The 102,500-nt window shown below is 41.2% G+C and overlaps 9 protein-coding genes and 2 long non-coding RNA genes across 59 annotated transcripts in view; 3 read left to right on the plus strand and 8 right to left on the minus strand.

Moving 5' to 3' along the window:
* The window catches only part of LOC135091120 (spectrin beta chain-like), a 93,429-nt gene extending 84,649 nt beyond the window's left edge, over positions 1–8,780 (minus strand). For 2 of the 4 annotated variants that reach the window (XM_063988516.1, XM_063988498.1), the window contains exon 1: positions 8,656–8,763. The gene's annotated coding sequence lies outside the window, so the exon portion shown is untranslated. Of the gene's footprint in view, positions 1–8,655 lie in introns of all 4 variants that reach the window. The other 2 variants (XM_063988497.1, XM_063988515.1) reach the window with 2 other exon arrangements.
* Positions 8,781–16,540: 7,760 nt separating this feature from the next.
* On the minus strand, positions 16,541–20,464 carry LOC135091122 (membrane protein FAM174A-like). The gene is made up of 3 exons (XM_063988521.1): positions 19,954–20,464; positions 19,309–19,429; positions 16,541–18,375 (listed from the first exon to the last, which is right to left on the minus strand). Exons 1-3 carry the CDS (start codon positions 20,438–20,440, stop codon positions 18,240–18,242), a joined length of 744 nt encoding a protein of 247 aa, XP_063844591.1. The 5' UTR covers positions 20,441–20,464; the 3' UTR covers positions 16,541–18,239.
* Positions 20,465–21,497: 1,033 nt separating this feature from the next.
* On the plus strand, positions 21,498–41,891 carry LOC135091126 (uncharacterized). Of its 2 annotated transcripts, none has more exons than XR_010262348.1 (6): positions 21,498–21,948; positions 30,783–33,163; positions 37,422–37,630; positions 40,373–40,478; positions 40,827–40,986; positions 41,539–41,891. It is a non-coding gene; the product is annotated as an uncharacterized LOC135091126 (long non-coding RNA). The 2 variants fall into 2 exon arrangements; XR_010262347.1 differs by having other exon boundaries at positions 21,577–21,948; positions 33,073–33,163.
* On the minus strand, positions 23,276–36,133 carry LOC135091121 (uncharacterized). 4 transcript variants are annotated; one of them, XM_063988518.1, is made up of 18 exons: positions 35,973–36,133; positions 35,676–35,737; positions 34,703–35,537; positions 34,270–34,421; positions 33,992–34,113; positions 33,518–33,649; positions 33,037–33,138; positions 32,629–32,776; positions 31,985–32,163; positions 31,501–31,646; positions 31,296–31,331; positions 30,024–30,829; positions 29,457–29,611; positions 28,345–28,889; positions 27,545–27,715; positions 27,062–27,198; positions 26,710–26,790; positions 23,276–26,079 (listed from the first exon to the last, which is right to left on the minus strand). In XM_063988518.1, exons 4-18 carry the CDS (start codon positions 34,393–34,395, stop codon positions 25,030–25,032), a joined length of 3,936 nt encoding a protein of 1,311 aa, XP_063844588.1. In that variant the 5' UTR covers positions 34,396–34,421; positions 34,703–35,537; positions 35,676–35,737; positions 35,973–36,133; the 3' UTR covers positions 23,276–25,029. The 4 variants fall into 4 exon arrangements, with proteins under 4 accessions (XP_063844588.1, XP_063844587.1, XP_063844589.1 ...); XM_063988517.1 differs by having other exon boundaries at positions 34,703–34,981; positions 35,973–36,126; XM_063988519.1 differs by lacking the exon at positions 35,676–35,737 and having other exon boundaries at positions 35,973–36,132.
* Positions 41,383–46,491, minus strand: LOC135091127 (uncharacterized). Of its 2 annotated transcripts, none has more exons than XR_010262349.1 (6): positions 46,180–46,491; positions 44,664–44,852; positions 44,429–44,585; positions 44,073–44,277; positions 43,551–43,726; positions 41,383–42,795 (listed from the first exon to the last, which is right to left on the minus strand). It is a non-coding gene; the product is annotated as an uncharacterized LOC135091127 (long non-coding RNA). The 2 variants fall into 2 exon arrangements; XR_010262350.1 differs by having other exon boundaries at positions 46,032–46,491.
* On the plus strand, positions 45,539–54,144 carry LOC135091123 (major facilitator superfamily domain-containing protein 10-like). Of its 13 annotated transcripts, XM_063988534.1 has the most exons (7): positions 48,313–48,565; positions 49,321–49,444; positions 49,910–50,118; positions 50,985–51,158; positions 52,427–52,527; positions 53,044–53,203; positions 53,792–54,144. In XM_063988534.1, exons 1-4 carry the CDS (start codon positions 48,561–48,563, stop codon positions 50,989–50,991), a joined length of 345 nt encoding a protein of 114 aa, XP_063844604.1. In that variant the 5' UTR covers positions 48,313–48,560; the 3' UTR covers positions 50,992–51,158; positions 52,427–52,527; positions 53,044–53,203; positions 53,792–54,144. The 13 variants fall into 13 exon arrangements, with proteins under 13 accessions (XP_063844597.1, XP_063844594.1, XP_063844596.1 ...); XM_063988532.1 differs by lacking the exon at positions 49,910–50,118 and having other exon boundaries at positions 48,219–48,565; XM_063988529.1 differs by lacking the exon at positions 49,910–50,118 and having other exon boundaries at positions 48,224–48,565; positions 52,422–52,527.
* A 3,742-nt stretch (positions 54,145–57,886) lies between these two features.
* On the plus strand, positions 57,887–66,288 carry LOC135091124 (uncharacterized). The gene is made up of 5 exons (XM_063988537.1): positions 57,887–58,000; positions 61,587–61,710; positions 62,161–62,369; positions 65,203–65,362; positions 65,933–66,288. The coding sequence occupies exons 2-4, from the start codon at positions 61,591–61,593 to the stop codon at positions 65,360–65,362; spliced, it is 489 nt and encodes a 162-aa protein (XP_063844607.1). The 5' UTR covers positions 57,887–58,000; positions 61,587–61,590; the 3' UTR covers positions 65,933–66,288.
* On the minus strand, positions 65,968–78,126 carry LOC135091125 (major facilitator superfamily domain-containing protein 10-like). 13 transcript variants are annotated; one of them, XM_063988539.1, is made up of 8 exons: positions 75,088–75,399; positions 74,131–74,254; positions 73,522–73,730; positions 71,197–71,302; positions 70,460–70,619; positions 68,800–69,006; positions 67,115–67,189; positions 65,968–66,103 (listed from the first exon to the last, which is right to left on the minus strand). In XM_063988539.1, exons 1-4 carry the CDS (start codon positions 75,090–75,092, stop codon positions 71,269–71,271), a joined length of 372 nt encoding a protein of 123 aa, XP_063844609.1. In that variant the 5' UTR covers positions 75,093–75,399; the 3' UTR covers positions 65,968–66,103; positions 67,115–67,189; positions 68,800–69,006; positions 70,460–70,619; positions 71,197–71,268. The 13 variants fall into 13 exon arrangements, with proteins under 13 accessions (XP_063844609.1, XP_063844611.1, XP_063844608.1 ...); XM_063988541.1 differs by lacking the exon at positions 68,800–69,006; XM_063988538.1 differs by lacking the exon at positions 65,968–66,103 and having other exon boundaries at positions 66,745–67,189.
* A 1,363-nt stretch (positions 78,127–79,489) lies between these two features.
* LOC135091128 (double-stranded RNA-specific editase 1-like) lies at positions 79,490–88,209 on the minus strand. Of its 16 annotated transcripts, none has more exons than XM_063988566.1 (8): positions 88,111–88,209; positions 86,210–86,403; positions 85,989–86,079; positions 84,248–84,414; positions 83,827–84,073; positions 83,372–83,508; positions 82,574–82,763; positions 79,490–82,136 (listed from the first exon to the last, which is right to left on the minus strand). In XM_063988566.1, the coding sequence occupies exons 1-8, from the start codon at positions 88,121–88,123 to the stop codon at positions 82,045–82,047; spliced, it is 1,131 nt and encodes a 376-aa protein (XP_063844636.1). In that variant the 5' UTR covers positions 88,124–88,209; the 3' UTR covers positions 79,490–82,044. The 16 variants fall into 16 exon arrangements, with proteins under 16 accessions (XP_063844636.1, XP_063844630.1, XP_063844635.1 ...); XM_063988560.1 differs by having other exon boundaries at positions 82,574–82,805; XM_063988565.1 differs by having other exon boundaries at positions 83,372–83,517.
* A 1,603-nt stretch (positions 88,210–89,812) lies between these two features.
* On the minus strand, positions 89,813–93,901 carry LOC135091129 (small ribosomal subunit protein uS5). The gene is made up of 5 exons (XM_063988569.1): positions 93,862–93,901; positions 92,268–92,481; positions 91,507–91,614; positions 90,538–90,711; positions 89,813–90,183 (listed from the first exon to the last, which is right to left on the minus strand). The coding sequence occupies exons 2-5, from the start codon at positions 92,478–92,480 to the stop codon at positions 89,860–89,862; spliced, it is 819 nt and encodes a 272-aa protein (XP_063844639.1). The 5' UTR covers position 92,481; positions 93,862–93,901; the 3' UTR covers positions 89,813–89,859.
* A 2,325-nt stretch (positions 93,902–96,226) lies between these two features.
* The window catches only part of LOC135091130 (venom allergen 5-like), an 88,853-nt gene continuing 82,579 nt past the window's right edge, over positions 96,227–102,500 (minus strand). For both annotated transcript variants that reach the window (XM_063988570.1, XM_063988571.1), the window contains exons 5-8: positions 102,453–102,500; positions 98,019–98,119; positions 97,766–97,869; positions 96,227–97,577 (exon numbers count right to left, since the gene is read on the minus strand). The exon at positions 102,453–102,500 is cut by the window's right edge and continues 131 nt beyond it. In XM_063988570.1, coding sequence (XP_063844640.1) covers positions 97,273–97,577; positions 97,766–97,869; positions 98,019–98,119; positions 102,453–102,500 — 558 coding nt within the window. In that variant the 3' untranslated portion in view covers positions 96,227–97,272. The remainder of the gene's footprint in view (positions 97,578–97,765; positions 97,870–98,018; positions 98,120–102,452) is intronic.

Consider the following 102,500-nt stretch of genomic DNA (forward strand, 5'->3'; position numbering starts at 1 on the left):
TGGAAGTAGTCTGCAGAAACTGACTCAAACACCCTGCTGGGTGTGTCCGTGTCCTGCCAGAGAGGTTCGTTGGCTTGGCTTGGTAGGAGTGGACGGCATAGTGAGCATCCAGAAACGACGTTCTCAACGTCTCTGTCCATACCAGGCCAGTACACCGTTTGTCGGGCCCGTCGCTTGGTGCGCTCCATCCCCTGATGACTGTCATGGAGTCGCTCTAGTGTTTCTCGGCGGAGGCTGTGAGGAATAAGAAGCCTCGGCCCGTAAACCACCAGGTCGTCGTCTACGGCCAGCAGACTGCGCACCGGCCAGTACGTACGCAAGCGGTGATCGAGGTCGTGGCAATGATCAGGGAAGCCCTCGATGATGACGTTCTTGAGCAAGCAGTACTCCCGTCTCTTGCTGCTGCGGCACGTACCATTTCCACAGTCTGATCCTGGAGTGGTGCTAAGCGGACGCCGTCCTCATTGGTGGCAGATAACGCTGAGATGACCGCTGAGTGGAGAGGGTCGAGGTCACCAGAAGTAGCAGCATCCTCTTCCTCCACTGGGTCCTGTACTGGAGCACGTGAGAGGGCGTCGTCTGTCAACTCGATGGCCATGGATCCACCAGCCATTGCACGTAAACCTTCCTTTGCTTCGAAGACGCTGGGAAAGGCCTTGATCACAGCAGCAGCGTGCCCCGCACGCTGCTGTGGCGTTGGGTCGTAGGAATGAGGCCAGCTGATCACTTCTGTGGGCGTAGATAGAGGTGGCTGCGAGGCGGTCGGGTACTTGATGGAGCTGTTGCCGGTGTGCTGTTCTTCCCTGCGTAGCGGTCGGATTTGAGCCGGAAAATCTTCGGGGAGGATTCCGAGAGCGATGGAATCGTACCAGCTAAGCAGCGCCCCTTCACCTCCTTCACCACGCTCACAACAGTCTCAGCTTCCCTGTCGCCCAGTTGCAAGTGCGACGAGAAAGTTCCCTACACAGGTGAGGGGGTGATTACCGGCAGCATAAAGTCCATCACCATCAGCGGGCGCCAAGCTGGAGGGCGGGATTCCAAGGAGTGTTGCCGTGTCGAGGCCAATAACGGTCGTTTCGGCCCCAGAGTCAGGAGTCCACGTAATCTTGTCTCTTCCAGCGGGATGTGTGGCGGTAATGAGCACCTGGGGCGCAGGTCGTGCCGTCACCGTCTTTGTGTATACGCCTGATAAGAGCTGGTATACACTGGCACTGGCTCCCCGCCTCGGGCCTGCACCGCGATGAGGAGAGACAGTTGAGGAACTCCTCGAAGCTCCTCGTCGTTTCCTCACTGTCTGCTGACATACACTCGCAAAATGCCCTCTTTTCCCGCAGTTACGACACACTTTATCTATTGCCTGGCATCCCCTTTTGTCACTGCGACAATCTTTGCCACAACGATAACAGCCCGTGGGGCTTGAGCCCCCGAAACTGCCCTTCCTGTAGTTCGAGACAGCGTTCACACCATGGCTCGAAGAGTGAGAGCCGCCCCTTAGTACTGCACTACACTGGTTAGCGCTCTCTGATGCTCTGCAAATATCTATGGCGTTTTCAAGGGTGAGTTTCTTGTTTTCCAGCATGCGTTTCAGAGCCACTTCGTCTCGTGTCCCAACGACAATTCTGTCACGCAGCTGATGGTTTATGCACTGGTCGCAAAAGTCACAGAAATTGGCGATTTCCTTTACAGCACATAAAAGTCGTCAAAACCTTCTTGCGTTTCTTGCACGCGGGAGTAGAAGTCTCTTCTATCCATGATGATGTTGCGCTGGCTTCGCAGGTACTCACACATTGCATCGAGGATGGTTCTTAACTCCGCGTCTCTCGGTAAGCTTATCCCGTAGCGAAGTGTACGGGTCCACTCGTCGTCTAGGACAGCAGCGAGTGCCGCCCTCTGCTCAGCCAGGGAGAGACAGTCTATCCTGGCGAGGGTTACGTATCCTTCAAACTTATGGCGCCACGTGTCGAACTCACGTAAAGATGCTGACGCCGTTAAGTGAGGAATGATGGTGGCGGACGTCGGGAACCTCGCGCCCTGGGTAGACGTGCTGCGGGCTGTGGTTTCGCCTTCATTGCTCGCCGTGGTGCGACTGGGAGCTTGTGTCCCCACTCTCTCCAGCAGCTGGGTTAAACGCTCCTCGCGAGCCTGACTCTGCTCCGACTGTCGCGCTAGCAGAGCCTGACTCTGCTCCGACTGTCGCGCTAGCAGGGCAGCCAGCGCCTCCAACTGCTTCTCCATTCTGCGCCGTACCCACTGCAGCCTTGTCCTGATCCTACTCACTGCGCCATGTTCGACTCTTGACCAGCAGGGGCACAGGGAAACGCAGGTAACAGTGCAGGTGTTTATTCACAGAAGGTGTGAACAGAAGGCTGGAGGTAGGTGATCTCCCGGCGCCAGGCCGCGCACTTCCACTTAACACGTATGACTGAAGCCTAGCTCGTTCACTCATACACGTATTCATGCCTCACACAAGTCTCGCTCATTCACTCGTTCACACAACTAGCTAACAACCACACAGCATGTAGTCTTCATTCATTCTTCATTCACACACAAACACACGCACAGAGAGAGAGAGAGAGAGAGAGAGAGAGAGAGAGAGAGAGAGAGAGAGAGAGAGAGAGAGAGAGAGAGAGAGAGAGAGAGAGAGAGAGAGAGAGAATGGCGAGACAAGCAACCAACAAACACATGATGACCTTAACAGAGAAAGCAAGCCAGAGAGCGAGAGAGAGAGAGAGAGAGAGAGAGAGAGAGAGAGAGAGAGAGAGAGAGAGAGAGAGAGAGAGAGAGAGAGCACCCTCCTCCCTGCATGGTCGCTACTTCACCACTGGCACACCTCACCTTTAATATCCCCCACTGAGGGTCAGAGTTCACCTGTCCCATCCAGCCAATAGGAACACGCCCCCACTGCCAGGTCAACATGAGGAGGAGGAGGAGGAGGAGGAGGAGGAGGAGGAGGAGGAGGAGGAGGAGGAGGAGGAGGAGGAGGAGGAGGAGGAGGAGGAAGGTAGGAGTAGAAATTAATAGTTACGAAGGAAATAAAAAAGAAGTAACGGAGAGAGAGAGAGAGAGAGAGAGAGAGAGAGAGAGAGAGAGAGAGAGAGAGAGAGAGAGAGAGAGAGAGAGAGAGAGAGAGAGAGAGCTAAATCCAACAGGCTTGACAAAGTGAAAGAGGAGAAAGGAAAGAGAGGGAAGAGAGAGAGAAAGAGGAATAGCGAAGGTCAGAGTGAGAGAGAAAGAGAGAGGGCAGTAGGGGAATAAAGGGAGAGAGAGAGAGAGAGAGAGAGAGAGAGAGAGAGAGAGAGAGAGAGAGAGAGAGAGAGAGAGAGAGAGAGAGAGAGAGAGAGAGAGGGGAGGGGAAGGAGTAGCCAGCCGACATTTTCCCCTCTCTCTCTCTCTCTCTCTCTCTCTCTCTCTCTCTCTCTCTCTCTCTCTCTCTCTCTCTCTCTCTCCATGCACAGCCAATTTTCATTATAATTTTTTCTCTTCTTTTTTTTTCTGTCCTTGTTTACCTTATGAATTATCGGCTCTCTTTTTTTCCTTTCCTTTTTCCTATTGGTTTTCCTTCATACATTACCGTTTTCTTTCGTCCCGTCTCATTATTGATTTCCTTTAACTCAACACAGACTTTTTCCCCTTTTTCGCTCATACGTTTTTTTTTCCTTCTTTTTCTTCAATATTCATCAGTAGTTTTTCCTTTTCCCTTCACTATTTTTTTTAGTTTTCCTATTTCCACATTTTAACCTTTGCTATTCCCGCTTCTATGCTTATTATTATCACTAGTTTCCCTTTTTCCCTTCACTAATCATCAAATTTCGCTTTTCCTGTTCCCATGTTTATTAATTCTCACTTTCTCTTTTCCCTTCACTAGTTATCATGTTCTGGTAATTCCACCCTTTATCATTTGTTCATCATCAAATTCATCGTCATTATTCATCATTATTTTCCTTTCTCCTTCACTCCACGCTTTCCTATTTCAGTACATCACCCTTTACTCTTTAACGTGTCAGAAGCAGGTACTCACTAAGACAGGTGTGTAGGTAGGCATGCTTGTGAAGGAAAAAGGAAAAAAACAGACTTAATGGGAGTATTTATAGAAGAACTTGGAAATAAATAAATAAATAAATATGTAGGTTACGATAAGTTAAGTTTACAATTGTGCTTAGGGAGAAACTATTAAAAGTAAAAATCGTAATTATACAAGAGATGGGGACCTTCGTAATATCTAAAGGAAAACTTAGGGAAATCAACAGTGAGGGATATGCAGAATACGTTTACAAGTGGACTTAGGGAAGAAACTAAAAAAAAAAGACGAAATATATAGGAGACGAGGACCCAACTGGATAGGGGAGTGCCTAAGGGGAGACTTAAGAAAAAACACCAGGGGAATGTGTACCACTGGGCTTAGAGGCGAAACTGTCAAAGGAAAAGTGTGGGAAAAAAAAAGTGAAGTTACAAAGCAAGACGGGGACTTAATCAGAGTGCCTAAGGGAGGACTTAAAAAAAACAATAGTAAGAGGGCGTATGTACAAGACGAGGAGGAGAGCTGAAGGGAAACAAGATGGAAGAGCAGGCAAGAGACGAGGAACTAAGCAGAGATTGGATGCCTGAAGGAGTACATGGAGACGGAGAAAGAAAGAAAATAATAAATAAAACAGTAGGAAAGTTTAAGACTAGGCCAGGAGGCGAGTTAAAGCGAATCAAGTGGGAAAAGAAAGCAGGAGACAAGGATATAAGCAGAGATGGGTGCCTAAGGGGGGGGGGCCTTGGGAAAAAATAAATAAATAAAATAGATAAATAAATAAATAAATAAATAAATAAATAAATAAATAAATAAATAAACAGTAAATGGATGTATTGGACTGAAGGAAAGTTAAGAGAAGCTAAATTAAAATATACAACAGCAGACGAAGATCTAAGTGAAGGGAATGCTTAAGGGGACTCGAGGAAAACAACAGCTGGGTGTGGTGTGTTTGTGGAGTGACTCTAGTGGAGGGGAGGAATGAGAGGGGAGGGGGCTTTCAAAACATCGATCCCATATCTCTTTCAAATACCACAGCATCGATTTCTGTATAGACTGAGGGGAGTAGTGAGTTCTGTCAAGACAATGTGTTTATTCCTATGCACAAAAGATGATCCAGGGCCGAAGAGTAATTCAGGAGAGTGGGAGAGATAGAAAATGTTAATGTGATGTGTTTTTCGTCACCATTAATCTACTTCTCTATCACAACGGCATCCTTCTTACTCCATGACAAAGCAAGAGCGTGGTAAATGAATGGAATACACACAGTGCTGCATAGTTAGGTAATAATTAGCAGATGTACCAAGTTATAAGTAGAAGCAATAAGTGTACGAACAATATTTTTTTTTGTCTTTTTTATGTAATGTGTGTGTGTGTGTGTGTGTGTGTGTGTGTGTGTGTGTGTGTGTGTGTGTGTGTGTGTGTGTGTGTGTGTGTGTGTGTGTGTGTGTGTGTGTGTTATTCATATGTAGTACAAATTAATGTGTAATTGTCCTATATTCGTACAATTACACATATTTTACAACATTATCATACGCATGTAGGCTACACGATTATTCATATGTAAATAATGACATGGTCTGCGTCTGTCATCTTCGTAATGGCAGTAATTCCCTCGTTAACAATCACAATTTAAGGCAATGATGAATGTATTACGTGCATACATTTCTATTCCACAAAAAAATAAATGTGTTTGCAAGAGGCATTTAAATCCATCAACTCGGGAATTTTCTCATCACTTCCCTTCATTCTAATTAAAAATACAGATTCATTTACAAGTTTTTTTATTTCAATCTCATTTTTTCCCCCCCCCATGCTTCCCTTCGTTTAATTTCACTGCATCAGCCCACAAACAATTTTCCGTTCGCTTCATCCCATTCTTCCACTTTCCCTCATTCCATTTAACTGTACACAACCACAAACAACTCCACTCATTCATTTCATTCCCTCCCAACACCCCTTCATTTTATCTAACTGCACAAACCCATTAAACAATTTCACTTTCATATCACACCCTTCTTTTTAAACTTCCACCCAATTCAATTCCACGGACTCGGTTACAGTTTCACTCTCATCTTATTCCCTTCAGCTCTTTTATTATTTTTTTCCAATAGTTTTTTTTTCAGTATTCTGCAGCCACTCCCTCGGGCGAATTCATATCTAAAGTGCATATGTGAGTCTACAGGGGTCCTCCTTCACCTCCTCCTTCAGGCAACTCCTCTTAAAGGGCGTCTCGGGTACAACAGGAGGGAGTGAGTGGATGGGAGTTAGACCTAGTACATGTATAATCACTGAGCAGGGAAGGGGAGAGGAAGGGAAGGGAAGGGAAGGGAGATGGAGAAGAGAAGAGGAGAGAATAGAAAATACCAAAGATAATAAAGAAGTCAATAATAAAAGACATTCATAAGAGAAAGTAAGAAGAAAAAAAGACTAAACAAGGAATTAACCACAAAGTGACACAAATATGCAGTGAGACACGCAGAGAGAGAGAGAGAGAGAGAGAGAGAGAGAGAGAGAGAGAGAGAGAGAGAGAGAGAGAGAGAGAGAGAGAGAGAGAGAGAGAGAATGCTAGCCTGAGGTATAGCGACAGGTGCAGGAGGGAAAATGGAAGAAAAGATGGAGGAAAGAGTGAGGGACGGAGGGATTTAGGAGGAGGAGGAGGAGGAGGAGGAGGAGGAGAGGAGGAGGAGGAGGAGGAGGAAGAGGACCAAAATAAGGCGAGGCAAGTGTTAAAGGAGTGTGTGCTGTCCCTCTCCTGTGTGTGTGTGTGTGTGTGTGTGTGTGTGTGTGTGTGTGTGTGTGTAAGAGGAAGAGGTGGTGGAGGAGAACTGGTTAGTGGAAGAGGAAGATGTGGGAGGAGAAGGAGGAAGGAAAGAAGGAAGGACAGCGTGTGGGAGGGAGGGAGGAAGGACGTGGGAGAGAAGAGACGTAATGTGTAAGAAAAAGAAAAATATGGAGGAAAATGGAGGAGGAAAAAGGAGGAAGAGGAGGAGGAAGATGCGGAAGTGGAAAATATAGGTGAGGGAGGGAGTATTATGGGAGGGGGTGTCTATCTTCACGAGAGAGAGAGAGAGAGAGAGAGAGAGAGAGAGAGAGAGAGAGAGAGAGAGAGAGAGAGAGAGAGAGAGAGCTTGTACAGTAACTAACCTCCTGCTTCTCTTCATCTCTAAAGTTAGGTAAAGGCGGGCGGTCTAGCCAGCCAGCCCGCCCAGCCAAGCCACACCCCTACACACACACACACACACACACACACACACAGCGAGTTCTCCTTTCCTTCATTCAATGTCTCATCACGGCAGGGATATCATCTTACACACACACGCACACACACACCTTTAAGAACCCTAGATGCTTCTCTCTCTCTCTCTCTCTCTCTCTCTCTCTCTCTCTCTCTCTCTCTCTCTCTCTCTCTCTCTCTCTCTCTCTAAGATCCAGCACCCCAAAAAATTCGATAAATAGGTTAATAATCATATAATGGAGTTAATTCAAGTGTGGTATGTTTATTTAAGTAGTAGTAGTAGTAGTAGTAGTAGTAGTAGTAGTAGTAGTAGTATAGTAATAGTAATACATTTTCACAGTTTCCCACGGTAATATATGAAATCAAATCCACAGTTTCATGCATGTATGGAAATAATTATTGGCGTTACTAATGGAATAAAAAGGTTAAAAGTTTACCCTTTCATTCACAATCGCCACTGACTGCGGATGCTACTCAAAAAATAAAGTAAAAATTGCAATAAAGTTGGTATCGCACGTGCTGGATTGAGAGAGAGAGAGAGAGAGAGAGAGAGAGAGAGAGAGAGAGAGAGAGAGAGAGAGAGAGAGAGAGAGTGTGTGTTTCCGGCGGGGGGAGATAAAAAGGAGTAAGGTAAAACAGGTGAAAATGTCAAGTGAGGAAGATTACTAGATAAAAGATATAGATGGTGATAATAATAATAATAATAATAATAATAATAATATATGAATGACATCAAACATCATCTTTAAACAGCCCAGATGGTAAATGAAAACAATTATAACCCATTACACACAAAACTACATCATTTAACACAATCAACGCTTCCAAACCACCCATACAACCCCAAAAAACACAAAACAAGCCAAAGTTCACCACAAAACGAACCAAAACACCACAAAATCACAACATTACAGACACCAAACGTTCAAAACTCAAGGACAATTTATCCCACACAAAAAATCGCCGGGGGAAAAGATATGATTGATTAAAACCGACTCTAAGCAGGTGTTCGTAGGGCGTGACAGTGTTGCAGGACCCCTCAGCACCACGCCCCAGAGTGCTGAGGGAGGGAGGGGCGTGGCTCAGCACTCAGCGGGAGCCAGGAGGGAAAATATTCACGAAATTCTGAGCCATTTTGAACCGCCAATGCAGAGTTTGAGTAAAAATATGTTGTAATTCACTCCTATGGGTTTATTTATCAGTGAATGACTGAAAAGTGATAAGGAGGAAGGAAAAGTGTCTCCTCCCATGCCGCTTATCGCTGTTTTGGAGGAAATGGAGGAAAAAATGGAAGGTAAACACCGGACGGATGCGATGGCGGGGCGGGAGGGAATTGACGCCGGCTGACGCTCTTATTTGGCGAACTATAGGTTGTGTTCTGGTGTTCTGCCGCCTTCCTTACCTTATGGCCTGGTGTTAATCCAATCCCTATGTCGCCAATCACCACAGTATTGAGGATTTGTGCACCATAAATTTCACTACCTCCCCGTCACAAGGCCGCAGCAACACTGGCTTGTGCTGCCCCTCCACCTCGCCCTTGGGGGGGAGGGGCCGCGGAACACAAACTAGTACCTCACTCATTCGCTAATTTTGCTTCTATTTAGGCATAACAGCTGCTGCTAAGGTTTTCTTTAATTTTCTTTTTTATAAATTATGGTATTCTATCCACTCTTGATACGGTGGGTCACTTAAATGTTTGACCCTTAAGTGGTTTTCATCCACGCCTAGCAACGGTGCCAGATTTACAAAAATATTGAATCAAACATCGTTTTGCTAAGTCAAGTACAGTAAAAGAAAATCCTTATTCTAATTGTTATTCAATAATATATACGTTTTAGGAAGTCATCTTGCTTTTACAAATCTCAAAGTTCGAAAGTGCTGGGGGAGGGAACTCAAATCACATCACAGAACCCAACATTTCCGCCAAAAATCGAAACAAAACTATACCTCCGGCATATGCGTTTCCGTAATTGATGACAATAACATGTACTTTACGATAGCAGTGATATAACTGATAGGAGTATCCGCTCGTGATAAAAGTTACCGCGTCCAGCCAGCGCAGAGATGTGGCAACGCGGCGTCACCTCTTCATGGGAGGATGATGTCATTGACGCCTTGAATACGTACTCCTCTAAATTAGTAACAACCCCGCATGCTGCTTCAATCTGAGGATGTCAACGCGGCGCCAATGTTCAATAGTCAGCGTGACAGTCGATAAAGGGAATAAATAGCATTAGGAGGCTTGTAGATAGCGTTGTACTGGGAGGGGGCGTGGCGCTGTGAGTCATACCGGGAGAATTCACCGACCCTTACTTACCATTACCCCTTAATTCCTACACTTATATTTTACCGATAGCACTTACCTTTATCCTTTTAACTATCATCCATGCCTCTTATTCTTACTCAAATCTTTACGTTATTACTCTTTGGCCTCTTCGATATTTTTCTCCGTTACTTTCACCTATTACTCTTACTTTTCATCCCTAATTTTTCCTGCTTTACCTACCCTTGCCTTTTACCTATTTCCTTAGCCTCATCCGTACCTCATAATCTCTCTTTTTAGTTCTTTTTTCAACATCTTCCATTCATTTACTTCTCACTCTTCTTATCCCTTTCTTTCGCCTTTTACTTTTCACCCTTTTTACTCTCTTTACCTATCATTACTTCTTACTCATGCCCATACCCTTATTCGTACGTCTTACTCTCTCTTACTTCTTACCTCACCCGCTTTCTCTTATCTCAGATCCTTTACCCTTCTTTCGCTCTTATATAAACCGCCGGCAGAATATTTATCGACATTAAATCTAAAAGTGAGAATAATTTTATACATTACCTCATTGTTTTCTTGTCCTTAATTCGTCCTTGCTGGAGATAAGCTTCTGAGAGACGCTGCCCACTCTCAAGTGTCAGCAATTGAAGCTGCATTTGTTTGCTGTAGGAAGATTTAGGTGCTGAAGTTGAGTTTATATATTAAGTAAATGTCTGTCAGTGCAGCTTTTAATGTGATAATGTGAAATATGGTTTTGTGTTTGATTTTTGTAAGTTAATCGATTTTAGAGTTAGATTTCAGAGTCATAAGAAAATTATGTGGTCATATTTCTAGTCTTCGCTGATAGATTACTAAATGACACTCTAGCATCAAACTATTTATGTCTTATTTTCGTATATATCCACCAGTGACCTTTACATCTATTCAAATGACTTCCAGCAACATGTACATTCTACCCTGTTTAGTATTCTGATGCGCGTTCATCCACACTAACACAAAACAGAAGTCTTCCCAGTTGTCCATAAGGGATGATGCAAGAAGCCAGCAGGTCTGCACATGGCACTGCATAGTAATAAGCTCACTTCACTGCATATTCTTATCCTTTCATGATCTCATCCTTACTTTCTCTCAAACTACTTTTATCTCACCCGCACAACATAATCCCTACTTTGTAAAATCACCATTGAATTTAGGAATCAAAATAACGTCACTTTCTCCAGCACACATCCTTAGAGTACTGTCTTTCTGCTCTATATAAGAAAAGCTCCTTCCTCTCACCCACATCCTCCCTATTCTTGTACATCACCGTAATTCAGGCCAGGAAACTTTACCATCTCACTTTCTCTTGCACACCTTAATAACACTGTTCTAGAAGCTTTTCTCTTATATCTACAACATCCACTTTAGTCCCTCAAATATAATTATCATCTACAGCATCTTAATTCAGGCCAGGAAACTACTTATTTTGCTTTCTCCTGTATCATATATATATATATATATATATATATATATATATATATATATATATATATATATATATATATATATATATATATATATATATATATATATATATATATATAATCTTAATAGCTTTTTTTTTTCTCTCATATCTACAACATTCATCTGATGTCACCTAGAACCTGACCTGGGAACTAAATAATCTCACTTTACTTACTTTCTTATCAACAAACAAGTTCTTTTTTATTATCTCATTTACCTGTACTTTCCTAGCTTTTGTTACTGTTCATGTACCTGTATTGTACCTGCCTCACTGAACATCATCCACATCACCTCAATTATCTCATACTACTGTTTTTGACATTCAGACAATACTTTTCCTTCACCTCATCTACCTTTACCTGTCTGGCTTCTAATTCTTTCCCCTCATACTTAAACAGAGTTCTTTTCACTATCTCTTTGATAATGAAAAGAAAACTTAATTCTAATTTCACATATTTCAAGCACTAAAACAGTAACTAGCTTGACTGAATAATAAGAAGCATGATATAAGTAAACTCCAAGCAGCAAGTAGCCTTTAAGATATAAGCAATCTGATTTACCCACACTACATTACTTCCGGCATTAGAGGGAAAATAAATACAACATAAAGGAAACATGTAACCTAAAGTACTGCTAATATTGTTTTAAGGAGAGTATATAAATGTTTGTTGGTTGTGGTGTTGTTGGTGTGGCAATGTGTTTATAGTAAAGGATACAGTGTGAAAGTACAAGAGTGGTTTGGATTATGAGGGAAGACAAGTCGTAGATGTGGAAATGCAAGGGAATGAGAGGCAAGTGGAGTGAGCAAGTGGTACACAATGCATGGTGTTATCAGAAGCAGTAAGTAGTGAAATGAAGTGAGGTCTGACATGGGAAGATAAGGCTGATGAGAAAGATAAAAAGTGTGACAGCAACATGAAGATAAGGACACATGCACCAACAATAAGGGAGGGAAATATATCAGAATAAGCCAGAGAATGCAAGAATTATAAATGCTCACAAATGGGCATAGAATTGGATCACTTAGGGGGAAAACAAGTTACTGGTCGTAGATATCATGCAACTCTCATGATAGGTCAGTAATAAATCAGTGACCTAATATTCAGAGATGGTTATATAAGGTGAAGGAATTAATGTGGAGTGGGAGTCAAAACAGTATCTCAAGGTGGTTTGACTATATAACAATGACAAGAATGACTAAGCATGAATATAAGTGTGGAAGATTCACAGGTGCTAATTCAAAAGAATTAGCACCTGTAAAATGATGGGACAGAGTACTGATATGAGAGGAAGGGGTGAGAGAAGGGAATCCATGGTTAGGAATAAATGGAAACTTCTGTTGATGCTATCACACTGAGAGTTCCAAGGGGCAGACTTCAAATACATATTGATTAATAGCCAGAAAAATAGAGGACATCTTCACCTAACTGATGGATAAAGAGTTAAAGATATAGACAGTATTTCTACCTAACTGGCAGATAAATAGAGATATAAAGGGAATCTTCTTATATCTAATGGTAATGACACAATAAATATTGCTCCTCACTTGAGTATTATAACAAGGTCACATAAGCAGGTATTCCAGCAATGTGCCACAACAAACATGACTCATGATTCCAGATATTTTAGCATGTTGGCTGTACACCTGAACACCTCATTATTCAAGCACAGGTGTGGGCTGCAGACAACCACACATGGCATACAGGTGTGAATAACCTTCCTCCACCATATCAAGAAGTTTATTTTCATCATGTGTATAATAATAGTATATTATATGCTTGAAACATTATAACCTTTTAATATTCATTTATAAATAATAAAAAAATACATTTACTTTTTTTGCACTCACACTACAACAACAGCAAAAAAGCATCTAGGAGAATAAATTGTGCTGCAAGGATTACCTCTTGGGAGTGGCTTGGCTGTCAGCTCTGTGCCAGACAGTTTACTCCCTTCCCATGCACACCCATGATTACTGGCATGCACAGGAGGTGTAACATACCACCCACACACAACATTACGCATCTAGGGGCACTGCGGCAAGCACCATCGGCCCTTGTCTCCACCACACCACCACAATGCCACACCTCATGAGGGTCCTGTAGTGCATTTTTTGTGTTGTTCATCCCTCCAACACTTTAAAGTATGGCTAAGCAGTACATGAGGCAGAACAGACTCAAGCTCCCAAACACTGCTGTAACAGTTTCCGGCTGCTTAACAATACTTCCTGATGCCCAAGGAATGAGCAACACTCACAAGTCACTGCTGCACGGGTGAGGAAGCTGCGAGGAGGCTGGGAGACAGACAGATTCACTAGAACTATGCAGTGGACGTGATGGAGGAAAAATACTTGTAGTGGTTAATGCAAGGATGGGTCAAGGAATGTCTGCTTCATGTGTTATTACTGCATCACACTATGGGCATCTATTCTTTCTTCCCTAGACATTAGTTCAGCTGGACTTCCTCTGTGCTGACTTATTACACAGTGTTATATAGCACAAGTGGCAGAACAGGGAAATAATAACAAGAACTTTTGAAATCCTAAGTCTGAATCAAAAATATCTTGAATGGTTTGTCAACAACACTACAGGATTTTCTTCTCTTGTGGTAAAATATCATCACCAGTGAGAACCAATAGCTGAGGACTAAGAGTATTTAGTTTCAGCCTCAGACTGCATTTCATCATGTAAATAGTGACAAAGGCATAGTTGGGATTCTGGTTACAAAATACTCCTGAGTTGTCTTCAGGTATAACATTATATTATAAGGGACAAGCTGGCGAATGTGACAACAAGAATTTTCAGCATTATGCAGTGTTAGGTACAGGAGTGCTTTGAACACTGATGCTCCCCTTACTGCACCTTTGTCAAGCTTCCTGTAGAGAGCAACAACAACATTACCTTTTCATGAACAAACCTGCACTAAAAGCTAAAGTTACTCTGCAGTAGGTATAAAATTCACTTCTATCTATGAAAGAAATGTAGGATTAATTTGCATCAGAAAAATTAGCTTCAAAGATGTACTTAGCTTTTAGCTATCATTAAGAACAGTTTGGTTTTCCCTTTCCAAATAATGAAAACAAAGAAAATTTCACCCTTTTCAGACACTTGGCTGCAGACAGAATACACCATTCCTTTACCCTGTGGTGCATAATTTAAACAAATTTCTCTTCAATCAACCAATTATAGACAACCCTAACCTTACTTATACTTCCTGTACCAATGCCAGTGGTCCCAAGTGATGAATTATTGTCTCAGTCAACACCACACTAGCTGCACCACTCTGCTCTCTGTGCGTCACCACCACCTCTATGAATAATACACCTGTGTTCCACCTGAACGAACAAAATACCAATTCTTATAAATCACACCCATGATTGCATTTATTTACTACACACAATCCAAGAGCTAATTCACCATATTGTTTTTTCTAATGTTAATAATTCACCTAATCCATAGTTTAGATTAGACATACTTTTAAATTCCTCAAATAATTATTTTACAGATTATGAAAAATAATTCTTCCTGTGGTATAAGACCCAGTCTAGCCACACACTCCACAGCCAAGTTGGAAGAATACTGCCACTGTATTTCCTGTGTCGTAAAAAGACAACTAAAGGGACGGAGTGAGGGACTGAGCACCCTCTCCTACATTCATATTCCTACTAGGGGTCAAGATCAAGATGTGACGATTTGTCTCGGCTGTCGATACAAGGAGTAATTCTGAGCCACCTATAGCATCAAGATCAATGTCTCCTGGTGCACAGTTAGATCAAAACTGACTCTTTGCCTTGCCTTGTACCTGAAATCTTCTTCTGTACCATGAAGCAATTCATACTTTACACCTCCTAGCATTCTCACCATGTTCACAGTCCTAACTATAATTTTTGCAAACATCCATAACAACAAAGTCCAATGTTTAATACAATCTGGAGACAATGACTTTTAACAATAATAGTAATAGTTTAGTAATGGCAGTACAAAATCTTAAAAGCTACTGTTGGTGTTTTAATCGCAAGATGCAAACATTAACTGTGTTTGACTTGCACAACATAAGAGTGCACATTCCACAACATTTACCTCTCACAACCAGGGAAATATATGAGAGCATTTCAGCAAGAGAGACAAGGCAGCATAATACTTAAGCATATAGTATATTTCACCTCAGTTATGTTGTAGTGATAAATAGGATTCTATGAGGTTGAGGGAATATAATTTTTGTTATGAGGTATATTTCTTATAAATACGACTCAGTCAATATATCAGTCTCTTTCTTGCGCATGCACACACACACACACACACACACACACACACACACACACACACACACACACACACACACACACACACACACACACACACACCTTAAGCACATCATGACTATATCCACCCATCAGCACAGTTCCACATCAAACCCTTCCTATGTCTACACTTCATCACACACTTTTAATTATCCTTCAAAATTTCTGAAGATACCACTACTCCTCAACCACAAAGAATACCTCTAGCTGTGTGGCAGAAGCTTAAAAAAGTGCTATACCAGAACAGCTTATGAGTGATGCAGGAGAACAATACAAAACGATGCTTGTGAGTCACCTGGTTCACTCATTCACTTTTCACTAAGTCACCTCATGTGGCAGGTCAAGCAATGTGCTACCATCACCACCTAGTGTTGGAGTGTGTGTGAAAAACTTAACACATACAGTGAACTAGTTTACAAAATAACTCAAAATGATTCACTTCATATGGTTTATCTATCCATCTTTCTAGTAGTGATTCATCTATATGGGAGGTGAAACTATCAAAGGTAAAGGTGCTCTGGTGAGAAACTGGTGAGAGAAAATACAAATACAGCATTCCACAGTTCTGGGATGAAAAGCTTCAGTCTCATAGCTCTCAATTATTCTATTCTGGAAATATAAAGAGCCATTCTTCCTAAAATTTGGTTGACTAATTTAAAATACATCTTTCCTTCTCCTTCTCCTCCTAGTGTCTCAAGTTTCTTATTCTGTATTTTGGTGGGTGAATCATTGCCTGCTTTCTACCCGATGCAGGTGAATAAAGAGGGGACGGCAACTCTCTCTCTCTCTCTCTCTCTCTCTCTCTCACACACACACATACACACACTCACACTCTTATAATACTATTCTGAATTGCAAATCTATTGATGTTTACAATTACCAAAATTACAGATGAGAGCTACATGTGTGTGAGTATATATATATATATATATATATATATATATATATATATATATATATATATATATATATATATATATATATATATATATATATATATATATATATATATATATATATATATATATATATATATATATATACGAGTATATATATATATATATATATTGTAAAAGTGAAGTCAGTCAATGTAATACCCAGTAAATAGATGATGCATATAAAGATATAATAATGATCTCTTCTCTAACTCTCATTGGTATAATACTCCTAGCGCCTTATCAATAACCACATTTTCTGTGGGAAAATAACAAAAAATTATCTGAATATAATCATAATTGTATCTGTTTCTTTTGTAATTAACCTCTACTACAATTGGGTCTTGCACACACACACACAAAGACAATAAAAAGAGCAAAGTATTTGGTAACTAACTAATACCCATTTAGAAAAACACTTCACTCATGATGCAAACACAGGAACCAAAGCATCAAAAAGCTGGTATCACACTGGGAGGATTCCTTTTGCAAAATTCCAATTTCTTTGACAGTGATCTGGCACAAAAACCCTTGTCCAAGCCTGATGAGGAGAGGCCAAAGCTGGTGTAGTGAAGACATTACTACAAAGACTAGTGCATGGCCTTCAACTAAGATTCCTCTCCCAGATCAATGAGGAAAGAACACACTATGGACAACAAGTGGAAAAAAAAAAATAAATAAATAAAAAAAAAAAATAAAAAATAAATAAATAAATAAATAAATAAAAAATAAATAAAATAAAATAAAATAAATAAAATAAATAAATAAATAAAATAATAAATAAAATAAATAAATAAATAAATAAATAAAAAATAATGATAACAATGGTAATTCCCTTAAGGGTTAGCACATCTGAGAACAAGTGATGTGCTGCCCTCTTCTCCCCAAACTCTAATCGGACAAGAAAAATGCAGTTACACCAATGCTACTCCTTAATCTATAACTGAATCCCTAATATAATACACAGCCTTGTGGTGACACCCTCATGAGCTATTGGGTGTCTCTGATCCTTTCTCTCCTGTTTTATTGTCAGTTTTTTGTTCATAAAACTGCCTTTTTTTAAGCTTGGTAATCACTAATAATTCATTCAGGCTGATGGTACCTAATGTGTACATTTGCATGATGTGTTGTAAGAATGATAACTGTTACTTTGCTTTCAACATCAGGTAATGGTTTATATAAGTTAAAGGTTACAGGTAACTGTGTTCAGAGGCAAAAACTGATACTGAAGTTACTCAGTTTCACAGTAAGTACAACTATAAAATTTGCATGAGTTATGACAATAATGTATCAGAGTTCAACTATAAGTGTAATCTTATATATTGCAAAGAATATACAGTAATGATCATTCAGTCTGACAATGATCAATGCATTCTAAATCTTCACAATAGAAAAGGCAATGTATATTAATGGAATGATTTAATTTCCCGAACATTCCTTGTAAAAAATGTACGTCAACTTTTTACCACAAACTTGTTATGTGTTGTCACATGGATTTATCAGACAGTTCATTATAGTGACTGTCAAAGATTATTACACCTGATTGTAGATCCCAATGATTGGCTTCACTCCTTTATGTAGCCATAACCTAACTTGATATTACCAATCCTAGGAATAGATCCTAGTATAATCAAGAAAGCTTTATGAAAGTACTATGCAATAAAAGCAATATGTCTAGACCTACACTAAGCCAGGTACAAACTCTTTGCATCACACACTAAAACATTACTTACACTCATTAACACAAAGGAAAGATAAACCTGCAAACTTGCACTGATTAGAGCTATGGCAAAGTACACAATCAAAGTACATATGTAAAATCTGTATGCATGCAGCATCTAACTAGACACACACACACACACATACACACACACACTCAGTGACACTCAAAATGTCCACACTTCCTCAAGGAATGCACATCAAAAATCCTCCAGTCATGAAGAACAAGAGGGAACAAGACAGCTGGCAGTCATGGCTAGCTATTTCCGAGGCTGGTGGTGGGCAGCGTTGAAGATTTCCTCATCTTCACCCTCTCCGGCAGCCAAGGGGAACATCTCCTGATCATCAGTGTGGGACAAGACTCTGTATTTGCCTGGAGCACGTCTCCTCCGCAGTCTGAAATGTTGTGTCCAGTAAGATTACTTGTTAACAAAGTAATGACATAAAGATTAACGTATTTTTGTGTGCAGTGATGATGGTTGCATCTAACCAATGACATACAGCTCTGGGGAGTATCACAGAAGTACTGAGGAATTAATCTGAAGGAAAAAACAGACTGGCTATGAGCGATCATCACTGGGAATTAAACTTTGGCAGGACCCTCAAGGTAAGCACACAAGCCTGACGTATTACCAAGCAAGCATACATGATTACCAGGATGAAACAATCAATTACTCTGTGGTGGGAGGACATGATGCAATAAACTCTGCAGCTGAGTTGGAAGAATGCTACCACTGTATTTCCTGTGTTGTAAAAAGTGATATAAATGATAAAGCAAGGGGAATGCAGACTTCATTTTCTGAAACTTTATTACTACCATTCTATAAGGATCTCAGCGAGGTATGTAGGCAGCTGCATATTACATGAAAAGGCAGATGATGGTGAAAAAACTATTTCAAATTTCACACACATACACACACTCATTGTTTCAAAAGATTTCAGCCAGATACGTAGACAGATACATATTATATTAAAAGGCAAAAGATGAAAAGCTTATAATATTTCATATCACAACAAACACACACACACACACACACACACACACACACACACACACACACACACACACACACAGTTTTAAATGAAGAATGAAATAAACATCAGTATATATACAAAATAATTTCATATTTTAATGCAAGCAAAGATCTCATGGAAAAAGAAAAAGGGAAAATCTAAAGTCATCACAAAAACGTAACAACAATAACTACGAGGCACACAAGCACTATTACATATCCATCTCTTAAGATGATAGACATGCAAATGAAACCATCAAACCGAACCACACTTCTCTCACTCACCCATCCACACACAGACGCACACATGCCTTACCTGATCAGCTTAATGACAATGTAGATGAGAACGATGACACATATGCCAACAAAAACATAGAACCCTCTCAGGACGGCTTCTGTGGACATGGTGGGAATATGGGACTCCAGCATCCCTCCCCCTGAGGTTTGAAAAAAATTGTCACATACTCCATATCATCCCAAGTAATGTGAATATTAAACAAAGTTGTCTGAATAAAATCTAGAAATGTTAAGCTGCAAAAATGCACTGGCTAATGGAGAATTTTGATAACAAGCCATGCTTAGATGATACATAATTTTCCTGCCCTCATTGTAAATTAGTTAAAACAATAGACCTTCCCATGGGGAGTTCTTACGAATAACAGACAAACTACTTGCTTGAATTTCGCATTTGCACTACGCATCACAATGTTGTCAACTTATCTTTTGAATATGTAGTGAGAAACTGGTCTAAATAGTTAACATTACTTTATGAAATCTGGGATTGAATTTATGATAGGAGACTCAAGGTGCACAACTCTCTATCAATCGAACCAGAACAATTACCTTGCCTCAATTACAGTTTAATAAACTTTGTCTGGTTGATAAAATGTGATACCAAAAGCAGCATTTGAACATAAACCTAATTATACATGATAACAAAAAGCAGATATGAGATACAAACCACCATCTTCTTTGATGGTGTTGTTACCATCCTTGTTCTCTGGGACAGGTGGTATATCTCCACTTCCTCCTTTCCCTTCTTGTGTTTCTTCTTTTTTTTCCTCTGGTTTTTCAATGCTCTTTGGTGTTGTCTTGGAAATTTGCGGCTCCCCAGAGTCACTGCCCTGAGCCGACTGTGGCATGAGTTTTGGTTGATCTGCAGACTTTTCCAGCTCTGGAGTACCAACACCTTCCTTCTTGACACTCTCACCTTGAGGGGAGCGTCTCACTGCCAAATGGGATGGTGTGTCAGAGGGACTACCACCACCTCGCCCCTGTACACACACTGCCAGCACCAGAAGAACGAGCACCAATACATTCCACACAATCATGCCTGACAGCACCTCAGTTCTCTTCCTTCCACCACCACTACCACCACCCAGAACTTGAGTTGCAGGGAACATTTTGATAATTTTCTTATGTCTGCACTCAATGGATCTGTGGTCCATGCTAGATTGCGACACTGTTCCTCTGCTGTGAAGGTTGAGAAATTTGAATTAGAGACAAAGAAAACTTCATATTACATAATTCTCACAAACAAACAGTTTAATATGATAAATTCTTCATTTACTGACTCAACTTATCCATCAGAATACTTGAAATTATGAGATCCACATGATGATATAAATAACATAAATAAGTTGGAGGTAAGAGATCTTAATGTTTGGTTAGATTTTTGTTATGTGAAGGAACTGACACACAGCAGCTAGTGTGACAGCAGGGTTCCAGGAAGGGATGAAGCCCCAACAGTTAAGGTTAGTATTTGCTTGCTTCACTGTGGGACCCTGCTTTCCCATCAGGTTCCTAAGCTTATTGTGGGAAGGAGGAAAAGAAAAATGGCTAAGCTTGTTGTGGGAAGGTGGAAGAGAAAAAAATGTTTATACTGTAAGAAACTGTAGTCTTCATAAAACAAGTAATTTATAGCGAGATGATTTTATGGGCATTATGGAAATAACCTCAGCCAACTAATTTCCAGACACTCACTGCTTATATCTAGGCAAAATGTGTTTTTTTTTTCTCCAAGGGGTGATTTATATAAAATAAAGTAATCTGCTGAGAAATTAATGCTTTGAATGAATCTAAACCAAACCTAACATAACCTTCAGAAGTAAACGTTAATGTTACTTCAATATCATCCGATTTTGCTCCACTGAAAGGTTAACGTGTACAAATAGGAAAACTTTTTTTTTTGTTGCATTACATAGCAGCTGAACTGGCAAAGTTTCAAGAGTCACTAGCCATCCACACAACCAGTTCCTAACCAACAAACACCACATATTAGCCATGCAAAGCTCAAAGTGTCCTCATATCGGTATTACTAATTATCACATGATTACTGATCTCCCATTACTACACCTCCATTACTACTCCTTCATTTATCACACCTACATTTACGATCCACGAGTTATATACGAACCACTAGCTGAGGCGAAGCGGCAGCATCGGCGTATGAGTCATAGCGGGGTGACAGGAAAAGTGAGCACAGGCTGCGGAGAGGCGGCCGCTGTGAAGTCTGAAGATGACGACGTGTTGTTGTTGTCCTCCTGTTTTGTCGACATCGTCCTATGAATATTTAACTCACCAAGCCACGTCCTCATTTGTGCATTAAAGTTAACCATGAATATATGGCAAATTATATGTACTTTTTGTTTTTTGTTTTTGATCTAGTCCAGAGAGAGAGAGAGAGAGAGGTAAAGGGTTTGGTAGGGACGTCTGCACCAAGCCGTTCACCACTCGCAACAATCATTGGTGATCCGCCTCACATGTGTCTTCCGTAAAAAGTCAGGTCAGCTGTCACGCCTGTGATCGTATCATAGGCTCATAGATCCTGATCTCACGTCCCAGAACAAAGAAGTAACTATATATTGGTAGGACGGTGGCGGCGGAAGACAGCTGTCAGGATGTCAACAAACAATTCAGTAGCCATGGGAGAGGTGGTGTGGCACGTACTGTTAAGGTAAAGGACAACGATATAATCTTGGTACACATATCTTAAAAGTCCAAAAATCTATGACAGTATGGCACCTAGGTTCATGCAATGTGTGTTGATCAGACGCATGTCTTGCTACAACCCTAGTGTCCAGCATGGTGTCAGTCAGGCAGCAAGATATTTGAGTTTACCAGTATTCAGTGCCTGGTATGTCAAAACACATATCTTAATTCTCGCCTTAATTAGCAGCCAGTGTAGATCAGTGAGGGCTGGTGTTAGTCATGTGGTGAGAGACCTTTTATTAATATTGCTTTGTTCATAATACTTTGCATTTGCTTAAGTTGATACCGAGGTAAATTATAGTACAATGGGTATTTCTTGATAAAAAGTCCGCCCCCCATTCCCCCCAACCCCTCAAACAAGCTTGGGGGCCTGTGGAGAATTGGGGGTTTGGGGGGAATGAAAAATAAGTGAAATATGATGATATAAAAAAATAAAAAATAAAGAAATTTACCTTAATATTTCGAATTTCCCTAACCTATCCTAGTCCTAACCTTTCTCTTTCTCCCTGCCTTAGACAGCTCCCTCGCTAGGACGTTAGCCTAATCTAGCTGGTGGGGCTGTATCCCCCCTTGGACCCCCTCGCTAGGACATTAACCTAACCTAGCATAACCTAACCTAATCTAACCTAATATAACTTAATCTAACCTAGCATAACCTAACCTAACAAGGGAGCTCAAAAATTATACCGTTTAGCCTTACTGGTGTGGTGTTGATATTCGCAGACCAGTGGAGGTGGGTACAGTTTGGCGACTTCATTGATAAAGATACGAAACCTCTTCTTCATGTCTCCATGCCACATCTTAAACATAGCTGTAGCTAAATAACCCACATAGTGAGTTTTCCTCCTCCCAAACACTGGCACTTTTCTCTTCACCTCCCTCCACTGGGTAGCCATATTAATAAATGACAGTGAGCCTTTATCAGAACACCTGATGTGTCCCAAAAACAAATGAAAAGTGTAACTGAACCTACCGTGGAAAGTCGTAATTGGTGTCCACACGAATGGCCTCGTGAGTGGCAGCGTGTGACTGGAGGGATCTGGTGTATAGATACTATGAAATCCTTCTCTATGAAATGTGAGTTTCATGCTTATATGTAATGTGGACGTGATATCCAGATTAACTGTACAATGAATTACAGTAATTTTGTTGCCTTGGTGAATTGAAATAAGTTAGGTTCAGATTAAATTAAATCATGTTTGGAAGTTAGTCTAGAATGAAATCGCTTGTTGCCTTCACCATTTATTAGAATACAGAAGATACTGCTCATGGACGGGATATGATTGAACATCCAAAATAATAATGTTTATTTAAAGCATCTTTGAATAATGTAAATAGAAGAAAATGCAAATTACAGAAGGCTTGTGATTAAGAGAAAACTCAAGAAAAGTGAAATGTCAGCAGGTCTGGTGCACCACAACTTGAAATTATTGTTAATTCATTCACACATTTATTATAGGGTATTTCTTGGCAAGAGGTCTGCTCCCCCATTCCTTCCTAACTCCTCAAAACAAGCTTGGGAGCCTTTGGGGAATTGGGAGTTTTGGGAGGGGATGAAAAATAGTGAAATATGAGCGTTCAAAATCTAAGAAATTTTCCCTTAATATTTCAAATTTCCCTAACTTAACCTATCTGGGGCCCCCTGGATTCCTACCTCCCTACGATGTTAACCTAACCAAGCATAACCCTACTTAACCTAGCATAACCAACTAACCTAGCATAACCAACTAACCTAATAAGGGGCCTCAAAAATTATATCGTTATGTCTTACCAGAGTGGTGTAGAGATTCTCAGGGCGATGGAAGTGGGTACAGTTTGGCGGCATTAATAAACATGTGGGACCTCTTCTTTATGTCTGCATGTTGCATCTTAAACATCACTGTAGCTAAATAACCCACATAGTGACTTTTTCTGCCAAACATTAGCACTTTTCACTTCACCTCCCTCCACTGGCTAGCCATGTTAACAAATGACAGTGAGCCTCTATCAGAACAACAAAACAAGTGAAATGTATAACTGAACCTGCTGTGGAAAGTCGTAATTGATGGCCTCACAAATGGTAGCCCTTGATTGAAGAGATCAGCTGTATAGATACCACAAAATCCTAATATACTACTATCTGCAAATCCCAGTTATAAACATTAGAAAGTAATTTCAGTGTTTACTCTTGACTGGTGCAGAGCTCACTCAACTTAGAAAATGGCAAATTTCACCACATTCTTGAGTGGCATTACAGCCACATGGCAAGGTCACCAAGCCTTCTACATGACATGTGAGTTTCGTGCTTGTATGTTACACGTACACCATTTCCAGATTAACCTATTATAGGAACCATCTTCAACCATTATAATAAACAAAGATATAATTGTTCTCAATTATTTAATCACACCATATGGAGTATTTTTTTTGCTTCACCATTTATTGAAATTTTATCTATTAAATTTTCAGCACTGTATTATCCTATTGGTGTAATCCCCAAAATTTTCAGTTACTGAATCAAGCCCCAACTTTTTATGTCATGAAATTAAGATCAGCAATGAAAAGGGTAACTGGGAGTATTGTATATGGTCTTTATGTCCTGGGTTTGGACAGTGCCTTCAAATGGGAGTACACCTCTCCCTCACTGTACAATCAGATTATGTTTCTGAAAACCCAATGTACAGTGATCCATTGCATAGTGAGATTAAATGGAAAAAAGGGATGTGTTCTTAGGCCTATTACTTTTTCTCTCTAATTAATTTTTCTGTGTGATGGCACACTTGGATAAGGCTTGGCACAATAAATAAGGATAGATGGAGCAGAATCACTCGACCGTACATGAGGCTTTATGAACGGTGTAAAATTGGGAAGAACTGAGGCAGTAGTGTGGGGTCTTGCACGTTAGGTGTCTCCAGTTGGCAGTACTGCAGCTGATGATTGCATCAGCAAGTGTAGAGCATCACATAGTGAACCAAGGGGTACTAATGAAGGGCAATCGTATGAGGAAAATACTGTATAGTGGAACATTGCACAGTGAGAGTGGATTGTACTGTATAAAAGAGCACGTTTACTGAGGCATGATGCTCGGCCTCAAACAAACCAAATCATCATCTCCCCGGAACACAACCTTGATTATCCAGTTGACGTATGGTGTTATCTTAACCCAGACGTCAATTCCTGAGTTGGTGGTCTTTTTCTTGTTGTATTTTTTGGGTTTCCTTTTCTTCTTTTTCTTTTTTGTCTTTCTGCTTTCTTTATGTGTACCATGAATATCTCTAACTTTCCTCTTTGCTTTCTTGGATTTCTTTTTGTTTCTTTTCTTAATGGTCTGTGATTTTGTCTTTTTGTTCTTGATTAATTTGTACTTGTTGGTTCTTGTCAAAATTTGCATATTTTGTTGAGGCAGTTTCTCAGTGTTGCTCATTGGAGGAACTGCGGACTTGGATTTTGCTTCTGAAGGCTTAGGTTCTGTTTTTGAAGATCTTCGTTTTTGCTTGGAAGGTTTTGGTTTTGGTTTGGAAGGTTTTGGTTTTGGTTTGGAAGGTCTTGGTTTGGAGTTGGAAGGTTTTGGTTTTGAGTTGGGAGGCTTGGGTATTGAGTTAGGAGGCTTGGGTTTTGAGTTGGGAGGCTTGGGCTTTGAGTTGGGAGGCTTGGGTATTGAGTTGGGAGGCTTGGGTTTTGGTTTGGAAGGTTTTGGTTTTGAGTTAGGAGGCTTGGGTTTTGAGTTGGGAGGCTTGGGTTTTGAGTTGGGAGGCTTGGGTTTTGAGTTGGGAGGCTTGGGTTTTGGTTTGGAAGGTTTTGGCTTTGAGTTGGGAGGCTTGGGTTTTGAGTTGGGAGGCTTGGGTTTTGAGTTGGGAGGCTTGGGTTTTGGTTTGGAAGGTTTTGGTTTTGAGTTGGGAGGCTTGGGTTTTGAGTTGGGAGGCTTGGGTTTTGAGTTGGGAGGCTTGGGTTTTGGTTTGGAAGGTTTTGGTTTTGAGTTGGGAGGCTTGGGTTTTGAGTTGGGAGGCTTGGGTTTTGAGTTGGGAGGCTTGGGCTTTGGTTTGGAAGGTTTTGGTTTTGGTTTGGAAGGCTTGGGTTTGTCTTTTATATTTGGAGTCTTTTTACATCCAGAAATAGCCTGTGAAGTACATGAAGTAAGTCTCAATATAAATGTAATTATGATTTCATCTGTAAATAAAGATAATACAAGCATTTTGCCATTTCGTATTTTTCCCTTGTTAGAAGTTGGATGACCAGATATTTTTAGGATATTAATAAGGAACATAAGTTACATTTGATCAGATTAAGTTAGTTTCAGGAACACAGTGATTTGTTAGGGTTGGTCAGATCAAATGCAAGTTTATTAGGGGAAGTTTATAATGGGTTAGCTTATGATAGGTTACATTTAGGTTTGTTTGGAAAGGTTATTGTATGTTAAGTGAGATCAGGTTAACTTTAAAGTTGTTTGGGGATGGTTGTGATAGATAAAGTTATGACTAGGTACATTTGAGCTTGCTTAGAAAGGTTATAGTATATTAGGTGAGATCAGATTTTATTTCAGTTTGTGTAAAGGTTCTGATAGCTTTGCTTAGATTTTTAAAAGATTACTTAGGGTGAATATAGTAATTAAATTCAAAGTTAAAATTAGCAAAGCAATTACACCTATGATTAATATAGTGATTAAATTCAAAGTTAAAATTAGCAATTATGATTAATTAGAGAGTCTATATCTCCTAGATAATTAATACTTTTTATAATGTATGCTCACCAGGGCAGCATATACAGAAAGGTACTCCTTATATCCATAGTGAGGCATTGTGTAGGAGAGGAAAGGTGCTCCTTCATCTCTCTGGAGAGTTGAAAAATGTATCATGAATTTATTTTCTTTTCATGTTTGCAAGTAAGAAATATCTATTTTCATTGTTACCAAACTTTTTGAAAAAAAAAAAAAAAAAAATATCAAGAGAAAATTAACACTGAAATACACTGTAATACAGAAGAACGTTAAAATAATATAGATCACTAAGAGTGGAGTATGCCAATGATATGCATAAATTGAAAGATAGTATATTAATTTGGTCAGCATGAGCTTTTGTTAATAAAAATTAGCAGATACTTACGAAGCACATAGATTTATTTTGTCCAGCTGAAGTACACATCATTGTTTTATCCAGAACCTTCCCCCCAAGCTTCTCTTCACACACACTTGCTGGAAGCCTCAGTATGTCTGGGAGTATGCTTGGCATTGGGGAAGTTGCTGTGAAAGAGTGAGTGAAGGAAAGTTTAGGTTATTCATCAACAAACCAGTCAACAATAGCCAGTAGTTCACACACTTGATTCACACACTTGATTGTACCAAAGAGCACATTTCCTGTCTTGGAATTCATCACAAAAAGATGAGTAAAGGAAAGTTCAGGGTATTCATTATGAAGAATCAACTTGTTGGCAATGGTAGCTGGGTCATAAATCATCCTTCTAATGATGTAAAATTATGCACACATAATGATGTAAAATTATGAAAATTATGTCTCCTTTCATGTGATACAAAATACACACTCTTGACAACTATATCATAAATCTCCACAATACAAAACAATACTCACATTTGCTGTTTCCTGATGCAGACCCATGTGTAATGCTGCTGCCAATAAGGAAGTGAGGGTTGAATGTTTGGAAGATTGGCAGACACACTGGAGAGACGTAGGGACCAAACTCGATGCTTTCACTCAGTTCCAGTAGGACGGGACATTCCACAGGGAAGAGCAATTTGTTGTCTGTTAATAGAGGTGGCCTTGAATAGTGTAAAGGAATTTAAATTTTGCTGAAAATACAGTTGTTTACCAGTATTATTTTGGAGGGACAAGGTATCCTACAGGATACAACAGAAAAAACAGGCACTCAGACCAAAGGATTGTAATCATTCAAAATTTATCTTTTCAGCAAGTTGTTCTCAGTTCACCTAAATGACTAACATAAATATGCATGTAAAGGGCCATGCTGGTTATCTGCTGAGAAAGATGTCACTTTTAAGTAAATTCTAAGCAAGTAGCAATCATAAAATCTCAATCAAAACCAAATCTTAATCTAAGACACCTCAAATGTACTGATTTCATTGTAAGTGTAGAAGACCACAAAGACCAACAACTAAGAGAGGTGTCACTTGCATGGGAATGGCAAGCCAAATCTTACATTTGATTCCCAGGATGTACAGTGGAGAGTTGATGGACTTGTGCTTCTCTGCTAAGATTTGTACCAGATTGTTGAATGTGGATGCTACATGAATTATGGAAATCTTATTGAAAACTGGAGTATACAGAAAAACCCACAAAAATACTCTACATTGTCTTACTTAAACATACTTTCATTACTAAGTGTGGTATTACTGGAAAAAAATGAAACTTACTTTGTGTCTTCTTGTTCATTTTCTCAGCACATTCCTCAGGAAGCCAGATGCTCACTACTTTGACAAGGGGAAGTGTGTTAATTTTCTTCACTTCCAATGTAGAGAACCCTATGACCACCCTGATATCAGACAGTTGCGGTATGGTACGCCTTACTTTCTTCTTCTTCTTCTTCTTCTTCTTCTTCTTCTTTTTCTTCTTATTTATTTTCTCCTCTTTTTGTGGTGCATGTTTTGCTGGTTTCCCCTCTACATCTTTCCTTTGCTCGTTAGTGCTGACTTTCCTCTTTCTAACACGTCTTGATTCGATTTGTATATTTTCATGTGTGTTACTTGAACTGCTGAAACCGCTTTCAATGTTGTGGGGCTGGAAGGTGCTGTCCATGTCACTGGCATCTGTAATGCTGTCACTGGCACTGAACTCTGTGATGTCATCTCTGGACTGCATGTTGCTGTTTGTGATGTTGATTGTGCCTCTCTTTCCTTTCTGATAAAGACTGGAATGTGTTGTAGATTGCTTCTTCCTGAATTTCTTATTCCAAATGGCCCTGGAATAGTATACAAGAAAATTTATTGAAATTTGACTACTGTATAGCTGGAAATGTGGATGATCTAAAGTTGATGGTAAAATATAAAGTGTATATTTTTAGTTTGGCATTTTAATTCATTTTTTTTTTTTTTTTATAGTAATGGACTGATAAGGTGTTGTAAAGTTTTCTCAGATATGAAGTTCTTGGAAAAATTCCAGGCAATACAGTGTAGATAATGTGCAGACTCATGACAGATTTCCTGTGATTGTGATTTCTTAGTGACTGATGAGTTCATACAGTTTTCTTAAATGTTAATTTCTTCAAAAATCATTGCAGAACTCAGTGTGAGTATCAGCCCATGTATGTATAGTGACTAGTGTCATAGTACATTTGTCCAGAGTAGTGATGTCACTTGTCATGATGCTGTGCCCATGAATTTGTGGAAATTAATATTAAATAGATAATCAGGTATCTTGAATTAAAAGCTCCCTTCAGGCAGGAACTTAATAGTTGGAGGTAATCACCAGATACTGTTTTGTGTGTGAAGCATCACTACTTTGGCCAGCTGCACGTGTTAGAAGTTACCGGCAGTAAGTGCAGCAGAAGGTGGTGGTGAGGATAAACTTGTGGTTGATGATGCATCCACTGCATGCTCGAGCGACCTTCATCTTCTTTGTACCAGCTGGTTCCTTTGGTTTCTTCCTTGGTTTCCTTCTGAGCTTAAATTGTAAAATAGAGACCTGGAAAAAAAAAAAGGTTATTTGGGTGGGTGTAAGTGAAATGCTCATACAAATGTATACTTAACCACACAGGTGTAACTCAGTCCCTTTGTACTATAAACACAACTAGGTAAATGCATCTGTATGTATTCAGAAAAGTAGAATTAGAAGTAGATAGTAATATGAGGCTCATCAACCAGTGACAGACCATTACCATTACTTTACATGGACTTTGAAAATTATTGATGAATGTTTATCTGTGTGACTTATCCAAGTTTACTTTTGTGCTTGAGGAGTGAGGATTGTATCATGAGTGTAGTCTCAACATATAAACAGAAAAATTCCCTGAATTTATTGTTCTTTGTCTGTGGTTGGTAAGGAAGTGCCATGTGTATTGTAACTTTCTGTAGCTGAACTGTATCACGGAACTTACCAGATAGGGAAACTTGTATCGATCAATGGTTTGGATTCTTCCTCCTTGCAAGCTGGCTGCTTCTTTGGTACCATCATCTTCATTTCCCATCTCTTGTATTGTATTGTAACTATCTGTGTCTTCTTTTTCATCAGCTTCTCTTTCTGTGTCTTCCTTTTCAGCAATTTCTTTTTCCTTCTCTTTCATTTTCTCTTTACCTGCACCTTCCTCTTCCTTTTTTTCCTTTTCCTTTTGTTTTATTTTATTTTTGTTTTCTTTCATTGTCTTGTTCTTCCTTTTTCTTTTATTTTTTTGTGTCAGTTTTAGTTTCTTTTTCTTTTCTTTATTTTGCATGTTTTTAGGTTTTGTTTTCATTTTTTCAGGGTTAATATTTAAATTTGGGGTTTTCTTCTTATCCTTATAGGATTTTCTCTTGATTTTCTCTTTGCTTTTCTTACCTGAAATTTTCAATTTTTTCTTGAAGTGTTTGTTTTTATGTTGTTTTTCTTTTGTCTTCATCCTCTTATTTTTCATGGTGTGCTTCTTACCTTTCTTATTTTCTTGAGTCATTTTCAAATTTTTTTGTCCTTTTTGTTTTGTGTTTACATTTTGAACATGTGCATGTCTCTTAGTTATTCTTTTCTTATTTATTTTTTTACCTTTATTTATTTTTTGATCATTCTTATTTATTTTTTGACTATTTTCTTTTATTGTTTTCGGTAATTTTTTCCCCTCTTCTCTTCTTAACTCATATTCCTCCACATGGTTTGTGGTTTGCAGGATGTTGTGGCGATCCACTGTGTCAACCAGGATGCCTCTGCCACACTCTGAGGTGTTTGAGAGGGGAGAATATTGACTTTGGGTGATTCATGGAAGTCACTGAATATGTGTCATATTGTTCATCATTAGGGGTTTATCTGTTTGTATATATTTAATGCATTTAATTTATTGTGTGCATGAAGTAAAGCTTGAAAACAGTTGCTGTCTAAGAACTGATGAATACTTCTACATTTCAGTTGTATCTTGAATATGTAGACTCTACATTACTTAGTCCAGTAGGAACTTGGACAAAGATTTATTCTCAGTAAGATATTTTCAGTATATAAATGTTTTCCTTAATAAAGATTAAGTGCTTAGGAAAATGCTAAAAAATGTTGTCACTAAAGACTCTTGCTACATAATGGTTAAATGGGTTAAAAATTTCATCTGTCACTTAGAACAATAATGAATTAACGAGATTTATGAAACGCTAAAAACCACCTTTTATAAATAATATTAAAGTTATTAACTTACCACAAGGGAGATAAAAGTCCTTGTCTGAATAAGTACCTGAGGAGAGGGAAAGTATTGTTTAAACTATTTGTTTAAACAATTTGCAGATATTGTTGAGATAAAGATTCCCTTACAAAATACTGCACCACAGACCAAGTGGATACATGTGTTGGAATGGAAAACAGCAGGAATGGTGCTTATCCTGCATTGGGAAGCCAATACTTACAGTAGCTTGAGTCAAGTGCCACATAAGAGATAACAAAGCCTCTGTCACCCCTGTCATGTCTGCCATGCCTTCTATCACTGGTGAAGTGAACCAGCACTTGGTCATAGGCAGTGATGGAGGCTTTTGGTGGATGGCCATGGCAGAACCTGTGAGGGGAAAACATGCCTGGGGTTACTTTACAAGCCTTGACATTTTTCTTTGCTTCTTGTACATAAACAATACAGTTCAGAACTAAAATAATGAAAAAATATTCAAAGACTGCTTGGAGAACAACTTATTTTTTTGTCTCATTGTTTTCCTTTTCTTATCAAAGAGATGAAAGTAAATGTTGAAAGCACAGGAGAGAAAAAAGGTTGATTTGTATTGAAAGAACTAAAATCATTAGCAGTAAAGAGTGACAACTGCAGAGGAATGTTTACAAGTTCATTGCTTGGTGCACCGCAGCAGGTTGGTGTCCTTGTTCCTGAAACAGGTGAACACTTACACAAAATGTCCTTTATGGAAGCTGCCGTGCGGAGACACCCGTACTCTGTCCTGTCCAGCACACACACCACCACCAGACGTCTCCCCGGCACCAAGATTTTGTTGCCCTCCCCGTGCCAGTTGGAAGTCAATGAAGTCAAGCTTTATCACGCAGTGAGCGCCAGGGTATTTTGGAACACACTACCAGGGAACAAGTATAAGGCTGTGCAGGAAAATCTCATCATTCAATTTATGGCTTTTTGAAATCTTAAGTAAAGTTACTTTATATTTTGTATTGATTTACAAATGCAGAACTCCCATTTGTTAATAAAATTCTACTTCAAGATGTTTGATTGGTTGTAAGAAACTTTTGTTTCAGAAACAAAATTGTAAATCACATTTCACCAGTATGTTTGAGACACTAGAGTAGGACCCCATTAGATTTCATTCTGTATTCCATGTTCCTACTGGAGAAGATAAAGATGGACATTAAGCAAGCATTTGTAACCTTTGTATTCTGTCTACATGCTAGGAAGGTAGTTAAAGAATATTCTTCTTAATAAAAGTGATTTTGATTTGCTTAATAATGAGAGGCATCAAAGCAATGGTATTCATGCAAATGTACAAGATAATGGTAGATACTAAGATGAAACATTTGCTCCATACCCTGAATATGTAGGGGCACTCCATTCCCAGGTGATAGGGCTGAGGATAATCAAGGGAGGTAGCCAGTGTGCTTCTATGATATTGCTGTGCACCAAACTTTGTGTAGAAGATTCCTCCACAGCAGTAGCGAGTCTTTTCTACTTTAATTCTGCAAGAGAAAACATGGAAGTATACTTCTATAAAAAGATATTACTCCATTATTTTATTGAAAATTAGGGCCATATTATTTTTGAGGTGTGTGTTTTCTTGTGCTTCACAGATTTAATTATATCGAGCCATAAAAGATAGTAAATATGGGAGGGATATACCAAAAAAGAAAATTGTTCAAGATCATTCACTACCTTTCAGTGTTATACACATTATTATATGCATTTGTTATTCTGGTTATTTTATTCATATTTTACTAACTGTATGAGTGGCACAACATCCAAATCTCCATTCCAGACAAACTTCCCGGCAGCCTCACTGGTGTGGGAGATGAAGGTGATAGGGGTGGTGGAGGAACACAGCCTGAGGATGGGAGACAATAGGCAGGGTCAGTATTACCACCATTGCAGAGAGAGAGAGAGAGAGAGAGAGAGAGAGAGAGAGAGAGAGAGAGAGAGAGAGAGAGAGAGAGAGAGAGAGAGAGAGAGAGAGAGGTACAAATGTGATATGTAGATAAAAAAATTTTTTATTCATTTTCAAACCCAAATATTCTCTAAAGTATTTGGATTTGCCACATACTTAAATATTTTTCTGAAAACACATAAATCTATCAAACAATATATCATCAGTGAATTATATTGATGCCTGGAACCAATCTCAAGAACAAATGGAAAATTAATTTGAAACATCACACTGATAACTGAAAAAGATTGTCAACACTGAATGTACAGTAACAAAATACCTCTTTGTCACATTGTATATGTCAATGTACTCAAAGTAGGAAGGAGAAGCATGATTCTGATTGTTCTTGTCACAGCCTGGGTATGGCTTGCCTGAGGACTTGTGGGTGAACTGTACTTTCATGATGGTAACTCTGGTGAGGAGAGGAAGCTTGTAAAGATTAACTTGCGAACACCAAGATCTCACAGCAAGCAATTCAGAGACAAAGAAATGAAGATCCTGGCTGAATGCTAGAACCTCACATACATCAATCTCAAATGTTCGTAGCACAGAAAATATCATGTTCATATCACTTACTACGTGCATCGCACAGTCCATTCATGGTTGTCAAATCATTTGGGAAAAAAATGCATGAAACCTCATCATAGAAACCAGTAGTGTTACAGAAAACTATTAAAGATTCATCATGCAAGAAACTGGTGTCACATATATGCATGCAAGGTGAAATGTAAAGGAGCAGGTTGTGTTGACTTACTTCATCGTCTGTACACATTTGACTTCACTCGCATCCAGGAGTATCGGGCTGCCCTGGCTGTCGTCACTTGGCTGCCATGAGAGAGGATTGTAGTTGGTGCTCACAAGGTCAGGGGATGCAGTCTGGAAGGAAAGTGGGAGATAAGTGTATTGAAGATGGAACCAGTCAGTGTTGTAATGTAAGATGGAAGTATAATTTAGTTAAAGCAATCATTGAAAGAGATAGTAAGTGGATCACCACATTGTGATTCAGATTTGATTATTTGCTACTTGTCTTACCTTAAACTGAATGACTAATGTTCTTGCCCCACTCACTGCCAGCTTCGTAATGTCACTTGCATCAACAGTGAGCTGTTGGGAGTTGATGCCTTGAGGTAGTTTGCAGGTAATGTTGATTGACTTCATTCCATAAGTGATGATTCTGGTGTGGCCTGTAATAAAATGTGACTTATGAGTAGTGCATACATGTACAGCGGTCTTCTGTAAATCTGATTCATTAGTAACAGGGAAACATAGATGCATTTCATAAAACCAATTATTTATCTGCATTGAAAGAGTAATGAAGGTGGTATGATCTGCAACAAAATATAGCTACTGGAAATGCCATGGATGCCTTCCTCTTTTGCTTGCTTCATAATACATCAAAGATGAAATAAACCTTTCTTGTTTCACTTATAACAGAGGGCAACACTTAAAGAAAACTCAGACATACTTGGAGTTACCAGGACAGGAGTAGTATTTGGCTGATCAGACTCCTTCCAGTAAAAGGCATTGTGTCCATTGTAAACTGTCTGGCCATAGTATATGATTGCCTTGCATGTTGTGTCAGGAGCTGTTGAATTTGCGTGTGAGAGCGGTGTTGTGGGGTAAGATGTGGAATGGGTGTGGTAAGGATGAGAGGGTGTTGGGCTGGATGGTGTAGGCTGAGATGTTGGGCTTGAGGGTGAAGGAGTCCAGGGTTTCGTTGGAGGCACAGTTTCAAGATCTATTGCTGAAAGAGCCAATAAAGGAGATTAATCATAACCCATAAATACAAAGCTATTCTTAAAAGTACTCTGCATGTCTTCCCCTTTTGTTCCTATCAAAAGAATTGAGCTGTTATGGTTTTGTACCCCCAAGCACTCTGCCGGACCAAAAACAGCACCGGCAAAATTGTTAGTGGCCCAGAGCGCGCTAGGTTGTACAAAAGACCTGCCTCATGTACCGCGGCAGCCAGCTTCCATCTTACAGCCTCGTATTAAAAGGCCAGGAAAAAAAAAAAGGTGTTTCCTTATACCATCTTTTATGCTTATTGCTGTTTGTGGCAGAAAAGTGGTTTTTGATAGTTTTGTTAAGTGTATGTTGTTTTATAATACGATTTTTATTTAAGTTGCTGAAATGTGGTTTCTTGTAGCGCGCGGTTTTGCTATGCTTTGCATGTGTCCGCTTGTCTTGTCTGGTCGTGGTTGTAGTGGTTTTCCTCTTTCCATGGTCGATCCTAGCCAGATAGGACCAGTAGGTTTGCTGCTGTTTATTCTTTCGTGTAGACAGCATGCCATTCCTGCCAACTAGAGAGCGAAAGATAAGTCTCACACGTCAGTAACTCATCCTGATATACTGACTGACTCAAATCCACGTGTCACTTCTTGACCGTGTTGGCCGTGTTGGCTCAAGCTGCCACGCATTGCCCTTTCTCACTGTCCTACCTTCTATCATGAGCCCTAGACCGATTTCCTCGTCTGCAATGCTTCCTCTCGTTCACTTTTTCCTTAAAAAAAACAAAAAAAACATCAAGCATGATTTTAAGAAGGGACATTAATATTTTTTTTCGTGGGCTCTTATCTATATACGCAGCTGCCATATTGAATGATTTAAAGGCGTGCCAACATAACATTACGTATATACCACCAAGTCTAATCTCAAATGATGTGTCAATGACTTGTCCAGCCAGAACTCATCTCTGTTTGGGCTCCGCATGTTGGGCACCTTCCAGTCTGGAATACCTTTTGGGAGCGTCAGTCTTGTCACTTCCAGTTACCGCCTCCTAAGGTTTGGGCCTCTGCTCCGTGGTGAGGGAACGTGCTGGTGTTCTTGATGTCAGACTCATGTTGGCTTGCTGCTATCTCCGTATTGAGTGTCGGAGGCCGCCACTCTTGTGGGTCTGGGCCTCGTTTTGCTCCCAGCCACCCGCCACACGCACGCATCTCCACATGTGCAGCCGAGTTTTGGGCCACGCACTGCACCGCATACACACCAACACGCGAACGAAAGACGGAAATAGAAAGACATAATATATTATATATTTTATTTTTGTGCCAAGTGAGGTGAACGTTCCAAATCGTCGCTTGACATGCAAACGGTATGCTACTACTTGTCAGGGAAATCGGTCCCGATGTCCATGTTGTTTTTGAGCGCACCATCCGATCCCCCAGATGTTCTGCAGCAGACAATCAGATGTGTAGTTTTATTACCTCTTTTTTTTTTTTACTCACTCTTTCATACACTGCATTTCGTATGGAACCCTCCTCTCCCCCACCCCACAAAAAAAAAAAAAAACTAGGCCATCATATTTTTAGTTTCTATTTTCGCCAGAGAGAGAGAGAGAGAGAGAGAGAGAGAGAGAGAGAGAGAGAGAGAATTTTCCTTGGCACCAGCAACACTATCACAGCAACACTCATCTGCCCCGCTCTAGCCTGATCATAAATTTATGCCGCGTGTTTCTTTTACGACCGATAAATAATAAGCAGTCACGAGTCTGCCAGCTGTACTGAGTGAACGAGACGAGTTATGTCTGCAGGTCCATTTTGGCGAGTTTTTTCCTTATAGTACACACACACACACACACACACACACACACAGTTTATTGTCATTTTTATTTTATCTTGTGTTTTTTCCCACTTTCGTAAATCCCATAAGTAAAAAGTCTAAACATGTAAAAGGTCTCTCTCTCTCTCTCTCTCTCTCTCTCTCTCTCTCTCTCTCTCTCTCTCTCTCGTGTCAGGTTATCGTACAGCGCAATACTTTCGTACATTTACGTCAGCGTCGAGTCTTTACAAACAGTGAGAAAAAAGAAAAGTAGTATTTGCTGGGTGCATTCAGCAGTGAGAAAATACAGGTTTAGTATATACACACTATTACACAGTGCTCTTCTACTGGAGAAAACGGTGGATGGGAAGTGGAGTTTTGGGGGATTTTTCAGGACGACAGTGAGAAAAATGTTTATTATGCTGTTATTGGATTAATTCTCCCTGCCCCTATTAAAAATAATGGAATTTTTATTTATTTGTTTATTTATATGCATACCAAAGGCACATTTAGAAGAATTTATGTGGAAATGTCTGTTTATTATACTTGTATTGGATCTGTTTATTGAGACATGGGATGAATCAGGAAGTACTTTTGGTGTTTTGTCATTGTGATCCACATTAACTGATGGAGCAAATTCATTCTAGATGATTCAAGTAACAATTGTTCCTGAGTTGAGTGTGGAGGATTCTTCTGGCCTTCCTTGTCCACGCCTGCTCCTTACCAGCCACTATGGGTGCCTCCCTGATGTTGCGGGGTGTTCTGGTTATTCCTGAGCTACTTTCTGGCTTTTGTTTCTTTTCCCACGAAGACTGATGAAGGAGGAAATCACTGCTATTCACAGTCCATCTCTTAGGTAAGTTCTAGGCACTTTGCTAACTGAGATGCACACATCTTCCTAAAGGTGCCTTTTATTTACAACACTGATCAGCTTTAGATCATTGATTCGGATCTGTGTCTGATCTGGATTCGCTCGGGTTACAGAGAACGCTCGCAGCCATTACTGATCAAAACAATAACAACACAAGCATGTCGCTGCCCAGCTGTCACAAGCGGCAGACTGTTGATGCTCGCTACTGTGCTCTAAGGAAGTGTCAATGAGGACTACAGCCTAATGTACATTTCCTGAGGAAGTTGAGCCGAGCAGCCCACCAGTGAGGCCCAGCCATGTGCCTACTCACGCAGCGTGAGACTAGGTTCCATGCCTGACCGTGAACATTGTACAAAAAAGTTTCACGCAAAGCTCTCTTCACACACAGCATGCTGAAAGTACTCGCTGTGGTACAGAATGGTAAAATGACAAAATATTTGGACGTAATGTGAGGCTGGCCTGGCCCGCGTGCTGACACTATTGACACCATTACTGAGGCACTTCCAAAGTAGAGATGTATTATTTTGGACTGAACAAGTACTATCTTCCTTTGCCTCATCATGTAGTCATTGGTAGAGGCGCTAATGGCCATGTAATTATAATCAGAAGCCATTAAACCAAACCTTGGTGTGGCTTACAACATCACCCTTGTTTCTGGCATGTCACCACCGCTATTCACATTGTGTCCACAGCAGCTTTCTGCAGTTATTCAGTACCATTCACTTTGTTCCTCAGACATATCAGCCATTCTCTTGCTGTGCATTCCCCTACACAAGTCCCCAGTAGAGGCTGCTCAGCCACTAATATGGCCGCCGCCAGCAGTTTCAGCAAGCCTCATACATCTGCTGTAACCTATCTCCGAACCCAGATCACCCAGATCATGATCTGGATTGGGGTAAATCCAGATCAGTATGCAAATAGAACACGGGCTGCGTGGCCAGATCAGTGATCAGAAACGGATCATGGTAAATAGACGTCTTAAACAGTTGTGTGTATAAGGTGACTCCTCAAACTCTCCATTAAAGGCATAAGTTTCAAGTTAAACTTGCTCCTACTCCAAGATCACTTTTTTTTTTTTTTAATTAAAAAAAAAAAATTTATACCTGTGTGCTCCAGTGTTCATTTCCAGTAAACATACCAGCACCCATTGCAGTATATTGTTAAGTATACTTGTCATAACACAGGCTTGATTAGTTGATAATATACAGCTCCATTCAAATGAAAAAAAATGCACTCAGTTTCTGACATGCTGATATACTGATGGTGTTGTGGTGTAAGGGGCTTCATGAACACCGTATCCTGAGCTCAATTTGATCATTTGAGTAAAATGTGGAGTTGTTCGTAACAAGACTTGGGTGAACCAGCACCAAGAGAATGGTGTTCCTGAGGCTCTCAGTTGTCAGTACTCAGTAAACTTAAGCATCTTTTAGGGTGCGTCCACACGGTCAAACACTATCCATCGAACACCCACTGTTACCAAATAGCGATATGAATATTATAGGAGTGCTGGTGACGTCAGAAGCGAGCACTAAGGCGGTGTAATGTACACTGCCCACGTTCGTAGTTTCGGAATCTCGGACGCTGCTCTTCCTCATACAGGTGCCCTGCTTCGTTTTCAGAAGTTTTACCTTCTTCAGTATATAAATCGTAGAGGGTGTCCGGGTCCATCCGCATACAGTTTATAAAGTCAGATTCATAGCCAATTTTGGGCTCATGTAAAATGGTTACATGGCTTTCCTTTTCATTTTATTGTAACGCAGTCCCTGCATCATTCCCTTCTTCTCACCTTGTCTTCCTCACAGTGCAACAATTATCATGCTGCACATTGCATTTTTTGTGCAACATGGTTATAATGTACTACACTAGACGCTGGCAACAACTACTTGTCTCCCGAGCCCACACTAAAGGTTCGTCCACACGGTCTAACAGTGCCCGTCGAACAAACACTGCTACCGTATCAAAAGGCGAAGCAGGATGACGTCATAAGCGTTTAAACGAGGGAAGTTTATATGGCAACAAACAGTGGTACCAGATAAAAAAGTTGTAAACCATAGTTTCCACTGTTCACCAGACAAAGACCGGCAGACAAAGTTCGAAGCTGATGTCCGTTAGCAACACAGGTATTTACGTCAGTGTTGGTGTGGATTTCGGCAACAGGTGGTTGTTGCCATCGCCTAGTGTGGGACATCATCACCATGGTGCACAAGAAGATAAAAAAAAAAAAAACAAAGAAAATTGCCCTATGCAGCATAATCATTCCTGCACTGTGTGAGGACAAGGTGACAAGAAGGGAATGGTACAAGGACTGGTTAGAAACACGGAGGAAGGGGAAGTCATGCAACCATTTTACATGAACTGCGTGTTGGTCATGAATCAGATTTCACAAACTATATGGGGATGGACCCAAACAGCTTCTACGACTTACTGGAGAAGGTAAAACCTTTCATAACGAAGCAGGACACCTGTATGAGGGAAAGCATATCACCAGAAGCATGTCTAGAGGCAACATTGATTCACCTTTGCACCGGGTGCTTCTACACTTCCCTTCAATGCACAACAAGAATATCTAAACAGTCTGTCTGCAATTATTTCCGAGACGTGCCAAACCATCTATGATGTACTTAAGTGTAAGCACAACACACTTCCTTTTTTCTACAACTTTAGGCGTGATGGCGCTGTTGTCTCGTCGTGTGTGAGTCAGATTTGTGTCTTGTTCTTCCACCGCAGGGCAGAAGGAGGAGGGACATCGGTGCCAGTTTGACCGAGGCTTGGGAGGTGATCAATCCTAGGGCTCTGTTCTCCGTCAGCTGTGTCAAGGGCCTGGGCAGAGAAGGTGTGTGTGTGTGTGTTTGTATGTTCAGTATTGTGTGTTTGTTCGTGTTTGTAGTATTGTGTGTGTGTGTGTGTGTGTGTGTGTGTGTGTGTGTGTGTGTGTGTGTGTGTACTAGCAAATATTCCCTTATGTTTACTCCTGAAACACACACACACACACACACACCACCTGTTCCTCCTCCTCCTCTCCCTTCATTCATACAAACACACACACACACACTACCTCCCGTTCCTCCTCCTCCTCCTCTCCCTTCATTCATAAACATCTGTCTTTCTCTCTCTCTGTAGAACGCATGAAATTAATACAACTTAGCCGAGTTTACTTCCTCTACCTGTTCCTGTATTCCAGCCTGGAGTTAACGCTGATCTTCGCGACCCACCACAAGCATAGTTACGACTCGTTGGCGCAGGACCGCAAGTTTTCCTTCCTGGGCCTGGTCATGGCAATTACACAGAGAGGGTTTATGCGAAGTGTTAAGACTGGAACTGAAAAAGCAACTGCCAATTAGGTATGGTGTGTTCTGGGGTTTGTGTGTGTGTGTGTGTGTGTGTGTTGGAGAGGGTTTGTGTGTGTGTGTGGCCGGGAAAGGGTTGCCTGTGTGTGTATTTTCAAGGGTGTTTTCATGGTTCGAGTTTAACAGGGTGTAGTGGAAGTTACTGAGGTTTTCAAGGGTGTTTTTCTTGGTTCTTGTTTAACAGGGTGTAGTGGAAGTTACTGGGGTTTTCAAGGGTGTTTTCATGGTTTTTGTTTAACAGGGTGTAGTGGAAGTTACTGGGGTTTTCAAGGGTGTTTTCATGGTTCTAGTCTAACAGGCTGTAGTGCAAGTTACTGGGGTTTTCAAGGATGTTTTCATGGTTCTAGTTTAATGGGCTGTAGTGGAAGTTACTGAGGTTTACAAAGTATATTTTCAAATCTATATTTTTACTGTGTAGAATTACAATATAAAACAACAGGATTTATCAGTAACAGTTTAAGTAACAATTAGTTTAAGATCATATTATTTTCTTTTCCTTGCATTTAATCATTGTATGCCTGTATCTAATTCATGTTGGTTTCACAGGCACACACCTACATTGTGATGCAGCTCCTTGGAGGTGGAGAGCTGGCTGCCTCAGAGGATCAGGAAACACGAGAGGTTCACAGAGGCTCGCCTCGGGCTTCGGTCGTCGTGAGGAACCTGGTGTCAGCAGTTCACTACGTGCACAGGAAAAGCATCAGTGTTCACGGAGACCTAAAGCCAGACAGGGGTGAAAAGGGTTGGTGTTGAGGATAGACAGAAAAGAAAAGAAAGGAAAGGTAAAAAAAGGAAGTTTTTTTGCATTGATTTTCCATCTGCTTATTTTAAAGAATTTATTGCATGGAATATTATTGATCTCCATCATTTGTATGGCCTTTATAATAAAAAGTATGAATTTATTCCATTCAGATATTATCCTTCTCCGAGGCCATTCTAATCTAAACATCTTTTCACGGAATCTCTTGTTCAAGGATTCTTCTGAAGATTCAGTTATTAAGATTGTGGATTTTGGGTTTGCACATTTGATGCCTGACAAGGAAAAGGATGGCAGCACGAAGACACCGTGCTTCACTGTTCACTATGCAGCGCCAGAAGTGTTGCTGCAAGCTGTGCAGAAGGGAGCAAATGGTACCGCTTGAACATTCATGCACTGGTTGAGTATCTTGTGTGTAATTTTATGATGAAAGGTTTTTAATGCAGGGACAGTTGTTTATAGGCATTTTTACATTATTTTTAGTGTACAACCATCCAAAAGGCATTTAGCTCAGTGTTACTGCAACAACCACACAGTACTGAATGTAGGGTTTCCTGTTTCATTAGAGATTTCTCTGCAGTGGTGTTTTCAATACAAGGAGTGTTTTCTATAGTTATTTTCTTTATTTTGAGGGCTTGCTATAATATCCTGCACAACTCTAAAAATACATCAAATTAACCTCCCACCAAAGCACAATACAGACACTTCCATTGGCTGTAACATTACTGCTAATACTGCAACATTCTTCCTGAGGGGAACCACACACATTAACAATAACACATGTTACAAAAAACTACACCAAACATATTAAGCTCAACATTTTTGTATAATAATTTTTAGAAACATGAATGACCAAAAATGGTTCTAGGATAAAAGAGGAAAAAAATGACAGAACACTACAGCATAACAGTACAAATGGCAGGTGTGTCTCTTTTCTCTTATTCCTTATTTGCAAGGATTAAAGCTGTTACCTTCTTGTTACACAAGAAGTGGGACGGTACAGTTCGCTAAGCTGCCGGTACACGTAGGATGGTGCAGTACCTCGACTGAAATAAAAGAGATTTAAATGGTCAGCAGCCATTATTTAAAGCTAAGTGAGTAGATGTGCAAGATAAACAGGGTACAGTAAAATCCCTCTTATCCGGCATCAACGGGACCGCCGACGTGCCGGATACTTGAATAGAAGTGAAATTATGTCCACAACGACCACCCTACACTCACGCATCTTACCACAACAATGATCAGCTGATCTGATCAGCTGCTTAAGTGTAAGCACAACACACTTCCTTTTTTCTACAACTTTAGGCGTGATGAAGGCGTCAGGCGATAGACAGTGCACACGCGGGACTGAGTCACTGAGTAAACACAGTGCAGTGGGCTGCGGGTGGCGCGAAGCAGTGCGCTGTGGTGGCAAGGGGACGGAGTATGCCTCGCGTGGGAATTTTAATTGATTTTCTGAGTACACATTGATTTTTTATTGATTTTAAGGCTCGGGGAAAAATGTGCCGGATACTTGAAGCTGCCGGATGAGAGGGATTTTACTGTATAATAAATTGAGTAAGTTGTTTATCTCACTCATAAGTAAAACATAAAGGCCTTTCATTTGATGCATTTAGGATCAGAAGTTTTACTGGGAGATGAAGTACAGTACTAAATAACAGTTTGTGCATAAAGCTGACAAATACTGATGTCTCCTGAGGTCAGCCCAGGCCCAACAAGGAAAGCAAATGAAAAAATTAAATGAACCCCCAACATCACACCTTGAAAGGACCACACAGTCATATGAACAACACAAACTCACTTGTTAGTTATCAAACTGGTGACATTTTCTGGAGGAACGTAATCTAGCTGAGTCAGCGCAGTATTTACAGACGGCCAAAACTTTGTTCCCTCTGGGATAATAGAAGTGGTGGTTTGGTGGCTTATTTCTTCACAGCCCATCAAGCTAAATTTGTATGTGGGAGTGCACACATACAGCTGAAAATGAAGATTTGTGACAATAAGCAAAATGCACAATTCATGCCATGATTTTCAATATTATATAGGTACTGATCTGATAGTATCTAGCTCCACATGAGACAACAACAGGTTGAGGTTTGAGAAAGGACCATCCAACACTCAACACGAGGAATGTATATCCACCTACATGAAATAAACATGTGGAAAAGGAATGTATCAAAAACTGGAATCAAGAATTTCTGTGAGAATAAAATGGTATGTACTTTTGTGATACGTTCCCTGTTCAATTTGCAACAGTAAATATGTTTCAAATACTGCCCCACTGAAAGAGGTATCAGGATAATGACTAACAAATAAAACTTACTGGAACAGAATAAAACTTTGGTGGTGAGGCAAGAGAGGCTGCACCAACAAAGGTCTCAATGCCTCCGTTGGTCACCACCGTCTCGGTGCCAACGATGACCTTTGATGACCTTGTTGACACGTGACATGATGGGGAACACTGCAGAGTCTTGAATTAATGTTGTCTCAATTCCAGCAGTACATAAAGCTTTTGCCACTGGGTGACCCTGCACAAGTAAAAGATGTATTGAGAACATAAGAACATAATAAAATAAAGGAAGCTGCAAGAAGCCATCACCCCTACATGTGGCAGTCCCTGTGTTATGTATTGTGCACATCAGACACGATGACGTGAAAGAGACGCATAAAACACCTTACATCATATTTAGGGGCACGTTCGGCAACAATAACGTGGAATTTCCTTTGTGTGGCTGCCTTGGTCAGGAAGGCCAAGACCAGTGGACACATTGCACACGTCACAATGACCTCATCATTGTGAATCTTGCTTACACCTTGGGCAGCTATCAATTCTTGGCTGAAATAAAAGGAATCAATATAATACTGGTAACAAACAATGTCAATGTCCCAAATGTCAGTGTAATCTTTACTCTACCTTTGTTCAACCTCAGCTTTCTGTTCACCAATGGCCTCAAGTACTCTGTCCTGCAGCTCTGGAATAACCTCCGTGCATTTTGGGAGATCTCCACATGCAGGGTGAGTCTACTAGCATGGACTGTGAGAGGCTTGGGTACTCCACACCTTGCTTCTCTCCACGTGGTGTGTTGTGTTCGTCAATTACTATCTGCGTGAAGAAGAAAAATAACTTAAATAAATAAATGATACACACACACACACACACACACACACACACACACACGAGGGCAGACAGGCAAAATACGTAGAGAGAGAGAGAGAGAGAGAGAGAGAGAGAGAGAGAGAGAGAGAGAGAGAGAGGCTGTACTTAAGCAATTATATCTTTCCATACCACACACACACACACACACACACGCACACGAACGTTTCCCTAAGGGCTCTCCTTGACACACAGAGAAAGGCTGGTAATTCTCTGTTGATCATTAGCTACAATATGGAAGCCTCTGTTATACTTGGATATCTCTGTGAAGTATTGTTGTTTTTTAACGTCAAATGGTAAATACTTAATAATGATAAGCTGAGATGTAACACAGTATTAAGCCAAGCCTTCAATTCACACAAGCTTTTCAATGATTTCACATTACGCCACACAAGGGACGAGACATTGCAGTGCAAGCCCCGCCAGGACGAGTTTGAATTTGGCGCTTCAATCAGTAATGTCTAGATACTTTGACAATTACAGTTATAATGGCCTGAGATTTATTTTTACGCGCTTATAATTTTTTACATTTAATTTTCTATTAGTTTAGTATAATATAAAAGAAGTTGGTGCTTGTTATTGAAAGGTAAAAGTGTCTTGTGGATAGTTTTGCTTGCGTATTGTGCGGAGCAGGCTGGGAGGGACGACACAGTACCAGACGTCAGACACAAGGCACTATGTTTAAAGGGTGCTATAAACTGCTGCTTTATTTAGCGTATTTTCGCAGAACAAGACAGTGACAGGGGCCGTGGTGGCTGCCTGCGTGTGCTGGTGCAAGCTTGGTGCCTGCCGGGAGGTGCCTGCAGTGCCACCAAGGCTAATATTGGTAAGAAACCGGCCCACCACTTGTCCAGCCAGGTAATTTGCACAGTCTGATGTAATAGGCGGTAACTATGATAGTGTTGTTACATGTCACCCACAACAACAACACAGGGCTGTCAGGTCAGTGGTTAACCTTACTGTTTATTTATTGTTAAGCCTCGTATTTCATGTTTTTGCACCTCGTTAGGAATATATTGATGTGACTCAGCATTCCACGGTGCCACAAGCGCTCCAAGCCTCCACCAGAAAACTCTTACTAATTAACCATGACAGGAATTATAAAGACGTAAAAAAAATTAACTTTACTAATGTTATCAGCTGAGGTGGAGGCAGCCTTCCCCATTTGTCCGCCAATATCTGCTTCATTTCTCACTTATTGTAAGCCTAACACGTCACTAAGTGGAGCCCCATGACTAGGCTTTCATATCCGCTAGCTAGATATATCCGCCATTGCCTCAATTAGTTACGATGGAAAAATAACAGGCAAAATAGCGGCCGTTCTCTCCACTGTCAAGGGCCGCCATGATGCCTGGCTACCTCTGCCAACCTGATTCATCCTGTGGGTTTCAAAATTTTTTTGGTATTTTCTTAACTTCTTTATTCTGCTCGTATAGCATGTTTTTATGGTTTATAAAAATAATTATTTGCTTTAGAAGTGTTTTCGTTGCTTGTGTTGAGTTGTGTTCAATTTTGTGTTGCTTTACGAAAATGTGGGGAGTTTTTTTGGCAGTATTTTGACAAACTTGATTTTTTATTTCACGCTCTAATTACGTCTTTTGTGTTTCTAAAAATTGCTTATGATTTTCAAAATGTTTCTTCGTTCCTGTGGAGAGAAATAAGTGGACTTTAAAAATGGTTTATGGTCCTGTTAAAAGTTGTTATTACAACACTTTTTATGTTATTGTCTCTCTATTTCAGCTTGTAACTAACTTTTCATTGCTTGAAAAAATAGTTCGTATGTTTTAAAGTGTTTTATCTTGTTGTTGAGTGAAAATGGGTGGAATTTTCAGTGGTTTTAATCGTATTTAGGTTCCAACACTTGTTTTTTACACAATTTCGGTTTTATTTGTTTACTTCTTGTTCCAGGTAACTTTTGATGGTGTAAGATGATAGTTCAGATTTTTTAAAAATTTTTACGTTCCTGAAAATTCAAATGTTGGGGACTTTTCAATGATTTAAATGGTGCCGAATATTTCAACACTTTTTCCATATTTCATTTGGATATTTTTTAAATACTACTCAGGCTGGAGCTGTTTTAATATTGTGAATATTAGTTTAAGTATTTGTCAAGTCAGAATATATAAGGCATTCCAGCCTAGCTCCATTTTTTCGAGGGGTCAATTTCGAAATGAAATCCGTTACGGTACGTAAAATTGCCGTGACGTCACGGCCGCCATCATGGACCCGGGACCTTGATCGGCTCCGCTGTCTCCTCGGTAATATTTATCGTATTTTGCAGTGTTTTCCTGGTGTTTCCACGTCTTTCTAGACTCAGACGTGTAGATAAGAGTAGAATGAGTAAGAAAATAAGAGAAATAGAGGAGGAAGATGAAGGGAGAAGGAATAGAGGAGGTGGTAAAACAGAAAAATGCTAAGAAAACAATATTTAGGTTAATTTTCCCTGCTGCCCTGTCTGTCTTTGTAGTATTTGTCTTCCTTGACAGTGCTTTCAGTGTATTTGGCGTGTTTAGGGAGTGTTGGAGTGTGTCTGGAGGTATTTAGGAGGTGTTGGAGTGTGTGTTTTAGGGATTTGGTGATGTTTGAGTCAATATTTAGCGTTCCTGGTGTGTTTTGGGGTGTCTTAGGCTTGTTTAGGAGTGCTTTAAGTGTGCTTTGGACTGTTTTCAATGTTTTGAGATGTTTCAAGTGTATTTTGGGATGTTATGGATGAGTTTGGGTGTGTTTTGTGTGGATACGGGTGAGTTGTGTCTGCGTTTGTGGGTATTTTTGGGTATTTTTGGTCAGTCTGGGTGTGTTTTGGGGTGTTTTAAGTGTGTTTTGGGCCGTTTTCAGCGTTTTGGGATGTTTTAAGTGTGTTTTGGGATGTTATGGATGAGTTTGAGTGTGTTTTGGGTTGGTACGGTGTGTTTTGGATGCGTTTTAAGTCAATTTGGGTGAGTTTTGTAGTATTTTAAGTGTGTTTGGGGATATTTTGGTGCTTTTTCGATGTGTTTAGGTTGTTTTTTTGTGCGTTTAGGAATGTTCTGGGTATGTTTAAGGTGTTTTAAGGTGTTTTAGTGTGATTGGACTTGCTTTTGAGGTGTTTTAGTTATGTTATAGGCATGTTGCAGGTAAGAATGGGGTCTTTGAGGGTAGAAGTGGTGTGCTTGAGGTAAAATAAAAGATTCTGGAGTGTTTTTGAGAGAGGCTCTGATGGTAGAAGCATGTCAGGGGTGTTATAGCGCGTGTTGTGATATATGAAACTACTAGATGCAAGTGTGTGACCACCACCACCATCACCACCACCACCAGCACAGTGGAAAAAAGGTTAGAGACAAGCGGGGAAAGTTGAAAAGTGAATAATTAAACGCTTGCTGTCTTTTATTATCTTCAGTATAAAATGGTTATATGACAATCTCTCTCTCTCTCTCTCTCTCTCTCTCTCTCTCTCTCTCTCTCTCTCTCTCTCTCTCTCTCTCTCTCTCTCTCTCTCTCAGCTTTGGATTAGTAACCCCGTTGACAGAAGTGACACCCGCGTTTTCTCTTCTCAGATGTAAACAAAGCGGTAGATTCCTTCCAGCTGGTGATAAAACTTCCTCTCGCTCTCCCTCACTCTCCCACGTCACGGAAGTAGTGATATAAAGCACACGAGGAGGAAGTGAGAGGATATATATAATGCTGTGTGTGTGTGTGTGTGTGTGTGTGTGTGTAAAGAAGAAAATGTTATATCTACGTGTTTAAAAGTTTCCTACATTTAAGTCAAAAGAGGCTGGCTGGCTGGCTGATGCTGCTGCTGTTGTGGATTTAATTGCTCGTCTATGTTCCTTTGTGCTGTGAGGGAAAGTGTGTGTGTGTGTGTGTGTGTGTGTGTGTGTGTGTGTGTGAAGGAAGAAAGGGTTGGTGTTTAGGGGTCTGGGATGAGAAAACGAGTGATTTGTTTTGTAGCCTTCAGAAAAAAAATATTAAAGTTTTTACAGTGGGAAAATTTTGGTGGTGAGGGAGAATATGACTAAAATATTACCTCAAATTTAACCTAACGTGGTGGAGCTTCACACTCCTCAGCTGACCCTAACCAAACCAAGCCTAACCCAAAGAAGCCTACCCTAACTTCTGTCTGGTGCTTCCTCCTCCCCAAGACTGGCTATCTCGTGTCTTAATCCCAAGCTAGCCTAACCAAACTTTATCTAACCTAGCCAAACCTTACCTAAGCAAGGCTAACCTAGCCAAACCTTACCTAACCTAACCTAACCTCACCTAAAGAAGCCTAGCCAAACCTAACATAACCTACCCTAGCCTAACCTAACCTAGCCTAACCTAACCTCACCTAACTTAACGAAGCATAGCCAAACCTAACCTAACCTAGCCTAACCAAACCTAATCTAACCTACATCCTCTTCCCACAGCCCCACTTAACCTAACCTAATGTAACTTTCAGAGCAATGGCAACCCTCCGATCCGGCAAGCAGGTTGGCGGCAGCAATGGCGGTGGCAGCGGCAGCAGTGGTGAGGTGGACGGCAGGGACAGAGGGGCAGTACAGGCTGCGGACATCAAAGAGAAGGTGAGCAGGGTGTTGTGTTGGTGTGTGTTGCTAAGCTGAGATGTAAAGTGTTTGGTTGTCAACACGCTGCAATATTTGTCACTCAAGGCTCATGCAACACTGCCTCCATGCACAAGTGTGTCGGGAAAGTGATTTAAAGTCGTAAAAAATGTTGTTTTACTTTATTTATTTATTTATTTTGTTTTATTTTTTGTATATATAGGAGGGACACTGGTCAAAGGCAACTAAATACAATAAGAAAAATATACTGAGAAAAAAATAAAAGATAAAAAAAGACCTCACTTAACCTAACCTAACATATGCTAACTTAACCTGACCTAACCTAACTTAACCTAACCTAACTTAACCTAACTTAACCTAACCTAACTTAACCTAACCTAACCTAACCTAACCAAACCTAACTTAACCTAACTTAACCTAACCTAACATAACCTAACATAACCTAACCTAACCTAACACCCACAGAGGAACGCGCGGACAAGCAAGGTGGTATTCGGTAGTCTGATCCTGGACCTGCTCGGCTTCACGGTGGTGGTGCCTCTGTCTCCTGCTCTCCTCGACTGTTACTCAAAGCACGACTCCAGCGGCTTGTATTCCTCTCTGCTCTCCTGTGTTACTTATTACCAGCATATCATCAGCGTTCCTGCGAGGTTCCACTCTGTCTTGTTTTGGTGGTATGTGGGTGTGTTGTGTTTTGTATTGGTTTATATATTTCTAGTTTGTTTTTATTATTATTTTTTTTCAATTTTTTTTTATCCTATTATCTATTTATTTATTTTTGTTTGTTTGTTTGTTTGTTTGTTTGTAGGGTGTGTGTGTTTGTTTGTGTTCCTGCTGTTCTATATTGCAGCTTGTTTTCTTGTTTTTGTTTTTTTGGTTATTGTTATTTTGTGTTTTATTCCCTTTCATTGTTCTGAAGATGTTTTCAGGTGTTTTTGGGGTGTTTTTGGGAGTTTTTGGGGTGTTTTGGAGTGTTTTCGGTTGTTTTTGTAGTGTTTTGTGGTGTTTTGGTGTATTTTGAGGGTGTTTTGGTGTGTTTTTGGAGTGTTTTTGGGTATATTGAGGGTGTTTTAGTGTGTTTTTGGAGTGTTGGGGTGTTTTGGTGTATTTTGAGGGTGTTTTGGTGTGTTTTTGGAGTTTTTGGGTTGTTTTGGGGTATTTTAAGGGTGTTTTGGTGTGTTTTTGTAGTGTTTGAGGATGCTTTGGTGTGTTTTGGGATGTTTTTGGGTGTTTTTGGGTATTTTAAGAGTGTTTTGGTGTGTTTTTGAAGTGTTTTGGGATGCTTTGGTGTGTTTTGGGGTATTTTGAGGGTGTTTTGGTGTGTTTTTGGAGTGTTTTGGGATATTTTGTGTACTTTGGGGTATTTTGAGGGTGTTTAAAGGTGTTGTGATGGTGTTAAATATTTTGTTTGTTTACTTTTTTTTAACTTTTTATTTTCTTATGCATTATTTTATTTCTTATTTATATTGTGGTGTGTTGTCGGTGTGTCCTAACCTAACCTAACCAGCCTACCCTCTCCTAACCTCCCCTCAACCCACAGGCACTGATTGGCGTGACATTCAGCATAGGCTTCACCGTCGGGCACACTGTGGGGGCTGCGTTCTCCCGCTGGGGAAGTATTGGGTGGTTCGCGGCCTCGGCTGTCTACGCACGCACTCTCACTGTGGCTAACATAATATTCTTTGCTGTCTTCTTCCAGGAATCGCTGCCTGAGGTGTGTGTGTGTGTGTGTGTGTGTGTGTGTGTGTGTGTGTGTGTGTCTCATTTATTTTTTTTATTATGTATATTTTTTTTTTTTTTGTATAATTTTTGCTTATTTTTTTTTTTCCTTTCATTTTTTCTTTCTTTGCTTATTTTGTAATTTGTTTGTATTTCCTTGTGTCTCTGAATGTTGTTAAAGAGAGGTGCATTGTGAGTAAAGCATCATTTTCTCTTTCCTTTCCTCATTTCTTTACTTTTCCCTCTTATTCCTTCCTTTCTGTCATCCTTTCTATTCATTACAAACCCTTTCTCTCATTTTCCTTACCATAAACCATCAAAACATCTTAACAATCTCATTTAAATCACTTTTCTTTTCATTATCATCTGTTTGTTTACATTCTCTTGCTTTCTTTCACTTATTAATTCATTACACTCCTTTTTGTGTGTTTAGGAATGTTTTGAGATATTTTGGGGTGTTTTGGAGGTGTTTTGGGGTGTTTTTTCAAGTGTTTTGAGGTAAATTGTCTGTTTTTGGGTATATTTGTCTGTTTTTGTCTGTTTTTTGGGTATTATTGGGGTTTTGGAGGTGTTTTGGGGGTGTTTTTGCAAGTGTTTTGAGGTAAATTGTCTTTTTTGGGTATTTTTTGGGTTTTGGAGATGTTTTGGGGGTGTTTTTGCAAGTGTTTTGAGGTAAATTGTCTTTTTTGGGTATTATTGGGGTTTTGGAGGTGTTTTTTCAAGTGTTTTGAGGTAAATTGTCTTTTTTTGGGTATTATTGGGGTTTTGAAGGTGTTTTGGGGGTGTTTTTTCAAGTGTTTTGAGGTAAATTGTCTGTTTTTGGGTGTTTAATGGTGTTTTGGGAGTGTTTTGCAAGTTTTTGAGGTAAATAGTGTGTTTTGGGGTGTTTAATGGTGTTTTGAGAGTGTTTTGCAAGTGTTTTGAGGTAAATAGTGTGTTTTGGGGTGTTTAATTTTGTTTTGGGAGTGTTTTGCAAGTGTTTTGAGGTAAATAGTTTGTTTTGGGGTGTTTAATGGTGTCTTGGTGGTGTTTCAGGGTTATATAGGGGTGTTTGTGGGTGATCTAGGGTAAGTAGTGTTATCAAGGCTGTAGTGGAAGTTACTGTGGGTTTTCAAAGGGTGTTTCCATGGTGATTCACTTGTATTTTATCCCTTGTACAGTAAAACTCCCTTTCCCTGAGTTGGCAACACTGTTTGTTTACGTTCGCTGTTGTCTCATCGTGTGTGAGTCAGATTTGTGTCTTGTTCTTCCACCGCAGGGCAGAAGGAGGAGGGACATCGGTGCCAGTTTGACCGAGGCTTGGGAGGTGATCAATCCTAGGGCTCTGTTCTCCGTCAGCTGTGTCAAGGGCCTGGGCAGAGAAGGTGTGTGTGTGTGTGTTTGTATGTTCAGTATTGTGTGTTTGTTCGTGTTTGTAGTATTGTGTGTGTGTGTGTGTGTGTGTACTAGCAAATATTCCCTTATGTTTACTCCTGAAACACACACACACACACACACACACACACACACACACACACACACACACACACACACACACACACACACACACACACACACACACACACACACACACACACACACACACCACCTCCCGTTCCTCCTCCTCCTCCTCTCCCTTCATTCATACACACACACACACACACACACACACACACACACACACACACACACACACACACACACACACACACACACACACACACACACACACACACACACACACACACACACACACACACACACACACACACTACCTCCCGTTCCTCCTCCTCCTCCTCTCCCTTCATTCATAAACATCTGTCTTTCTCTCTCTCTGTAGAACGCATGAAATTAATACAACTTAGCCGAGTTTACTTCCTCTACCTGTTCCTGTATTCCAGCCTGGAGTTAACGCTGATCTTCGCGACCCACCACAAGCATAGTTACGACTCGTTGGCGCAGGACCGCAAGTTTTCCTTCCTGGGCCTGGTCATGGCAATTACACAGAGAGGGTTTATGCGAAGTGTTAAGACTGGAACTGAAAAAGCAACTGCCAATTAGGTATGGTGTGTTCTGGGGTTTGTGTGTGTGTGTGTGTGTGTGTGTGTGTGTGTGTGTGTGTGTGTGTGTGTGTGTGTGTGTTGGAGAGGGTTTGTGTGTGTGTGTGGCCGGGAAAGGGTTGCCTGTGTGTGTGTTTTCAAGGGTGTTTTCATGGTTCGAGTTTAACAGGGTGTAGTGGAAGTTACTGAGGTTTTCAAGGGTGTTTTTCTTGGTTCTTGTTTAACAGGGTGTAGTGGAAGTTACTGGGGTTTTCAAGGGTGTTTTCATGGTTTTTGTTTAACAGGGTGTAGTGGAAGTTACTGGCGTTTTCAAGGGTGTTTTCATGGTTCTAGTCTAACAGGCTGTAGTGCAAGTTACTGGGGTTTTCAAGGATGTTTTCATGGTTCTAGTTTAATGGGCTGTAGTGGAAGTTACTGAGGTTTACAAAGTATATTTTCAAATCTATATTTTTACTGTGTAGAATTACAATATAAAACAACAGGATTTATCAGTAACAGTTTAAGTAACAATTAGTTTAAGATCATATTATTTTCTTTTCCTTGCATTTAATCATTGTATGCCTGTATCTAATTCATGTTGGTTTCACAGGCACACACCTACATTGTGATGCAGCTCCTTGGAGGTGGAGAGCTGGCTGCCTCAGAGGATCAGGAAACACGAGAGGTTCACAGAGGCTCGCCTCGGGCTTCGGTCGTCGTGAGGAACCTGGTGTCAGCAGTTCACTACGTGCACAGGAAAAGCATCAGTGTTCACGGAGACCTAAAGCCAGACAGGGGTGAAAAGGGTTGGTGTTGAGGATAGACAGAAAAGAAAAGAAAGGAAAGGTAAAAAAAGGAAGTTTTTTTGCATTGATTTTCCATCTGCTTATTTTAAAGAATTTATTGCATGGAATATTATTGATCTCCATCATTTGTATGGCCTTTATAATAAAAAGTATGAATTTATTCCATTCAGATATTATCCTTCTCCGAGGCCATTCTAATCTAAACATCTTTTCACGGAATCTCTTGTTCAAGGATTCTTCTGAAGATTCAGTTATTAAGATTGTGGATTTTGGGTTTGCACATTTGATGCCTGACAAGGAAAAGGATGGCAGCACGAAGACACCGTGCTTCACTGTTCACTATGCAGCGCCAGAAGTGTTGCTGCAAGCTGTGCAGAAGGGAGCAAATGGTACCGCTTGAACATTCATGCACTGGTTGAGTATCTTGTGTGTAATTTTATGATGAAAGGTTTTTAATGCAGGGACAGTTGTTTATAGGCATTTTTACATTATTTTTAGTGTACAACCATCCAAAAGGCATTTAGCTCAGTGTTACTGCAACAACCACACAGTACTGAATGTAGGGTTTCCTGTTTCATTAGAGATTTCTCTGCAGTGGTGTTTTCAATACAAGGAGTGTTTTCTATAGTTATTTTCTTTATTTTGAGGGCTTGCTATAATATCCTGCACAACTCTAAAAATACATCAAATTAACCTCCCACCAAAGCACAATACAGACACTTCCATTGGCTGTAACATTACTGCTAATACTGCAACATTCTTCCTGAGGGGAACCACACACATTAACAATAACACATGTTACAAAAAACTACACCAAACATATTAAGCTCAACATTTTTGTATAATAATTTTTAGAAACATGAATGACCAAAAATGGTTCTAGGATAAAAGAGGAAAAAAATGACAGAACACTACAGCATAACAGTACAAATGGCAGGTGTGTCTCTTTTCTCTTATTCCTTATTTGCAAGGATTAAAGCTGTTACCTTCTTGTTACACAAGAAGTGGGACGGTACAGTTCGCTAAGCTGCCGGTACACGTAGGATGGTGCAGTACCTCGACTGAAATAAAAGAGATTTAAATGGTCAGCAGCCATTATTTAAAGCTAAGTGAGTAGATGTGCAAGATAAACAGGGTACAGTAAAATCCCTCTTATCCGGCATCAACGGGACCGCCGACGTGCCGGATACTTGAATAGAAGTGAAATTATGTCCACAACGACCACCCTACACTCACGCATCTTACCACAACAATGATCAGCTGATCTGATCAGCTGCTTAAGTGTAAGCACAACACACTTCCTTTTTTCTACAACTTTAGGCGTGATGAAGGCGTCAGGCGATAGACAGTGCACACGCGGGACTGAGTCACTGAGTAAACACAGTGCAGTGGGCTGCGGGTGGCGCGAAGCAGTGCGCTGTGGTGGCAAGGGGACGGAGTATGCCTCGCGTGGGAATTTTAATTGATTTTCTGAGTACACATTGATTTTTTATTGATTTTAAGGCTCGGGGAAAAATGTGCCGGATACTTGAAGCTGCCGGATGAGAGGGATTTTACTGTATAATAAATTGAGTAAGTTGTTTATCTCACTCATAAGTAAAACATAAAGGCCTTTCATTTGATGCATTTAGGATCAGAAGTTTTACTGGGAGATGAAGTACAGTACTAAATAACAGTTTGTGCATAAAGCTGACAAATACTGATGTCTCCTGAGGTCAGCCCAGGCCCAACAAGGAAAGCAAATGAAAAAATTAAATGAACCCCCAACATCACACCTTGAAAGGACCACACAGTCATATGAACAACACAAACTCACTTGTTAGTTATCAAACTGGTGACATTTTCTGGAGGAACGTAATCTAGCTGAGTCAGCGCAGTATTTACAGACGGCCAAAACTTTGTTCCCTCTGGGATAATAGAAGTGGTGGTTTGGTGGCTTATTTCTTCACAGCCCATCAAGCTAAATTTGTATGTGGGAGTGCACACATACAGCTGAAAATGAAGATTTGTGACAATAAGCAAAATGCACAATTCATGCCATGATTTTCAATATTATATAGGTACTGATCTGATAGTATCTAGCTCCACATGAGACAACAACAGGTTGAGGTTTGAGAAAGGACCATCCAACACTCAACACGAGGAATGTATATCCACCTACATGAAATAAACATGTGGAAAAGGAATGTATCAAAAACTGGAATCAAGAATTTCTGTGAGAATAAAATGGTATGTACTTTTGTGATACGTTCCCTGTTCAATTTGCAACAGTAAATATGTTTCAAATACTGCCCCACTGAAAGAGGTATCAGGATAATGACTAACAAATAAAACTTACTGGAACAGAATAAAACTTTGGTGGTGAGGCAAGAGAGGCTGCACCAACAAAGGTCTCAATGCCTCCGTTGGTCACCACCGTCTCGGTGCCAACGATGACCTTTGATGACCTTGTTGACACGTGACATGATGGGGAACACTGCAGAGTCTTGAATTAATGTTGTCTCAATTCCAGCAGTACATAAAGCTTTTGCCACTGGGTGACCCTGCACAAGTAAAAGATGTATTGAGAACATAAGAACATAATAAAATAAAGGAAGCTGCAAGAAGCCATCACCCCTACATGTGGCAGTCCCTGTGTTATGTATTGTGCACATCAGACACGATGACGTGAAAGAGACGCATAAAACACCTTACATCATATTTAGGGGCACGTTCGGCAACAATAACGTGGAATTTCCTTTGTGTGGCTGCCTTGGTCAGGAAGGCCAAGACCAGTGGACACATTGCACACGTCACAATGACCTCATCATTGTGAATCTTGCTTACACCTTGGGCAGCTATCAATTCTTGGCTGAAATAAAAGGAATCAATATAATACTGGTAACAAACAATGTCAATGTCCCAAATGTCAGTGTAATCTTTACTCTACCTTTGTTCAACCTCAGCTTTCTGTTCACCAATGGCCTCAAGTACTCTGTCCTGCAGCTCTGGAATAACCTCCGTGCATTTTGGGAGATCTCCACATGCAGGGTGAGTCTACTAGCATGGACTGTGAGAGGCTTGGGTACTCCACACCTTGCTTCTCTCCACGTGGTGTGTTGTGTTCGTCAATTACTATCTGCGTGAAGAAGAAAAATAACTTAAATAAATAAATGAGATACACACACACACACACACACACGAGGGCAGACAGGCAAAATACGTAGAGAGAGAGAGAGAGAGAGAGAGAGAGAGAGAGAGAGAGAGAGAGGCTGTACTTAAGCAATTATATCTTTCCATACCACACACACACACACACACACACGCACACGAACGTTTCCCTAAGGGCTCTCCTTGACACACAGAGAAAGGCTGGTAATTCTCTGTTGATCATTAGCTACAATATGGAAGCCTCTGTTATACTTGGATATCTCTGTGAAGTATTGTTGTTTTTTAACGTCAAATGGTAAATACTTAATAATGATAAGCTGAGATGTAACACAGTATTAAGCCAAGCCTTCAATTCACACAAGCTTTTCAATGATTTCACATTACGCCACACAAGGGACGAGACATTGCAGTGCAAGCCCCGCCAGGACGAGTTTGAATTTGGCGCTTCAATCAGTAATGTCTAGATACTCGTACTTTGACAATTACAGTTATAATGGCCTGAGATTTATTTTTACGCGCTTATAATTTTTTACATTTAATTTTCTATTAGTTTAGTATAATATAAAAGAAGTTGGTGCTTGTTATTGAAAGGTAAAAGTGTCTTGTGGATAGTTTTGCTTGCGTATTGTGCGGAGCAGGCTGGGAGGGACGACACAGTACCAGACGTCAGACACAAGGCACTATGTTTAAAGGGTGCTATAAACTGCTGCTTTATTTAGCGTATTTTCGCAGAACAAAACAGTGACAGGGGCCGTGGTGGCTGCCTGCGTGTGCTGGTGCAAGCTTGGTGCCTGCCGGGAGGTGCCTGCAGTGCCACCAAGGCTAATATTGGTAAGAAACCGGCCCACCACTTGTCCAGCCAGGTAATTTGCACAGTCTGATGTAATAGGCGGTAACTATGATAGTGTTGTTACGTGTCACCCACAACAACAACACAGGGCTGTCAGGTCAGTGGTTAACCTTACTGTTTATTTATTGTTAAGCCTCGTATTTCATGTTTTTGCACCTCGTTAGGTTAGATATTGATGTGACTCAGCATTCCACGGTGCCACAAGCGCTCCAAGCCTCCACCACAAAACTCTTACTAATTAACCATGACAGGAATTATAAAGACGTAAAAAAAATTAACTTTACTAATGTTATCAGCTGAGGTGGAGGCAGCCTTCCCCATTTGTCCGCCAATATCTGCTTCATTTCTCACTTATTGTAAGCCTAACACGTCACTAAGTGGAGCCCCATGACTAGGCTTTCATATCCGCTAGCTAGATATATCCGCCATTGCCTCAATTAGTTACGATGGAAAAATAACAGGCAAAATAGCGGCCGTTCTCTCCACTGTCAAGGGCCGCCATGATGCCTGGCTACCTCTGCCAACCTGATTCATCCTGTGGGTTTCAAAATTTTTTTGGTATTTTTCTTAACTTCTTTATTCTGCTCGTATAGCATGTTTTTATGGTTTATAAAAATAATTATTTGCTTTAGAAGTGTTTTCGTTGCTTGTGTTGAGTTGTGTTCAATTTTGTGTTGCTTTACGAAAATGTGGGGAGTTTTTTTGGCAGTATTTTGACAAACTTGTTTTTTTATTTCACGCTCTAATTACGTCTTTTGTGTTTCTAAAAATTGCTTATGATTTTCAAAATGTTTCTTCGTTCCTGTTGAGAGAAATAAGTGGACTTTAAAAATGGTTTATGGTCCTGTTAAAAGTTGTTATTACAACACTTTTTATGTTATTGTCTCTCTATTTCAGCTTGTAACTAACTTTTCATTGCTTGAAAAAATAGTTCGTATGTTTTAAAGTGTTTTATCTTGTTGTTGAGTGAAAATGGGTGGAATTTTCAGTGGTTTTTAATCGTATTTAGGTTCCAACACTTGTTTTTTACACAATTTCGTTTTTATTTGTTTACTTCTTGTTCCAGGTAACTTTTGATGGTGTAAGATGATAGTTCAGATTTTTTAAAAATTTTTACGTTCCTGAAAATTCAAATGTTGGGGACTTTTCAATGATTTAAATGGGGCCGAATATTTCAACACTTTTTCCATATTTCATTTGGATATTTTTTAAATACTACTCAGGCTGGAGCTGTTTTAATATTGTGAATATTAGTTTAAGTATTTGTCAAGTCAGAATATATAAGGCATTCCAGCCTAGCTCCATTTTTTCGAGGGGTCAATTTCGAAATGAAATCCGTTACGGTACGTAAAATTGCCGTGACGTCACGGCCGCCATCATGGACCCGGGACCTTGATCGGCTCCGCTGTCTCCTCGGTAATATTTATCGTATTTTGCAGTGTTTTCCTGGTGTTTCCACGTCTTTCTAGACTCAGACGTGTAGATAAGAGTAGAATGAGTAAGAAAATAAGAGAAATAGAGGAGGAAGATGAAGGGAGAAGGAATAGAGGAGGTGGTAAAACAGAAAAATGCTAAGAAAACAATATTTAGGTTAATTTTCCCTGCTGCCCTGTCTGTCTTTGTAGTATTTGTCTTCCTTGACAGTGCTTTCAGTGTATTTGGCGTGTTTAGGGAGTGTTGGAGTGTGTCTGGAGGTGTTTAGGGGGTGTTGGAGTGTGTGTTTTAGGGATTTGGTGATGTTTGAGTCAATATTTAGCGTTCCTGGTGTGTTTTGGGGTGTCTTAGGCTTGTTTAGGAGTGCTTTAAGTGTGCTTTGGACTGTTTTCAATGTTTTGAGATGTTTCAAGTGTATTTTGGGATGTTATGGATGAGTTTGGGTGTGTTTTGTGTGGATACGGGTGAGTTGTGTCTGCGTTTGTGGGTATTTTTGGGTATTTTAGGTCAGTCTGGGTGTGTTTTGGGGTGTTTTAAGTGTGTTTTGGGCCGTTTTCAGCGTTTTGGGATGTTTTAATTGTGTTTTGGGATGTTATGGATGAGTTTGAGTGTGTTTTGGGTTGGTACGGTGTGTTTTGGATGCGTTTTAAGTCAATTTGGGTGAGTTTTGGAGTATTTTAAGTGTGTTTGGGGATATTTTGGTGCTTTTTCGATGTGTTTAGGTTGTTTTTTTGTGCGTTTAGGAATGTTCTGGGTATGTTTAAGGTGTTTTAAGGTGTTTTAGTGTGATTGGACTTGCTTTTGAGGTGTTTTAGTTATGTTATAGGCATGTTGCAGGTAAGAATGGAGTCTTTGAGGGTAGAAGTGGTGTGCTTGAGGTAAAATAAAAGATTCTGGAGTGTTTTTGAGAGAGGCTCTGATAGTAGAAGCGTGTCAGGGGTGTTATAGCGCGTGTTGTGATATATGAAACTACTAGATGCAAGTGTGTGACCACCACCACCATCACCACCACCACCAGCACAGTGGAAAAAAGGTTAGAGACAAGCGGGGAAAGTTGAAAAGTGAATAATTAAACGCTTGCTGTCTTTTATTATCTTGAGTATAAAATGGTTATATGACAATCTCTCTCTCTCTCTCTCTCTCTCTCTCTCTCTCTCTCTCTCTCTCTCTCTCTCTCTCTCTCTCTCTCTCTCTCTCTCTCTCTCTCTCTCTCTCAGCTTTGGATTAGTAACCCCGTTGACAGAAGTGACACCCGCGTTTTCTCTTCTCAGATGTAAACAAAGCGGTAGATTCCTTCCAGCTGGTGATAAAACTTCCTCTCGCTCTCCCTCACTCTCCCACGTCACGGAAGTAGTGATATAAAGCACACGAGGAGGAAGTGAGAGGATATATATAATGCTGTGTGTGTGTGTGTGTGTGTGTGTAAAGAAGAAAATGTTATATCTACGTGTTTAAAAGTTTCCTACATTTAAGTCAAAAGAGGCTGGCTGACTGGCTGATGCTGCTGCTGTTGTGGATTTAATTGCTCGTCTATGTTCCTTTGTGCTGTGAGGGAAAGTGTGTGTGTGTGTGTGTGTGTGTGTGTGTGTGTGTGTGTGTGTGTGTGTGTGTGTGAAGGAAGAAAGGGTTGGTGTTTAGGGGTCTGGGATGAGAAAACGAGTGATTTGTTTTGTAGCCTTCAGAAAAAAAATATTAAAGTTTTTACAGTGGGAAAATTTTGGTGGTGAGGGAGAATATGACTAAAATATTACCTCAAATTTAACCTAACGTGGTGGAGCTTCACACTCCTCAGCTGCCCCTAACCAAACCAAGCCTAACCCAAAGAAGCCTACCCTAACTTCTGTCTGGTGCTTCCTCCTCCCCAAGACTGGCTATCTCGTGTCTTAATCCCAAGCTAGCCTAACCAAACTTTATCTAACCTAGCCAAACCTTACCTAAGCAAGGCTAACCTAGCCAAACCTTACCTAACCTAACCTAACCTCACCTAAAGAAGCCTAGCCAAACCTAACATAACCTACCCTAGCCTAACCTAACCTAGCCTAACCTAACCTCACCTAACTTAACGAAGCATAGCCAAACCTAACCTAACCTAGCCTAACCAAACCTAATCTAACCTACATCCTCTTCCCACAGCCCCACTTAACCTAACCTAATGTAACTTTCAGAGCAATGGCAACCCTCCGATCCGGCAAGCAGGTTGGCGGCAGCAATGGCGGTGGCAGCGGCAGCAGTGGTGAGGTGGACGGCAGGGACAGAGGGGCAGTACAGGCTGCGGACATCAAAGAGAAGGTGAGCAGGGTGTTGTGTTGGTGTGTGTTGCTAAGCTGAGATGTAAAGTGTTTGGTTGTCAACACGCTGCAATATTTGTCACTCAAGGCTCATGCAACACTGCCTCCATGCACAAGTGTGTCGGGAAAGTGATTTAAAGTCGTAAAAAATGTTGTTTTACTTTATTTATTTATTTATTTTGTTTTATTTTTTGTATATATAGGAGGGACACTGGTCAAAGGCAACTAAATACAATAAGAAAAATATACTGAGAAAAAAATAAAAGATAAAAAAAGACCTCACTTAACCTAACCTAACATATGCTAACTTAACCTAACCTAACTTAACCTAACCTAACTTAACCTAACCTAACTTAACCTAACCTAACCTAACCTAACCAAACCTAACTTAACCTAACTTAACCTAACCTAACATAACCTAACATAACCTAACCTAACCTAACACCCACAGAGGAACGCGCGGACAAGCAAGGTGGTATTCGGTAGTCTGATCCTGGACCTGCTCGGCTTCACGGTGGTGGTGCCTCTGTCTCCTGCTCTCCTCGACTGTTACTCAAAGCACGACTCCAGCGGCTTGTATTCCTCTCTGCTCTCCTGTGTTACTTATTACCAGCATATCATCAGCGTTCCTGCGAGGTTCCACTCTGTCTTGTTTTGGTGGTATGTGGGTGTGTTGTGTTTTGTATTGGTTTATATATTTCTAGTTTGTTTTTATTATTATTTTTTTTCAATTTTTTTTTATCCTATTATCTATTTATTTATTTTTGTTTGTTTGTTTGTTTGTTTGTAGGGTGTGTGTGTTTGTTTGTGTTCCTGCTGTTCTATATTGCAGCTTGTTTTCTTGTTTTTGTTTTTTTGGTTATTGTTATTTTGTGTTTTATTCCCTTTCATTGTTCTGAGGATGTTTTCAGGTGTTTTTGGGGTGTTTTGGGGTGTTTTTGGGGTGTTTTGGAGTGTTTTCGGTTGTTTTTGTAGTGTTTTGTGGTGTTTTGGTGTATTTTGAGGGTGTTTTGGTGTGTTTTTGGAGTGTTTTTGGGTATATTGAGGATGTTTTAGTGTGTTTTTGGAGTGTTTTGGGGTGTTTTGGTGTATTTTGAGGGTGTTTTGGTGTGTTTTTGGAGTTTTTGGGTTGTTTTGGGGTATTTTAAGGGTGTTTTGGTGTGTTTTTGTAGTGTTTGAGGATGCTTTGGTGTGTTTTGGGATGTTTTTGGGTGTTTTTGGGTATTTTAAGAGTGTTTTGGTGTGTTTTTGAAGTGTTTTGGGATGCTTTGGTGTGTTTTGGGGTATTTTGAGGGTGTTTTGGTGTGTTTTTGGAGTGTTTTGGGATATTTTGTGTACTTTGGGGTATTTTGAGGGTGTTTAAAGGTGTTGTGATGGTGTTAAATATTTTGTTTGTTTACTTTTTTTTAACTTTTTATTTTCTTATGCATTATTTTATTTCTTATTTATATTGTGGTGTGTTGTCGGTGTGTCCTAACCTAACCTAACCAGCCTACCCTCTCCTAACCTCCCCTCAACCCACAGGCACTGATTGGCGTGACATTCAGCATAGGCTTCACCGTCGGGCACACTGTGGGGGCTGCGTTCTCCCGCTGGGGAAGTATTGGGTGGTTCGCGGCCTCGGCTGTCTACGCACGCACTCTCACTGTGGCTAACATAATATTCTTTGCTGTCTTCTTCCAGGAATCGCTGCCTGAGGTGTGTGTGTGTGTGTGTGTCTCATTTATTTTTTTTATTATGTATATTTTTTTTTTTTTTGTATAATTTTTGCTTATTTTTTTTTTTCCTTTCATTTTTTCTTTCTTTGCTTATTTTGTAATTTGTTTGTATTTCCTTGTGTCTCTGAATGTTGTTAAAGAGAGGTGCATTGTGAGTAAAGCATCATTTTCTCTTTCCTTTCCTCATTTCTTTACTTTTCCCTCTTATTCCTTCCTTTCTGTCATCCTTTCTATTCATTACAAACCCTTTCTCTCATTTTCCTTACCATAAACCATCAAAACATCTTAACAATCTCATTTAAATCACTTTTCTTTTCATTATCATCTGTTTGTTTACATTCTCTTGCTTTCTTTCACTTATTAATTCATTACACTCCTTTTTGTGTGTTTAGGAATGTTTTGAGATATTTTGGGGTGTTTTGGAGGTGTTTTGGGGTGTTTTTTCAAGTGTTTTGAGGTAAATTGTCTGTTTTTGGGTATATTTGTCTGTTTTTGTCTGTTTTTTGGGTATTATTGGGGTTTTGGAGGTGTTTTGGGGGTGTTTTTGTAAGTGTTTTGAGGTAAATTGTCTTTTTTGGGTATTTTTTGGGTTTTGGAGATGTTTTGGGGGAGTTTTTGCAAGTGTTTTGAGGTAAATTGTCTTTTTTGGGTATTATTGGGGTTTTGGAGGTGTTTTTTCAAGTGTTTTGAGGTAAATTGTCTTTTTTTTGGGTATTATTGGGGTTTTGGAGGTGTTTTGGGGGTGTTTTTTCAAGTGTTTTGAGGTAAATTGTCTGTTTTTGGGTGTTTAATGGTGTTTTGGGAGTGTTTTGCAAGTTTTTGAGGTAAATAGTGTGTTTTGGGGTGTTTAATGGTGTTTTGAGAGTGTTTTGCAAGTGTTTTGAGGTAAATAGTGTGTTTTGGGGTGTTTAATTTTGTTTTGGGAGTGTTTTGCAAGTGTTTTGAGGTAAATAGTTTGTTTTGGGGTGTTTAATGGTGTCTTGGTGGTGTTTCAGGGTTATATAGGGGTGTTTGGGGGTGATCTAGGGTAAGTAGTGTTATCAAGGCTGTAGTGGAAGTTACTGTGGGTTTTCAAAGGGTGTTTCCATGGTGATTCACTTGTATTTTATCCCTTGTACAGTAAAACTCCCTTTCCCTGAGTTGGCAACACTGTTTGTTTACGTTCGCTGTTGTCTCGTCGTGTGTGAGTCAGATTTGTGTCTTGTTCTTCCACCGCAGGGCAGAAGGAGGAGGGACATCGGTGCCAGTTTGACCGAGGCTTGGGAGGTGATCAATCCTAGGGCTCTGTTCTCCGTCAGCTGTGTCAAGGGCCTGGGCAGAGAAGGTGTGTGTGTGTGTGTTTGTATGTTCAGTATTGTGTGTTTGTTCGTGTTTGTAGTATTGTGTGTGTGTGTGTGTGTGTGTACTAGCAAATATTCCCTTATGTTTACTCCTGAAACACACACACACACACACACACACACACACACACACACACACACACACACACACACACACACACACACACACACACCACCTGTTCCTCCTCCTCCTCCTCTCCCTTCATTCATACACACACACACACACACACACACACACACACACACACACACACACACACACACACACACACACACACACACACACACACACACACACACACACACTACCTCCCGTTCCTCCTCCTCCTCCTCTCCCTTCATTCATAAACATCTGTCTTTCTCTCTCTCTGTAAAACGCATGAAATTAATACAACTTAGCCGAGTTTACTTCCTCTACCTGTTCCTGTATTCCAGCCTGGAGTTAACGCTGATCTTCGCGACCCACCACAAGCATAGTTACGACTCGTTGGCGCAGGACCGCAAGTTTTCCTTCCTGGGCCTGGTCATGGCAATTACACAGAGAGGGTTTATGCGAAGTGTTAAGACTGGAACTGAAAAAGCAACTGCCAATTAGGTATGGTGTGTTCTGGGGTTTGTGTGTGTGTGTGTGTGTGTGTGTGTGTGTGTGTGTGTGTGTTGGAGAGGGTTTGTGTGTGTGTGTGGCCGGGAAAGGGTTGCCTGTGTGTGTGTTTTCAAGGGTGTTTTCATGGTTCGAGTTTAACAGGGTGTAGTGGAAGTTACTGAGGTTTTCAAGGGTGTTTTTCTTGGTTCTTGTTTAACAGGGTGTAGTGGAAGTTACTGGGGTTTTCAAGGGTGTTTTCATGGTTTTTGTTTAACAGGGTGTAGTGGAAGTTACTGGGGTTTTCAAGGGTGTTTTCATGGTTCTAGTCTAACAGGCTGTAGTGCAAGTTACTGGGGTTTTCAAGGATGTTTTCATGGTTCTAGTTTAATGGGCTGTAGTGGAAGTTACTGAGGTTTACAAAGTATATTTTCAAATCTATATTTTTACTGTGTAGAATTACAATATAAAACAACAGGATTTATCAGTAACAGTTTAAGTAACAATTAGTTTAAGATCATATTATTTTCTTTTCCTTGCATTTAATCATTGTATGCCTGTATCTAATTCATGTTGGTTTCACAGGCACACACCTACATTGTGATGCAGCTCCTTGGAGGTGGAGAGCTGGCTGCCTCGGAGGATCAGGAAACACGAGAGGTTCACAGAGGCTCGCCTCGGGCTTCGGTCGTCGTGAGGAACCTGGTGTCAGCAGTTCACTACGTGCACAGGAAAAGCATCAGTGTTCACGGAGACCTAAAGCCAGACAGGGGTGAAAAGGGTTGGTGTTGAGGATAGACAGAAAAGAAAAGAAAGGAAAGGTAAAAAAAGGAAGTTTTTTTGCATTGATTTTCCATCTGCTTATTTTAAAGAATTTATTGCATGGAATATTATTGATCTCCATCATTTGTATGGCCTTTATAATAAAAAGTATGAATTTATTCCATTCAGATATTATCCTTCTCCGAGGCCATTCTAATCTAAACATCTTTTCACGGAATCTCTTGTTCAAGGATTCTTCTGAAGATTCAGTTATTAAGATTGTGGATTTTGGGTTTGCACATTTGATGCCTGACAAGGAAAAGGATGGCAGCACGAAGACACCGTGCTTCACTGTTCACTATGCAGCGCCAGAAGTGTTGCTGCAAGCTGTGCAGAAGGGAGCAAATGGTACCGCTTGAACATTCATGCACTGGTTGAGTATCTTGTGTGTAATTTTATGATGAAAGGTTTTTAATGCAGGGACAGTTGTTTATAGGCATTTTTACATTATTTTTAGTGTACAACCATCCAAAAGGCATTTAGCTCAGTGTTACTGCAACAACCACACAGTACTGAATGTAGGGTTTCCTGTTTCATTAGAGATTTCTCTGCAGTGGTGTTTTCAATACAAGGAGTGTTTTCTATAGTTATTTTCTTTATTTTGAGGGCTTGCTATAATATCCTGCACAACTCTAAAAATACATCAAATTAACCTCCCACCAAAGCACAATACAGACACTTCCATTGGCTGTAACATTACTGCTAATACTGCAACATTCTTCCTGAGGGGAACCACACACATTAACAATAACACATGTTACAAAAAACTACACCAAACATATTAAGCTCAACATTTTTGTATAATAATTTTTAGAAACATGAATGACCAAAAATGGTTCTAGGATAAAAGAGGAAAAAAATGACAGAACACTACAGCATAACAGTACAAATGGCAGGTGTGTCTCTTTTCTCTTATTCCTTATTTGCAAGGATTAAAGCTGTTACCTTCTTGTTACACAAGAAGTGGGACGGTACAGTTCGCTAAGCTGCCGGTACACGTAGGATGGTGCAGTACCTCGACTGAAATAAAAGAGATTTAAATGGTCAGCAGCCATTATTTAAAGCTAAGTGAGTAGATGTGCAAGATAAACAGGGTACAGTAAAATCCCTCTTATCCGGCATCAACGGGACCGCCGACGTGCCGGATACTTGAATAGAAGTGAAATTATGTCCACAACGACCACCCTACACTCACGCATCTTACCACAACAATGATCAGCTGATCTGATCAGCTGCTTAAGGATTCATACCTAAAGGTTCCGATACTACGAACATGGACGGTGTCCGGTACAGCTCCTGGTGCTCGCTTCTGACGTCACCAGCGAGCCTTTTCGCTTTCCATTGTATCTGGTAACAGTTTTGACCGACGGACACTGCTCGACCGTGTGGACGCACCTTAACACCGACATAATTGCATACCTGTGTTGCCAGTAGACATCAGCTTCGAACGTGGTCTGCTGGGTTTTGGTCTGGTGAAGTGAGTTTGCAGCTTCATCTGGTACCACCGTTACCATATGAACTTCTCTCGTTTCAACGTTTACAACGTCATCCTGCTTTCTCTTGTGATATGGTAATAGTGGGTGTCCGACAATGTTCGACTGTGTGGATGCACCTTTAGTAAACTAATCCATATTGTGTAATCCATACTGTGGCAAATATTTTGCTATTGAATTACTATTAATATAGCAATTTATTAATTTAAATTAAACTATTATCTTTTTGCAGCTCTGATGTTGGCAGTGAGGATCAGTCCTCTCTCCCTTGGAAGCCAAGATGTGAAGGAATCCTTGTGAATACGAGTGTGAATGTCTTTTGTACTCGTATAAATACCACATCTTTACCTCCCTTGTGGAGATTGTCATTTGATGTGTATACTTTTCCCGACAAGGACATGACTTGGTTAGGCATACTGTTTGTGGATTATCTGTAACAAATGCTTGAAAGGGACAGAACAACAAGTCAAATAACCAGATTTCCTATTGCAAGTTTCAGTGAAAATTTCATTCAGTTGGCCCAGTAGCACAAAGCACTTGTGGTTTTATAATGGTGTTACAGCTTTATATTCAGTATTTAAGAAAGCAGCAGCACTCATGGTACAGTGATAGCAGCATTCTGTTTGACAAAGGATAAATTATATAGTTTTTGAATCATGTTTGCTACAGTGTTTAAAGTTTTTACTTTCAAAATGTACATGCAAGTGACCATCACACAGCTGCCTGGTTGTGTAGTGGAGGTGGGAAACTGCATCTATGCTAATCCAGCACAGCCACGTGTCTGACAGCAGCAGCTGTGCTGTCACAATGTTACACCAACTGAACTGTAACGAGACATTCGTTGAGGCAGCTGTTGTGACAGACCAGAGGTGATTGCTTGCTATCACACAATGTGTCTGCTTGCCATCACATGGTGTCCTCAGCTTCCGGGTCACCTCACAAGACAAGGTTTATAGGATTGCTTGTGATCATGTAGGCCACTTATATGGATATTTTTTATAGGATTGCGTGCAGTTAATTTATATAGGATTGCTTGCACCATGTATAGGAGGAGGGTATTGCTTGCTGCATGTAGATAGGAGGAGGCGTGCTTGAGACCGTATGAACATAACTGATGAATACATAGTTGGCACTCACCATGGGGTGGCAATGCAATGGAAGAAAGTTGCTGCAGCAGCATTCCAATCCTATGCCATGTCTACACCCACAAGAGGGGAGTTACCCACAGAACAATAAGTAGGCGTGTCATGGGGGAGGTTGTATTTTGCCAATACCAATCATCAGATGCGGAAGCCGTGCAGTTGTGCAGTGAGGCACAGTAGTTTGTTCATTGGAGGTGTGCATCTGGGATAAGAGTGGTGAGCATGTCTTGGATTGTTACATTTATACAAGTGCCATTGAGAGGCTATTGTCTCTATATCCTCAGTAAACTTGTTAGATCTCTAATTTTATTTATATTCTAGATGTACAATACCTCATTTCTATTGATTTACAATAGCTGAAATACTGGCCGTAGAGCAGGCACAATAGATTTCGGAGGGATTATATATATATATATATATATATATATATATATATATATATATATATATATATATAACAATGGGGGAGTCCTGAGAACTCTTACAACAACAGGAAGCTCGTTACTCGCAACGCTATGGAGTCTGACACTGGAAACCCTTACTGTACAAACACCGCTGGAATACAGAAGTATCTCCATTTGGAAGGCAGAAGAAAATTTACCATGATCTTTCACCCATGTGGTGATAAGCTAAAATACTAAATTTATAAGACGTCCCCAAGTAATTTGCTCCCTAAATTACGCTCCTTAAAATATTTTTATCACTCATTTCTAGAACGAGGGTAAGAATTCCCAATCGATACAAAATTAAACCAAGAAATCACAGCAAGGAATACCACCACAGACTGTAACAGAACTGCAAGGCAAAGTGCGGCGATCTACACCCCATCAGCTACCAGGACGCTGATGACCACCCGCGACCCAGCAGGGACCTTCCTGCCACTATCTCCCTAGAACGATGCAGGGCCTGATGAGCGAGTCAAAGACAGGGGGCCGAAGGCAATATGATGTTCGAGATATTACATGAATTCTGTTCCCTACTTCTATTACCTAGTTCATGGTCCTCTGTCCCCATCCCAAATAAACCATTTATATGAAGAGCCATTCTCTATTACTTTTAACTTTCTTAACCGCCCAAACTCAACACATTACTTTGCTGGAAGAGTTTAGGAAGAATCGGTTAATAAGTGTTATAGTAAGAAAGCACTTGAATATTTACAATTTTTCGTGTAGTAGTGCAGTCAAAAGCCAACGCATTGCAGACTTACGTAGTTTGAAGTCTGGACGCAGACGCAAGTGAGAGTATTGATAAACTACCCACTAAAATACTGTACCGACTGTCATTCAAATTCACATCAATTAATGAGGACATTAATTTCGGTTCTAAAAACTAACCGCAGAACGAGAACAGTAATTACGGCTCTAAACAAAAATAGCCGCAGAGAATGAGGTTTTAACAGTCAACACACTAGGAGGATGAGGTTTCAACAATACTAGTCACCACATTAGCCGTCAGAGAATGAAAGGGGGGCCTGTAAACCTAACCATGATGGACGTAACATGCGCAACCCTAGCAGAAGGAAAAGAGGAACAGAAATATAGCTAAACATTACTAGGGTAATCACTGGCTTTTGACTTTATGACGGGACACACACACAAACCCTCTCCAACACACACACACACACACACACACACAAACCCAAGAACACACCATACCTAATTGGCAGTTGCTTTTTCAGTTCCAGTCTTAACACTTCGCATAAACCCTCTCTGTGTAATTGCCATGACCAGGCCCAGGAAGGAAATCTTGCGGTCCTGCGCCAACGAGTCGTAACTATGCTTGTGGTGGGTCGCGAAGATCAGCGTTAACTCCAGGCTGGAATACAGGAACAGGTAGAGGAAGTAAACTCGGCTAAGTTGTATTAATTTCATGCGTTCTACAGAGAGAGAGAAAGACAGATGTTTATGAATGAAGGGAGAGGAGGAGGAGGAGGAGGAACGGGAGGTAGTGTGTGTGTGTGTGTGTGTGTGTGTGTGTGTGTGTGTGTGTGTGTGTGTGTGTGTGTGTGTGTGTGTGTGTGTGTGTGTGTGTGTGTGAATGAAGGGAGAGGAGGAGGAGGAGGAACGGGAGGTGGTGTGTGTGTGTGTGTGTGTGTGTGTGTGTGTGTGTGTGTGTGTGTGTGTGTGTGTGTGTGTGTGTGTGTGTGTGTGTGTGTGTGTGTGTGTGTATGAATGAAGGGAGAGGAGGAGGAGGAGGAACGGGAGGTGGTGTGTGTGTGTGTGTGTGTGTGTGTGTGTGTTTCAGGAGTAAACATAAGGGAATATTTGCTAGTACACACACACACACACACACACACACACACACACACACACACACACACACACACACACACACAATACTACAAACACGAACAAACACACAATACTGAACATACAAATACACACACACACACCTTCTCTGCCCAGGCCCTTGACACAGCTGACGGAGAACAGAGCCCTAGGATTGATCACCTCCCAAGCCTCGGTCAAACTGGCACCGATGTCCCTCCTCCTTCTGCCCTGCGGTGGAAGAACAAGACACAAATCTGACTCACACACGACGAGACAACAGCGAACGTAAACAAACAGTGTTGCCAACTCAGGGAAAGGGAGTTTTACTGTACAAGGGATAAAATACAAGTGAATCACCATGGAAACACCCTTTGAAAACCCACAGTAACTTCCACTACAGCCTTGATAACAGTACTTACCCTAGATCACCCCCAAACACCCCTATATAACCCTGAAACACCACCAAGACACCATTAAACACCCCAAAACAAACTATTTACCTCAAAACACTTGCAAAACACTCCCAAAACAAAATTAAACACCCCAAAACAACACTATTTACCTCAAAACACTTGCAAAACACTCTCAAAACACCATTAAACACCCCAAAACACACTATTTACCTCAAAAACTTGCAAAACACTCCCAAAACACCATTAAACACCCAAAAACAGACAATTTACCTCAAAACACTTGAAAAAACACCCCCAAAACACCTCCTAAACCCCAATAATACCCAAAAAAAGACAATTTACCTCAAAACACTTGAAAAAACACCTCCAAAACCCCAATAATACCCAAAAAAGACAATTTACCTCAAAACACTTGCAAAAACACCCCCAAAACATCTCCAAAACCCAAAAAATACCCAAAAAAGACAATTTACCTCAAAACACTTGCAAACACACCCCCAAAACACCTCCAAAACCCCAATAATACCCAAAAAACAGACAAAAACAGACAAATATACCCAAAAACAGACAATTTACCTCAAAACACTTGAAAATACACCCCAAAACACCTCCAAAACACCCCAAAATATCTCAAAACATTCCTAAACACACAAACAGGAGTGTAATGAATTAATAAGTGAAAGAAAGCAAGAGAATGTAAACAAACAGATGGTAATGAAAAGAAAAGTGATTTAAATGAGATTGTTAAGATGTTTTGATGGTTTATGGTAAGGAAAATGAGAGAAAGGGTTTGTAATGAATAGAAAGGATGACAGAAAGGAAGGAATAAGAGGGAAAAGTAAAGAAATGTGGAAAGGAAAGAGAAAATGATGCTTTACTCACAATGCACCTCTCTTTAACAACATTCAGAGACACAAGGAAATACAAACAAATTACAAAATAAGCAAAGAAAGAAAAAATGAAAGGAAAAAAAAAATAAGCAAAAATTATACAAAAACAAAAAAAATATACATAATAAAAAAAATAAATGAGACACACACACACACACACACACACACCTCAGGCAGCGATTCCTGGAAGAAGACAGCAAAGAATATTATGTTAGCCACAGTGAGAGTGCGTGCGTAGACAGCCGAGGACGTGAACCACCCAGTACTTCCCCAGCGGGAGAACGCAGCCCCCACAGTGTGCCCGACGGTGAAGCCTATGCTGAATGTCACGCCAATCAGTGCCTGTGGGTTGAGGGGAGGTTAGGAGAGGGTAGGCTGGTTAGGTTAGGTTAGGACACACCGACAACACACCACAATATAAATAAGAAATAAAATAATGCATAAGAAAATAAAAAGTTAAAAAAAAGTAAACAAACAAAATATTTAACACCACCACAACACCTTTAAACACCCTCAAAATACCCCAAAGTACACAACATATCCCAAAACACTCCAAAAACACACCAAAACACCCTCAAAATACCCCAAAACACACCAAAGCATCCCAAAACACTTCAAAAACACACCAAAACACTCTTAAAATACCCCAAAACACCCAAAAACATCCCAAAACACACCAAAACAACCCAAAAACTCCAAAAACACACCAAAACACCCTCAAAATACACCAAAACACCCCAACACTCCAAAAACACACTAAAACACCCTCAATATACCCAAAAACACTCCAAAAACACACCAAAACACCCTCAAAATACACCAAAACACCACAAAACACTACAAAAACAACCGAAAACACTCCAAAACACCCCAAAAACACCCAAAAACACCCCAAAAACACCTGAAAACATCCTCAGAACAATGAAAGGGAATAAAACACAAAATAACAATAACCAAAAAAACAAAAACAAGAAAACAAGCTGCAATATAGAACAGCAGGAACACAAACAAACACACACACCCTACAAACAAACAAACAAAAATAAATAAATAGATAATAGGATAAAAAAAAATTGAAAAAAAATAATAATAAAAACAAACTAGAAATATATAAACCAATACAAAACACAACACACCCACATACCACCAAAACAAGACAGAGTGGAACCTCGCAGGAACGCTGATGATATGCTGGTAATAAGTAACACAGGAGAGCAGAGAGGAATACAAGCCGCTGGAGTCGTGCTTGGAGTAACAGTCAAGGAGAGCAGGAGACAGAGGCACCACCACCGTGAAGCCGAGCAGGTCCAGGATCAGACTACCGAATACCACCTTGCTTGTCCGCGCGTTCCTCTGTGGGTGTTAGGTTAGGTTAGGTTATGTTAGGTTAGGTTAAGTTAGGTTAAGTTAGGTTTGGTTAGGTTAGGTTAGGTTAGGTTAGGTTAAGTTAGCATATGTTAGGTTAGGTTAAGTGAGGTCTTTTTTTATCTTTTATTTTTTTCTCAGTATATTTTTCTTATTGTATTTAGTTGCCTTTGACCAGTGTCCCTCCTATATATACAAAAAATAAAACAAAATAAATAAATAAATAAAGTAAAACAACATTTTTTACGACTTTAAATCACTTTCCCGACACACTTGTGCATGGAGGCAGTGTTGCATGAGCCTTGAGTGACAAATATTGCAGCGTGTTGACAACCAAACACTTTACATCTCAGCTTAGCAACACACACCAACACAACACCCTGCTCACCTTCTCTTTGATGTCCGCAGCCTGTACTGCCCCTCTGTCCCTGCCGTCCACCTCACCACTGCTGCCGCTGCCACCGCCATTGCTGCCGCCAACCTGCTTGCCGGATCGGAGGGTTGCCATTGCTCTGAAAGTTACATTAGGTTAGGTTAAGTGGGGCTGTGGGAAGAGGATGTAGGTTAGATTAGGTTTGGTTAGGCTAGGTTAGGTTAGGTTTGGCTATGCTTCGTTAAGTTAGGTGAGGTTAGGTTAGGCTAGGTTAGGTTAGGCTAGGGTAGGTTATGTTAGGTTTGGCTAGGCTTCTTTAGGTGAGGTTAGGTTAGGTTAGGTAAGGTTTGGCTAGGTTAGGTTAGGTTAGGTAAGGTTTGGCTAGGTTAGCCTTGCTTAGGTAAGGTTTGGCTAGGTTAGATAAAGTTTGGTTAGGCTAGCTTGGGATTAAGACACGAGATAGCCAGTCTTGGGGAGGAGGAAGCACCAGACAGAAGTTAGGGTAGGCTTCTTTGGGTTAGGCTTGGTTTGGTTAGGGTCAGCTGAGGAGTGTGAAGCTCCACCATGTTAGGTTAAATTTGAGGTAATATTTTAGTCATATTCTCCCTCACCACCAAAATTTTCCCACTGTAAAAACTTTAATATTTTTTTTCTGAAGGCTACAAAACAAATCACTCGTTTTCTCATCCCAGACCCCTAAACACCAACCCTTTCTTCCTTCACACACGCACGCACACACACACACACACACACACACACACACACACACACACACACACACACACACTTTCCCTCACAGCACAAAGGAACATAGACGAGCAATTAAATCCACAACAGCAGCAGCATCAGCCAGCCAGCCAGCTTCTTTTGACTTAAATGTAGGAAACTTTTAAACACGTAGATATAACATTTTCTTCTTTACACACACACACACACACACACACACACACACACACACACACACACACACACAGCATTATATATATCCTCTCACTTCCTCCTCGTGTGCTTTATATCACTACTTCCGTGACGTGGGAGAGTGAGGGAGAGCGAGAGGAAGTTTTATCACCAGCTGGAAGGAATCTACCGCTTTGTTTACATCTGAGAAGAGAAAACGCGGGTGTCACTTCTGTCAACGGGGTTACTAATCCAAAGCTGAGAGAGAGAGAGAGAGAGAGAGAGAGAGAGAGAGAGAGAGAGAGAGAGAGAGAGAGAGAGAGAGAGAGAGAGAGAGAGAGAGAGAGATTGTCATATAACCATTTTATACTCAAGATAATAAAAGACAGCAAGCGTTTAATTATTCACTTTTCAACTTTCCCCGCTTGTCTCTAACCTTTTTTCCACTGTGCTGGTGGTGGTGGTGATGGTGGTGGTGGTCACACACTTGCATCTAGTAGTTTCATATATCACAACACGCGCTATAACACCCCTGACACGCTTCTACTATCAGAGCCTCTCTCAAAAACACTCCAGAATCTTTTATTTTACCTCAAGCACACCACTTCTACCCTCAAAGACTCCATTCTTACCTGCAACATGCCTATAACATAACTAAAACACCTCAAAAGCAAGTCCAATCACACTAAAACACCTTAAAACACCTTAAACATACCCAGAACATTCCTAAACGCACAAAAAAACAACCTAAACACATCGAAAAAGCACCAAAATATCCCCAAACACACTTAAAATACTCCAAAACTCACCCAAATTGACTTAAAACGCATCCAAAATACACCGTACCAACCCAAAACACACTCAAACTCATCCATAACATCCCAAAACACACTTAAAACATCCCAAAACGCTGAAAACGGCCCAAAACACACTTAAAACACCCCAAAACACACCCAGACTGACCTAAAATACCCAAAAATACCCACAAACGCAGACACAACTCACCCGTATCCACACAAAACACACCCAAACTCATCCATAACATCCCAAAATACACTTGAAACATCTCAAAACATTGAAAACAGTCCAAAGCACACTTAAAGCACTCCTAAACAAGCCTAAGACACCCCAAAACACACCAGGAACGCTAAATATTGACTCAAACATCACCAAATCCCTAAAACACACACTCCAACACCCCCTAAACACTTCCAGACACACTCCAACACTCCCTAAACACGCCAAATACACTGAAAGCACTGTCAAGGAAGACAAATACTACAAAGACAGACAGGGCAGCAGGGAAAATTAACCTAAATATTGTTTTCTTAGCATTTTTCTGTTTTACCACCTCCTCTATTCCTTCTCCCTTCATCTTCCTCCTCTATTTCTCTTATTTTCTTACTCATTCTACTCTTATCTACACGTCTGAGTCTAGAAAGACATGGAAACACCAGGAAAACACTGCAAAATACGATAAATATTACCGAGGAGACAGCGGAGCCGATCAAGGTCCCGGGTCCATGATGGCGGCCGTGACGTCACGGCAATTTTACGTACCGTAACGGATTTCATTTCGAAATTGACCCCTCGAAAAAATGGAGCTAGGCTGGAATGCCTTATATATTCTGACTTGACAAATACTTAAACTAATATTCACAATATTAAAACAGCTCCAGCCTGAGTAGTATTTAAAAAATATCCAAATGAAATATGGAAAAAGTGTTGAAATATTCGGCCCCATTTAAATCATTGAAAAGTCCCCAACATTTGAATTTTCAGGAACGTAAAAATTTTTAAAAAATCTGAACTATCATCTTACACCATCAAAAGTTACCTGGAACAAGAAGTAAACAAATAAAAACGAAATTGTGTAAAAAACAAGTGTTGGAACCTAAATACGATTAAAAACCACTGAAAATTCCACCCATTTTCACTCAACAACAAGATAAAACACTTTAAAACATACGAACTATTTTTTCAAGCAATGAAAAGTTAGTTACAAGCTGAAATAGAGAGACAATAACATAAAAAGTGTTGTAATAACAACTTTTAACAGGACCATAAACCATTTTTAAAGTCCACTTATTTCTCTCAACAGGAACGAAGAAACATTTTGAAAATCATAAGCAATTTTTAGAAACACAAAAGACGTAATTAGAGCGTGAAATAAAAAAACAAGTTTGTCAAAATACTGCCAAAAAAACTCCCCACATTTTCGTAAAGCAACACAAAATTGAACACAACTCAACACAAGCAACGAAAACACTTCTAAAGCAAATAATTATTTTTATAAACCATAAAAACATGCTATACGAGCAGAATAAAGAAGTTAAGAAAAATACCAAAAAAATTTTGAAACCCACAGGATGAATCAGGTTGGCAGAGGTAGCCAGGCATCATGGCGGCCCTTGACAGTGGAGAGAACGGCCGCTATTTTGCCTGTTATTTTTCCATCGTAACTAATTGAGGCAATGGCGGATATATCTAGCTAGCGGATATGAAAGCCTAGTCATGGGGCTCCACTTAGTGACGTGTTAGGCTTACAATGAGTGAGAAATGAAGCAGATATTGGCGGACAAATGGGGAAGGCTGCCTCCACCTCAGCTGATAACATTAGTAAAGTTAATTTTTTTTACGTCTTTATAATTCCTGTCATGGTTAATTAGTAAGAGTTTTGTGGTGGAGGCTTGGAGCGCTTGTGGCACCGTGGAATGCTGAGTCACATCAATATATTCCTAACGAGGTGCAAAAACATGAAATACGAGGCTTAACAATAAATAAACAGTAAGGTTAACCACTGACCTGACAGCCCTGTGTTGTTGTTGTGGGTGACATGTAACAACACTATCATAGTTACCGCCTATTACATCAGACTGTGCAAATTACCTGGCTGGACAAGTGGTGGGCCGGTTTCTTACCAATATTAGCCTTGGTGGCACTGCAGGCACCTCCCGGCAGGCACCAAGCTTGCACCAGCACACGCAGGCAGCCACCACGGCCCCTGTCACTGTCTTGTTCTGCGAAAATACGCTAAATAAAGCAGCAGTTTATAGCACCCTTTAAACATAGTGCCTTGTGTCTGACGTCTGGTACTGTGTCGTCCCTCCCAGCCTGCTCCGCACAATACGCAAGCAAAACTATCCACAAGACACTTTTACCTTTCAATAACAAGCACCAACTTCTTTTATATTATACTAAACTAATAGAAAATTAAATGTAAAAAATTATAAGCGCGTAAAAATAAATCTCAGGCCATTATAACTGTAATTGTCAAAGTATCTAGACATTACTGATTGAAGCGCCAAATTCAAACTCGTCCTGGCGGGGCTTGCACTGCAATGTCTCGTCCCTTGTGTGGCGTAATGTGAAATCATTGAAAAGCTTGTGTAAATTGAAGGCTTGGGTTAATACTGTGTTATATCTCAGCTTATCATTATTAAGTATTTACCATTTGACGTTAAAAAACAACAATACTTCACAGAGATATCGAAGTATAACAGAGGCTCCCATACTGTAGCTAATGATCAACAGAGAATTACCAGCCTTTCTCTGTGTGTCAAGGAGAGCCCACCTGCATGTACTGAATATATGTTTTTAATTAGTCTTCTGTGATTAATCTTTTTAATATATCTGCGCCAATGTAAACTAGTATGTGCTTAGAAGGCTTACCAATGTGTGGGTTGTGGTAGATTTGGTGCTACTCAAAGGGAACACGTGCTCTACCGCTATTTTCATGCTAACTGCTCTTCTGATCTTGCTAACTGCATGCCTCCCCTCCTTCCGCGGCCTCGCCGCACAAGACTTTCTTCTTTCTCTCACCCCTATTCTGTCCACCTCTCTAACGCACGAGTTAACCAGTATTCTCAGTCATTCATCCCTTTCTCTGGTAAACTCTGGAACTCCCTGCCTGCTTCTGTATTTCCACCTTCCTATGACTTGAATTCCTTCAAGAGGGAGGTTTCAAGACACTTATTCATCAATTTTTGACCACTGCTTTGACCCTTTTATGGGACTGGCATTTCAGTGGGCATATTTTTTTATTGGATTTTTGTTACCCTTGGCTAGTGTCCTTCCTACATAAAAAAAAAATAAAATAAAAAATAAAAAAATAAAATACTTGGTTTTTCTCCTCCTCCATTTCTCTATTTATCCCTTCATTCCTAGTACTATTTATGCACCTGTCTTTAAATACCTGGAAAAACAAAGGAAATTTCTCTCTTCACTTTAACTGCAACAATGCTTGACCTAACATGATCTAATTTCCTTTATTTCACTTCAATTTCTTCACGTAACATTTAATATAACCAAATCCTGCTGCCAAGGTGCTGATCCCCACCATTAGCACACCTTTCCTTATCCATTCACCTGCACACCACACAGACAAGAGATAGTGCAGGACTTTACATGACTACACCAACTTTGACTCCACAGGCCACTCCAGCACCACCAACAGAGGCAAGGAACACCATCCTGGTTTAAGATTTCCATGTTTACTTCAGTTCTTCAGTGGCATGCCATGTACAATGAACCAAGTGTCCCCAAGCTACACACTATGCCTGAGAGGTTGGGACTTTCCATAACAATAGTGCAAATCAGTTTAAAAAGTGCCACACAATACTTTGAGGACTAGCATGGACAGACTCAGTCATGGCGGAGAGTGTAATGGTTGTGGTACAGTGCTACATGTTCAACCAGGCAAACCCATTTCAGTATACAATGTAATGCTATGGGAGAGTACATACAGTCGTGGTCAGAAATCGAGTCAGTGCACTTCATTCACTCTCAGTGTATTCAGTTCTTCCTTCCCCTGATCTGCTGAAAATCACTCGGGTTTTGTCAGATTCTCAGCAGTTCTTGGACTTGAAATAAGAAGACGCACAGCTGGGTAGAGGAAAATGCAGCTCGTGACGTGACTTCTGACCTCGACAGCACAACAAAGGAAAGCACAACATAATGAAGGTAAATCACTAAGAGCCAAGCTATCCATTCCATCAGGTCCACCCAACACTTGCAGCATCAGGCATCTTCTCACCCCCCTCCTGTGCATCCTAGCTAGTACACCACCCTTGGCACAATGCATCACAATTGTGCCCATTGAAATACTGCACTGAACTTTAATCCTTCTGCTCTAGATAAACAAGATATACATGCAAACAATATTCCACTTATGCTGTCTTTACAAAACAGGTGACAAATTTTTTAAAACATGACATACACTTAAGTACACTCTCTAGAGTATTCTCAGGGCCCCTGGGTATGTGTGTACACCCGTAGCTTAGGTAGTTTTTTTTTTTTCCTTTTTTTTAGGGATGCTCTGGAACCAGTCATATTCTGCTGGGTCTGGAACTCACTGGCTTAGCCCTTCAACATCATCCTTCAACATTCAGAGTACTATGAAAACTGCTGGTATGGACATAGAGGAAATGAGAGAATAGGAAGTTAATTTAGTTTTCCATAAGCTACAGAACTGTTAAAGAGGCTGGTACAAAAATGAGCCTAAAATGTCATAGGTGGTTACAGGACAAGTTGCCTACAAAAGGTTATATTAACAGATACACTATTTAAGTGTATTTAAGCTGACAGTGTTTCTGAATTCATATGAGAAAATAGCAATAAGTGATAATGTACATAACTGCATTGGTGATAAATGGAGGCGTTGAGGCAAGCGTCAGGGTGTATGAGGTAAGGTGGACACACAGGGAGCAGGAATGACAACACAGGTGTGGTAAACTGCTTCATTACTTCCACTCTGATCAGATGATTACCTCTTGCACAATTACACTTCCTTCAAAACCAAAAACAACACCAGCTTGATAAATTGCAATCAATGTTTCAAATTCATCTTAGCCTCAATTATATACAAAAATTGAAAAAGAAAAAAATACTTGCTTTTATAACCTTTACATACACATACATTAAAGAAATTTTCATTATGTATTCAACTCATAACATTTTGTGTAGTAATACTTAAACAGCTGACCATCCCAGGATTCAGCTCCAGCCAGTTGTGTTTGAGGAGAAAGTTTCAACCAGAAGAGAAATTAAGGTACTGAGATCCCAGCCAGAAGTCACCAGAACATAACCAAGGGCCAGGTTCAAGGGCATCCTTACCTGCTCTATCACAACACCAGCTCACATTAAACCAAGTGCTGAGACTGACTGCTAAACTAGAGTACAGCTTTCATTTAACCCATAAAGAGTGGGTACCTTCAAATAAATAGAAATGGAGTTAAATACCTAAAACATCTGGAACCTGGATGCCATTTTTGTCAGGAAGCCAAAAAAGTGTTGATGTGATGAGTGAGTTGAGTAATGATGACTATAAAAGGATTCAAGCTGCACTAAAAGACAGCACAAAAGTTGGCACACCTTTGTTTTCAATAAGTAGGACTTGTCTGTCACCGTCCCATCACCACAGCCCTCTCACCCACTCCACTCCACAGCAGAACATTAGATGAGTGATCTGACACAAGCAGGAACGAGTGACTGACCCCTTCTCCTGTGCCTGTCTTTCACAATCAGCTGCATTTGATTTGCATTCATGGCAGGCTCAGCACCGACCATTTACAAGGAGCACCCACACTTCATGGGCTAAGTAAATAAATAGGAAAAAAAAGTATGTCAAAATCATAAATAAGAATTCTGTTAAGTGTCAGTCTTCTCACTCTGGCACTAAATAACAGAGCTGGAACAAAATAAAGGTAAACACTGTGGATTGGAAGAATTTACACATGGAACAAATCGAATTCCACGTCACTCGTCAGACTGCAACGTTTAGCACAGATCATCACTTCCCTTCCACAGGAGTTTTGTAAGCCACTCAGGCCCTGCCCCTCCAGTTCACTACATTCCCTGCCTTCAGCAAGCAGCAACATACAAGAAAACACTCACAGGGAGGACTTCAGGTTAAAATACTATGTAGCTACCTATCTACTTTGTCATTATCACTTAGCAGACTCTACAGCCACGTGTGCGAGGGACCGCCTGCCCCGCACACCGCCGCCAGTACCCAGGCAGCTAGTACTTCCATTAAGCCGAGATCTCGAAGGTGGATTCTACCCCGTACAGTCCCAGTATTGCTGCTTTGGCCAGGAAGAACTTGGCTTTCTTCACATTCGTCCCTGGAAGTAAAGAAAATTCCACTTAGCACAAGTCCAGTCAGTGATCAAGATAAGAGGACTAAATGTTGCAGCAGACTAAAGAATATTCCTGCAAAAAATGAGTAATGTAGTGAAAGATAAGACTGAACATCTGCATCTTCAGTCAAGTGACGATTAAAACTTGCTTTATTTTCTCCTTCAGAATAATCAACATAATTTCATTGTGAGGGAGTTTCAAGGCTGTACAGGTATCAGAGTATCCTTGCTTGGTGACTGAAATATATTCCTAGTAACTATGGGTTAAGATATGCTGCTGCAGGGACCTCCAAGTTCAACTGTTCTATGTGAGACTGTACCTAAAACACAGAGATGGGTTTTGTTGCCTTGAGATGCCACCTGGTACTACAGAAGCTTCTTATTTTGTCTTGTCAGACTCGCCTGGTCAGTCTACAACTCACCCTCGCCTGAGAACTCCTTGCCATCGATGTCAGCGGTGACGGTGAAGAAAGGCTTGTTATCCCTGGTGGTCTGGTTAATGTTGTACTGCAGGCCAGGCTTCATCTGGTGCAGCACCATCACGGGGTGCATGGAGGCTGCACTTTCTGGGACTTGCTTGGCCGGATTGGGAACTTTCACAGGTTCAGTTGACTGGAATGGAAAGTTTGATTCTGCTTTCATTGGCTCGGTTAACTGAAAGAAATAAAATACAAAAGAAGCTTGATATGGCAAGGCATGGACAGTTCATGTGTACATTATCATCAGCTATACTTCACTATGTTCATGGTCATATTTTGACAGAAATTCACGAGTGTTTCTCCTTCTAACCTCACTGTGTTTCTCCTTCTAATCTCACTATCTATACTCTCAATTCTTTACTGATTATAAGAACATAATTAAATGGCTGCCACTTTCTTGCTGCCCCAGATGCCACCACCATCACAACCTGGTGTGGTGTGAAGGCTCCACTCAAGCACTCACTGCCTCAGGCCACTCTGTGATTCGCACACACTACGCACGTGCCAAATAACACAAAGACAGGCAGGAACACAACAGAAGGAAGACCCTCCCCACACCCTCCCAGCCATGAGCCAAGCACACCAACGGTCACACCATCCAGTGGCTACACCTTCACCTGTTGTGCCTGTGCCACACACCTGCCATGCAGCAGCAGCAGCACACCCTGAACCACAGTTATCCGCTAGCCACCCCAGTCCCTTCCCCAAGTTCCCTAGCAGCCAATCCCAAGTCACACCCACCTTGGGATCCACAGCCGGGGTGTTGGGGGCACGGCCTCCCAGGTGGGCACAGATGGCCTCCGTGAAGGCAGCTGCCTGGGGACTCTCCTCCTTGACAGCCGTGGTGGCAGCGGGGCCGATGGGCTGGCTCAGGAAGGCTTTCATACCTGCAATGTCAGAGCTACTCAGTCCTTAACACACTGCTACTTAGCACTGAAAAGCTGTGGGTTCCACCACCACCTACTGCCTTGCACTGCTGCAGTCTGGCTAGTCCAGGCTCATGTGGGGCATTCAGTCCTGTTATATTTTAAGGCTCAACTTAGAAAACTCTAAAATCTCCAATATCAACATTCTAACAAATCATCAGTGAAATTAACATTAACACAATCTGTAACTGCCATGAGGCCATGGAGGAGTGTGGGGCCTCCCCACACTCCTCCATCTCTCCCTCCCTCCCTGGCGTGCACAATCCTCACCAGGGGGGATGGCGGCCCCATAGGGCTGGGATGGGGGAGGACACATGCCCACACGACCCTCACGCCAGTCGTTGAACAGTTTGTAGATGGCAAAGGAGGCCAGGGTGGCCCAGGGGGTCTTGTCCTCCTCCTGGTTCTCTGCTGTGGTGACGGGCGGCTTCACGAAGCTGATCAGCGCCGCCTCAGCCGCCGCCTGCTTGGCCAGCTGCTTTGAAGACCCAAACCCTCGGTACTTCTGCCCGTCAATCTGAGGAGAGGCAGCATTCAAGGGGCGGCTCCCCTCACCCAGGGTGACATATTCGGCACGGCAGTGTTTCATGAACAAACTCAGGAGTAAGGCATTAGCAAGCAAGAAAGGCAAAAAAGTAAAATAGCTCAACATATCCTCAGGCTATTTTTTGTCCCATACCGCACCAGGTACCTCGACAGATATGCAAAATGGCTGGCCAACGCCTCCCTCCTGCTCCGTGGTGTAGGTGACGCCCGGCCGCAGCTCATTCAGGCACATGACAGCATTCTTGGGCTGCACGTACCTGCGGATCTTGAGGTTCTTGGCTCCTGGCACCTTCTTTCTCTTGACCTTGATGCCTGCCACCACACATTAATTGAAAGGTCGCAACACACTTGCCATTGAAATAAAAAACCAACCTGCCTCAGCCTGCTAGCAAACATGGGATACGGGACACAAGGGAGAGAGAGAGCTTTGAGCCGAGTGGAGCCGCCAGCGGGCATCCATCACCTCCCTGCTGGATGCCAAGGTGTGCCTCATGCCAGATCACCCCTCAAATTTTGCTGGAATGACTGGGTAGGGTTCAGTACGGCCCGTACTTCCCACCTCAGTCAGACATCCATGACAAGTGTGGGCAACACGCTTCAATTAATTAAAGTCTCTGAAAATGTCTCTACGACTGTTAAGTATACACCCAGCCTCATGCATGGCACCGTTAGAAGAGTCTTTTGATAACTCTCTGTGGTTGGTGAAGACAGTGCAAGCTTGTGACTTTGCCAATGTAGGAAGTTACCACAAGATTCTTCACTGGGTTTCTGGAGTGCTACAATTAACTAAAGTCGTGAGGAGACATAACAGGTGAGGGGACCAAAGCCGGCCCTGCGCGGCCAGCAAGCTAGCTCGCTGTCAAAACAAAGAAGAGCTCGGGTGAATATACTGCTAAAGAAAAAACATCCATCAAAACACTTTTATCACATTAACTTATAATAAAAATAAAACTCAAGTTATGTGATGGTAGACGAGATGCATGGACGCTGGGAGGCCTTCAGCAAAGTGAAGAGAACAGTCACATCCTTGACACCATTAACTTTTTCATTACATTACTTTCACTGCCGTTACAAACCATTAAATCTTATCCACCTTGAAATGCAAGCCGTCCTCTCTGCTCTACACACACACCCAGCAGTCCACACACCACAACAAAGGAGTGAGCACAAAACACAGTCCCAGTGAGGGAGAACACGAGATATGGAGGCAAGGCAAGAGTTAGACCAGTACCACTGACACGGCTACATTACTTCACCAGGGAACTAGTCACAGAGGGCTAAGTACAGCTCACTGGGCTCTTAGGGGAGGACTTCAACAGGTAATGGTGAGAATGGACATCACCCTCACCTAGCTAAGAATTTAAAGAGTTCCTATTTATCTTCCTTATCGGAATATCTTTCACTACATTACTTGAATCTTTCAGCCTGGAGTTAGCTAAGGGCATTTCTTCTATCACTGCTTTGTAGTTAGGTTAATATTATGATAATGGAGAGAAAGCATAATTTACTTGGGAAGCTGCCTTTATAACAAGCTGTAAGATGCAAGGGGGTGGGGAGCAAAGGAACATAAAGATACCAAACCTTGTCAACTTTACGGGAAGAAAAGCAAATTGTATATCTAACTCCATTCCCCTTCAACTTTCAAATCAACTCCTGGTAACTTATTCATCATCATCATCAACATTCTATTTGTCCCCATCTCTCTCAATTCTTCCAGTAATCAATTTTAAGGTCATTTGCAACAAGGGTACCATTCACAACACTTCCCAGGACAAGGACACCAGCACAGGGGCAACACCAGGAGCCACAATGCCTGATAAAATTATGAACTTAACATTGTACGAAAAACTCAAGTGCCATACGGCTTCACACACCATCCTCCCTACCTCCAGGCTTCTCCCAGGGGCGCTTGCGGGTCTCTGCCTGCTGTTCCCCCTCCTGCATTGAGGCATCACTGTCAGACACCATCACGTGGGACTGTTGGGGAGAGAGTCACATAGAGAATGGAGTCTAAACTAAACCTAACAAAATTAAACAATCTAAATCAAACATAAGACCACTGCCACCATTCCAACACTGCCCTCCCATGTTCCTCTCATCCCCTCACCTCCTGTCCCTCCATTTTCATGTCCATATCAGGTGCATGCATGTCTGTGTTGTGGTTGTCCTGGCCAGCCATGTCTGAGCTGTTCTCCTGGTAGAAGTCGAGATTGGCGGCAGGTTGACTGTTCAGTTCAGGGGCTGGGAATGCGTCCACGGGAGGCTCAGGCACAGAAGCTGTACGCCAGTTTCGACCACGACCTGCAGCGGATGATGAGGGGTTGTAATAGTGTTGCTCTTGGTGGAGGTGCAGTTAAGTGACTGTTATAGTGATGTGTCTTGAGTTCATTTATTTTATTTATTTTAATGTAAAGGTACTGGCCAAGGGTGATCAAATATTGATATGAAAGAGTGAAATAAAAGGTCCATTGAGGTGTTAGTCCCTAAGCAAGAGCCTTGAGAGAGAGAGAGAGAGAGAGAGAGAGAGAGAGAGAGAGAGAGAGAGAGAGAGAGAGAGAGAGAGAGAGAGAGAGAGAGAGAGAGAGAGAGAGAGAGAGAGAGAGAGAGAGAGAGAATCAGACATACACAGAAACTGAGATAAAACAGAGACAGACGGACAGAGAGGGAGTCCCTGTTTAACACACACACACACACACACACACACACATACACTCACCTACCATCCCTATGCATAACATTTATCTATCCCTGTATAAACCACAAATACATATTCATATTATTTTATCCGTACAGACAAAACTTACATATCTATCCATGTATAATACTCTTTTCTGATGCAATATAGTCATGAGAGAGAGAGAGAGAGAGAGAGAGAGAGAGAGAGAGAGAGAGAGAGAGAGAGAGAGAGAGAGAGAGAGAGAGAGAGAGAGAGAGAGAGAGAGAGAGAGAGAGAGAGAGAGAGAGAGAGAGAGAGAGAGACCACTTAATTGCCAGTTTCCATACATACACAGATATCAACGATTTATCCTTATGCATACAACTGCCCTCTCCCTGCGTACATTATACACACTCATACGCATCTATTACATAAAACACATATTTAAAACATACTTATAAATAAAACCACACAAAGATTTATCCCCCTACACACACATACACACACACACACACACACACGTGCACGCATACCCAGGCACCATCATTATCTAACCTACCCCCTTTTAAAAAGCAAACATTCTCAACACCTTTACCTAATATAAAACTTGTCGAAAAAAAAATCTTTCAAATTCTCTATTGATTTTATATCGACCCACACACACAAACTTCCGCTGAATACTAAAAATCCCAGTATATTTAAGCGCCATGTCCTCAAATTCCAATAAAAACTAAAGATCTGTCAATAAAACGATGAAAAAAACACGAGAAATTATTAGATTGGAAACTGAAATGGGGTTTGTCTGTCTGTTTTTCCCTCCCCATATATAACAGAACCTACCAGACCATACATTTCTAACCTATATACTGGCTTAAATACGAGTCAAATAATCCACGAGGTATATCTTCCACTCACACAGGGTAAAAATTGTTAAAGAAAAAGGCGAAATTATCATATATGGAACAGAAATGGCGTCTCTCCCATACATCACCTCGACCTTCCAAACCATACATTACCAACCATACACTGGCTTAGATGAGCGTCACATAAACCACTCGGCACTAGTATCGACCATACAAAGCGAGGAAGCCGTGGCGTTACGGGGTGGGTAGTAAATTAAATAATAGAGAAATGGCGGGAAGAGAGAGAGAGAGAGAGAGAGAGAGAGAGAGAGAGAGAGAGGGAGAGATCCTGCCCGGCCTCGTGGTAAAGAGCTGAAATACGGAAACTATAGTATTATCCTAACTACCGGTGACTTCCACGGGTAGTTACTACCGTTAGGTCACAGTGGCTCAAGGCGAAATAGCGGTATGGTGTCTGTGAGGCGAGAAATTAGCGTGAAATAGGCCTACCTCTTCCCCTCATGGCTGTGTTGCAGCGGTCCCTCGTCTCAGGATTGACAACTCTTCCGATGGCTCACTTCCTTGATTGTTATTTATTTCTCTACTTTATAGCATCTAAAGCTCATCTGTGATGCGTTATTTTGCTTCTCAATTTCTTTAATTTATTTTTCATTGGTCCTGGTTTATTAGGTTTGTTGGATTATTATTTTTGGCTGTATAATGGACTGTCAAATTAAGTTGGCATTCTTGTTGTAGGAGAGAATGGCATAATCAATTATTAAATGGTAAACTTTGATATTTTCTTCTTTATTTATTCATTTATTCTAGTGTATTTCGTGTAATTAAATGGGAAATTATTGTTTAATTGCGTGTTCCGGTCTCCGTGCATTATTAGCTATTTAAATCAGATACAGATTTTTTTTTTATTTAACATAACTAGACAATGATATCTGTCATTACAATTAAAACCCTTAATATGGTACCATTTTATACGCCACCCTGTCAAGCACGATAACTAAGTCACACCACACTGCCACTCACCTCGTTGACTACCATTACTCTTACGCTATCATTCCTCACCCTAATTCCCCTTTAAAATATACCATTAACATAAAGCCTTTAATTAATACCGTTGTTCCTTACACCACCGCGAACTGTCACCATTAACTTTACCATTACCCTCAAAACGTCCTCTGTTACCACTAAGCCACCATACCTATCACTACCATTACCCTTATTCTGCCCCTTACCATTACCAGTCACACAGATTACTATTATTCTTAAGCCACCTTCTACCATTACTCTATAAAGGAGGAGGCAGTAGACACCTGCCGAAACGGTAAAGCTCTGTTCAGGGAGTGCTGTGAACTTATTAAACCCAGCTGTGACTGCACTGAACGTTTCCCTTTGTGTCTCACAACACAAGGGGGCAGTCACAGTCTGCCCTCTAAGGATAACTCTCTTCCTCCACACAAAACCACAAGCACCTAATAACACACACCCTTCACTCAAAAAATAAAAAATAAATAAAATCATGGCGACTCCTACACCAGCCTCGGAGTCCCCATCTGGGGAGGGGACCATAAATGTCCCCAGGTCGGACTGCCTTTCTGTCGACGACCCTAAGTGTCTTGACACCCCCCTCAACTTTTTCTTCATTAACTTCTGCAACATTCGCGGTCTAAGATCTAATTTTCAATCTGTAGAACAAAAAAGAGAGAAAAAAAAACGATAACTTAGGCAGAGGTTTGGGTCCATCTCGTCGAGCGAAGTGCTTTGCTGGCAGTCTACTTCAGCAGGTTACCAATCGAGAAAATACAAAACTATGCTTCTTTATCCAGTCTTACAGCATATCCTAACACTATATATGCATATTATTTAATAGTATCATAATCAGTTTGCTAGAATTTATATACGGTATTCTGCAATTCTCAAGTACTTAAGTGTTTAAGTACAAGTAACTGAATTTTTGAAGCTCCAAGGAAGGCTGACTGCAAGGCATGATATAATGTGAAGTATGGTTTAAATTTGATAAATAATGCAAAAAAGAAAGACAAGGATGACTAAATAAATAAAATGCATAGATCCAAAAGCCATAACAAAATAAAATATGCAAAAAAAACACCCCAAATAATGACACCAGAAGACAATAGGAAGAGTAAAACAATCAAAACAATCAAGAGACCACCACAGTGATAAAAAGACACAGGTACACCTTCAATTAATTTATTATCGTCAGAGGCCAGAACCACGACCACCTCAGTACAGCTTGGTCTCCTGGCGCTGCTCGGAGCTGATCTTGTGGTACTTGGCCAAGTAGTCAGTGAATTCCTGGTATGGGGACTTGGTGAACACAGTCTCCTTCCATAAGTCGGGGGTGAGGTAAGCATAGGTCTTGGCAATGGCAGCATAGGTAGCCTTGGCAAAGTTACCTAGGGTGGCAGTCTGACCCCGGGCACTGGTGTAGCAGTCCTCAATGCCAGCCATCTGCAGTAGCTTCTTGGGCACTGAGGCAGCCACAATGCTGGTTCCCCTGGGTGCTGGGATGAGGCGCACCAGTACTGAGCCGCACTTGCCAGTCACCTGAGAGAATGAAGGTAGCAGTGGTTGTAAAGTGATTTGATGCAAGATAAACGGAGGAGGAGGCAGTAGACACCTGCCAAAACGATAATTACTCCCAATGAGGTCTAAAGCACTGTTCAGGGGGTGCTGTGAAGTTCCACCTTCTGCTGGACATTACTGGAGTTTCAACTGGCAGACATTACACAAATATAAAGTTAATCTCTAAAGGTACCAATGAAACACACAAATTTACCTGGAAATGAACAGCACAACTTTGCACAAACAATCCTAGCTCGCAACCCAACAAGGCACCCAAACAGAGGTACCAGTGAAGCTTAGCAACCTGCCCAGCTTAAAACATAAGAAAACAGTCACCTTGCAGGGCACAGTGTGGGGCTTGCCGATCTTGTTGCCCCAGTAGCCTCGCCTCACTGGGACAATGGACAGCTTGGCAAGGATGATGGCGCCGCGGATGGCTGTGGCCACTTCCTTGCTGCACTTCACACCCAGACCAATGTGCCCGTCAAAGTCACCAATTGCAACGAAGGCCTGGAATGGAAGGTTGTTAATTAGTGACTGGGGGAGGAAGGGATGCTGTGAGGATGAAGAGGAGGAAGGATGCTGTGAGGAAGAGATAGAGGAGGAGCAAGAGAAGGTACATTGTGAGAAAGAAGCAGAGAAGAAGATGCTGGTAACAGTTTGGTTAAGTAATTGGAAAGGATAAGGAGAATGGGGGAAGGTACAGGAAAGAAAAGTGTTTTGGAACAAGAGAGTGGCTGAGAGGTGGAGTCTAATGATGATATTAAGCAACAGGAAGGAAGTAAAAGGGGCAGGGAAGTGGAAGCTGTTTGAGATCATGACAGGAAAGTGTTTTAGAGTGCGATTATTAAGTGAACAGTCTGATATCAGTGTGTGAGGGTAACGGGGCGCCAGTCCACAGGGTACAGACGCGCGGGTCCCTCCCTTACTCTCCCTGCATTCCTCATAGAACTGTCCCACACAGGGAGAGCACTCAAGTGTGACAGGGTGCCCTAAGCAAAGCCTCTTGTTAGGTAATTCCACACCTTACCAAAGTTAACCAGTGGAACATTTTGGCTCCAGAAAAAATTGCCATGCATTACAATACCAAGAACAAAGATGAAACCAAAGAGTTATAAGCTCCTTCTATGCAAAATAACAAGTAAAGCCACAGGATATGAACATAATTCACTCAAACTAGCTAATGAACATCTGCATCTCTCCTGCATACAAAGAAATTAATAAAAACTAAAGAAAGAACCTCATATTCTCTCTAACAAAAGGGTACCACATTTCTCCAAGCACCGCAGGACAGCAGCACCTCACCTTGAAGCGAGTGCGCTGCCCGGCACGGGTCTGTTTCTGCACAGGCATGATCTTGAGCACCTCATCCTTCAGCTTGGGGCCCAGGAAGAAGTCGATGATCTCATACTCCTGTGATCCAAGAAAAAAGGGAAATGAGTGAAGGAAGAGCACATGGATGGATGGGGATGATAGGTGGAAATAAATGGACTGCCACGTGGAGGTCTGGCTTCATACAGTCTCCGTGCTTTGTACTCTTACTAAATAGAGAGGACACAAATTCATGGATGGGTATCAGAAGAAATGGAGACATTTCTTTTCATACAGGAACTAAATGGAGAGACAAATTTATGGAATGGGATGACATCAGATAAAAGGTGCATTAAGCAAGGGTGTTTGAGGGTAACGGAGCGCCAGTCCACAGGGTACAGACGCACGGAGCCCTCCCTTACTCTCCCTGCATTCCTCATAGAACCGTCCCACACAGGGAAAGCACTCAAGTGTGACAGGGTTGCCCACTCAGGCTAAACAAATGTATAGAGATACATTAAAAAAATACACAAAAATAGCAATTTCTAGTTGTAACAATAAGTAGATGATAGCCAAGCCTAAAAACATAATACTGATACAAAACAAGGCAAAACTGACAAAAATAACCTTATTACACAACATAAAAACAAATGATGAAAAAAATAGAGCAAAAAATTAAAAAATCTCACAAAAATGCAGTGACAGCAGCAGCTCACAAGCCAGCACTGCCAGACACAAACAGCCAGTGCCCTCACCTTGATGGGCAGAGAGAAGAGGTAGATCTCCTCCAGGCTGCGAATCTTCCCATCCTTCACCAGGCGGCCAAGCTTAGTGATGGGCACCCACTCCTTCTCGTTCTCCTTGCCACGTCCCCTGCCCCTGCCACGACCCCGCCCACGCCCGCGCCCCCGACCCCGAGTGCCGAAGCCACCTCGGAACCCTCCACGGCCAGATCCGGAGTCTGCCATTCTGTGGGAGGGTGGACAGGTCAGTGGTGGTGGTGGTGGTGAGAGGAAAGGGTGTTGTGAGGAAGAGGAGGATAAATAAATGCTGAGGTTGAGGAGGAAGAGATACTAGATACATGGAGGAGGAGGAGGAGGAGGAGGAGGAGGAGGAGGAGGAGGAGTAATTTGAACCCCCATATAAACCCAACACAAGTAATCTATAATGCTGGCAGACATTTTTTAAAGATCTGAGCATTGTCACAAGAGATCTAGCTTGCTTCCTCCCAAAAAAACATATAAATCTTTAAAAATCAGTCAGCTTTCTAGATTATTCGCACTGGGTATGTAAATGGGCTTCAGTTTACTCAGAATAAGAAGCTTTGTCTGCTAAGAACGGTGAAGGAAGCCATGTTGAGCCTAGGGGGGTAAAATCATAACTTGCTTGTCAGAATCTAATTTTTTTTCATGGTAGATTTGTCTGTTTGGTATTTAATCTGCTTTTTACCGCAAATCATTAGTTTCTGTGAGATGCAGGGGCAGGGGAGTTAAAAACACTAAATAAATAAATAAAATAGAATGATTTGTAGGAAAAAAAAAAGTGCAATTAATTGAAAACAGGCTGGAAAACTAGCACACAAGTTTCCTTCAAAATATTGGTGAATTAACAAATATTTGCCAAGACCTGTAGTAAAATCAAAATAAGCAACGTTGATAAGTAAATAAATACATAAATAAATAATAAAAAAAAGTGTGTGTGTGTGTGTGTGTGTGTGTGTTTGAGGTTATCAGGGCTTGTGCACCATACACCGTACACAGCAGGAATCCCTCCCTTGCTCTCCCTGCCAGTAAATCAAGCCACCCTACCGAGGGAGGCTTGTAAAATGGTAATGACAGGGTGTGTGTGTGTGTGTGTGTGTGTGTGTGTGTGTGTGTGTGTGTTATTTGCACTATATACTTCAAAATAACTAAATAAGTGATGGGAATAATGTAATCGTGTGTATCATAAGACATTCATATTAAGCAATAGCAAGATTTAGGGCCTTTCACATCAATTCATCCCAGAAAATATTGCAGACCTACGCAAATATTGCCATAGGCCTTATGTCACCAGAACAGTGCATACTCAATATTTCACTCCTAAAGTATCTCTAGTAGGCCTGAGCACACACTATATAAGCCTTAACACCCAGAAAATTCCAATAACACCACCACTGGCACCCAAAACAAGCAAGTAACACATGGCTTCTTATTTTACTTATTTCACTCCATTTACCCGCCGTTATTCACCTTAATTACACACTAAAGTTGATCACGAGGCATTAAAGTAAATGGCTGTATGGTGAATGAATGTGTGAAGGAATGGATGACGGGTGATATGGACGGATAATTTACGTGATGCACTTACGTAGAGGTATTGTCAAGTGAGAAAGAAGGAAGGGGACGGGGAGGCTGGTGAGCTCGCTCGTCTGATACCAAATCTGGTAACTCTTATAAAAACCTCATAACATCTATTAATATCACACTCTCATACATTAAGTGATACATAGTATACGTTAAATATTACAGAGAAAAAATACTATATGACTTCTACCCCATATTGTTAAGTATCAAGGCGTTAAATATTTAATCAATTGTACCAAGGTGTGACCTGTTAATTATTAATTTATATGCACTAAAATAGAAAATATGCGTGGAAAATGCACAAAAAATACTTTAAAATTTATATTGTGCATTACTATGCATTAAAGCAATAAATACGAAAATATGTATGTAATGGAAAATATTACTGGAACCGCGGCCACCATCCCTGTCAAATGAAGGCCAGGATGCGCAATTTACCTGACAAACGTATTTCTGTCGATTTTGACTTCCAAGTGATGTAAGATAATAGTAAATGTACTACTACCATAAACAGAAAATAAACAAACCATGTGATGGGGGTTGTGTGGCTCCCTTCTCATGACAGCTTAATCCTTTCACTGCAGTAAGCAACAAATCACACACACACACACACACACACACACACAAAAGAGAGAGAGAGAGAGAGAGAGAGAGAGAGAGAGAGAGAGAGAGAGAGAGAGAGAGAGAGAGAGAGAATGTATGAAATCTTTATATATCCAAGAAAGAGGAGAGAGAGAGAGAGAGAGAGAGAGAGAGAGAGAGAGAGAGAGAGAGAGAGAGAGAGAGAGAGAGAGAGAGAGAGAGAGAGAGAGAGAGAGAGAGAGACTTTCTCTCTGACATAAGCCAGAGTGTCACGGTGAACAGAGTCAAATCCTCCCCAAGCAAAGTTATCCATGGACAAGGCTCAGTCGTGGGACCCTTGCATACACACGTAACATGATGTGACACTACTTCAAGAGGATTTGAACACCATCCTCTCATGGGCACAAAGAAATAACATGGCCCTCAACAGCGAGAAATGTGAGCTCTCCAGGTACGGAAGAACCATCCATGTCAAGTCAACCCATCCATATGAAGTCAACAACTGACTATCACTGTCACAACCAGGTCATTGCAGGAACCTCCCATGTAAAAGATTTTAAGAGTATATATATGAACAATGATGCCATATTGTCTCGCCACTACACCAGCTTCACACAGTCAGGAAAACTAATGAGTGGTTGGGCGCTTAGAACATTCCACAATGGAGAGGGAGGATACATGCTGATCCTGTGAAAAAGCTTAGTTCGCCCCAGACTGCAGGGGAGTATTGCTCTCAGCTTTGCTCTCCACACAAGATCACAGACATCATGAAGCTTGAGTTGGTGAAGAGAACCTTCACCACCAAAATACAGAGCACCCAACAACTAAATTACCGGGAAAGGCTAAAGTAACTAAACCTTTACTCGCTCCAGAGGAAAAGAGAGAGAGACACATCGTTGTCTACGTGTGGAAAATCATTGAAAAAAACTTATACCAAATGTGGGACTGGTGGTGAACACAGACTGAAGGAGGGGGAGACTGTGTCAGGTAGAGTACGAGACACAGATACCTTGTCCCAGGAGATGAACACACTAATACCCCATAGTTTCTCACACATGGGAGTACGTCTGTTTAACTGCCTGCCAAGGAGCATCAGAGACATGACTGGTCTCACCATCGATACCTTTAAATCTCACCTCGACAAATGGCTGGCAAACATCCCGGACCAGCCAGCAACACAGGAAACATCAGCTCCACTACTAACTCTCTCCCTGAGGCCATCCAAGAAGCCAAAAGGAAGGAGCCACGAGGACCTGCAAGGAGTGGAGGACCACTTCAGCTCCACTGTTAAAGGGCGAAATACTTCAAAGACTCAAAGAAAAGATGTGCTAAATAGCAGTGAAAGGGTTGTAAAGGCAGGTTTACACGGGGCAATTTTTTCTCCCGCCTAACTCCAGCCACGCGAAACTGCCGGCAGGCTTCACCCAGAAGCATTCACACGGTGGAGAGCAGCCGCTGGCCCGGTGCTTCAAAACAAACGAGAAGTCTTCCTCCGACGAGCAGCCTGGCTGCTGTAGCTATGGTTTTGCTGTGTTTCAAGAAAAATACACACACACACACACACACACACACACACACACACACACACTGGGTAGGTAAACGAGTGAGTGAGTAGTTGGATGGATGGGTGGGTGAATTGGTGCGTGGATGGTAAGGTAGATGGGTGAGTGAGTTGCCCCTGTATTGTGCCTTACCTGTGTTACTGTATGTTTACATGTCTGTTTCTCTCGTCTCCAACGAAGCTACACACACACACACACACACACACACACACAGGGAAACAGCGGTCACATTTGATGCGTCATTTATTTACAAGTTTGGCACCATTGATATCAAGCGAAGTAATTGTATAAATACAATAAATAGCCTCTTCAGATTGTATGTCTTTTTTGTTTTTTATCTTTTTTATCTAGTTGTTGGTTTTTTACAGTTTTTGAGGCGAGGCATGAGCGGCCTCGCCGAGACAGTCTTCTGTACATACACGTATACATTCATACACAAACATATATCACTCTTATGTACAAAAATTACAGTGTCTTGCCCCTGGCGGCGCCGGGGTGTTAGCGGAGTGGTCTAGCTAGTGCTTTTTTTTATTGGTTTTTGTCTTAGATGATTAACCTTAAGCTGATTACTTCTGCTTGCGTGTGTCTGTATGTGTGTGCGGCGGCCACACCCGTGACCGGTGACCTGTGACCTGTGTATACCCCGCGCGTGGTGGCGCGGGGCACTGTGTGGTAGATAGCCTCTTGCGGCGCCCTGGCGAGGCCTCGCCCCGCCTCGCCCGATCCGCGCCGCGCCCTGCAGGACTCGGCGACGTCAACACTGATTTCCTGGCGCGGCGGCGCGGCGTGCTGGCGGGGCGGGGCCTCGCCTCCTCACCCCAACCCGTATCAGCGCCCCCCCATCGGGCTCCCCACCCGCCGCGGGTGTCCCGAGGGCAGGTCGCCCCCTATCCCCAATGAAGCGTCTTCCCAGAAGACAGATATTCGAGAGCACCGCCGCCTCGTGCCCGCCCGCGCACGCCCGCCGCCCCGCCCCACGCCTGTCTTGCTTCGCGGGGCGTGGTTGTGGCGGGGCGGGGCAGCGGGGTGTCCGGGACGCGGCCCGTGGCGCCTCATTCTCACATTAGTGACTAACGACGAGATGACAGCGGCGCCTCGCCAAGCGCAGCCCGCAACGGCTCGGCCTGCAGCAGCCGAGCAGCAGGCCGCGCTGAGCCGCCTGAGGCACCTCTAGAGTGGCGCCGCCTGCGTGGCGGCCCACCAGCGGGGCAACGGCGGCGTGACGTCAGCAGCAGCAGCAGCAGCAGCAGCAGCGGCGGCGGCGGCGGGGCCTAGCCGGTGATGTGGTCCATCAGCTTCCAGGGGTTGAAGATCTTCATGAGGCCCATGATGGGCTCGTGGATGCCCTTGGACAGGAAGTTGCCGGATCGCATCACGTCACGGTCCTCGTGGTCCACGTATTCGTGGGAGAGCATCATGGGCTGGGGAGGGGGCATGGCCATGTTGTGGTGGCGGGTGGGCGGGGGCGGGGGAGGCATCATGGAGTGCCCGCTGGAGATGCTGTTGGAGACGGGCGGGCTGGGCGTGTGCATGAAGGTGTTGCCGCAGGGACCAGGCTGGCTGACGGCGTCGCGATCTGCGGCACAGACAAGGCGTAACTCAATACACACACACACACACACACACAAAGCATCTCACAGACTACCTTGACAACAGTTCAACATGAGACAGAACAAACATATGGGTAATACCAGTTAATGCACAACCCGTGACGACTGACACACACACACACACACACACACACACACACACACACACACTCACCACACAGGCCCTGGTAGGCTTGCGAGGGGTGCAGACCGTCGTTCACACAATACTGCTGTCCTGGGAAGCCCAACTTGTACATGGACCCGCCGATGACGTTTCCTCTGCAGGGGGTCACAGGAAAGTCAAACGAGGCCACACTTCGATAGCAAGCAAATAATACTAAACAGCCAATCAAATATTTCTATATTAACCACTGACTCATTACCACACACACACACACACACACACACACACACACACACACACTTACCCGGGTCCATAGTTACACACGTAAATCTTGGTGTAGCCAAGAGAAGGGTCCTTGTAGTAAGCATAGCCACAACCTACTAGGTAAGTCTCGGCCCAAACCATCTTCAGTGGCACAAGCAGGTGGTACAAGCAGGTGGTACAAGGCGGTACAAGACCAACAGGTGAGAGAATATGAGATAACAAGTTCACAGGTGTAAGAACACGAGAGAACAAAGCACCAGATACAATTAAAAGGTAAAAAAAAAGAGAACAAGGCAAGACAAAGCCAAAAGATAAGAGAACCAAAGACCAAAGGTGGCAAAACATGAGAGAACAAATCCATAGATACGAGAACATAAGAGAACAAGGCACAAGGTACAATAACAAGATCGAGGACAATAGAACAAAGAAGTAAGGGAACAAATATCGAATCCAGAAGCGAGAGATTCGAGTATATTCAAACAGTTCACCAAATCGACCAAAAAAACCCCGATTTTTTTGTCAGTATATATAAAAAATAATGTTTATTCAAAATTTTAACGGGGGGGGAAAAAAAGGTACGATTTGAAAGACAATTATTGAGGTTTTGAATTAAATGAAAAATGTTCCCAGTAAAGGCGTGTCAGGTGAGGTGTTAATTAAGAACAGGTGATCAGAACCAAGTAACATCATTCCGGTATTGCAGTGACGGTCACCCAATACCGGAGAAGGCCAAAGATTCCGGTACAGTGAACGGTTGCGGTCCAAGATGCAGTCCCGGTACAGCCAGGCGTCGGTACCGGGACGGAGCGACGGTACCGGAATGTCCAAATTACCGGATCCGAAAGCCAGTACCGGGACAGAGCGACGGCACCGGAACGTCCAAATAACCGGATCCGAAAGCCAGTACCGGGACAGAGCGACGGTACCAGGATGTCCAAATTACCGGATCCGAAAGCCAGTACCGGGACAGAACGACGGTACCGGGATATCCAAATAACCGGATCCGGACGCCAGTAGCGGGAATTTCCAACCACCAGTAAAGATTTGGTGGTGATGAGGGGGCAGGGGAGGAGGGAGGGAGGGAGGCGAGCGGTAGGGAAGGGGAGGGAGGGGAAAAAAAATTAGATTAACAATTGTTTTCTCCACAATAAAAAAAACGAGATGAGATTTGCGTGTGTTTGATTTTAGAGGAGATTTTGTTAATTTGTCTTTTATTTATTAACTTTTTCTCATTTATTTAATCTTATTTTATTTATTTATTTTTGCTCAAATCTTAACCTTGAAAACACGACGCAAAACTCAACCGTAAAATTAATGAATGAATGAAGAATGATGAGTAGAATAACAATTACATTTACAACAGAAACTTTAGAAACGAATATCATAATCTTGACTTTTCCATTTTTTTTCTTACTTTATACGACGTGAATAAAAAAAAAATACAATAGAAAAACGAAACAAAACAAATGCAAGTGTATAGTTGATAGAATTAATTAAAATGTGTGGACAAAAGCAGCGATGATACATTCATTTATACAAAGGACAGTCAACATGCACACTGGAACACACTTTTTTAGAAGCACTTAGGTGACTAACATGCTGGTCGAGTCTCGGGGAAAAGGAGGGTCACGTGCACTAAATGAATGAATAAAACAAAAAATGAGTCAATAAAAAAAATAAAAAATAGAATAAAATAAAATAATTACGAAATAAACTAAATAAATATACAAAATAATAAAAAAAAAGTTATGCATTTTATAATTTTCTTTACAATACAGAATAAATATGAATAAACGACTTACATTTCTTATTTTTTTCTTTATTTTTTTACGAAAATTGTTTTTATTCACGATTTTTTCACTCATTCTTTTCTTTTTTTCAATAGACTAGAAACTTATTTCCTTCCTCATTTATTTGTTTACTCATTCATTCATTCATCTATGTATACAAAAACACTAAAAATTTCAGTCTTTCGTTAAATACCCCAAGAGAGAGAGAGAGAGAGAGAGAGAGAGAGAGAGAGAGAGAGAGAGAGAGAGAGAGAGAGAGAGAGAGAGAGAGAGAGAGAGAGAGAGAGAGAGAGATTGCACATGAGCGAGAAAGGAAAGAAAGAACGAACGAACTAAAGAAAAGAAAAGAAAAAAAAAATAATCCCAGTCCTACAGTATCGTTGGCGAGGTCCTGGAAGTCCAACTAGCCCGGGTGAGAGAGAAGGACTGGTCAGGGAGGCCGCGGGGAGAGAGAGCGTCTGGCAGGCGAGTCTCAAGGTCAGTCTGAGGATAGCAGGAGGGAGGGAGGAAGGGAGGTAAGAGAGGACGGAGAATTGCAGAGAGGAATGAGGGATAAGGTGGGAGAAGAGAAGTAAGAGGGGAGTAGGAGAGAGGCTGAAGGGAGAATAGGAAGGTAGGGAGAAAAAGAGAGAATAGGGAGGAAGAAGGGAGATAGAAAGAGAGAGAATAAAAAGAGTAGGAGGAGGAAGAAGAAAAAGATAAACAAACAATAAAAAAATAGCACTTTAGATAAAAAAAATCGAGAGAGAGAGAGAGAGAGAGAGAGAGAGAGAGAGAGAGAGAGAGAGAGAGAGAGAGAGAGAGAGAGAGAGAGAGAGAGTCAAACGAAAACATAAACACGGGTATCAAATTCAAGACACGCCTCAAGTCAGATTCAGTCGGATTCAGTCACGTAAAGCATCCTTCCACATACTCACTCGTAGCGTCTATGTAAGATAAAAAGGATCAAATTAGCGAGTCCTTCAACGTCTGTACTTACATCCTACTTACCAGAAACCCTCGGGAACCACTCAAATATCCTACAGCTTCCTTTAAAACAAGAAGCACACGCAGGAACTTGTGGGTTCGAGAGCTTACGATGCTACTTAAAGATGCAGGAAAGGATTGGAACCTCTATCCTGCTTAGGGCGTGAAGGAACGGGATCTAGCACGCCTCTTTATAGGATCTCCCACATGCATAGGATTTCCAGGGTTATAAATGATGATGGGGATGAGAATGAAGAGGATCAAGTCAAGAAAGAGGGTTGGTTAGATTCTACAGACAATGACAGGATTGGAAACTGCTTTTTTTTTTTACAGGAAGGAGTTGAAAGGATTGATAGGAAGGACTGAAGGGACGATAAATGATGGAGTGGAATAGATAGACACATTAAGGATGCTAAAACTGCTACGAGAAGAAAAATGAAAGACTGAAAAGAGAAATAAAGGAAGGAATTTGAGAATAGAGTAAAATATTTGTGTGTAGCGAATGCATATGAAGAGATAAATGGTATGATAAAAGAAGGAAGAAAAAGAAAAAGAAAAGAAGCGAAATAAGATGATATGGGGATGAAATGATAATTACTTAAAATATTAAATAAAGAAACAGAAAGACAGGGAAAAGAAGATACGGAAAAAAAGAGATAAATTAAGGAAAGGAAGAAGAAGAAACTTAAAACAGGGATAAACAAGGGGGAACTAAAATACACAACTAATAAAATAATACAATAACAAATACAATTACAAAAAAAAAAAAATAAAATAAAATTACATCAAAATCTGATTTTTTTGAAACACTGAAAAATGAAAATTAAATAATCTACGTTTTCTTTAGAAAATTTGAGAACACGAGAGAAAACGGGTTGAAGGAAAGGGACGTAAAACAAGGAAGAAAAAAGAGAGAGAAAGAGAAGATGGAAGATAATAGAAAACAAAAAAGAGAGAGATAGAGAAAATAGATACTCAACCGTGGATGGTAACACTGCCAGACAACTTTACCTGAGGAGAAAAAGAGCGAGGACGTGAGATAATGACTAAGATAGATAGATAAATAGAGAGAGAGAGAGAGAGAGAGAGAGAGAGAGAGAGAGAGAGAGAGAGAGAGAGAGAGAGAGAGAGAGAGAGAGCAAAATGAAAATAAAAAAAATAGAAGGAAAATAAAGGCTTCTAGTATTATGGGAACAAAAACAAGTTACACAAGTAATGTAGGATAACAAGCACAGGGAAATTATGGATGGGCCTTGACACATTAATTAAGTGGGGAAAAAAAAAAGAAAGGAGGGTGATGGCAAAAAAATCCTAAGTGAAAGAATAAATAATGACGCCGTAGACTTTTGTTTGTTTGTTTGTTTACATATATATTGTTTTTAGGTGGTGGTGGTGGTGGTGGTGGTGGTGGTGGCGTGGTGAATGTGTGTATGTGTGTGTGTGTGTGGTGGTACTGCTACTATTACTGCTACTACTACTACTACGATTACTACTACTACTACCACCACCACCACCACCACCACTACATATTTGACTGAGAAACAAACAAGCTAATTAAAGAAAGAAAGAGACAAGGAAAAGGAGATGAATACGTACACGAAGAAAAAAAAAACAGTAAGTCAAAAAAATATTAAAAACTCAAAGAAAGGAAACAAACGAAAAAAAAAATAATAATAACAAAAAAAAACTTAAATTCATACACCTGCATCGCGCCTCACCTGAGTATAGTGACCTGTTGCTTTGCTGAATCTGAAGGGGTCGACGCT

The sequence above is a fragment of the Scylla paramamosain genome, chromosome 36 (genome assembly GCF_035594125.1).
Source record: "Scylla paramamosain isolate STU-SP2022 chromosome 36, ASM3559412v1, whole genome shotgun sequence".
In the NCBI taxonomy this organism is placed as follows: domain Eukaryota; kingdom Metazoa; phylum Arthropoda; class Malacostraca; order Decapoda; family Portunidae; genus Scylla; species Scylla paramamosain.

What these genes read in the sequence shown, in the direction of transcription:
- LOC135091122 (XM_063988521.1), bottom strand. Translation starts at nt 20,440, where the DNA reads ATGGACCACAGATCCATTGAGTGCAGACATAAGAAAATTATCAAAATG. An exon ending in CACCATCAAAGAAGATGGTG is followed by an intron (nt 19,430 to 19,953) that starts GTTTGTATCTCA and finishes TTCAAACCTCAG; the next exon opens with GGGGAGGGATGCTGGAGTCC. An exon ending in ATTGTCATTAAGCTGATCAG is followed by an intron (nt 18,376 to 19,308) that starts GTAAGGCATGTG and finishes ACAACATTTCAG; the next exon opens with ACTGCGGAGGAGACGTGCTC.
- LOC135091121 (XM_063988517.1), bottom strand. An exon ending in GATGTTGTGCCACTCATACA is followed by an intron (nt 32,777 to 33,036) that starts GTTAGTAAAATA and finishes TTTCTCTTGCAG; the next exon opens with AATTAAAGTAGAAAAGACTC. An exon ending in TGCATCAGGAAACAGCAAAT is followed by an intron (nt 27,199 to 27,544) that starts GTGAGTATTGTT and finishes ACTCTTTCACAG; the next exon opens with CAACTTCCCCAATGCCAAGC.
- LOC135091123 (XM_063988527.1), top strand. Translation starts at nt 49,325, where the DNA reads ATGGCAACCCTCCGATCCGGCAAGCAGGTTGGCGGCAGCAATGGCGGT. An exon ending in CTGCGGACATCAAAGAGAAG is followed by an intron (nt 49,445 to 49,909) that starts GTGAGCAGGGTG and finishes TAACACCCACAG; the next exon opens with AGGAACGCGCGGACAAGCAA. An exon ending in CACTCTGTCTTGTTTTGGTG is followed by an intron (nt 50,119 to 53,043) that starts GTATGTGGGTGT and finishes CCTGTATTCCAG; the next exon opens with CCTGGAGTTAACGCTGATCT.
- LOC135091124 (XM_063988537.1), top strand. Translation starts at nt 61,591, where the DNA reads ATGGCAACCCTCCGATCCGGCAAGCAGGTTGGCGGCAGCAATGGCGGT. An exon ending in CTGCGGACATCAAAGAGAAG is followed by an intron (nt 61,711 to 62,160) that starts GTGAGCAGGGTG and finishes TAACACCCACAG; the next exon opens with AGGAACGCGCGGACAAGCAA. An exon ending in CACTCTGTCTTGTTTTGGTG is followed by an intron (nt 62,370 to 65,202) that starts GTATGTGGGTGT and finishes CCTGTATTCCAG; the next exon opens with CCTGGAGTTAACGCTGATCT.
- LOC135091125 (XM_063988541.1), bottom strand. An exon ending in CTGCGGACATCAAAGAGAAG is followed by an intron (nt 73,731 to 74,130) that starts GTGAGCAGGGTG and finishes TAACACCCACAG; the next exon opens with AGGAACGCGCGGACAAGCAA. An exon ending in CACTCTGTCTTGTTTTGGTG is followed by an intron (nt 71,303 to 73,521) that starts GTATGTGGGTGT and finishes CTTCCACCGCAG; the next exon opens with GGCAGAAGGAGGAGGGACAT.
- LOC135091128 (XM_063988553.1), bottom strand. An exon ending in CTGTCGAGGTACCTGGTGCG is followed by an intron (nt 84,074 to 84,235) that starts GTATGGGACAAA and finishes GCCTCTCCTCAG; the next exon opens with ATTGACGGGCAGAAGTACCG. An exon ending in CCCCGGCTGTGGATCCCAAG is followed by an intron (nt 82,806 to 83,371) that starts GTGGGTGTGACT and finishes TATTTCTTTCAG; the next exon opens with TTAACCGAGCCAATGAAAGC.
- LOC135091129 (XM_063988569.1), bottom strand. Translation starts at nt 92,480, where the DNA reads ATGGCAGACTCCGGATCTGGCCGTGGAGGGTTCCGAGGTGGCTTCGGC. An exon ending in TCTTCTCTCTGCCCATCAAG is followed by an intron (nt 91,615 to 92,267) that starts GTGAGGGCACTG and finishes CTTGGATCACAG; the next exon opens with GAGTATGAGATCATCGACTT. An exon ending in CCCACACTGTGCCCTGCAAG is followed by an intron (nt 90,184 to 90,537) that starts GTGACTGTTTTC and finishes TCATTCTCTCAG; the next exon opens with GTGACTGGCAAGTGCGGCTC.